At 41.8% G+C, this 144179-nt stretch overlaps 1 protein-coding gene across 1 annotated transcript; it reads right to left on the reverse strand.

Annotated features, from left to right (window-relative positions):
- Positions 1-33059: 33059 nt before the first annotated feature.
- LOC124613219 (trypsin-like) lies at positions 33060-114821 on the reverse strand. The gene is made up of 7 exons (XM_047141892.1): positions 114776-114821; positions 103592-103665; positions 93370-93458; positions 61651-61792; positions 54323-54436; positions 54007-54153; positions 33060-33462 (listed from the first exon to the last, which is right to left on the reverse strand). Exons 4-7 carry the CDS (start codon positions 61681-61683, stop codon positions 33316-33318), a joined length of 441 nt encoding a protein of 146 aa, XP_046997848.1. The 5' UTR covers positions 61684-61792; positions 93370-93458; positions 103592-103665; positions 114776-114821; the 3' UTR covers positions 33060-33315.
- Positions 114822-144179: the final 29358 nt, after the last annotated feature.

Below are 144179 nucleotides of genomic sequence, written 5' to 3' on the forward strand. Positions count from 1 at the left end.
TTACTTCAATCTCTTTGGTTAAACCCTGCGGTGACCTTGATAGAGCGTCAGCAATAATGTTTTGCTGCCCTGAGACATGCACGATCTTAAATTGGTATTGTTGCAGAGCGAGAGTCCATCTAGCCAGTCTGGGGTGTAACAGTTTACACGTTTGTAAAAACGTTAATGATTGATGATCGCAATATACGATAGTCTTTGACCCATATAGATAATAATGAAATTTTTTAAATCCCCAGACGACCGCAAGAGCCTCTAATTCTGTCGTCGTGTAAGTTCGTTCACAGTTGGACAAAACACGACTAGCAAACGCAATAGGACAGAAGGTAAGTTGTCCATTTATCTTGCGTACTTGGAAAAGGCACGCTCCAAGACCCACATTCGACGAATCTGTTGACAAGTAAAATTCTTCTTGCATGTCCGGATGGTACAAAAGCGGTGCATTTACTAATTGCTTCTTTATCTCTTCGAATGCTTCTTGACACTCTAATGTCCAGAGCCAGGGCACATCCTTCTTCAGCAAACTATTTAGAGCTGCTGCGTTCATGGCCTGATTTGTTATAAATCTTCTAAAAAATGAGGCAAGACCCATAAACCCTTTTAATTGCTTCCTATTTCTGGGTGTTGGAAACTTACTAATCGCAATTAGCTTCTCCTTTGCGTCAATTATATGCCCCAGGAACTTGATTCTGTTTAGTGCAAAATGGGATTTCTGTAGGTTAGCAGTTATTCCCATGGTTTTGAACACGTCCAACACCCGACTCAGTAAGGTAATATGCTCCTCCCAAGTCTTCGATGCTATAAGCAAATCATCAACAAACACTGTTATCCTGCTTCTTAGTTCTGGGCCTAGTGCATAATCTAGAGCTGCTATAAAGATTCCAGCACTAATGTTGAGTCCGAAAGGAACCACAGTAAATTGGTAACTTCTTCCGGAATAAATGAAAGCAGTATATTTCCTTGATAACTCATCCAGCTTGACTTGCCAATAAGAACTCCGCAAATCAATGCTCGTCAAATATTGGACATCCTGGAACCGTTGTATAAGTTCGTCTAAGTTTTCCGGATGCGTTCTCACTGGAATTATGATTTTATTTATTTCTCTGGCGTCGAGTACCAGTCTCACAGTCCCATTTGCTTTTGGCACGACCAACAATGGGGAGCAGTATGGGCTTGTAGAGGGTTCGATCAAACCCCATTTCAACATGCGATCTATTTCTTTTTGAACTTGAGCCTTTAACCTCCAGGGAACAGGATAGAAAGTTCTACAATACGTTTCGTGCGGCTTAACGTAGAGATGGCATATGTATCCCTTAATAACTCCTGGCCTTTCATCAAACACGTTTTTATACGCTAATAATAATTCTTTGAGCTGCTTCTTCTGATCTTCAATAATGCAGTCGGATTCATTTAACTTCTCATACACTAATTGACCGAAATCTCCTTTGACTTGGAACTCATTAATTACGTGCTGTTTAGAATTTTGTGCCGTCCTGATTACTTGCACACTGATCTCACAATTATATTTTCTCGTAAGGCTTTCTTTTTTCAACAACTCCTACTCAATTTCTTGTTTATTAACATTCAACCAAATTTTTCCTGTTTTAAAATCTATTCTGCATCCGCATTGACGTAAGCTGTCGACTCCGATAATGCAATCTACCACCAAATTTTTCACAACAAGGAATGTGCTTAATATTGCTACATTTCCAACTTCTACACTAAGTAGTGACTGCACTTTTACATTAGCCGATCTAGCCCCAACGGCGCATATTATTCTGCAATTTTGAAGTGGAAAAATTGGTACTCGTCATATTTCTGATCTTGTTGAATAGTGCTTCCGAAATAACATTTGTGGTTGCAGCTGTGTCTAAAACCGCCACTATAGGTACAGTCTCCAAAATGACTTGCACTTCGGCTACTGCCACCTGTTCCTTATCCTCATCCTGTGGTTCTAAGTCCTCGGTCAGTTCATCTGCCAGTAATCGTCCATCATTATACCTTAGCATGGGTGCACATATCCTGTTGCCCCTCAACCAATTGTTGACCGCTCCGCCGGGGCACGAGTGGGTCCTTACAAGTTTGTTGGATTTTGATTTGGCTGCTGGTTGACATCGTCCGTCACTTCGGTAATTACCGGTTGATTCGTAGATGTCCATCCCCACTGATGTTGGTTATTTGAGTTCATTCCCCCCGGTTGATTCCACTTTTTATTACTGTTATTATTCCAGGCTTGGGGTCTGAAATTCCTTTCGTTCCCCCACACGGGATTGTATCTTTTCCCATTCCTGTTGTTCCTTGGACAGCCCCTCGCAAGACTATTGCCGGTATTACTATTGAGATTTTGAGGGGTTTCTCCACTATTTAACGATCTCTGTGCATTCCCTTGCCTACCATTTGGCGGAGGTTCTATCTCCCTATATTGGAATCTGTTATTACGGGCTTTCTGGTTGTTCTCTTCGATAATATCTATATGGTCTAACGTCGTGAGGAACGACTCCAAGTCTTTATCGTTGCCATAAATCAATTGATTCCGGATGCTGGTTGGTAGTCTTGCCTTAAGTATGTTTATTATATCTGGCAAGGGCATAGGTCTGTCCCAGTATCTTGTTTTATTTATATATTTTTCAAAATACTTCCTAAGGCTTCCTTTTGAAAAGGAGAAAGGCTCTGGGTAGAGCACCTCCTGCCTTAGGCGTTCCTGTACCCCTTCTGACCAGAAATTTGCTAAAAACGCCTTCTCAAAATCGTCATATGTCGAGCAAACAGAAGTCATGTCCGAGGCCCAGATCGCCCCCGAACCTTGTATATATCCTGTAACGAAACTGATCTTCTGCCACTCCGACCAATTTCTGGGTAGCACTCCTCTGAAACTTCGAATAAAAACAATTGGATGGACCCCCCTTTTGTCAGTGTTAAAAAATCAGGAATTGCCGATGCTTTATCATTTTTTCTTCGGCATGGCAAAGGCTTTCGTAATCTCCGTTAGATAAGACTTCACGCGAACAACTAGCTCGTGGCAATTTAATGTTTGAGTTACTTACACGAGTTGGTATCGTATGCGAATGTGCAGTAACTGGCTCTATAGTCGCTGCCAACTTCTGCTGCTGGCCTGTATTCATTTGTTCTGAGCCTTGTTGTGAAACGCGTATCGATTCTTCTATCGTTTGTTTCCAATGCTCGAAATCAGCACCTAACTGCTGTCGCACTTCCTCAAGTCCTTTCGCAAACAAATTCTCTTCCTGTTTGCCAGATAGACTCTGGAATGCTGCCTTAACATTTTGCTAACGTTTTCACACATTAGCCTTTTGTTTTCTAATGTGATTTCGGATAATTTACCCGTTAATACATTAATTTGGTGGTCTATAACATCTTGACGTTCTGTGAGATGTTCAACACTTTCCTTTAGGTTAGTCTGCGTACGTGCCAATTCAGGAAGTTGCGCAATTGCACATGACATGGCATCTTGCTTTTGTACTAATTGCGGAACCATTTCCACCTGTTCCCGTACGGTATCTATCTTAATAGCCACATACTCCTTCATTTCTACACGTACGCGGTGAGTAGATTCCTCACATTGAGCTTTCACCAATTCTATTTGTGCAGTTAATTTTCGTTCCGTCTCTTCGGCCTGATCTTTAAGTTCCTTTGTCTTCGCCTCTATCCGCTGCTCTAATTCGGAAAAACTGTCTTGTAACTGCTGCTTAATCTCAGTTTTCAAATTTTCCTGCCCTTGCGTAACTGAGGCTAATTTCGCGTTCAAATCATTTTGCCCTTCAGTAATTGAGGCTAATTTCGCGTTAATGTCGGTTTTCAAATTTTCCTGCCCTTCAGTAACTGAGGCTAATTTCGCGTTCAAATCATTTTGCCCTTCAGTGACTGAGGCTAATTTTGTATTCATATTATTCATGCTCTCGGTTATCATCTGCATCTGTCTCATGATAATGACCAATGGATCTAACCCATGTTGCGTACTTGCCGTTTCATCTCCAGCCGTGTCTACAGGGCGTTCTCTTGCGCTATCTGTAGCGATCGGTTCTACAACACTTCTTACTACATCATTATTATCAGTGCTAACAGCTGAAGGCTGTTGCGTGCTGCTCTGCTCTGCTTGACTCATCTTAAACATTACCCATATAAATGTTCTACCGTCAATATATATATATATATATATATATATATATATATATATATATATATGTGTATTTACATACCCCTTCTACTGTCACTATATGTAACTCCGTTCACACAAGAGTACTTCTGTGGCTAGTTTCTTACTGATACAAATAAATGCAACTGGGGCAAGTCAATCAAACTACATCTAGCGTGAACACAATTAATCAATGTTCAAATATCCAATAATACTAAACAGAAAAGCGTATACTTCATCTATACTAACAAGCTTCAATAATAAAATTATAGATCTTGCCTTTTCTCTGCGCCCACCGTGTTGTTTTATGTTCTTATTTGTAGATCCACTTAATGTGACTGCGAGTATTTCTTCTCTTTTCCAAGCGTCAGTTAAGTTGGCTCGTCACAGTTCACATGAAACCGAGAACAAAATTATTTTAACAACGTCCAAAAACGTGTCCTGTCACGGATTGGCCATTATAATGGATTATACTGTAAATGATGAAAGTATGTGAATGCAGCTTGCCGCTAACTTGGTGTAATGTCTGTAAAGACGTGTATTTGTTGCCTTTATGATTCCTTCACTCTCACACATAAATCTGTACCGTAAAGTAAGGGCCTCCTGTTTCGTCTTTAGGCTGATCCGTGATAAGACAGGCAAACAATTATACTAATGGAGGATTCTGAGTATTTTCTCTAATTTTAATTTCATTCTCTCTCTCTCTCTTTCTCTCTCTCTCTCTTTTCTATGTACGATTTTAAATATAATATTTCATTACGTGAAATCAGCCCAATAGAATCTCTGGTGGAGCCCTTCGTCTTAACGTTCAGCGGCTGGCTTGCTGTAAAAGATCTTTATTCTATTATTATTGTTAAGCGCTGCATTCAGTTGGGAAAATCGATCGTTTGAACAATTCGTTCCTTTTACGACAGATTTAGAATTTCAGATGTGTCCGAAGCCTTTTTGGACGATTTTATAAAGACTTATCGATTGCAGGCTCTCTTCGTCACAGCTGAAACTTCCCCACTAATTACAGGGCCAGGACAATCATCAATGATTCAGACAAAGAACTCATTCGTCATTCACTCTAGAATAAAAGGGTCACAAACCTTATTTTTGAGGAAAATTGTATATTCAATCCATCTCCATTACATGTTCCGTTTTCTCAGACTAAGAACAGCCGACCAGTTGCAAAGGATAAAGCAATCTTTACCTAGGTTTCAATAGATATAAATCTATCTTCTTCAGAAGATGCCTGGGGACAATGAACATCGTAATATATATTAAGGTATGAAACATGAGTCAAGAATAAAGTTTAACATATATTAGAAAAATATTGTATTACAGGATGTGAGAAAGATTCTTGGTACTTACAGTATTATAACAACTTGAAGTGATATGTCCTTATCGTTTAGGCAAACATCTGCATAGTTACATTAATCATATAAAATATAGCCCTGACAACAGGGTTTGTCAAACAAATAAAATAGGTACATAGAAGTTGCAGAGCGCCTAAGCGACTGAGTAAAATCGGCCAGCGTAGTAGCACAGCGGCCAGGGCAGGTGGCGCTCATGTCGCGAACTATGTGCCGATAGGCGTACTGAAGTAACATTTGAAACATCAATTTTAAATGCGGTCTTAAATAGAGTGATAATAAATAAATTGGCAAGCATTTGACACTCCCGTTACAACATTGTGGGAGGTATAGGAACAATAACGTAGATACATACATCAAAAAGACAGGTGGCGCTTCCGCCGTGAGTTACATGCAGTGGTCTATATAGCCAAAATATAAAGTTATATTACCATATTAGTGAAGCCCATAGAACGTATAAAAGTCAAACCATCAAGAACAATCAGTAATGGCTTTTAAGAAAATTACGAGACCTGGTCTACAATCCAGTTACTACGTAATATAGAATAAGAGAAAATTACATGGGGGCCGCTGTAGTGGCAGCCATATATCGTGAAAAGAACACATTATATAAACGATAGTAAACTGGAGGATTTGAAAGTGCATTATAGCTTCCTGAGGAAATAGACTACTGAGGTTACTAACATTAATGTTATACATTACACAGTACGGGTTTAAAGCCTTCAAAAAATTGTTTACAAGCAAGGTTCAACTGATCATTCAGAATATTGCCGTCTTTGAGCTCTAGATGTTTAAAAATAAATAGCTCTTCCCACAGATCTAGTCTCCGTCCTTTGACCTGTCTATGTAGGATAACCGTGTCTTCTAACTGTTTAGGCGTATGGCCGGTTATCAAGAGGTGTTCAGCAAAGGTAGAGTTGCGAGTATTCGTTCCTTTTTTACCTAACAGATGTTCTTTATATCGTGTTTTCACAGCTCTGCCGGTTTGACCAATATAATAAGAGGAGCAGTTATTACAGGTTAGCTTGTAAATACCTGAATTAGAAAACCAATCGCTGGCAATCTCTACTGACTGTACAAGATTTCTTTTTAAACTGTTATCTGTAGAAAAGGAGACGTTACAGTTATATTTTTTATTCAGAAGACGTTTAATCCTATACGATAAGTTACCCAGGAAAGGGATGGAAATAAATTTTTTAGTTTCTGTGGTATCCGTGGGGAGAATATTTCTCAAAGTCGAACATTTTTGGGAGATTTTCTTATTGAGCAGGTAATCAATCATATTCTGGTTATACCCATTATTAACCGCAATCGCTTTGATGACATTCAATTCCTTTTTTTGATCCGCAGGTGATAAAGGAGTGGTTACCATTCGGTGAATGGCGGAATGAAAAAATGCCAATTTATGAGCTTTTGGATGGGTTGAGTCAGCAGGAATGACATTATCAGAATATGTTTCCTTGCGGAAGATATTAAAATGGAAGGAATTATCTTCTATAGAAATTGTTAAATCGAGAAAATTAAGTTCACGTTTATCATTTTGAAGTTCTTTTGTGAAGGAAATTTTTTCATGTAAACCGTTGAAAGTGTTAAAGAGATGCTCTAACTCATGATCAGTGCCATCAAAAGCAATGAAAATGTCATCAACATACCGTGCATAATAGCGGATTTTGTGGCGTAATTCTGAACTTGAATTGAAGAACGTTGTTTCTAGGGCGTTAATGAAAACCTCTGCTAGAATACCGGCGAGGGGGCTACCCATTGCTAGACCATCTGGTTGTACATACATTTTCCCGTTAAATGTGAAGTAATTGTATTTTAAAATGACCTTGAGCAAACCAATGAGTTCGGCAATCTGAGTTTCACTTAATTTTTTGTGTTTCAGAAGATTCTCTTTTACAAGGTCTATGGTTTCATCAACCGGAACATTTGTGTAAAGGCTGACGATGTCAAAGGACACCAGTCTAGTGTCAGGTGTACAACTTATAGATTGAATATTGTTAATTAATTCCTTACTGTTTTTTACAGAAAAATTATTTTCAAAAGTGAAAGCATCTTTAATTTTAAAATGGAGGCGCCTAGCAAGTGTGTGATGTGGACTGCCTATACCATTCACTATAGGGCGGATCGGGTGATTTTGTTTATGCAGTTTAAACTGACTTCTAAGCACTGGTGGTTTAGGGTTCATATTTATAAGCCCTTTCTTTTGGAACTTATTGAACAAGCTGACGGAATTCGTTAAAGTACGCCGGATTTCATTTTGCAGTTCAGTAGTAGGATCTACAGTAACCTCAGTGATGTCGTTTTCCTCAAAAAACTTTACAGTCTTCTCTATATATTCATTTTTATAAGCCACGACCACGGTGTTCCCTTTGTCACTCTTAGTGATTAATGCGTCGTGCTCTCTAAGTTTATGATTAATGCTTTTTATTATACTATATTCGCCCGATTGCTTATTAGGAGATAATTTAATTTCTTTTTCTATTATGTTGTTACATTCGTAGGCACATTTGACTTGCTCCGTTTTCTCTAATTTCAGAGATTCTAAACCGATTTTTAGATCTACAATGAGATTACAAATAACTGGATATTTATCGAGTTTAGCAGGCAAGTTATATTTAAGGCCTTTACACAACAAGTCATTTTCGGCCTGCGTAAAAGAAATATTGGTTTTATTTAGTACTCTATCGTAAAATAGGTGCTTAACACTATTGTCTGCTGTATTATCACTTTTACTTGTGGTCCTATTACTAAACTTTAAAAGCTTTCTTTCATGTCTGGCCTTGATTATTTCTTTACGATTAGAGAGCCATTCATTAATACTATTCCACAGGTGGTCAATTTGAAAATTACAAAGATCTTTAAAGGCTTTAGTTAAAAATAGGTGTATACAGTAGGCTTCACTATTAAGGACATCTTTTTTCTTGTACAAATTTACTGTGCTCTCGGAAATGACTAAATGCACTAGCTTCTTTTTAATAGAAGGCACCCTGTTACACCGTTTAAAATTTACGTACGCCTTCACATAATCAGGGATAATGTCTTTCTCTAGGCACTGGTGATTAAAGTCAATAGCCATACCTGGTTTCACAATTTTTAATTTGATGTCCATATACCTGGATGCAGCTTTTGATACCTCGGCAGGCAAGAATTTCAGTACTTTAAACATAGCTGCTATGTACCTATTTTATTTGTTTGACAAACCCTGTTGTCAGGGCTATATTTTATACGATTAATGTAACTATGCAGATGTTTGCCTAAACGATAAGGACATATCACTTCATGTTGTTATAATACTGTAAGTACCAAGAATCTTTCTCACATCTTGTAATACAATATTTTCCTAATATATGTTAAACTTTATTCTTGACTCATGTTTCATACCTTAATATATATTACGATGTTCATTGTCCCCAGGCATCTTCTGAAGAAGATAGATTTATATCTATTGAAACCTAGGTAAAGATTGCTTTATCCTTTGCAACTGGTCGGCTGTTCTTAGTCTGATTTACGTGGAACCATTGCTGTAGCGCAGCTATGTTTAAAGTACTGAAATTCTTGCCTGCCGAGGTATCAAAAGCTGCATCCAGGTATATGGACATCAAATTAAAAATTGTGAAAGCAGGTATGGCTATTGACTTTAATCACCAGTGCCTAGAGAAAGACATTATCCCTGATTATGTGAAGGCGTACGTAAATTTTAAACTGTGTAACAGGGTGCCTTCTATTAAAAAGAAGCTAGTGCATTTAGTCATTTCCGAGAGCACAGTAAATTTGTACAAGAAAAAAGATGTCCTTAATAGTGAAGCCTACTGTATACACCTATTTTTAACTAAAGCCTTTAAAGATCTTTGTAATTTTCAAATTGACCACCTGTGGAATAGTATTAATGAATGGCTCTCTAATCGTAAAGAAATAATCAAGGCCAGACATGAAAGAAAGCTTTTAAAGTTTAGTAATAGGACCACAAGTAAAAGTGATAATACAGCAGACAATAGTGTTAAGCACCTATTTTACGATAGAGTACTAAATAAAACCAATATTTCTTTTACGCAGGCCGAAAATGACTTGTTGTGTAAAGGCCTTAAATATAACTTGCCTGCTAAACTCGATAAATATCCAGTTATTTGTAATCTCATTGTAGATCTAAAAATCGGTTTAGAATCTCTGAAATTAGAGAAAACGGAGCAAGTCAAATGTGCCTACGAATGTAACAACATAATAGAAAAAGAAATTAAATTATCTCCTAATAAGCAATCGGGCGAATATAGTATAATAAAAAGCATTAATCATAAACTTAGAGAGCACGACGCATTAATCACTAAGAGTGACAAAGGGAACACCGTGGTCGTGGCTTATAAAAATGAATATATAGAGAAGACTGTAAAGTTTTTTGAGGAAAACGACATCACTGAGGTTACTGTAGATCCTACTACTGAACTGCAAAATGAAATCCGGCGTACTTTAACGAATTCCGTCAGCTTGTTCAATAAGTTCCAAAAGAAAGGGCTTATAAATATGAACCCTAAACCACCAGTGCTTAGAAGTCAGTTTAAACTGCATAAACAAAATCACCCGATCCGCCCTATAGTGAATGGTATAGGCAGTCCACATCACACACTTGCTAGGCGCCTCCATTTTAAAATTAAAGATGCTTTCACTTTTGAAAATAATTTTTCTGTAAAAAACAGTAAGGAATTAATTAACAATATTCAATCTATAAGTTGAACACCTGACACTAGACTGGTGTCCTTTGACATCGTCAGCCTTTACACAAATGTTCCGGTTGATGAAACCATAGACCTTGTAAAAGAGAATCTTCTGAAACACAAAAAATTAAGTGAAACTCAGATTGCCGAACTCATTGGTTTGCTCAAGGTCATTTTAAAATACAATTACTTCACATTTAACGGGAAAATGTATGTACAACCAGATGGTCTAGCAATGGGTAGCCCCCTCGCCGGTATTCTAGCAGAGGTTTTCATTAACGCCCTAGAAACAACGTTCTTCAATTCAAGTTCAGAATTACGCCACAAAATCCGCTATTATGCACGGTATGTTGATGACATTTTCATTGCTTTTGATGGCACTGATCATGAGTTAGAGCATCTCTTTAACACTTTCAACGGTTTACATGAAAAAATTTCCTTCACAAAAGAACTTCAAAATGATAAACGTGAACTTAATTTTCTCGATTTAACAATTTCTATAGAAGATAATTCCTTCCATTTTAATATCTTCCGCAAGGAAACATATTCTGATAATGTCATTCCTGCTGACTCAACCCATCCAAAAGCTCATAAATTGGCATTTTTTCATTCCGCCATTCACCGAATGGTAACCACTCCTTTATCACCTGCGGATCAAAAAAAGGAATTGAATGTCATCAAAGCGATTGCGGTTAATAATGGGTATAACCAGAATATGATTGATTACCTGCTCAATAAGAAAATCTCCCAAAAATGTTCGACTTTGAGAAATATTCTCCCCACGGATACCACAGAAACTAAAAAATTTATTTCCATCCCTTTCCTGGGTAACTTATCGTATAGGATTAAACGTCTTCTGAATAAAAAAATATAACTGTAACGTCTCCTTTTCTACAGATAACAGTTTAAAAAGAAATCTTGTACAGTCAGTAGAGATTGCCAGCGATTGGTTTTCTAATTCAGGTATTTACAAGCTAACCTGTAATAACTGCCCCTCTTATTATATTGGTCAAACCGGCAGAGCTGTGAAAACACGATATAAAGAACATCTGTTAGGTAAAAAAGGAACGAATACTCGCAACTCTACCTTTGCTGAACACCTCTTGATAACCGGCCATACGCCTAAACAGTTAGAAGACACGGTTATCCTACATAGACAGGTCAAAGGACGGAGACTAGATCTGTGGGAAGAGCTATTTATTTTTAAACATCTAGAGCTCAAAGACGGCAATATTCTGAATGATCAGTTGAACCTTGCTTGTAAACAATTTTTTGAAGGCTTTAAACCCGTACTGTGTAATGTATAACATTAATGTTAGTAACCTCAGTAGTCTATTTCCTCAGGAAGCTATAATGCACTTTCAAATCCTCCAGTTTACTATCGTTTATATAATGTGTTCTTTTCACGATATATGGCTGCCACTACAGCGGCCCCCATGTAATTTTCTCTTATTCTATATTACGTAGTAACTGGATTGTAGACCAGGTCTCGTAATTTTCTTAAAAGCCATTACTGATTGTTCTTAATGGTTTGACTTATATACGTTCTATGGGCTTCACTAATATGGTAATATAACTTTATATTTTGGCTATATAGACCACTGCATGTAACTCACGGCGGAAGCGCCACCTGTCTTTTTTGATGTATGTATCTACGTTATTGTTCCTATACCTCCCACAATGTTGTAACGGGAGTGTCAAATGCTTGCCAATTTATTTATTATCACTCTATTTAAGAACGCATTTAAAATTGATGTTTCAAATGTTACTTCAGTACGCCTATCGGCACATAGTTCGCGACATGAGCGCCACCTGCCCTGGCCGCTGTGCTACTACGCTGGCCGATTTTACTCAGTCGCTTAGGCGCTCTGCAACTTCTATGTACCTATTTTATTTGTTTGACAAACCCTGTTGTCAGGGCTATACTTTATATGATTAATGTAACTATGCAGATGTTTGCCTAAACGATAAGGACATATCACTTCATGTTGTTATAATACTGTAAGTACCAAGAATCTTTCTCACATCTTGTAATACAATATTTTCCTAATATATGTTAAACTTTATTCTTGACTCATGCATTCGAGGGTTGGATTCCCTCTCTTCTTCATCGAAGAGTTTCACTGCCTGGGCTACTCTCAGGGTGCGCCTTCGACGTGGAAGATCCCTGCCGTGTCGTCTGCTTGCCGTCACCGCCGCCGCCGCTTGGTCGCCGCCTTCCGGTCCTTGCAGCCGCCGCAGCCGTCGCCGCCTGCCGGGGCTCGCCGCCCCCGCCTGGTCGCCGCCTGCCGGTGCTCGCCGCCGCCGCCGCCGCCGCCGCCGCCGCCGCCGCCTGCCGGGGCTCGCCGCCCCCTCCTGGTCGCCGCCTGCCGGTGCTCGCCGCCGCCGCCGCCGCCGCCGCCGCCGCCGCCGCCGCCGCCGCCGCCGCCGCCGCCTGCCGGGGCTCGCCGCCCCCGCCTGGTCGCCGCCTGCCGGTGCTCGCCGCCGCCGCCGCCGCCGCCGCCGCCGCTGCCGCCGCCGCCGCCGTCCTGTGCCGCCGTCCTGACCCTGGTCTCCGGCCGTCTTCGTCTTCATCCGTCTTCGTCTTTGTCTGTCCCCAGTTTCTGTCCTCTCCTCTTCGTTTTGTTCGTTCTTGTTTCTCTCTCCCGTCATGTCCACCCCCACCACCACTGTCACTACTACCACCACCGCCATTGTCTATACCTCCCCTTCCGCCGCCTCCACCACTATAACTTGGTGTGCCCAGTCCCACCCCCCTCCTTCCATTCCACCTCTCCTCACTCTCCCTTCACCCTCTATCTTTGTCGCCCCCTCTCCCGCTTCTTCCTCCCGCTCCTCTCGTTCTGATCCCTTCCCCCCACTCCCCCAGCCTGTCACTGCAGCCCCAGCTCGGGTGATGGCCCGTCGGGCCACGGCCCACGCCCAGCTCTCCCCGTCACCTTCGCCATCACCGCCGCCACTGCCACCGTCATCGTCATCGTCGCCGTCGCCTTCACCGTCACCGTCACCATCTCCGGCGCCGACTCCGGCCCCGGGACCTGCCCCTCCCCGCCACATTCCCGTTGTTCCCATCCCCCACACCTCCTCCACCGCCGTCAAGCGCCCCGGTGGCACCCCTGCTTCCTCTGCTTCCAAAAAGGCTGCGCCTCGTCCTCCTTCCCCCACCCATGATGCCATGGAAGTCTCCCCGCCTGTCCCTGCCCCCTCATCCTCCTCCTCTCCCCCTTCCTCCTACCGCTACCTCCTCTCCCGTCCTGATCCCTCTCTCCTTGAAGCCCGGAACCTCACCCTCTTCCTTCGCCAGCATTGTCCTGGTGCCCCCATCTCCCTCCTCACTCCTCGCCGAGATTCTGTTCTCATCTCCTCCCCCAGCCCAACCCTCCATACTGACATCCTCTCCCGTCTCCCCATCAACCGTTTTGGTCCCAACGCCTCCCTTACCCCTGCTCCTTCTCCATCTCCTACCCGCCAACCCCAACCCCCGCGTCGCCTGCCGACCCTCACCGCCGTGATCACGCGGCTCAGTCCGTCGATCACGGAGGAGGAGGTGTTGGCGGAGCTCCAGGCCCATCCCACGCTGGAGGTGCGGGCGGTCCGCCGCATTTTCAACTCGGCCGGCCCCACCCGCCTTATGCGGGTTTTCTCTGAGGACGCCCCCTCCATTGACCGTCTCCTGAAGGAGGGTGCCCTCCTCTTCCACCAGCGGTACAAGGTCGACCCTTCCCGTTCCCCTCCTCAATCCCTGCGCTGCCAGAGGTGTCTGCGCTATAATGCGCACCCCACAGCTGAGTGCCGCGAGGCCCCCACCTGCCCGCATTGTCGGCAGGCGCACTTCCTCCGGCAGTGCCCTAACCTCCAATCCCCTCCCTCCTGTAATACCTGCAATCTCCCTCATCCCACCTACTCCCAAAAGTGCAAAGCCCGACCCCCTCCAACCACTCCTGAACTCACCGTACCTGTCCGTCCTCTGGACGCCCCCACCCCTCCTGGCAATTCCCTTCGTCCCCCACCCACCGCTGAGGACATCATCAGGTTCCTCACCATCGTCCTCCAGAATGTTCATCCCTTTCAGCGCCCTCACACCCTCCAGCAGATCTCCCTTGCTGCCCGTTCCATCTTCCAACTCAAGATGTACGCCACCTACTCCAACAACCAGGCCCATTTCACCTTCTCCCGTCTTGACACCCTCGTTTAAATCCCAGTCATGGCGCGACAGCAACGTATCCTTTTCAACAACATCCGCTCCCTTCCCGCCAACAAAAACCTGTTCCTGCACACCCTTGCCACCCACCGCGTGGATGCCTTCCTCCTCAATGAAACCTTCCTGCAACCCCACCACACTGTCCACACTTCGCCCTAACTCCTCCACCGCTCCGATAATCCCCTCCCGATTGCACGTGGCGGAGTTGCCATTGGTCACCACCGCCAGATCCCCGTTCGGCTCCAACCTCTCCTTCCTGACCCCACCGAACACCTGATCCTTAGTCTCTTCTTCCCCGGCCTTACCGTTACCTGCGCCACCATCTATGTCCGCCCCAACGCTCCTATTCCCTTCGACTTCCTCTCCCACGTCGATCGTACCTTTTCCTCCTACGTGATCGCCGCCGACCTCAACATCCATAGTCGTTCCGCTGCCCAGTTACGGCGATGGCATCGGTTCCTCTCCACCCTTCAAGGTGACCTCGTCCCCATCCCCCGGCATACCCGTCCTGAATCCAACTCCACTCCTGATGTTATCCTCTCCTCCCCCAACCTCCTTGGCCGCTTAACGGTGGATGTCCTGGAGCCTATTGGTAGCGACCATCTCCCTGTCCTCCTCACCGTTTCAGACGGTCGTCGCCCTCGCCCCGACCCTCGTACTGACCCTCCCCCTAAGTATGTCCACGACTATTCCCGAGCCGACTGGAATGCCTACCGGGATACCCTTTCCACCCAGGTCGATAGCCACCCTCTCACCTACCACCACCCTGACGATGTCACCCATGCCGCCTCCTTTCTCCAGCGGACCTTGTCTGAGGCCGTGGAGGCCCACGTTCCTACTGTCGCCATCCACCCCCACCGTCCTACCTTACCCCCACAGGCCGTTCTCCTCCTCCGTGAATCCCGTCGTCTCTACCGTGCCTTCGTCCGCACGCGTGACCCGGACACACTACGACGCCACCGGCAACTCCAGCGACACGTTCGTAATTTGCTCGCGGCTAAGAAACGCCGGGACTGGCGACAGACATGCACCCGTTTAAATGCAACCCTACCAATCAACTCGTCCAAGTTCTGGTCGGCCTTCCGTCGCCTTACCGGAACTAAACCCTCCCCCTATTATCCTCTTCTCCATGATGATCACCCTTTCCCAGACTCCCTTAGTAAGGCCAATCACTTTGCCTCCTACCTCTCCGATGTATTTTCCGTCCCCGATGATCCCCAGTTCGATTACTCCCTCTTCTCGGATATCCGCGATCGAACTGACACCTCTTCCCCTCCCCTCGCTCCTGGCTTCCAGTACTTGGACAACATTACACACACGGAACTCAATGCCCCTATCACTACACAGGATCTCATTGCTACCCTCCGCACAAAACGCAACACTGCTCCTGGTCACGATCGTGCCACCTACCGTCACCTTCGTGAAGCTCCTGTCTCTTTCCTCTCCACCCTGGCCAGGCTCTACAATGTAGTCCTGTCCACCGGTTACTACCCCGACCTGTGGAAAACCTCCCGTATCCTCACGTTCCTTAAACCTGGCAAACCGCCGTCAGCCGTCTCCTCCTACCGTCCCATCAGCCTTACCTCGGTCTTCAGCAAGGTCCTAGAATCTATCCTCACCCGCCGCATCCACCAGCATCTCCGCCAGCACCGCCTCCTTCCCGTCACCCAGTGTGGCTTTCGGCCATCCTTCTCTTCCGACGATCTTCTCCTTCACCTCACTCATCTCCTTTCCGAACAGCTTAATTCCCGTCGCTCCGCCATCTTCCTCTCACTTGACCTCGAACGCGCTTATGACCGCGTCTGGCATTCCGGTCTCCTCTTCAAGCTCCAAACCTTTGCCCTTCCCATTAACTACGTCCGTCTGATCGGTTCCTTTCTCTCCCGCCGTCCTTCCTATGTCACCATCCATAACACCGATTCCTACACCTTTTTCCCCTCCGCCGGTGTGCCCCAAGGCTCCGTCCTCTCCCCCCTTCTGTACCTTTTGTACACGGCGGACATGCCGCCGCCGTCGCCCCCCGTCCACCTCCTCCAGTTTGCCGATGACACCGCCTTCCTCGCCCTTGCCCCCACCCTGCAACGCTCCCAACGCCTTCTCCAATCCCATCTTGACCGGTTCACCGCTTGGTGTAACCAGTGGTTGCTCAAGGTCAATCCATCCAAAACCCAGGCGATCATTGTAGGCAAAACCACCCCTTCCTTCCGCCTCCTTGATTTCTATCTCACCGTCTATGGCCGTCCTATCGCCCTCACTCCCACCCTTAAGTACCTTGGCGTCACCCTCGACCGTCGCCTCTCCTGGACTCCCCATCTCCAGACAATCCAAGCCAAGGCACGTTCCCGACTCCGTCTCCTCAAGCTCCTTTCCGGCCGCACGTGGGGTCTGGACCCCTCCACAATCCTCCACACCTATAAATCCCTCATCCGCCCTATCCTTTGTTACGCCCATCCAGCCTGGATCTCCGCCCCCCCTACCTTCTATAAATCCCTCCAAATCCTTGAACGCCATGCTCTCCGCCTTGCCTATCGCATCCGTCTCCCCTCCCCCACGCGGATCCTGTATGATCTCATCCCCTTCCCCCACCTCCTCCTTTTCCTTGAAAGGATATGTATCCTGTACACCTCACGTAAACTTGATCCTCCTCACCCGCTCATTTCCCCGATCCTCTCCCACCCCCGCCCGCTGCCGTGCCTGTATTCCCACGTCCCACCCGGTCTCCATCTCTCCACCCTCCATACCCTCTCCCAAGGTGGCTTCCGCCAGCTCCCTCTCCCTGATGATGTCCTCGTCCCCTCCATCTACCCCTCCTATCAACTTTGACCCTGCCCCGCCCCCCACTTCCCGTGTCCTTTCCTTTCGGCACCCTCCCTCCCTTCTCTTCTCTTCCCTTCTTTTTCCGTCTCCCTGTCCCCTCCCTTCCCCCTCTTCCCCCGGGCTTCCTCTCCCCCTTCCTCCCTCCCCCCTATCTCCCCTGCCCGTGGCATCTCTGCTCTCCCCTCTCGCTCTCCCACTCCCCTTCCTCCTCCTCCTCTCTTGGCAGGTCCCCGGACTCGCACACGTATAGTGAACATTCGCGCGCCGGAGATCGTCACCTTTTGTGTCTCGTGTGTGTGACGTCGTATAGTGTTTTTGGTGTCCGCCGTCCCACTCCTACGTTCACTTGTGCCGTCGGACTCATCAGTGTTTTGTGCGCCGTGCCGACGTGTTTTCAGTGTTGTTATCGTCACATGTGAACGACTCCGTGTTTTTTATGTCTCTGTGACCTCTCTCTTTTGCCCGTCACTTTGTTCATTGTCATTCACCATGTTTTATACTCTTGTAAAACGCTATGGCTGAAGAGCGGCGTAGTGTGCCGCTGCCAGCCTACCTGAGTTGTACAGGTTTTAAAATAACAATAAAGTAAAAAAAAAAAAAAAAAAAAAACTTGACTCATGTTTCATACCTTAATATATATTACGATGTTCATTGTCCCCAGGCATCTTCTGAAGAAGATAGATTTATATCTATTGAAACCTAGGTAAAGATTGCTTTATCCTTTGCAACTGGTCGGCTGTTCTTAGTCTGATTTACGTGGAACCATTGCTGTAGCGCAGCTATGTTTAAAGTTCCGTTTTCTGTTGATTCCAAGTCTTACTTAATTTGCATTTACAGTTTTCTCTCTCTTCAATTAACCCGCTAGTGGCACAAATGTTAATAGCTCGCTTTAGTGAGAAGAAGAGCAAATATGTCTCTTTTAGCAACCCGACAATCTTCCAACAGATACTTCCGAAGCTGTCCTCGTTATCCGTCCCTAACAACCATGGAGAATACATATATGTATCTCTGTTCTTCCAAAGAATAAACGTACTAGAAAAATACCTTGGCGTCGACGAGCTGTCGGCGCATATATTACTAGAAAATCCGATCAGATACTTTGCAAAAGTGAATAAATGTGGATGATTTGATTGATAATTATTAATTATTGCGTGGTAGAGGGTAATTTTCCGTGGGGAGATTACAGACTGACCATTAATTTTTATTTTCGTTCAAAGATTATCTTTGAAATACATAGTTTTCGTATTGATAGTAATTTTCATTGCACTTTTTTCTATGTTATTTTACAATACTTCCCTCAATAATCACAACACATCGTCTTTATAGCTTTTATCAATATTTTATTTATTACGATTGTTTTTATATCGTAGCACCAGTTTCGTAAATTTTCACAATAACGCCATGGGAGTGGCACAGCGCTCTTGTATGTGCAAGTGCTGAATAAACCTTCGTTAAGTGAAGTATTCGTCGTTCATCTAATTAAACCTTCTTCTACTTCTACATGACATTGTTGTGGTGGAGGCGCCAGGTATTGGAACGTGTGACAGCCCACATTGTCGACGACACAGTGGCTCTCATCAGGCCACGACAGAGCCGCCGTTTACGTGGCGAGAAACCAGAGTTCGAGCATATTCGACAGATCGCAATCTACCGTAGACAGAAGAAGAAGAGGACGTTACGATGACAGCAACTGTGTGCCACCACATGAGACATCCTTCCGGGTTCTCTGGAGACGATGGCCAAGATCCAAACAAGTGTCTGAAGGTATATGAGCGTATAGCCAAGTTTTACAAATGGGATGACGCCATATGTTTGGCTAATGAACAGGGCACTGCGTCAGGAGAAACTACAACATCTTACATTCAAGACGTCTTTGAGCTGTGTGAAATAGTGGACCTATAATGAAGGTGGAAGACAAGGTTGCACATCTCATGAAGGGTGTTGCTGAGGGCATGTATCAAGGCCTACTCCCGAAGGAGGTTTCGACAGCAGACAACTTCATAAAATGGTGCCAGTATATCGAAACAATGCATCAAAAAAGACTTACACGCAAGAAGTTTGAACGGCCTCCAAACGTCGTATCGATGTCTGTGATTGAGGAAACAAGTGACACATGAGGAATCTGTTTCGGCACCAAGGAAGACTGACGTCTGGAAGACCCAGGATAACCAACCAGTATGTTTCCAATGCGGACGACAGGGACATGTGGTGTGCTATTGTCGAGAAAGGCGGCGGAAATTTGATGACGCCCGAGACAGAAGACAGCAGACCGATCTTAGCCGACGCCAACTCATTGACGACGAAGATGAACAAGAAGATGTGGTTTCAGGACGACGTAGGTCACCATCCCGCAAGCTAGCCGCTGGAGAGGGCGCCCCCCAACACGCCGATCAAGGTCTTAATCGCCGTTTAGAAGCTCCAGCCTATCTCCTAGCCGCCGCAACCTGGAAAACTAAAGGGTGCGACCTTCCTTGGAGGTAGGGCTGCCAAAGAGAAAAATAGAAAAATCCTCCGCCGTCGATCACTGCAAAAATGATAGGAAACTACGTCCATATCCTCATGGATGACCGACCAGCCCAAGCTCTTGTGGACTCTGGAGCATCATATTCAGTCATTTCGGAGAAGTACCGTCGCCAGTTGCAGAAAACAGTATTCGTCGACAGAAAAATGTCTTTTCTGAAGGTGGACAATGGGAAATATGTAAAACCTACGGGGAGATGTACCATTCCTGTGGGTATAATGTCCATACACAGCCATTAGAATTGGTCGTCTTATAAGAGTGTAGTGAACTGTCGCCGAGAACCGCAGATCCTCCCAAGACGCATTTGCGTAGCAAACGCTGAGCCGTTAATTGAAGAACAGCTGAGCGTCATAGAAACCTTCCATGCTGAGTCTGTGGGCTAAATTAGCGCTACCACTACGAGACAAGATCTTATAGCTCGACTGTCACCAGCTCTCACTAAGGAACAATAGAATAAGCTACTTGCCATTCTTCAAAAGTTCTGTGAATGCTTCAATTCACAGGTGAAGAGCAAATTACACAAATCGACGGTGAAGCACCTGATTAGTACTGCAGCCCATCAACCAATAAACCAGAGAGCATACCGTGTGTCAGCAACGGAACGTCGGATAATTCGTGACGAGATAGAGAAAATGATGAAGAATGACATAATTCAGCTTTCACAGACCCCACGGTCGTCACCAGTGGTCCTCATCAGGAAGAAGGATGGCAGTTGGCGCTTTTGTGTTGATTACAGGAAGCTTAATGAGATAGATAAAAAGGACGTATACCCTCTTTCACGAATTGACGATAAACTGGATAGTCTGAAGGGGCCAAGTTTTTCTCAACCATGAACATGTACTCGGGATACTGGCTAATCGAAGTATATGACGCTGATCGCGAGAAAAATGAATTCATTACCCCTGAGGGTCTGTATTAGTTTAAAGTAATGCCGTTTGGCTTCAAATGGCTCTGAGCACTGTGGGACTTAACATTTGAGGTCGTAAGTCCCTTAGAACTTAGAACTACTTAAACCCAACTTACCTAAGGACATCACACACATCCATGCCCGAGGCAGGATTCGAACCTGCGACCGTAGCGGTCGCGTGGTTCCAGACTGAAGCGCGTAGAACCGCTCGGCCACAACGGCCGGTGATGCCGTTTGGTTTCTGTAATGCACCAGTAACTTTTGAACGAATGATGGATAATCTTCCACGTCACCTGAAGTGGACGATGTGTCTTTGTTATTTGGATGACATTATAGTGTTCTCAGAGACATTTGATGGACATATAAAAAGACTGAGGGCCGTTCGTTAGCGTCCCCAACAAGGCAGACTGAAACTTAATCCAAGAAAGTGTCTCTTTGCGACAAAATAAATCAAAATACTTTGACACCTTGTGTCAAACGAAGGTGTGCGGCCAGACCCAGAAAAGGTGAGATGTATAACGGAATTTCCTATTCCTTAAAGTATCAGAGATGTGATAAGCTTTCTCGGATTATGTTCCTATTACCGTCGTTTTATCAAAGACTTTTATATCAAAGCCAGGTCACTCCAAGAGTTGTTAAAAGCTGATGCTAAATTTATCTGAGGTGGTGCTCAACAAGATTCTTTCGATGTGCTGCGAAAAGCTCTGACGACTGACCCTGTACTTGCTCTGTATGATTAGAGAGCACCTACAGAAATACGCACAGATGCCAGTGGGTATGGGATCTGTGCAGCTCAGGTGCAAGTTTCAGATGGAAAAGAGAAAGTTACAGCCTAAGCTTCTTGGACATTTACAAAAGCCGAGAGAAACTACTTAACTACAGAAACATAATATCTTGCTGTGATCTTGGCCATGTGCAATTTCCGACAGTATCTCTAAGGAAGGCCATCCACATTTGTTACAATCATCCACTTTGTTAGCTGACAGGTCTTAAGGATCCAGTAGGTCGACTCGCCAGGTGGGCACTACGTCTTCAAGAGCATGACATTACCATAGTGTACAAAGGTGGAAGAAAACACCAAGATGCTGACTGTCTCTAAAGAAACCCTGTGCAAGACCATCAACACTTTGTGGAAGATAGTGACTGTCTCGCTGCACTCCAGGATCTCTCTGCTGAGCAGAAGAAGGATGCCGAGATATCTCAAATTATGCTTGCCTTAAATCGGTCAGAGGATATGAAATGACAATTTAAAGAAGTTAACGGATTGCTTTGCAAGAAAAACTTCCGTTTGGAAAGAGGTGGCTACCAGTGATTCCTAAACATGTGCGTTTAGATGTTCTACAGGAATTCCATGACACACCTGAGGCCGGACATATTATTAAGACATACGATAGTATAAGCAACGCATTTTTCTGTCCAGGTTTATTAAGACATACGATAGTATAAGCATGACATTTTTCTGGCCAGGTTTATTTAGCAGTGTCCGTCACTATGTGTCGCACTGTCGAGAATGCGAGAGGAGAAAGTTAGTTCCTCAGAAACCACCTGGCCGACTCATACCAATTCGACCAGCCGAAACGTCTTTCCAGCAGGTTGGGATTGACCTCCTTGAACGATTTCCATCGTTTGCTAGTGGCAATAGATGGATTATTGTTTGCACTGATTATCTGACACGCTATGTAATTACAAAAGCCTTGAAAACAGCCGAAGCATCAGAAGTAGCCAAATTCATCGTGGAAGACATTGTATTAAAACACGGTGCCCCAAGGTCGTTAATTACGGATCGAGGGAAATTTTTCAGTCGAATCTTGTGACACAGATAAGCCGTCGGAGCAGAATCACTCATTACATGATCACTGCCTACCATCTTCAAACTAACTGGCTCATTGAACGCCTTAATAAGACCTTAGCCGACATGCTATGAATATTTGTCATTGTTGCGCAGATCAACTGCGATGAGGCGCTACCTTTCGTTACGTTTGCCTACAACACCGCCAAATAAGATACCACAGGATTTACGCTACTTTTCCTGGTGCATGGGAGTCAGGTGACTACGACGATGGACACTGTCTTTCCATTACATCCTGGTGACGTGGACGACTACTAAATCGGCCAGGTGTTAACCAGTGCTGAGGAAGCTCGGCAGTTAGCTCGACTCCGCACGCTGCAGGCTCGAGAAAACGATCGCCGAAGGTATGACACGAGCCACCGCCCTGTTATCTACCAGCCTGGTGACCTCGTCTGGATCTTCACTCCTGTCCGGAAGATTGGTCTCTCTGAGAAGCTCCTCAGGCGCTACTATGAAGATGTCTGCCTCGACACAAGACGACGAAAGGTCAGAGATACGGTCCACGTCCTTCTAATGAAGCCCTACAAGGATCCTGCAACCCAGGGTAAATTCGAAACTCCAGCAACAGGCAACAAGCGGAAAGGTGATGAAGAGCGTAACGGCAAAAAAAGTATCAGTCATCGGGAGTCGGAGCAAGCATGACCGATGACTCGTTCCCATACTAGGAGGACGTAACACCGAGACGCTGTTCCCTTAAGGAGGGAGCAATATCGCAGACGAAGCTGAGTAGCACCACGGTCTATTGATGCCGGCACGGTAACTCAGCGTGTTCGGTCAGAGGGTTATCTGCCCTCTGTAATAAATAACTGTGTTAATGGATCAACGACGAACTGAAACGGGTGTCTTGCGTCATTCTCCCCGAGCAGATGTAACGAACGAAAACGAACAAAATGATATTAAAAAAAAGTGGTTATTATATTAAACTGTTGCATGGAGGATCGTGATTTCAAAACTCACCTGGACTGTACAATTTTAATTTCTATATTCGGTTCGAGTACTTTCTAGAGGTATCCATAAATGTCAAGAATCATAGTACTGAAATGTTCTGAAGCTGTATATATACTGTATGTGCTCTGTGCGGAGGCAGTTCGTTCCGCGCTTTTGTATGTGCAAGTGCTGAATAAACCTTCGTTAAGTGAAGTGTTCGTTATTCATCTGATTACACCTTCTTTTACGTGATAATATTAATGATGAAAGGCATGGCATGAGATACGAATATGTGGGCTTCAATTTTTAAAACGTGCTTTAGGGAATCGAGTGGTTCTTGGCTGCCAGAAACCTGAGATAGCTGCCCCTTCTTGTGGAGAATGGGATGGCCACTGTTGTCTTGGGGAATAGGAGCTTAGAGTCGTTTTATCGAGGCCCAATCAAGAAGGACTCGGTAAGGCAGCAACAGAGAAAGTAGTGTGGATAGTACAGGTGGAGCTGCAAGTTTGCTTGACCAACAGTATGACAGCTGGAAATGGAGTACAGGCATGAGCTATCAGCTAGTGGTTACTTGCTATCAGCATGCATACATCGGTTCCTGGGTGCCTTCGCTCCAGTGAAGGCCGTGTTTTGTTATTTAATGCAGTGCTGTCTGATAAGCTTAGTTGTAATATTAATAGATAATACTGAAGTTGACAAGTATTCATGTACCACAAGTTCCCACCATTTACCACTCCTCATGCCCCCTGCACTACAGCACAACTGTGTGATGGGGCTCATCTCAGAGGTACGCCAGTTCATATCCCTGTGAAAGATTTGCACTGCCAATATCTGGCTGACAGGTGACAAGGAGTGGTGGTACGAAGTTCCTGATCACGAGTCAATGCCCTAATGTCTAGGACTTAATTTGAAACCTCTACACAGTGTTTTATAAAATGAGTGCAATGTGACACTCTTGATGGCAAGTTGTCACTCGCCCTTCCTTACATCCATAACAACACCAAACCATCGCTACACTGTACAAGCAATCATCAAAGTCATCCACACGACAGGGATGTTGTCACTTCATGAGGAAGTAAATGGCAGCCTCCTCCATTCACACCATGCCACAATGGTGATGCAGGATTCATCCGTCTACTGCCCTGTGTTCAGTCCATCGCAAAGGGATTACTACCACTCCTACCACCACTAATGCTAGTAGTGCTTATTTATAGTGTTTTCTCAATAGTTCATTGAATAAAACAGATGAAATAAGAGAGTAATTATTAGCAGCACTACAATTTGTATTGCAATTGGTTCCAGGGCTTCTGACTACAGCCAGTATCATGACAGGTTCCATTGTGGGGAACGCATCTTTCATTCTTCATAGCAGTTTCTTCACTTGGCGACTGGTCTACAGGTCTTTGGTAGACTAATGGTTCTGTGTATGAACTGGTGCCAGCAAGTAGGGGCACCAAATAGGGGCGACTACCAAGTAGAAATGTCTTCTAGAGATCAGTGATCAACTCTCAAACTCACTCAAACAACCATGTACTTTTCCAGAGTGAATGATCGGTGACACAGAAGAAAGAGCAGTAAACGTTCAGATCTGAAATGTCCCTCGAGGGACGTCAAGTGAGCAGAACAAAAACCCTAGAAGGTGCTGCTGCAGCAGTGTCGTTGCAACATGCTGAGTTAGTCAGTATGGCATAGAATGTGTTGCAGAAGAATACACCATGGGTGAAGTGTATGTCTATGTTGTTGCACCTCACTTCAGGAGCACCTTCTGTCAGCCTTGAACGAACAGAAAGCGAAGAGATGTCAGTTCGTTAGAACATCGAATTGACACAAATGACACTTTCTTGCCTCTTACTTGCACTCCTGATTTGAAAGGAAAGCTCGGAAGAAAGTACTTGGCAGTTTTCTTGGGAATGAGTGAGCAGCAAAGAGCTCAAAAAGGAGATCAGGGGTCGCTCCTTTCTCTGTGCTCTTGTCTCATCCCATGATTCAGCTCCTGATCGCTGCTCACTGTTCTCTGTTTCTATATAACTCGCCACTTCCCATTTTCTGCTTCCCTACAGTTTAAAGCTCTCTGCTCTTCTAGTGATAAATACTTTCAGCTTCCCTACTGCCCACTACTCTCCATTTCCACACCACTGCTGACTCTGTGTGGAGCAGATTTCAGCAGTCTTTGCTCATTCATCGATTCAGATCGAAGTTTTACTTCATTCCTTCTTGACTCAGTGCTCTCCCTTAGAGTCTGGCTCACCATGGATATCTTTCATTGTAATAATAACAGTATGTGTGTTGCATTACTATGTTTTATGTATATATTACACACATATATATTTTAGAATACATAGCCTGTACATTTCATCTCACTTCTAGTTTCTACTTTTTAAAAAGTACATTTTAGTAGCAAGTATTTAATTTTTGTGTACAACATATTTTTCTTCTTTGGAGGATGTAAGATACCCATGTTAATCTCGAATAGAGTAGCTTCATGTGGTATATGTACATTACAAAACTGGGTAAAAAATGTAAATTGTCCTTTCTGTTAGGAGAAAACTCCTTATTTTTCTGATTCCTCATCAAAACTGAAGACACATCTAAAGTTCAGTCATCTAACAGTACCTATTAAATGGTATGGATCAGCAAGCCGATCACTATTACAATCAACTGCTGAAATTCCAGAAAATGTCTCTCATAAATGGTCTTGAGGGATGACAGTTTCCAGTTTAGATGAAATATTCCTCCAAAAAATCAAAGTGAATATCAGTCAGTATCCAGATAACCATTATTTCGTGACTAGAGCCAGATATATTTTCTTTTGTGACGCCCTTTTTGTCCTTTGCAATACCACCATACATAGACTTGAAAATTTTATAAGACCAGTCACACCAAATAAAATAATGACGTTGGATACACCATATTTTCATGTTTCGCATAAATTATAATTTACAAACTAGAAAACGTTACCAAAATTCATAACGCCCATTGTTTGAAGAAACTGAAAATAACTGCGTAGGCAACGACATGCTGACACCTGTACGAATTCATGGCATATTTTATACATGAAAAGAATCAAAGTAATAGTTTCTAGAGTTCTTCCAGTCTGAAGAAAGGTGAGTTGTCGAAAATATTTCTAATACGGCAAAGGCAGTTACTGTCAAATTTAAAATCACAGCCATAATAATGGACAATGCTTCAGACATGAAATCTTCTCTGATGCTTTTGAAACTTCCAAGTATACCATGCTTTGCACATTCTCTAAATTTCCACTAACAACATGGAATGGAAAAGTTAATACAGAATACAGTCCAAGAGGACAGATGAGCAGTAACACTTTTCGAAAAGAGTCGATTTGCCGTAAGCAACGTGTTGAAATATAAGGCGATTAAAGGAGAGGCCATTCGCCACACATTCGCAGCCATAACAGGAGGAATTCTTCAATTTGAAAAGAATATGATGATGCCATCATACAGCTCCAAGTAAGCCACGACCCAGAACTGCAGCTGCTGTTGGACTAGACACATATTGTGACTCTTTAAGTTCATGACATAATTAGCATTCTGAAAAGTTCTGGAACTGCATCCGGATGACGTCGGTTTCTTGCAACCGTATTTCAGCTCACAGTTATTCGATCATCTTCAGTTGAGTGTTTTACACTGGAGTTTGCTACGTCCCTAAGTTCATACCAAAAGTTGATGTGCAGTCACATGCGAGTAAGTTACCATTCCATGTGTGCGTTCTGTCGAATTCAGGCCCTCTTCGAGTATAGGTCGTCTCCGGCGCATAGGCACCTGTGTAATGCTCAAATTAGAGGCACGCCCTCTGTCTGAATGCTGCCGTGCATGATAAAAAATTTAGATATGAAATTAACTGTCGCTATGTTTGTTATTAGGCGTAAAATGTATTCTTTCTGTCGCTATGTGTGAGCATTGTGTAAGAGTACGTATTTCCTGTTGGTAAAAACCATTTTTCTCTGCTCGTAGTCCAGATTTTACTGTACGAATTGAGCTGTGGAGGTGGATGACATGAAGTCCCCCAACCTAACTCTCGGATGAGTGGCAGGAGAGCAGTGGAAATAATCGCATTGGTATTAGATACTAAACCAAACAACTAGTTTAATGAATTACCAAACCTAGAACACTGCATCAACATTATTGGCAAATAAAAGAAAAATGTCAACAATGACAACAATCCCTTAAATTTATGCACTTTGCAAAGGCAAAGAACCCATTCTAAAAGCGTCGACACATCACTACATACGTGAAACCTAGCAAGTAACTGCTCTAAGTAAACAAGTTCCGACTTTTTAATTAATAGTTTTGAAATCTCTAATAGACTTTTCACCATGTTTCCTCTCAATTACAAAACGAATGTGATGGAGGTCAACGTATGATTTTAGTAAATGCATAGGCAGAAGAAAACCATTAATGCTTCTGTAGACCTGTTACCAGATCATGACCACATGAGTCAATTTCAAACAGTTAAAATTAAAATAAATTAAAACAACTGTTTTTTGTCCAAGAATATGAGTAATGAATCCTTTTCATCTTTCTGATCATCAAATATTTAGCAACTGCTTGTGAAGAACAAAATCCTACGAGGCAGAGAGTACAAACCGAGGGACCAATTCGCAATGCACATGAAAGCTTCAAAAGCAATCATAACAAGGTAAAACGAGGTACACAGACTTGAACTGGATATGGCATATGGATCACATCCATTACCTGGCATAACGAGATACACAGACTTGAATTTGATGCGACATATACATCGCACCCATTACCTGGCGTGATATACTCTGTGATTAACAATCAACCATTTAATTCGATTATTAAAATGAGTATAGCTACCTGACAGTGATCTAAATCAGCTAAACAGAGATTAAAAACAAATTATTGGTACTAAACAACTCCTATTATTCCACAGGAAATAACTGAGTATATAATATCCATGCACTGTTGAACATAATTTATTAAATACTAGCCTTTTCCCCACTGCAGTGCTTGCTTGTATTTATGTCTCATATAATGCGGACATCTTTTGGTCCATCTCCTCCTGCCCTCTTTCTCCCTGCCCATCACCTTCCTGACTCTCTATTGGTCCACCCCATCCTCCCAGCTTTTTCTGTCCGTCCTCTCCCCTCTTTCTGTCCATCTCATCTTCCAATCTGTCTGTCTATCTACCCCTCCCTCTATGTCTTTAGATCTTCACTTGCACCTCTACCCGTACTCTTCACCTGCTGCCCCTCTCCCTCCCTATCCAGCTCCTCCTGCCCTCCCTCTCTCTGCATCTCCTCCTTTATCACTCTCAACTTTCTGCCAGGGCGTGCCTATCGATACGCGTAGTCCCTGAAAAAGTGGCCAATAAAGCAGGCTGGTACACGTACAACGCTCTCTAATGCAGCACAGCCGATATGCCAAGGCCTTGAAAACTCTATTTCCCGTGATGTAAAGGCAGCCATGCAAAGGAAGCCTATACTATTACAACATAACACACCTGTTTTACTGGCCAACTTACACATTGGCAGTAGGAGAACGGTTTTTTGCTGTTTATGAGTAGGATGTCCCGAAAAGCTGGCTGATGTGGCAGGTCGATACCATTCTCACATAACACAACTGTTGTGCAGAGCAGCCTTCATGGCAGGACCTTAAAATTAGGCATGTCTGTGTTTTCATAAATATGAGAGATATCGTTTTATAAACCCCACTACGTTAGTTCTCTCGAGGCAAGGCATCTGTGCGTCATATTTGGCCCACAGTGGTATAGAACCCAGGAAGGGTTCTTACTCGTACAGACATAGATACATTCCGCTTTACACACACACACATACACACACACACACACACACACACACACACACACACACACACACACACACAGCCATGAAGCCACATCTGAGTACATATATGTCACATATAATATGCACATCTCTAGGTCCACTCCTCCATTCCTCCTTCCCATCTCTGTCCATCAGCTCCTCACTTCTCCAGCTGTCCATCCTCTTCTCACCCACTGAATACCCCAGCTGTGCTTGTGTGATGGTGCTCCGTCCCAGCAATAATCCTCATGTTGCAGACTCCACCAACTACCAGTGACTGTTAGATATCCATAGAGGAATGAAATGCAAACACAACATATTATATGTAGGGACACATTTGTTAATAATAGTACACTCTAATATACAATATGTGTACTGTTCATAGGTACCATGATATATAAATTGCTGGGTTACCTCACTCTGCTACAAGCCATGTACAACTGGCCATGCGCGAAATAGGGTACCGTAAACTTGAGGCCACATACCTCCATACTTAGCCCTTGAGCTTTATCTAGCAAGATAGATAAAGTCAATTGTAAGGCATCACTAACCCACAAAAGGGTACTGGGATTCCCTACTGAATTAGCAGTATACAAGACATGGATACTGATTCACTGGCAGCCCTACATGTTAAGACTGTTGCATCTATCACATTTGTTAATGTCTCAGTCTCGCGCAACTGCATGCCATTGTGAAGTTTGGTACATTTAGATTTCGCAGTGACATAATGCATGTGCTGTCTTCAGCGCCAAACAGCGTAATGGAGTGCCAGACAGTGCCAGTGACTGCAAGTGTGCCGTTGGGAATTGTAGCATACTTTCTTTTTGAGCGCTGTGTCAGCAGACATGTAACGGGTTACATCACAAAGCAGCATGTCAAGGATTTCATTGTCTGTCAGTATTTGTTACAGATCTCGTGTCGTTTCTGGTAGGAAGGACAGCCCTTATAGGCAACCAATCGACATTGTGATATTAGGGCAATGTATCGGGATACACACATACACTGACGTCTTTTAGGTGTTCATACAACATCACGTAGCTTGGATCATAGTGTAACCCTTCCCTCAGGGTTGCAGGGTAGGTGTCCTTCCACCCTGATGTCAGAACATATCACTGTCGTCATTATACCATGTCGTCTTTTCCAAAATGTAGTATTTGTACGTAAGAATATCATGGTCGGAGATGCATAGGTATTTCACGTTGGATGAATACAGCGGAACATGCCATTGCTAAGAAACCGGAATATGTCCAGCAACTTCATGACATGGGGCATACTCTGAGTGTGTAATTGAAAACCATGTAGTGCGCTCTCTGCGATATGCTGATGGTAATCACCTTGGAAACGACACATTGTTGTACGCAGAAGTCTGCGTGAAGGCAGGATTGGATGGGCCTAAGGTGGGCGGAGGCAACACATCCACATTTGGTGCGTTGCCTACCAGATTGCCTATAAGGGGCCAGACATGTAGGCTGCCTTGCAGAGCAGGTCGATAACGCAGATCGATACTATTCCCAACAACACACCGGTAACGTTATGTAGCGTATACAACAGGGGAAAAAGATTAAGATTTGTACACATGTTATTTATTTCCCTATAAATTTCTCCACATGCCAATGTAAATGTACAGATGCTATTATGACTGATCGTATGAGGCACCTTCACCACAAGGATAAGTGACTGATCCTGCAATGATAGCGGAACCCATGGGGAGGAAAGGAAAGTCTCACTGCTCCCTGATCATATAAGTGCCTTGATTGTTAGAGCATCTGAGTATAGGAAGACTAGTCGTAATCTGTCTCTGTTAACATGTAACATGAAGATTCACTTTGAACATGTACGTACATTTTCAAAAACTCTATTTCAATCCATATATCATGTATTGCAGGAGATATTGCATGGCATTGAGGTAGTAGTATACAAGACATTCAGTGAAAGCAGTGAGATTCCGCCACTTAAGAAAGTAAAACCAAACAGTGCGTTTATATCTCGTGGTGGAAAACCAGGTCCATTATCCAAAAATGTTTGTTTTGGCCGTCGTATGAAACTTGATGTCTTTCACTTGAGCCAGACGTGTTACAGGATTCCAAATCAGTTGGAAAGACATAACACAAACAATATTGTCGCTCGCAAACAGGACAATGTGACTGAAAAAATATTTACCAAGGGCATGTCAGAACTGGGATAACATATGCATAATATGTTGTTGAACGATCATGATTTTAAAAGGATGAATGTGAAGGTCAAAGTGCAAAAGGCAGTCAACTGACATATCTCAAATGAGCAAAGAGCGAGCATTTCGTACTGCTGTACATCGAGGGCTGACCTCGTCAGCTTGTCGAAATATTTTGATGTTTTCTGATGTTCTAACAGTCCAAACGCCTCCCCAAGCTGTTCCAGATCTCACCGTTCCTATCATTCTGAAGTTGTTTAACCATCATTTTACTTTTGGGCGAGATGGAACAGCATCGTGTTGACCAGCATTGAACTGAATGCGAAATCATCGCTGTGTCAGCACTACCGAATGACCGTTTACAATAAGGCGTCGTAAACAAAGACGCTCCGTTCGATAAAGCAAGGCTCCATCGCTAATGAAATAGCAAGTAATAACGAACCATTGCGCATGCAGTATCTCCCCCACCACCTAAGTTATGGTGGACTCTAAAACGCAACACCTCCACACATTTCCGACCTGACTAAGAAGGCAGGACATCCCTCCTGCAGCTGTTCAGACGAATAGCGTGGGGGTACCCTTGGAGCTTTCACGTTTTTCAGTCCGCAGCTCGTGGCTGGCTTAGTGGCTAGGGTTTCTGCGTCTAAATCACGAGGTCACGCGTCCGGTTCCCGGCCGGGTTAGAGGTTTTCTCCACCCGAGAACTGCGTGTTTGTGTTGTCCTCATCATTTCATCATCATTCATAAAAGTGACGAGACTGGACTGAGTAAAGATCGAAAATTTGTATGGGCGTTGATAACCGCGCAGTTGAGAGCCCCACGAGCCAAACATCATCATCACGTTTTCCATTCTGAAAAGGCACCAAACACATCGTATCGCGAAATGTATCTCTCTCCGCTGAATCGTTAGCGCCAACCGGCTTTGAATGATAAGGCTAGAAGCTATTTTTTCAACAGGGCCGCCATCTTCTGATTCTGTTACTAATACGGTTTCCAGAAAACCGAAAATTATTTGTTCTTCTCCCCCTTGGTTCCCCAGCTTGGGAAGCCATAGCACGCTTCGCAATTGCCGAAAAAATTAGCTATCGAGGTAAAAAGTGATGGTCAAACGTAGTGGATAATTAATTATGCATACTATACTCCAGTGAGTGCCGCCATCTGTTTCGTTCCCTCTCTGAGATTCAGAATCTATAATTTTGCATCATTCAAATATTTCATGTCTTTCTCTTTGTCAGGCGAACGAAACTGTCGTTGAGACTTCTCGCGTTGGTGCGTGTGTGCTAGACAAGTTTCTCATATACAACCGCAGCTCACAAGGATTTTTAGAGGCATGTCGATGATCTTCGCTGGAAAAACAACATCGCTCTGAACTCGAAACAAGTAGCACATTGAATCTCCATTTACCAGTTATCGATTTCATTTAATGAAGTATTTAATTGCAGTTTAAAAATTCTGTTCCCCTTTTGCCTGCTCAGGATACTTGAATGAAAATCTTAACTTAACCACACTGTTTGTAAGCCACTCTTTTTATGAGTTGTTCATCAGTGCTGACACGTACGTGTTCAAGTAAAACCGAAAGAAACAATAAGCATTACAGTAACTACATACATAGGAAATTGTGGTCAGACAACACCAGGGTTTGAGGCCGTCCTTTTGGTTACGCCTTGAAAATCTCTTCTAAAGAAAATCTTAAGGAGTAGGTCACTCTGAGACTCTTGTCAGTGCTTATTGTCGTCGACACGGAGCAGTGTACATTGATTTTTGTCAGGTGGTTTGATTCGTTCCAGGCACAGACTGAAATAAACGTACAATGTGGCGAACAAAGTAGGTATTATTTCTTAAGGCTTAGTATTGTGGTTACTATAGTTCAGAGCACGAAAAAATCAGGAAGCTGTCCACATCAGACTGCGTTCTGATTGATCCAGTCGACGTAGTAGGAAACTTCAGTAAAGACACCTGGCGAGTCTGCAGTTGCACAGTCGTAACCACCCCAGGAGGTGATACCCACCTGCTGACCGTTCACCAGCAGCGGACCACCACCATCTCCCTGAAAAAAGAAAGAAATATTCTTAAAGTTGTTCACATATTGTACAACACTTGAATTGTCCTGGAACGTTGTAAATGAACCTAATGTAGTCTTTTGAAGACTCCGCGCCAGCGGCTGATCCAAGAAAACAATCAAGCGTATGCCTAGCAACAGCAGATAAGCGTCGACGGCCGTGGCCTGTATCTTGTTTAGCAGTTTATCAGCTCGCTTGCACTTCGCTATTTTGTTCCCCACCCGTATACCTCATCACCTCATCTTAATCGTAGCACAGAAATCAAAATAAACAGGGTTCTGATTGTTGCTATTATGTTGAGGTATGGAATGTCGTAAGACTTAGTGCCCTGCAGTGCTTTAGAAGAAAATGCTACGACCAACTTTTGCCTCAATAGTGCTAAACAGATCAGTTTTCGTTCGAAGAACTCCAGTGATCTAAGTGGTACGTTGGTTAACACACCACATGCATATCTGTAATGAGGGAGAGCTAAATCCCTCTAGGGCTACCAGGATTATGTTTCTCGTTGTTAACGTGAATCACCTCCTATTAATGCAAGAACCATTCTCTTCAATGGACCACTTCACCATTTCGTAGTCTGCCTAGCCTAATGAGCCTCCGCTTCTTCTCCAAAAGGGGTGTGCTTTCCACATGCCTCTAAATTATCTTCCTGCTTCTCCTATACTTCTCGTCGATTTTCATTTCTTCTGCAGTTCTGTATATTTCCATTTAATTAGACTATTCTACATTTTTTTCTTCATATCACAGAGTTTCCTGCGAAACGTGAGCGATCCTACCAATGTTTTTTCCCTTATTCTCTTTTTTCTTTACCGCTACGGAGATAGCAGACGTTCGATTTGCGGTTCTGAAGTGATAATTATGAACTTTTGTCGTGACACGTATGACATCATTTTACTTCGTATATGTAATCTTAAAGTTTATTGTAAAATAACGAAAGGTTTCAATAAATTAGTTTCGTAAGTGTAGAGCTAAACTTCCCTGGCAGACTTCTCTCGATGACTAGGGCGACTCTTAATGTGCTTGCACAATGTCCCAGTTATTTCAACATTCACCACAAACATCTTAATTTAAGATTTGCACTAGATCACAACAGTACCAAAAGGAAATCTTTCAGATACAAAATTATAACTTTAGTAATGAGGTTAGATCACATCTTCAACATTAAAATACAAATTCCTGGTACAAAGTAACCCTTTTTAATTTCTTCAGAGTGAGTGAAACTGAGTAAGTCTGTACAAATTTCTAAAATAATGAAACATAATCAGGTATATCTCAATTAGATGTTTGATGTAAATTTTTATGAGACATAAATTCGCACCTTTCACGTAGATACGTGACCTTACGAACAAAACAGGAATCACAAAGTATTTTGAGTTGATATTTTGTTGCTGCGAAACTAGAAAGTTAACAGTTCTTTTCTTTTATCAGTCTTCTGAACGGTTTGATGTGGCCCGTCACGAATTTCCCTCGTTTGACATGTTCATCTGAGAGTAGCTCTTGCACCCTACGTCTTTAAGTATTTGTTGCACGTATTCAGGTCTCTGCTTCCTTCCACACTTTTCATCTTTGCAGTTCCTTTTAGTACCATGGATGCTTTTTGTTACACCGAAGGTTGTTTTGACCTTTCGATATGCTAAATCAGTCCTTTCCAAGATCATTTCTATTTCGATTTCTTACAGGCGTTTCGCCTCGTATTCCACGAACATCCTACTTATTTCATCCCTAATTGATTTATATTTCTATATCCCTGTATTTCCCCTGAATATTTTTGTACTTCCTTGTTACGTCGGTCAATTAAAGAATATCTCCTATTACGCAAGATTTCTCGATAGTTACCTTCCTTACACTTATGTTTGTCTGTACCACATGTGTAACTGCTCTTTTTAGAGATATCCACTCTTCCTGAACTTAATTGCTTACTGCGTTATTTCTTATCGCACCACACACATAAACTTCAAACTGGTTCTTCCAGACAATTCTCTTGAAACTGAATTCATTCTTCGTCAATCCAAAATAGTGGTGTAAGTCGGTATTTGTTCCTCGGTATGTCCTACAATTTAGTATCTGAATGTGAAATCTCTGCGTGAGCATTATTTAAGCCAGCTGGAACTTCCCCTTGCCTCCGGGTATTTTCCAAATATACCTTTTCCTCCTGTGACTCTTGAACCGTGTTTGCACTTTAACTGGTTCAAATCTGTTATAGAACTCAATTAGTCTTACTCCGCTCTCATTTCTACTACCAAACCCATATTCTACCGTATCCCTTTCTTCTACTACTTCCTCTACAACCACATTCCAACCCACATAACCACTAGATTATGATATCCCTTTACATATTGAATCATCTTTCGAGAGTCCTCATATACTTCTAGTACACTCTCTCATTCTGCTTGTGACATTGATAAGTATACCGGAATATTGGTTTGCTACTGAATCTGATGAGAACAGGCCTGTGTAGTGGGACGCGAAAATGAAGCCTCGCCCATCCACCAGTGTCAGCCCAGTTTTCAGGTGAATATAAGTTTAACTTAGTGTTTTGTTTATGTATTTTGTAATATTTGTAATGGTTGTGAATTATCTAAAGTTTTGTATTTATTTTTATGTTTCATGTACGGAGAGGGCGGCGCAACGAACGGAGACAGCATCTTCACTGCCGGGACCAGAGAGAAAATTGCTGGCCACTATACGTCGCGGGTCGACAGCCCAAGAGCAACAGAAGATCCTGAAACCGAATTGTTGTGTCGTGCTTCTAAAAACTGAAAAAATAAGAATTTGTAATGTTTCTACAACAATGACGTCATAGGAAGTTTAATCATGTTATAAATGTTCAGTCCTATCTTGTCAAGGCTCATGTTCACGTCTATATATAGTATATATGAAGATAATAAATTAGTGTACACTGCAAAAGTTTAAATACGTGTTCCGAGAATTTATTTATGAAGAATTATGTTATGGAAGAAGTATTACTGATTTATTTGACAAGATTATTAATTTTTGACAACGTTCATCGCGGGTTTGAGTCTTGAAAGTTTATTCAATGTGGTTTTAATATCTATTAAAGCAGGTAACTTGCATTAATATAATTTCTGAGAAGAAACAAACGACATCTAAATTGAAAAAGTTTGCGCAAACCAATTGGACTGAATGACGTAATTCTGCGCATACGACTCAAATGATTATGTTTTAATTACAGTTTCGTTCAAGAACCATTCACAGACAACTTCAAAAAGAATTTAAATAATTTTGAAGTGTTTTGTAACTGACGTAGGTGACGAAGTCTGCACATCGTCATATGTCAAATGAAAATCATTTATACAAACTTACGTCGTTACACTACACCGTGGCGACCGTGACAGGACTTATGTGCAACTAAAGCACACATCTACGAAACAATTAAACCATCAAGAGTCCTTCGGAAGTCAACGAGAGTCTTCGTGGAGCCTTCACCAGCCAGCGGCGACTTCGCGGGTGTGGGCATCTGACGGAGCACAGCCAAGCAGTACGGTCAAGCAGTTATTCCACGAGAAGGCGCATTTGTTGGGCAGCAGCTGAACGCTGCACACCCCGACAACCTTTTTCTCCCTAAACTAACAGGCCCAGTACGTCAGCTGGGGGGCGTTCCTCCGGCTGGTATTAGAGGTGCTGCTGAGGGCTTCGCCTGTCTACGGTGCGGCCGGGCGTGGTTGCAGCCAGTGACGTCTCCTGTGTCTGCCGGTTGCGGAAGCGGGGTCGCAGCATCTCAGCGGCTGCATCGACGGCTGTTACTTCTGCAGCCCATAGCAGCACACTGATTACCGAGTACTACAAACTACAATATTAGTGTCCTGTGAGTCTGTTTTAAGTTGGAAGTGAAGTGTTGTACATAGGGAGTGTGCCTTAATAGGATTGTTGATTACACGTCTGCGTGTGTAACTAGTTAATATCTTACAATAATATGGGGAAGTGAAATGTCAGACGAAGAGCAATCTGTGTCCGATAGGAGCATGAGATCTCTTTTTAGGGCGATCGCTAAATTAAAACAATCTAACGGGGATTTTTTAGCTGAATTGAAACAATCTAACGAAGAATCTACGGCTAGAGTAAAAGAGGAACTTAAAGGGGAGCTAACAAAATCTACAGGCACGTTACAGGAACATCTTAATGAAACCAGTCGAGAATTAAGTGAGCTAACAAAATCTATAGACAGGTTACAGGAACATCTTAATGAAACCAGTCGAGAATTAAGTGAGCTAACAAAATATACAGACAGGTTACAGGAACATCTTAATGAAACCAGTCGAGAATTAAGTGAGCTAACAAAATCTACAGACAGGTTACAGGAACATCTTAATGAAACCAGTCGAGAATTAAGTGATAAAATAGAGGCTTCTAAAGCTGAACTGCAGGAAAAACTAGCAGGACTTAGTAATAAGATTGCTGATAATTGTAAAAGATTAGAAGAACATATCCAGGAATCGCGTGAGGAAAAAGCTCGCATGCGAATTGATATTACTGACTTAACCAAGAGACTACATAATGTCAATGTCTTACTTGTAAATGAAATAGAGAAAAATAACGATAAGTTATGACATGAATTTTCTACGCAAATAGAATCTGTTCGTAGAGAATTATTAGAATCTATTAAAGAGGTTTCTACCAAACCTGTAGATATTTCTTCAATAGATAATGTAGAATTAGAGACATTTACTCATCGAGTAGAAAAAGATCATACTGAAATAGAAAACATGAAATTTTTAATTACTTAAATATGCAGTAACCTTGAGACTTCCAAAGATAATAATATTGACGAAGGTACAGAGCGTTCACATCGTGAACACAGTGGAGAATCGATATTAGCTAACCGTGTATCCAGTACAGTAATGCGAATACAGGAAATTACTAAACGGTTATCGGAATTAGATAATAATGAAAACATTTCAAGTAGTAGAAGTAATAATGCAATCAGAGACAACAGTCGCATCGTGTTTGCTAGCTTGAACGACAACAATACAAATAAAGAAATCACGGCAATCAAATCCGACGCAACTCCGTCTCTGCAATCTAAACAAAATCAAACTATGTCTCTCGCAGAATATTGGAATGATATAACGACAAATTCAAATGTAGCTAGTCGATTTCCTGTATTCAAACCAGGAGGCGAACTTCACCCTATAATCTTTATAAAAGCTTTTGAAACTTCATTATCTCCTAAATGGAGTAATGAAAAACGGATTCAATTTGTAATAGGACATTTAGAAGCAGAAGCTGCGGAATGGGCAGTACTGCATAGAACTGAATTTGGGGGCTGGGATGATTTTGTTAAGCAGTTTAAACAAAATTATTGGTCAAGAGGAAAACAACAACACTTAACTTTAGAGTTGTTAGATCCTCCTCCTTATTCTAACCGGGGGGGAGGTTATAGGAATTATTTCGAATGGCGTTTAAACCGTGCTAAATTAATTGAAGACCCAATTATTGAAAGTCATCTAATACGAGTCCTAATTAGTAGGTTACCGTATTATGTAAAGGAAAGAATGATAGAAAGGGAATGGTCACAACCTTGCGAATTATTAGGATATTTAGAACAGTTAGATATACTTAATAGAGAACGGGAAGACGAGGAATTTAGATTTGGTAGAAATGACAATTCTCGAAATAATAATAATTCAGAACCACGAAAATTTAACAACAACAATCCTAGCCGGGTTTGTTATATAAAACGTCAATCTAAAGACAAAGAGAGCCAACAAAATCGGGGTAATAACTCTAAAATGCGGAAATTACACAACAATGATAATGAGGTAAATCATCCTCAAGTAATTAATGAAGATCAAGTTGTAGGTGACGTTATCATAGAAAGTTCGGAAAACTAGTAAAGTCCTTTAGTACGGGTCGAGTAAAGGGAACTGTTAGTCAAAATTATACAAGACCCAATTGCAATTTATCATTAAGCTGCCAAAAGGAAGGTGATTGGCAACAAGATTTACTTCATGAAGACAATCAGATAAGGGAGAATATAACTTATAAACCCATTATTAAAGGTTATATTAAAGATACCGAAGTAAATATTATAATCGATTCGGGTAGCGAAGTAAGTATTTTATCTAAAGAATTATTTCAACTTAAAAGGAAATATTGGAATTTCCCAACCATACCTGTAACTGGGGTTAAAATTATAGGAGTTACTGGTAAAAGAAGTCAAAGTATTACTGAGGAAGTTTGTTTAACTTTGAAATTTCTGAACAATTAATTTCTCACTCTGTACTTGTTGTAGCCAACTCAAATGTGGCCATAATTTTAGGTATAGATTGGTTGTGAAAATATAAAGCTATATTAGATTTTAAAGACTCTTCCTTAACCATCCATAGGAAGGCACGTGCTTTTAAAGTGAGGTTTTCTAATAATCAAGCACCTGAAAATTGCTACGAATCCTTACAGATTAAGTACACACAGACCATGAACCTATTAATAGATTCTAGTGATCTTGAATATGAAGTATGTGAGCCTAGTAATAGTATCGAAACCGAAGTGAAAGAAAAATGTTATTCCACGAATTATCTGTCTGAACAAGAAAAGGAAGAGTTGCAATCTTTATTGTTAGAATTTAGAGCCGTCTTCTCAGATGAACCTGGAAGAATCAAAGATTACGTTTGTAAACTTAATATTAAAGATCAAAACCATTCTTTAAGAAACCTTAAACCTATTCCAGTACAATTCAAAGAGCCGGCTAGTAGAGAAATAAGTAAGATGCTAGAACAAAATATTATCGAACGATCATATAGTGCTTTTAACAGTCCTTTGTGGGTAGTTAAGAAAGCTACTGGTGGTGTACGACTGGTTCTGGATGCTCGTGAATTAAACAAAATCATAGAGATGGAAAGAGACAGACCTATTCCTATGGAGGAGGTACTTCTTAAGATTGCTGGTTCTCGTTATATGAGTACAATGGATTTAACTGCTGGCTATCATCAAGTCATATTACACCCGGATTCACGGCAATATACGGCTTTTCTGTTTGAAGGCAGATCATATCAGTTCCAAGTTTTACCTTTTGGACTTAATATATCATTGTCAACTTTCATTAGGGCGTTAGATTCTGCTTTGGGTCAGCAATTATTACAAAAGATTATTTTATATGTAGATGATATTTTGGTAGCCACTAAAACGTGGGAAGAACACGTAACGACATTACGGGAATTGTTTAACCGATTAATTGACAGAGGAATTACTTTAAAATTAGCTAAGTCTTACTTCAGAAAGGAGGAAGTGAGATTTTTGGGGCATATAGTGGACAGTAAATGTATTAGGCCAGACCCAGCACGTATTGAAGCTATTTCTCGATGCCCGAGTCCTAGAAATCGGAAACAACTGAAATCATTCATAGGAATGGTAGGATTTCTGAGAAGATTTCTTCCAGGGCAGGATATTGTTAATCCTGAATTACTCGATTTATTGAAAGAGAAATCAGTATGGCTCTGGGGAAAAGAGGAAGAGGAAGTTTTTAATAAGATAATGTTATACCATCCAGATTTCAATCCGGACTTTTGTATGTGTACAGATGCCTCTGATTATGGTGTGTCTTGCGAAATATTCCAAGGTGATCTGACCAATGAAAAGGGATTATATCAGCCTATTGGATTCGATAGTAGAACTTTAAATAAACATGAAAGAAATTATTTTGTAACCGAGAAGGAAGCTCTCACAGTGGTATGGGGTTTTCAAAGATTTAAAGGATTATTAATTGGAAGAAAAAAAATTGTATATACTGATCATCAGGCTTTAACCTTTTTAAACAATTGCCGGTTACTTCACCGTAGATTATTACGTTGGGCATTATGCTTGCAAGAATTTCAGTACGAAATTAGGTATATAAAAGGATCTCAATATGTAGTTTCAGATTCTTTGTCGAGACTTCCAGTAAGAATGGAGAATATTAACATTGCGGAAGAACCAGGAACAAATTACCACGTTTATTTACTTTTAATTCAGGAGAACGAACGTTAGGTTGAACGGATAGTAACTGCTATTAAATGCAATCAAAGAAATGAGGATCAATATAGGGAACTTATACAAAACTTTAATAATGGGGAAGAAACAATTAACACCCGGGGTGTGTGGTTATATTTCAACGACTTGTTGTATTGGAAAGCGCAGAGGGAACACCAGAGATGGAAAATCTGCATTCCGCAAACTGTTGTGTACGAATTAATTACTTATATTCATGAAGGTTACGGGCATTTTGGAATTCATAAATGTATTAAACATCTAATTAAGTATTATTATTTCAAAAATATGTCCCATATTGTGAGAAGTATAATTTGGACTTGTGAAACCTGTCAAAAGGTTAAAGTTAATAACAAATCTAAGCGTTATAAATTATATGCTGTAATTCCTCGAGGTCTATGGGATCTACTATCATTAGATTTTTTTCGGCCCTCTGCCTCGTAGTTCAGGAGGATTTACTTATGTGTTTGTTGTAATGGAATGTTGGTCCAAACATGTGAAACTACAGACTTTGAAACGAGTGAATACAGCAAGCGTTATACGCTGTCTTACTCGAAATTACTTTGTTAACTGGGGCATTCCTAAACGACTTATGTCTGACAACGGTAGTGCTTTTATTAGTCAAAAGATTCAAGATATGATAAAACAATATGGAATCAAACATATCTTAATTTCGAAGTATCACCCTCAAAGTAACTTGGTAGAAAGAGTCATGAAAGAATTAGGACGATTATGCAGAACTTGTGCATATAAACATACTCGGTGGACCAAACTAATGCCTGAATTCGAAAAGATATTAAATGAATTGCCTCATCTGACGACACGATTATCACCTATAGAAATTTTAGGCAAACGAATTATAGGTGAGCCTTTACTAGCTGCTCTACCTTGGCCACCAGTAAATGAGATCCAACAGTGCATTCGAAGCGACAAAATTCGCGAACAGATTGTTAAAACTGCTCAACGCAGAATTAAAAGTTATAATCAACATGTTACGGAACCCTCATTTCAGGTAGGAGATCTTGTATTAGTACGATCTCATCCTAAAAGTTCAAAGATCAATAAGGAATGTAGAAAATTCTTCTTAACCTGTTGTTCATAAGATTGTGCATCCCAAAGCGTTAATTCTTATGGAACCTTCATCAGGTGTAATTAAAGGATTATATAGTGTCGATCAAATTAAACGCTTCACTCCTAAATAAGTTAATATTTAGTATATGTTACATACGGACGAGCGTTCATAGTTAATTCATCTGAAGTTTTTCGTGGTAGTTACGTGTTATTTTAAAGAAATGACAGGAAGTTTAAACAAGTGTTCTACAATAATCTACCGGTACTCCAAAAAGGGAAAAATAACGAAAAAGGGATTTATATGGACGAAATGTTTGTTGTTAGGTCAGAAGCAATTTTGTATATTTTATATTTACTCGGATAGTAGGAACCAAAGGGTATGGTTAATAATTTAAGGACCTTGGGCGTCCAGAGCTATATGGCTCACGAGAACATAGCAGAGTGCCTTTAATAGAGATTTATAATAGTGTTAAAATAGAACACACTAAACGGCGCTCTCTCGCTTGTTTCTCCTAAATAAATTGCCATTACCCGACAAAGCGCCGAAGGTAAAGAAAGCCGTTCCGAGATTCTAAAGAAAGTTTTGCTTGATTTCTTCTTGACCTCATGCATAAATAAAGCATTATGGAAAAGAACGACGTAAAGTAAATAGTACTATTAGTTATTGTGAGAAACTTATTAGTAATATATATTTTGGAAAGAATAACTCTAGTAAATGAATAAAACTGAAACTAACCTATCACAATTTGAACGCTCTGTCCTAATGTGACAACGTTAAAGAACGTACTAAATTATTATTTACTAGCAACTACTACATGAAAAGGACTAATCTCTATATATTCAGTTCTGAATAACCATAATAGCATAATTAAAAGTAAATGACAAATAGTCACAACAATATCGTAAAAAAAGGATTGAATCTATCTAAGAGCAAGGACTTTATATTACGGAAAATGCGAGAAAAATGTATAATATTAACAGTTAAATATGGTATACAGGGTGTTACAAAAAGGTACGGCCTAACTTTCAGGAAACACTCCTCACACACAAATAAAGAGAAGATGTTATGCGGACATGTGTCGGAAACGCTTAATTTCCATGTTAGAGCTCATTTTAGTTTCGTCAGTATGTACTGTACTTCCTCGATTCACCGCCAGTTGGCCCAGTTGAAGGAAGGTAATGTTGACTTCGGTGCTTGTGTTGACATGTGACTCATTACTCTACAGTACTAGCATCAAGCACATCAGCACGTAGCATCAACAGGTTAGTGTCCATCACAAACGTGGTTTTGCAGTCAGTGGCATGTTTACAAATGCGGAGTTGTCAGACGCCCATTTGATGTATGGATTAGCACAGGGCAATAGCCGTGGCGCGGTACGTTTGTATCGAGCCGGATTTCCAGAACGAAGGTGTCCCGACAGGAAGACGTTCGAAGCGATTGATCGGCGTCTTAGGGAGCACGGAACATTCCAGCCTATGACTCGCGACTGGGGAAGACCTGGAACGACGAGGACACCTGCAATGGACGAGGCAATTCTCCGTGCAGTTGACGATAACCCTAATGTCAGCGTCAGAGAAGTTGCTGCTGTACAAGGTAACGTTGACACGTCACTGTATGGAGAGTGCTACGGGAGAACCAGTTGTTTCCGTATCATGTACAGCGTGTGCAGGCACTACCAGCAGCTGATCGGCCTCCACGGGTACACTTCTGCGAATGGTTCATCCAACAATGTGTCAATCCTCATTTCAGTGCAAATGTTCTCTTTACGGATGAGGCTTCATTCCAACGTGATCAAATTGTAAATTTTCACAATCAAAATGTGTGGGCTGACGAGAATCCGCACGCAATTGTGCAATCACGTCATGAACACAGATTTTCTGTGAACGTTTGGGTAGGCATTGTTGGTGATGTCTTGATTGGGCCCCATGCTCTCCCACCTACGCTCAATGGAGCACGTTATCATGATTTCATACGGGATACTCTACCTGTGCTGCCAGAACATGTGCCTTTACAAGTACGACACAACATGTGGTTCATGCACGATGGAGCTCCTGCACATTTCAGTCGAAGCGTTCGTACGCTTCTCAGCAACAGATTCGATGACTGATTGATTGGTAGAGGTGGACCGATTCCATGGCCTCCACGCTCTCCTGGACGGCTGTGATACAATGCCCCATTCTCCATGGCTGCATCAGCGCATCAGGGATTCCATGCGACGGAAGGTGGATGCATGTATCCTCGCTAACGGAGGACATTTTGAACATTTCCTGTAACAAAGTGTTTGAAGTCACTCTGGTACGTTCTGTTGCTGTGTGTTTCCATTCCATGATTAATGTGATTTGAAGAGAAGTAATAAAATGAGCTCTAACATGGAAAGTAAGCGTTTCCGAACACATGTACTCATAACATATTTTCTTTCTTTGTGTGTGAGGAATGTTTCCTGAAAGTTTGGCCGTACCTTTTTGTAACACCCTGTTTAGAAGAAGTTTTATTTTCGGTTAAAACCTGACAAACTGAGTTTGTGGGTGGGGTATGTAGTGGAACGCGAAATTGAAGCGTCACCCATCCACCAGTGTCAACCCAGTTTACAGGTGAATATAAGTTTAACTTAGTGTTTTGTTTATGTACACTCCTGGAAATGGAAAAAAGAACACACTGACACCGGTGTGTCAGACCCACCATACTTGCTCTGGACACTGCGAGAGGGCTGTACAAGCAATGATCACACGCACGGCACAGCGGACACACCAGGAACCGCGGTGTTGGCCGTCGAATGGCGCTAGCTGCGCAGCATTTGTGCACCGCCGCCGTCAGTGTCAGCCAGTTTGCCGTGGCATACGGAGCTCCATCGCAGTCTTTAACACTGGTAGCATGCCGCGACAGCGTGGACGTGAACCGTATGTGCAGTTGACGGACTTTGAGCGAGGGCGTATAGTGGGCATGCGGGAGGCCGGGTGGACGTACCGCCGAATTGCTCAACACGTGGGGCGTGAGGTCTCCACAGTACATCGATGTTGTCGCCAGTGGTCGGCGGAAGGTGCACGTGCCCGTCGACCTGGGACCGGACCGCAGCGACGCACGGATGCACGCCAAGACCGTAGGATCCTACGCAGTGCCGTAGGGGACCGCACCGCCACTTCCCAGCAAATTAGGGACACTGTTGCTCCTGGGGTATCGGCGAGGACCATTCGCAACCGTCTCCATGAAGCTGGACTACGGTCCCGCACACCGTTAGGCCGTCTTCCGCTCACGCCCCAACATCGTGCAGCCCGCCTCCAGTGGTGTCGCGACAGGCGTGAGTGGAGGGACGAATGGAGACGTGTCGTCTTCAGCGATGAGAGTCGCTTCTGCCTTGGTGCCAATGATGGTCGTATGCGTGTTTGGCGCCGTGCAGGTGAGCGCCACAATCAGGACTGCATACGACCGAGGCACACAGGACCAACACCCGGCATCATGGTGTGGGGAGCGATCTCCTACACTGGCCGTACACCACTGGTGATCGTCGAGGGGACACTGAATAGTGCACGGTACATCCAAACCGTCATAGAACCCATCGTTCTACCATTCCTAGACCGGCAAGGGAACTTGCTGTTCCAACAGGACAATGCACGTCCGCATGTATCCCGTGCCACCCAACGTGCTCTAGAAGGTGTAAGTCAACTACCCTGGCCAGCAAGATCTCCGGATCTGTCCCCCATTGAGCATGTTTGGGACTGGATGAAGCGTCGTCTCACGCGGTCTGCACGTCCAGCACGAACGCTGGTCCAACTGAGGCGCCAGGTGAAAAGGCATGGCAAGCCGTTCCACAGGACTACATCCAGCATCTCTACGAGCGTCTCCATGGGAGAATAGCAGCCTGCATTGCTGCGAAAGGTGGAAATATACTGTACTAGTGCCGACATTGTGCATGCTCTGTTGCCTGTGTCTATGTGCCTGTGGTTCTGTCAGTGTGATCATGTGATGTATCTGACCCCAGGAATGTGTCAATAAAGTTTCTCCTTCCTGGGACAATGAATTCACGGTGTTCTTATTTCAATTTCCAGGAGTGTATTTTGTAATATTTGTAATGGTTGTGAATTATCTAAAGTTTTGTATTTATTTTTATGTTTCATGTACGGAGAGGGTGGCGCAACGAACGGAGACAGCATCTTCACTGCCGGGACCAGATTGAAAATTGCTGGCCACTATACGTCGCGGGTCGACAGCCCAAGAGCAACAGAAGATCCTGAAACCGAGTTGTTGCGTCGTGCTTCTAAAAACTGAAAAAATAAGAATTTGTAATGTTTCTACAACAATGACGTCATAGAAAGTTTAATCATGTTGTAAATTTTCAGTCCTATCTCGTCAAGGCTCATGTTCACGTCTATATATAGTATATATGAAGATAATAAATTAGTGTATACTACAAAAGTTTAAATACGTGTTCCGAGAATTTATTTATGAAGAATTATGTTATGGAAGAAGTATTACTGATTTATTTGACGAGATTATTAATTTTTGACAACGTTCATTGCGAGTTTGGGTCTTGAAAGTTTATTCAATGTGTTTTTAATATCTATTAAAGCAGATAACTTGCATTAATATAATTTCTGAGAAGAAACAAACGACATCTAAATTGAAAAAGTTTGCGCAAACCAATTGGACTGAATGACGTAATTCTGCGCATACGACTCAAATGATGATGTTTTAATTACAGTTTCGTTCAAGAACCATTCACAGACAACTTCAAAAAGAATTTAAATAATTTTGAAGTGTTTTGTAACTGACGTAGGTGACGAAGTCTGCACATGGTCATATGTCGAAAGAAAATCATTTATACAAATTTACGTCGTTACACTACACCTGCAACTGAAATGTTTACATTAACTCACTCTGTGCCCCATATTCCTATTCATAACCAATCCTACTCCCGTTATTCCACTTTCTGCTGTTATTGAGATTATCATATGTTAATTTGACCATAATTCTTACGTTGTTTCCATTCCACTTCACTGACCACCCAGTACATGTAGTTTTCCTTTTCAGATTTCCTAGCTTACATTCAACGTTCCAATTTTATATGCTCCAGGCAGCGACTCCTAAAGTATTATCCGTTTATTAGCTGTACCACCTGCGTCTCACATTCACCTTCCCCTTGGCAGTCCCCTCAACGATATCCGAATGGGGGATTGGGATCTTTTGCCGATAGAGAGATAAGCATGACCCTATTTCATCTACATGGCACACATCCTGTGGGTATCCCTACTGCTTTTTTAATGTAATGTTTCCCACTGACTTCTACAGCCTCATAACGTGGGTTATTGCTGAGTCTTCAGCCTCTTAAACACAGTTTCCTGCCAAAAGGGCAAGAGAGTGCCCTGACACAGTGTCCTTTCGTCCATCCGTTTTAACAAGGCTGTTGGCAGAGCGAGGGTGACATCTAATGCCGGAAGTCTTAGGCCGCCGTTTTCTACGATTTTTATTCAAAATTATGTAGTGGCTAGGTTCTAACCCGTGACATTTGATGTTTTGACTCCTAGTCAAAGGCGCTCCCCAAAACGTAAGGTTACACAACCATAAACGATAGAATAGACACCGTTAGTTCAAAGCATGTAACTTATATTCGAAAACTAAATTCCAAAAATTCTCAGACTTCAGTAATATCCTGTTGTGTTTCTATTCTTGATTTTGTTTTCTGGTTAGTCTAACAACTTGTAAGAAAAGTAGCTGTTGATGCCGCAAGATTTTATAATGGGGTGTTGGGGCCAAATGCATTACTAGCCTAGAGCGTCCAAATATCTGTTCCTGAAAGTGTCTGCAACCCTGTGTCTAGCTGAAGCACGGTCCTCAGTGGTTTATAGAACAGTGTCTGTTTCTCACCACGGCGCCCCAGTGAGACATATAATTAGACTTTGTGTATTCTCTTTCCTGAAAACTGTATCACCGTGTTGCAAATACTTTCAGTTTAGTCACCTTCGCTTAATTCCGTCTCTCAGTAAGTGAATTTTTCTCCCTGAATGCAAAACATACTACAACGGAATTACCTGTCTCAGAAGTTGGGAGATACTGCCCTCAAAATATGAAAATATTTTTCTATTGAAATAGGCTATCGTTCATTACGTGGTTGCCAAATATCTATAAAAATTTAAATATTCTTCTTTAACAGCCAAACTTAAGACCAGTATTGTTTTTAGGTCATCTATAAATTCTCTAAAGTGAAGTTACTGTACAGTAACGGGATGAAAATCTCAACACCAGGAAGGAGCTGTGCGGAAAAAGCGGAATTTAGTAGACGTGTCCGTACATCTGAAAGATGATACCTTTTCACTCTTTGCTCCAATCGCGTAAGAATGGAGGTAGTAGTGCCACTATGAGGATGCAAATCAGCTTTGCTTTAAGTACAGGCTGTAACAGTGGTGAGCTATAGTCACCTTTAAGATTTCATGTGATAAGTTAATGATCTCAGCAAAAATACCTTTTAAGGCTACATAGACGCCATTGTCAACATCTCGCTGAGTTGAACGAGAACCTATAATATGAGGAGCTGGTTGTTCCTTCTACGGTATTGCAAACAGGCTAGGCAGGAACGTAGCTATTGTATATGATTAACGGCAGCGGTAATCACGATAATATGTGGTCACAAGCAGACTAGGCTCTGGATGGCTACGTGGTGTTACCGAGAGAGAAGAACATCGTCTTCCGTATATGACCCTGGTGCATCGTACTGCATCTGAGCAGCAGTTGGCACCGCAGTGACACAAAGAACTGTTACTTCAAGGACCGCTCCGAACCAGGCGCCTTGTAGCGTGCATTCTATTGACCGCAAAGTATCTCCACTACCTAGTTCAGTGTGTCAAGTGAGATGTCATTGGAGGGCAGGATGAAGATTTTTTTGTGTTTTCTAATGAAAGATGATTCTTTCTTAGTGCCCGGTGGTGGCCAAGTGTTGGTAACAAGGATGCCAGTAGAGCGCCTGCAACCAACCTCTCAGCGTGCTAGACACATTGGACCTACATGTATGTTTTGGTCAGGGTTGCGATTTTGTATAACACCAGAATCACCATTGTAGTTACCCCATGCACTCTGACTTCAGATTTGTACTCGAATCTGGTGATTCGACTTGTTGTGCTGTCCTTCATTAACACCATTCCAGGGCGTATTTCTAACCGAATAACGCTCACCCGCATGCCGCTGTTGTAACCCGACATGCTCTTCGGAGTATTGACATATTGCCTTGGCGTTCACGATCACCAGATCTGTGTTCAATCGAGCACATACGGACCATTAAGGAGCGTCAACTCCAGCATTAATAGTCGTACTGGCCGACCAAGTGCAATAGGCATTGAACTGCATCCTACAAACTGACTTCCTGCATTTGTACAACACAATGCATGCGCGTATGTATGCTTGCATTCAACATTCTGGTGGCTACACCGGTTGTTAATATATCACCATTTCACAATTCCAATGGATTACCTCTCTCTTACATTAACTTGTGATCTTGCAACGCTAATCACACAAATATATTTCACGGAAAGAAAGATGAATTTCCGAAATTTCATTACTCTAAATTAATTACTTTTGATGGTGTGACTTGTTCGCATCAGTGTATATACTCCATTTCCCTGTTACGTAAAAATTAATTTCTTTTAAACTGGTGAGAGTTTTCACATTCCATTTTTCATATTTCATGTGAAACTGTAAACAAAATGCTATACGAAAAAGAGACCCCACCATCTTCAAGTTTCCTATATTTTCGATAGAGGATTACATAGCCTGGCTTTTTGGGCTGCTAACTCTTACGTCGTATAAATGGATATATCAACGTCTTAATTTTTCACAACTAGAAACCACGACTCTTTACTTCGTTATCAATTTCATATAATACTCCATATCCCACTCTTATGTTTGTCTATGGATACATGAACCATGGACCTTGCCGCTGGTGGGGAGGCTTGCGTGCCTCAGCGATGCAGATAGGTGCAACCACAACGAAGGGGTATCTGTTGAGAGGCCAGACAGACGTGTGGTTACTGAGGGGGGGCAGCAGCCTCTTCAGTAGTTGCAGGGGCAACAGTCTGGATGGTTGACTGATCTGTCCTTGTAACACTAACCAAAACGGCCTTGCTGTGGTGGTACTGCGATCGGCTGAAAGCAAGGGGAAACTACAGCCGTAATTTTTCCCGAGGGCATGCAACTTTACTGTATGGTTGAATGATGATGGCGTCCTCTTGGGTAAAATATACCGGAGGTAAAATAGTCCCCCATTCGGATGTCCGGGAGAGGACTACTCAGGAGGACATTGTTATCAGGAGAAAGGAAACTGGCGTTCTACGGATCGGAGCGTGGAATGTCAGATCCCTTAATCGGGCAGGTAGGTTAGAAAATTTAAAAAGGGAAACGGATAGGTTAAAGTTAGATATAGTGGGAATTGGTGAAGTTCGGTGGCAGGAGGAACAAGACTTCTGGTCAGGGTTATAAATACAAAATCAAATAAGGGTAATGCAGGAGTAGGTTTAATAATTAATAGAAAATAGGAATGCGGGTAAGCTACTACAAACAGCATAGTGAACGCATTGTTGTGGCCAAGATAGATACGAAGCCCATGCCTACCACAGTAGTACAAGCTTATATGCCAACTAGCTCCGCAGATGACGAAGAGATTGATGCAATGTATGATGAGATAAAAGAAATAAATCAGATAGTGAAGAAAGACGAAAATTTAATAGCCATGCGTGACTGGAGTTAGATAGTAGAAAAAAGAAGAGAAAGAAACGTAGTAGGTGAATATGGAATGGGAGGAAGGAACGAAAGAGGAAACCGCCTGGTAGAATTTTGCACAGAGCATAACTTAATCATAGTTCACACTTGGTTCAAGAATCATAAAAGGAGATGTATACATGGAAGAAGCCTGGAGATACTGGAAGGTCTCAGATAAATTTTATAATGGTAAGACAGAGAGTCAGGAACAAGGTTTTAAGTTGTAAGACATTTCCAGGGGCAGATGTGAACTCTGACCATAATCTATTGGTTATGAACTGTAGATTAAAACTGAAGAAATTGCAAAGATATGGGAATTTGAGGAAGTGGGACCTGGATAAACTGAAAGAACCAGTGGTTGTACAGAGTTTCAGTGAGAGCATTAGGGAACGATTGGCAAGAATGGGGGAAAGAAATACAGTAGAAGAAGAATGGGTAGCTTTCATAGATGAAATAGTGAAGGTAGTAGAGGATCAAGTAGTTAAAATGACGAGGGCTAATAGAAATCCTTGGGTAACAGAAGAGATATTGAATTTACTTGATGAAAGCAGAAAATATAAAAATGCAGTAAATGAAGCAGGCCAAAAACGAATACAAATGTCTCAAAAATGATATCGACAGGAGGTGCAAAATGGCTAAGCAGGGATGGCTATAAGACAGATGATGTAGAGGCGCATATCACTAGGGGTAAGGTAGATACTGCATACAGGAAAATTAAAGAGAGCTTTGGAGAAAAGAGAACCACTTGCATGAATATCAAGAGCTCAGATGGAAATCCAGTTCTAAGCAAAGAAGGGAAAGCAGGAAGGTGGAAGAAGTATATAGAGGGTCAATACAAGGGCGATGTTCTTGAGGACAATATTATAGAAATGGAAGAGAATGTAGATGAAGATGAAATAGGAGATATGATACTGTGTGGAGAGTTTGACAGAGCACTAAAGGCCTAAGTCGAAACAAGGCCCCCGGAGTAGACAACATTCCACTAGATCTACTGACATCCTTGGAAGAACCAGGCCTAACAAAACTCTACCATCTGCTGAGCAAGATGTATGAGATAGGCGAAATATCCTCAGACTTCAAGGAGAATATAATAATTCCAATCCCAAAGAAAGCACGTGTTGACAGATGTTAAAATTACAGAACTATCAGTTTAATAAGTCACAGCTGCAAAATACTAACGGGAATTCTTCACAGACTAATGGAAAAACTGGTAGAAGCCGACCTCGGGGAAGATCAGTTTGGGTTCCGTAGAAATGTTGGAACACGTGAGGCAATACTGACCCTACCACTTATCTTAGAAGAACGATTAAGGAAAGGCAAACCTACGTTTCCAGTATTTGTAGACTTAGAGAAAGCTTTTGACAATGTTGATTGGAATACTCTCTTTCAAATTCTGAAGGTGGCAGGGGTAAAATACAGGGAGCGAAAGGCTATTTAAAATTTGTGCAGAAACCAGATGGCAGTTATAAGAGTCGAGGGACATGAAAGGGAAGCAGTGGTTGGGAAGGGAGTGAGAGAGGGTTGTAGCCTCTCCCCAACGCTATTCAATCTGTGTATTGAGCAAGTAGTAAAGGAAACAAAGAAAAGTTCGGAATAGGTATTAAAATCCATGGTGAAGAAATAAAAACTTTCAGGTTCGCCGATGACATTGTAATTCTGTCAGAGGTAGAAAAGGTCTTGGAAGAGCAGTTGAACGGAATGGACAGCATCTTGAAAGGAGGATGTAAGATGAACATCAACAAAAGTTAAACGAGGATAATAGAATGTAGTCGAATTAAGTCGGGTGACGCAGAAGGAATTAGATTAGGGACTGAGACACTTAAAGTAGTAAAAGAGTTTTGCTATTTTGGGAGCAAAATAACTGATCATGGTCGAAATAGAGAGGATATAAAATTCAGACTGGCAATGACCAGGAAAGCGTTTCTGAAGAAGAGAAATTTGTTAACATCGAGTATAGATTTAAGTGTCAGGAAGTCGTTTCTAAAATTATTTGTATGGAGTGTAGCCATGTATGGATGTGAAACGTGGACGATAAATAGTTTGGACAAGAAGAGAATAGAAGCTTTCGAAATGTGGTGCTACAGAAGAATGCTCCAGATTAGATGGGTAGATCACATAACTAATGAGGAGGTACTGAATAGAACTAGAGAGAAGAGAAATTTGTGGCGCAACTTGACTAGAAGAAGGGATCGGTTGGTAGGTTATAATCTGACGCAACAAGGGATCACCAGTGTAGTATTAGAGGGCAGCGTGGAGGGTAAAAATCGTAGAGGGAGACAAAGAGATGAATACACTAAACAGATTCAGAAGGATGTACGTTGCAATAAGTACTGGGAGATGAAGAAGCTAGTACAGGATAGAGTAGCATGGAAAGCTGCATCAAACCAGTCTCTGTACAGAAGACCACAACACAGATACAACTAATATAGATACATATGATTCGTCCTGTTTACAAGTACGAATATAATTCACGACTACTGGTTTGCCTCTGCTCAGCTTTGTGATGCTATACTCTTTTTCTTCTTACATTAACTTTTGTAGTGAGTTACATATAAAACATTAGCGTGGGTTTGAAGTTTATACACGGAGAATGGTTACAGTTGATTAATAAAAGAAGAAGGACAATGCGTAGTGAAAATCAAGGGAACACCGTTCACCTTCCTGACACAGCAGACGCGTGAAGTCAGAAACGTTCAGATAGATTTATAAACGAAGAAGAGAAAATACGACCACTCACCCCACATTCTCCTCTGTCGGCTTCTCCAGCGCAGATGTTGGTCTCCCTCGGGGACATGAAGTAGTACTCATACGTTGCCGCGCAGTCTGCGTCCGACCAGACAGGGGCGTCAACCTTTAGCAGGGCTCTGGCGACGGATGTGGACGACTGAAACAAATAGGGTGTACAGCACTGTTATATGCCATCACCGAGATTGTCTCACTCCCAGCTGTTACCATCATCATCATCATCATCACCATCATCATCACCGTCAAGTACAGTGCGGGGTGTTCTGAGGCTCACTTCGTCGTTATCCTCCTAACATTAGTGAACCCACCTCGGTTGTTCCCCAGCCGACCACGGTGGCTGTGGTGCCGGGAGACGTCTGCTGGCCCGATGACGGAAGAGAGACCGCCTGTATGGTCGACGAGAACGACAGCGGTTGCGCCAACTGCAAGAAAGGAGACCTCACTGTCAGCTAACAACCACTGGGGGAACTTTTCTGTGCATTAGTAGAAAGCGATGGAACCGGTCTTCAAATACATTATATGCTTCGACCTGGCCTGGCCTGGCCTGGTCACTATGTCAGCGGCAGCAGTGTCTTCGCTTACATGGAAAACTAACGAACTGATGCCAAGGAAACTCCTAATACTCGTACATGGATTTTACAACGAGAAAGTTAATACCCTTTTGAAATTCTAATTACGAGGTAATCTTCAAATTCTTATAGATTTAGTTTAGCTGTTTGAGTATGTAAACTATTTCTTCGTGCTGCGTGTGTTATCAACATATCAACTGTAATCCTTGATTTTATCAGCACTCTGCTTGAATTTAGTAAAAAACTAAAAAATCCTTTTCTATCCAGCTAAAAGAAATGTTCACAAGTATGCTCATAAGGCAGTTTCCTATTGCTAGGTTGTCTTTTTATGTTTACACTTGAAAAGAAATTGTACAACAGCACTAACTGTAATGTTACAGTCAACTAATATGTTTTGATCACACTGGCTTTGCCATATTCTAATCAGTCCTTCCTAAAAATGAGTATTGCTTCTGCTAATGGGAAGTTTGTGTGGATGTTTAATCTCTTTTGCTAAGTCTTGCTAGTTTCTAAACATAAATTTAGTTTAAAAATGTATATTAATCAAGCTGTTAAGATTCTTAAAAAAATACTCAGGACTAACTTTGCACTCAATAATGGAAGAATCATTGATTCCTCCTTATATATCGTTGGTGCAACCCTTAGTCTGGTTGTTTCGGGATTCATAATTACACAAACTTTAATTTCCTTTCCCGTGAAAATAGAGCTGAAGTTAAGCATTTTTTTATTCATGCATTAAATTTATTTGTTGCATCCTCGTCAGGTTTTTCTTTATGAAAAATTCATGTACTTTTTTCTTTTATTGGTCACTGAGAATGATGACCGTGGTATTTTCCTATCAACAAACGATATTTTCTGATGCTTAATCCGTTAGACTTACGACGAAATCACTTTAGCGAGGGAAAAAAATTTAAAACACACTGTCATGCAATACATCTGAAAGGAAACAGATAATTTAGCACATATGATCCACAATACTAGGGTTCGAGTTGGTTTCTGTACTGAAAACTCATTAAATTGCAGGATACATCATAAAATACTGAAAGAACCTCCCTTCATTCAAACTGGCATTTGCAAAAGATATAGAGGGGATTGCAATAAATTATACTCACGGCAGATGGAGATCAGTTTTAACAGACAGATTAAAGAACACACCACAAAGAGTTAAACAAATCGTTAATATTTATTATCCATCTGGGAGGAAACAGCCACACTACATGTTGGATATAAAGTAAAACTTAAACACTGAACAGACTGGGGGGAAACCATGAACATATTGGAAGAGCAAGACATATAAGGATATGTTTCAAAATGGGCTACCACAAATGTTAAATGAACAGGCGCACATGTAAAATGCTTTTAAAGGATTTTTCGCCAGTTCTACTCGTAGTTTTGATTCGGTGTCAATAGAATAACATGAGGGACTGTTTTTATGTGCATGAATTCAGTCAGTATTTTTTGCAGAGCAGCACTGTGTTTCTAAGCAGGAGTGGATTTTTAACTTCTACTGCTGACTAAATTGTTTAATTTTAATGTACTAGTTTAGTGAAAACGAACCCATGAGACAGTTTTAGAAACGTCTTACTAAGACGACTATTATACACAGCAATAATGAATGTAAATGATTTTAGCATTATGCAAATCTCCAAACAATTTTAACAGTTCACAGATTTGTGTTTTGCTGCTTTATGGTTAGTGTACTGGCGACGTGTGTATCGATCATATTTAGAAGTGGCATATAATCAATAACTAAAAAAAAATAAAATGTTTAATGACTCTTAGAAACATTTGCGTAGTGTCACGAATAATTGATTCTACTAGTAATGGCTGCAAGTAGTTTCAAATTACACTATATAATATTTTTATTACAAATTTAGTGCAAGTATGCAATGCTGTAGCCACATGACTTTAACTCCCTGTTACGATAATCTCTGACTTCTGCAAAATGTCATGTTAAGTGTAATCTTTGTATGACGCTCAATTCCCGCGTTTCTGCAACAGGTTTTTTTATGTTTGACGAAGCAAAAGACACATTGTGCTGTTAAGTGAATTTGAAAGGACCAGGAAGATAGCTGTTATTGCGTTTACTTCCGTGAGATGATGTAGAATCTGTGCTTTGAAGTGCGGTGTGATATGAAAGACGTGTGACATTCGACATTTGTGTGTGTGGGAACAGGTGTATACCCCACACAAAAGAGCGAAACAGGTTTTAAATGTGATACACACATCACCAACACCATCTGAGTAATTTTATGACAATTGTAATATGAAGCATAACGAAATTTAGCAATATTTCTTATCTGTTTACTGTTCTTTTCTTACAGCATTCACAGATGTCTGAAAATGGTGCAATGAAGGAAGCTGGCATAATAACCTACATTGGCTTATTAAAATTGATTCTCCTTTCCGAACTTCTGTGTCATTCTGTATTACATTCTTTTCTATGTATTGGTAATATACGACCTCCTGATATAACTGGTTTAATGGCCTGCTTTTTCTAATAATTCTCACCACAGGATACTGATATTTTTATGCCCCAGATGCAAACTCAATGCTGTGCCAGCAAACCTAGACAGCTTTACATATATCATTTTGAGACGTAAATCTTCTTCATTTACTCAGTCTGAGAACTTCTGCTGGGATTGCTTAGATTAGCACCGGTGATAAAGGGCCAGTTTTCAACTCTGATTTCTCATAATTGTGATGGAGCCGCATGGGAGCTGTTGCATCGACGTACATATTTCTCACTTTATTTTCTTCAATTGAATCAGTGCTTCGTTTCTCAGGTCGTGTTGGGTTAGATGTGTAAAAAGATATCTCAAAACTACTCGAGTAATTTCATTCATAATTATCAAAGCATCCATAATGCTTTACCCATTTCTAAAGTCAACTTATTAATATGGCAGAATAAAACCCGTCTTTTGTGTGTAGCTGACATTTTAGAAGATCCTGTTAAATTACTAAGAGAAGACTAGTAGGTCTGTAGTTTCTGTGCTTTCTCTATCCTTTTTTATAAAGTAAATGTTTACAGCACGATAGTAGGTTGTTGGATATTGTCTCGTTTCGACGCTCTGCAAAATCTTTTCTTATGACTTTCATCCACTTTTAGTAATTCCGGGAGAACGGCCATCATCTATATTGGTCTTCATTTCATTCCTGAGTGACTAATAATGCCATATACTTTTCTATCTGGAAATATTTTGTGTTTCCTCCTTTCGTCAATCAGTTAAATCCCTTTCTCTAATACTCTCAATTTCTTTACAGTTAACTGTCTTTCACCCACGTATATCCTTTCAACATCGACGATTACGCTTTACAGAGCTGCCCCTACATCTTTGTTGTAATTACCAAGTGTGGAATTCATCATTGCAGCATCTACAACGGCAAAAGCTTCACTTGCACATAGATACTAGTTCAATATTCCTCATTGTTTTACTCTGATTATCCTCAACAATTCTGTTCAATTGCAGCCCACTCTTCCTCATAAAATATGATCTGTGTCTATATCTTCTCCAATATCTGATTTCTGCACCACGATTAAACACAGCTCTTATGTTCCAGTTTCTCAGAGCGTTTACAGCGTATCCTCCTCCTCCTCCTCTTATGACTTTTCAGCTGTAGTTTCCGATATTAGTGAAATGTATTGCATGAGTTGAGGAACTCTCTCTCCTTTCATTCTTACTATCGAGCCTTTTTTCTAAGGTAAGTGACTTCTGCTGCTTAGACTACTACAGGGTTCCAATACCCATGATTATTAGATTTATATCTCCTTTGTATGATAAATTATTCGTTCACTTTCCCCACACCTCTCTCTGTCTCGTCATCTGCTCCTTGTAACGTTAGCACATATACCTGATCTATTGTTGTTAGCACTTATTTGATTTCGGCTCTAGGGAGAATAATCCGTTTGCACAATTGTTCACAGTTTCTCACTTATTGCCCTACCTTGCTACACGAAAGAAATCCTCCTTTGTCATATCATTCACTGATATTTTTTATGTTACCCCATGTTCGGCTCGTCCCTGCTATATCTAGTTTTATCGTCTGCATTTAACTTTTCATATTTCCTGATTTACGTTCCTCTTAAACATTTATGATGTTGTATGTTCCAACTCATGGAATGTTACTTTTCGTTGGTATACCGTTCTTCTTCTCATCATCAGTTCCCCTTGCCAGTCCTCTCCATGTCATCCGAATGCGAACCCCCTACATATAACCAACCAACCGAACAGTGACTGTTTTGGGATCTTTGGCCGATGGAGACACATAACATCTTCTGTTAGCCTCCAAATATCGAGTGGATATCATTTTTCCACTCCTTACTGCATTCTAATTCAGTTGATTCTTCCTCTTTCCGGGACTTTGTCCCATTCAAATGGCACGATAGTGGTCTGCGTGTCTGTCCGCTCCGCAACCCTCAATTTATATTTTCGTTCTCACGATAATGGTGACTTCTTACACCGGAAATTTTCTACTGCCATAGCTGATATATTTCTTCATTCCAGAATGAGATTTTCACTCTGCAGCGGAGTGTACGCTGATATGAAAATTCCTGGCAGATTAAAACTGTGTGCCCGACCGAGACTCGAACTCGGGACCTTTGCCTTTCGCGGGCAAGTGCTCTACCATCTCAGCTACTGAAGCACGACTCATGCCCGGTACTCACAGCTTTACTTCGGCCAGTATCTCGTCTCCTACCTTCCAAACTTTACAGAAGCTCTCCTGCGAACCTTTCAGAACTGGCACTCCTGAAAGAAAGGATATAGCGGAGACATGGCTTAGCCACACTCTGCTGCAGAGTGAAAATCTCATTCTGGAAACATCCCCCAGGCTGTGTCTAAGCCATGTCTCCGCTATATCCTTTCTTTCAGGAGTGCCAGTTCTGCAAGGTTCGCAGGAGAGCTTCTGTAAAGTTTGGAAGGTAGGAGACGAGATACTGGCAGAAGTAAAGCTGTGAGTACCGGGCGTGAGTCGTGCTTCGGTGGCTCAGATGATAGAGCACTTTGCCGCGAAAGGCAAATGTCCCGAGTTCGAGTCTCGGTCGGGCACACAGTTTTAATCTGCCAGGAAGTTTCATATCAGCGCACACTCCGCTGCAGAGTGAATATCTCATTCTGGAAACATCCCCCAGGCTGTGGCTAAGCCATGTCTCCGCTATATCCTTTCTTTCAGGAGTGCCAGTTCTGCAAGTTTCGCAGGAGAGCTTCTGTAAAGTTTGGAAGGTAGGAGACGAGATACTGGCAGAAGTAAAGCTGTGAGTACCGGGCGTGAGTCGTGCTTCGGTGGCTCAGATGGTAGAGCACTTGCCCGCGAAAGGCAAAGCCCCGAGTTCGAGTCTCGGTCGGGCACACAGTTTTAATCTGCCAGGAAGTTTCATATTCCTTCATTTTCTGTGATCTAATCCACAAATGACGACTGCTGGATATGCAACGTAAGGCTCCAACGCCTAGATCACGTTGCATAGACGATGCGTATTAAGTCTTAAGAATTCTAAATTAAGACAAAATTAGTATTGAAAAGAATGCCACAGTACATACTATTAAGTAGTGGTCCAAACAATCACAACAGTAATGCTATCACACTGACGGAAAGAAACGCGATACCAAAAAATAATTAATTTCGTGTATCAAGTTTCTGGAATACATTTGTCTATGTAACATTGCTAGATTGCACCTTAATGTAAGCGGAAGAAAAGCCATCACAAATGTGAAATGCTGGTACATTAATAACCGGTGTAACCGCCAGAATGTTGACTGCATCCATTCGAACGTGCATGCATTGTGTTGTACGGGTGCCAGATGTCAGCTTGTGGGATGGAGTTCCATGCCTGTTGCATTTGGTCGGTCAGTACCGGGACGGTTAATGCTGGTTGTGGATGACACTGGAGTTATAGACCGATGATGTTCCATATGTGCTCGATTGGAGACAGATGACACGATCAAGCAAGCCATGCCAAATGGCTCTGAGCACTATGGGACTTAACATCAGTGGTCATCAGTCCCCTATGACTTAGAACTACTTAAACCTAACTAACCTAAGGACATCACACACATCCATGCCCCAGGCAGGATTCGAACCTGCGACCGTAGCAAAGCCATGCCAAAATGTATATATAATGCAGAGGACATTGGATTACAACAGCAGTATGTTGTCGTGCGTTATCCTGTTCTCATATGAAATCGCACCTCAGACCATAACTCAGAGTGTGGGTCCAGTGGGTCTAGCACACAGACAGGTTGGGTGCAGGTCCTCAACTGGTCTACACAGCCAGTTTTCATCAGAAAACACAGCGGAACTCCGTCCTGTCCTCCAGTGACCTCTCGCTTGACGCCACTGAAGTCGCCAAAGGGGGTGGTTTGGGGCCAGAGGAATGTACGATACAGGGCATGTGGCTCGATGTTGTCTTCGAAGTAACCGATTTGTAACAGTTTGCTTTGTCACTGTGATGCCAATTTCTGATCAAATTGCTGCTGCAGGTGCAGCAAGACGCGTATTAACCGTAAGTCAAACAATGTTCTTCCCTCTGGATAGTCCCACGAGTACGCGCGAAGTCCGGTCTTCTTGTTACGTTACATTCTCCTGATCATTGCTGGTAGCTTCATGTACAGTGGGTACATTACTGCGAAGTCTTTCTGCAATATCGCAGAAGGAACATTCAGCTTATCGTAGTCCTATTACAGAATCTCATGCGACCCTGTGAGAGGTTCGCAATTGCGTCTTTGTAGCCTCAAAGGCCCCCTTCACTAACATCAACTCATCATGTCCATCTCAAAGGTAACTAACGCTCATGACCGTTTCAGTTTATATTTAAAGCAAAACTAATTTGCATCCTCAAAGTGGTGCAACCAGCGCAACCCTCATTCGGCTGGCGCGGAATCTAATTAGACATCATCTTCGAGATGTAGAAACACGCCTGCTAGTTTCCATTTCTGTTGCACAACTCCTTCTTGGTGCTGCAGTTTTTTTTAACTTAGAAACAATAAAAATAAACTTGTGAGGAAGACTAATTGCTAACAGTATGCTGTATCCCAGGAACGAAAGAGGGCTATGGAAAGGGTAGAGTTTACCTTGAGCAGGGCGATGTCGTTCGTGTAGGCCATCTCATCGAAGCTGTCGTGAACGATCACGTCGGTTACTGACACCACCACGCCAGAGTCGGCGCTTGACTGGGTGGTGCCGGCGTGGACGTAGATTGCCTCCACGGTGTACCTGAAATAAAAAGCAGTCGTCTCCATCTCTATGCTGCTAAAGGATTGTTTGACGGTTCCAAAAACGAAAATTTAAACAGATTTTCCAGTCAAATTAATGTTGATAGTTTCTTTAAATCTTTTAAGACGTACAGAGATTAGCGATGCCTCAAGAGACGGTTAAAACTGTTGGGTTAGCTGAAGAGCCAACACCGCGTTACTAGAGGAGGCCGAAATGCACGCGTTTTAGCTCACGCAGGTGGGTGTGAGGAGGGAAGGACTATACTGACGTCAGGTCTGGAACATGACAAGGAATGAGAATTTACAAAGCGGACGTAATTAGTTTGATACTTAAATTTAATCCATTAATGATGAACGTCGCTCTTGACGGTACATGATTCACAATATCAATATCAATAGTAACTGAATATGGCGCCTTGCTACGTCGTAGCAAATGAGGTAGCTGAAGGCTATGCTAAACTGTCGTCTCTGCAAATGAGAGCATATGTGGCCAGTGAACCATCGCTAGCAAAGTCGGCTGTACAACTGGGGCGAGTGCTAGGGAGTCTCTCTAGACTAGACCTGCCGTGTGGCGGCGCTCGGTCTGCAATCACTGATAGTGGCGACATGCGGGTCTGACGTATACTAACGGACCGCGGCCGATTTAAAGGCTACCACCTAGCAAGTGTGGTTCTGGCGGTGACACCACAAAAACAAACATTCTTACGGAAGCTGTTTGGTATCTGACACAGAGGTTTCGTTGTGTAGAATATTTCACGTATTTTGCTGTTCTACTATTTCATAAGAGAAATTTTCGTAGCTAATTGTACGACTGCGAATGACTTAAATGCTGCTGATGGAAAGAATCATCCAGATAGACTGCCACAGCACCATAACGATATTTGCGCTAAACGTGCACAAACAGATCAGTTTTCCAAAATATATTATTCACTATAGTCACAAACTACAAGCCTTACCAGTATCGTTTTTGTCTTAATCTAGTTTTCATGCACCATGTATTATGCACTCGACTTCTTCTAAGCTATGCACGTAACAGATCACTCAGAACTGACAGCAATTGTGCGAGCGAAGTCGTTGTTAGTATCAGATAAGTACTATAATTAAACACTTGTACTTATCATATCACGGAACCAAATTAGCGACATTTATACAGCAAGAATAGTCATTCAGTCATGTACCATTTATATCAACATGTTAGTGGAATACTAATAGTTGCGCCAGTTTAACGCCCAAGTGAAACAAACAGCAGCGACACAATCCAAGTATAGAGGGCAAATGTGTTACATTTTATATAACTCATGTCGCCCTCGTATGGCTTTATTAATAGGATACTCTTATTCGTATTACACAGAGATGTGTGTTTCCCTCTGAGATGCTTACATAAAAATTTTGACCACCTTTAATAATTTTCAACTATTTTCACAGTAAATTCCTAGAACTTTACCTACGTATTGCTGAATTTATTATTTTTTTCGTTGTTGAAGTGTCAGTATAAAAGTAAGTATAATTTTTTGTATGTAAGTCCAACATTTTCCGGTGGAAATTGATATAACTTGTAAATTATGGAATAACTGATTTCAGTTTTAAACTACATCTTAAAGAAATTTTATATTTTAGTTCTTTTCAGTCTAACGGACTTTTATTGAAGCTACAACAAGAGAATAGAAGTAGTTCTTTGTGCTCTCACTAAAAGCTTTGAAAAATCTTACTAATTATCGGTAATGGAAAGAGTTTTTTCTTTGAATTTTTAGAATAGCAGTGAGATTAAGAAATCTGTCACTGCTACAGAGGACTGTCAATGTAGAACTTATTTTTAAAGAAAAAACAAACAATTTCCATCATCCCTAGGTGTAAATTTCTTTTTAAACGTCTCACCAAGCGCCTGTAGGAAAGACAGGTAACTAATGTCTGAAAAATAGAGGAGACTGTAGGCGAAAAAAAAAAGTCGCTTGTGTGGAATAGCATTCTCGAACTGGCTCCATGAGCCTAAACAGTCAAACTCTGCTCGTGTTCATCAAACGTACTTCCTCGTTAGCCTTTTAGTCAGAGCCAGTTGAATGCCCCACTGCAACGCCTCAAACATCGGCCAGCGCGCTGCCAGGTCCGCAGTGTCAGCAAACACTGGCGCTTCCACTTGAGGGACGTTGCGTGTTCTCTCGTCGCATAAGCGGCCGGTCTATCTATTATGCCACACCAGGCCATCGACCCAGCTCCAGGTGTTTCAACGCTACGTCGATACTGGGCGCCTTCCGCAGCTCTCAGATTTAAACCAGCAGAACCAGCCCATCAGCGAGTCATCCAGCTGGACCATCCGATGACGCGTAGCATGTGTCGGTCGTCGTCGCATCTATGACACCGTCTCTACCGGGCCGCAAAGCCAACAACTGCTGCCTGAGTGTCCTGGTCAGCCCTTGAAGTAACTGTGCCTCAGAAGTACTCAGACGGAAAAACGCTTATAGGTTATGCTGCAATTGCAAATTTGTAAATCATCCAACGGCCTCCGATGCCTACCCCGTGCCTAATATGTCAGAGACATAAAAAAGTCTGGGGCAATGCCGTTACTGGCCACCTTATATTTACTCAGCGCTGGCACGAATTAGAAGTGGCACCAGAGGATCGGCCTTAAACAGCATTTTTAGTCCCATCTGGACACTTCCAGTGTCGTCGGTTCCCTTTCGCTCTGAAAAAAGCGCCACTGACTTTCTACCGGTAATAAGACTTGGGTCTAAGAGGTCTGAAACCAAAGCAATGTCTAGTACATCTAGATGAGATAAAAGTGCACTCCAGGGACATCCAGGGGCATATGGTGCGTCTGCTGAAGTCGCGTGGAGCACGGATGACCCTCAGCTCAGAAAAGTCTCACTTTGTAATGCAGGAGCTCCACTATCTAGGTCACATTTGGACAGGGTGGGATACGTACAGACCCTCCGCTTATGCAAGCAATAAAAGAAGTACAATCATATATTGGGATTGTGAATTTCTGTAGAAAATATACTCCAAGATTTCCAGAGGTAGAAAGACCCCTTGCACATTTGTTAAAAAGATAGGTGTACAATTTAACTGGACTCCGTATTGTGAAGAAGCATTTCAGTGATTAAAAGAATTACTAACTACAAATTTCTGTTTTCATTCTTCCAGACTATCGAAAACAGTTCATCTTGTACTGTGACTAGAATAGACATGGTCTCAGCTGTTTTCTGAGCTCACAAGTGGATGGGAAGGAACACCACATAACGTATACTTCCAGGCAACGGAAGAAGCTATTCAACTACGGGAAAGGACATGGTGGCAGTAATTTTTGCTGTCACATGTTTATGTTGCTATCTGCATGGCAGGTGTTCTCAGGACACAACAGATCACGCCTCTCTAAAATGTCTTCTACGATTAAAGTATCCAACTAGTAGGCTAACCCTCTTTGCCCTAACGCTTGGCACATTGGATTCTGTGTTATTGTATAACCTGGGGAACGCTGACGGATTAACACGCAAAGTACATCTCATAGAATCCATAAGAATTAACCTGGAGAGAGGCGCAGAGCTCCGGGCGCCAATCCAGTTGTCAGCGATGAATAGAAAACGTGAAGTTCAGCTCTGATGACGGAGTGCTTTACAAGCGAACACGGTGCAGTACCAACCTGTTTACGGAACGAAGTGTTGAAGCGAGCCCATAATTTCATCTTAGCTGGGCGCAGCAGACGACGAACCACGGACCGCCGGGTTGCGGAAAATTACTGACTGCCACAGAGGAAACGCTACTTTGAGCACTTCGTAAAAAACTGAATCCCTTGCGTTCAAAGAGCCGAACTGAGTCGCCAACGAATATCATTGCCAAGACAGCCTGATCCAGAGAAACGTTCCTAATTAACTGACCTCGACTTTCTTGGCCCTTTCGCTCAACACCAGCAGGAAACTAATATGTACTAAACATAAGTGATCACTTTCCGTTTTACTTGACCATGATCGCCACACCAAACCCACAGGCAGACACAGTGCATCACACTTTCGGTAACTGTTTCGTACTTAAATTCATCACATCAGAATCAATAACAACAGACCAAGTCAAGAACTTGAAACATGAACTGTTCAAACAGCTATGTCGACTATTGCGCGTTAAGAAGTTGCGAACAAGCACCCTTCACTCGCGAGAGAACGGTCAACAACAGAGAGAGAGCATAGGACATTGTGCAAAATACTAAGTCATTATGTGAATTGTAGCCGATACAACTGGGACACGCTATGAAAACATATCGTGAGGTTGTGTAATTCAAAACTCCATGAAGACGCGGGTCTTTCACCCTTCGAGGTACATTTGAAAGATAAATGCCTTCCCCCTTAGAATTATGTCAACGTACTCCAGGGGAGGATGTATCATCTCTTCAGGACATTACTAAATGGCTAGAGGAGATATGACATGACGCTAAAAAAATGAACTCGAAGACTAGGAACACAGGAAAACGCTCACAATAAACAAACAAAATTACGCAAACATCATATCAAGCAGTAAGTTGTGCTACTTAACCCTCAAGTTCCGGAAGGGAAAATTAAGAAGTTGATTCCGCGGTACTAAAGATCCTATTAGGTAGTCTAAACGACATCCGCCGTTAATGATAAACTCCCTATCCAGATCACTGCTGTCCATATGAGCAAAATCGACCACTTTCATGGTGATCCAGAAACACTGCCTCAATTGTCGGCAGCTCCTTCCAAAGGACGAAGAGGACTGGGTAAAGGAAGTAGAATCCAGAAAGGTATAAATAAGCCAATTACACAGAGTGTAGCTGAGATTGTTCCAACATGCATCCATCTTAAGAGCATAAGGTGGTTTCACGAACTGAATGTCTGTAAGTAATTAGCAATTACGTGCTACGGTTATACTTACGATGTGTTATTTCTGTGTGAAAGGTTCACAGGAAATATTTGCTTGTAGGTAGCAGGTTAGAGTACTATCAATGCAACAGTAGCGTGTCTAATTCAGATCAATTACTGTGATTTAAATGTTAGTGCGGAAGTAGATAAGAAGGTATTTTGTAAGTTGGTTGTGAAAGACTGACTATATGTGTGACACTCTTTGGGGTGTAACTTCAAGGTTGGAGATTCCTTATAACGGGCATTTACTAGGTCAGTTCAGTCACTTAAGATGATGAGAGATTTGAGAAGGTACTACTCTCCACTATGGAGTTACTGCACTCTTAAGCTGGACAATTCACTATTCGCCCCGCAAAGCGACTACGCACCGTACATGAATAACGCGAATATACTATGTTTCTCTTCGAGAACCCAGTAATTAAATCTCACAGGGAGATTTTTACAAGTGAAACCGATTTTTTCCGTAAGATAGGGACACATTGACTGCACTCAGTACCAAAACCGATTGCAGCTATTGCCACCTACTAAGACAAAGCACATTTCGGCAGCGCTGAGCCCACATGGCTAACAGGTGGGGACTGCAAATGAACGGTACCCAATGCGACATTTCAGGTTCCACTTTCCGCTTACATGCCACCATTATCGGGACCATAACTTGTGGCGAAACAAACGCTGTATCACTGTAAGAGGAACAGAAGCCGGCGAGTGTGCCAGCGCATAGCTCAGTTCACTAATACCTGCGCCACGTTGTCATAACACACCTGTACTTAAAATACAAAGGTTTGCACCAAGATTCAAGAGTGAAATTAAAAGTTAAAATAACTTTTCCAAACTTCGGCAGTGTATGCTTAAGTATGTTAATGTTAACACTGTAAAGTCTCAGAATGTTTAAATGAATGTGTTAGTCAAACTAAACGATCCGAAGAAATAAGGGACACTATATAATAAAACAAGAAAGTTAAGAACTGATCAGAAAACGTAAATGTATGTCACAATTAAAAGTTACAGGTCTCAACTTGATCAGAGCCATAATTTAGTTAAAATCGGCCTTTTTACGAAAAACTGAAGCCGCTAAATATCAGACTCAGAAAGCTGAAAATACCTATGTCGCCTCAGTTGCATATAAAGCCTTAAATATACGTCACCACTAAGCTACCTTTATCAGTTTTCAAGTTATTTACTAAAAACCAAATTTTGGACGAAATCGTAACTACCCATGGTAGATTAAGTATCATTTGTATTTTTAAAAGGCTGTTCTATTTATAGCACTCAATTACTTTCATTAAATAATATTGCCGTACCAAGTTTCAAGTCTCTATTGTAAATAAAAAAAGGTTACAAGAAATCTTTAAAGAGGCAATTCAGAGGCCATGCTCTACTGTCAGTTATGTTCTAAAAATTCTAGCCTGCCAAGTTTCAATGCAGTATAACTAAAGCTTTTTCAATAACTCAAACAAGCTTAACACTATTTATATAAAAATTAACAGATCGTAAATTGTTAAGCGACAGAGCTATCAATCAATACGTATCCGAGAAAGGGTGCCATGTACATACCAATACCTGCGCCTATGGCGGTTGGTGACAGATGATCTGTTTGGCGGTTCACTGCGCCCCTGCATAAATACATCGAAAGACCTAGTAGTAGGACACATGTCGCACCGAGATATCAAACTCTCCGCGTCGGTCAAATACCCGCGCGCGTCGTGTCTCGGATGACGCCAGAGCTGGGCGGACTTGAATGCGCTTTCAGTGAAAATAGCAAGTAAGCATGCGAGGACTGTACACCGCCCTGGACAGCTTGGATTTCACGTAAGTAACTGTTTATGTGCCGCCCGCAACATTGACAAAATCGCGTGGCAAGTGGCGAGATTATTTTCGACTCTTAAGGGGAGCAATTAACTTTTAGAGATTAGAAATCAGATCGATAGACCATTTTACTTGGAACTTCCCGTAGAGGTCATCACTGAACGGTTAGTAGTGTTGTTTCCGATAAGAATGGTAGTTACAGCACTAAGACTTATATTCTGTGCATGTGAACTTTTACAGAGTATATCGATCAGTTGGAAAGTAAAACTTTTGTTTATAGCCACAGTTCGTCATCCCGCTGGCTAAACCGCACGTGGGAACATCTTCTTTCAGTGAGCACAAAGAGTAACGTGGACTTGCAGACTGGAAATTATGGTCAGTGTTTTCTCCATCGTCTTTTGGCTGACCGCAAAAATAGTTTTCAGCCTCTTATTGACGACGAGTTAGATGGAAAGCACGCAGAGGCAGTTTAAGGGTCCTTCCATAATGACAAAACGAAGTAAAGACCATTTGAATATTACTCGCCGCCCCATTTATGGTGCATCCATTGAGAAACTGAACTGTGAAAGTGATCGGTACGAAACAGAGAACTCGGTGGGAACTAACAGGCATAGGAAGTGAGATAAGCCTATAGCAGCAGGAGAACAGTGTTATGATTTTTTCGCGAGTGTGGAAGCTAACCTGTGAATGTTAGCCACAGTAGCTGTGAACGTGACGTAAGGAGATAAGAAGACGACACTGCGTTACAGCTATCGCGGGCGCTCAGGTTAGACAAAGACGGCACATCGTCTCGGAGCTGCGTGGATCTGCAAGTTTCCTGTAAGCTATTGCGCGCGCTCAGCGGTGCCTTTGTCCCCTTCGAGCTACTGCAGTAGGCTACACCCACCACCATAACTTCTGTCGCTACCTGCGTTACGTCGCAGCGTGTTGCATCGCATCTTCTGGTACACGGCACCGGCATCGCTCGTTCAGGACAAGTAATTAAGTCAATAGTATTTAAAGTATTTGTTAATTGCATCTAAGAGGCTATTAAAATCTACCGGAAAGTATGATGAAAAATGTGAGGTGGAACCAGTATCTATCGATGAATCCTCAGAGTTAGAAAATGAAATTAAGGAGGTTGTTTCTGTATACGTAATACATCCAAAATCCGTAGGTGGTTTATCAAAAGTAGAATCGGAGGTATATTTCAATATTATTACGAAGTTAGGACCAATTTCCAATGATGATGTAATTGAGGTTGAAATCGAAAAAGGAAAAGTGGAATTAATGATGTTACCACATGATGAAACTGAGTTCAATATTTCTGAAATTTAGCCAAGTCATGTAATGCCTGGAACTCCTTTAAAAACGGTTGAAATGCCAAGTGGCAATGTAGAGGCACCAAACTGGAAGTAGTTACTCAACTATAAGATGGTATATAGTAGTAGGTAGTTAAATGGTAAGATTCATCTAGTAATAAAGAATTAAGGAATGAAATTAACTCAAAACTCAACAACTTGATCTATAAAATTAATTCTACCCACCAAGAATTGCAAGTCAAAACAGGGCAACAACTATCTACAGTGCATAGTATTTTCAAAACCGAAATTGGTGAAGTTCGTAAAGATTTGAAAGATGCAGATATTCTCGTGGAAGGGAGGTACTCAGAAAAAGAATAGGCAATGAATCCAAACATTGCTGTAATCGGTTTGAGGCAGTAACTAATCGCGTAAATGCTTCTCAGGAGGATATGACTGTGTAATATTATGTGAGAATTTTGATAAAAAGTCCAGGCAGTAGAACTACTAGTAGACGAACTAAATACTAGTGTTGCTGACATAGAAAATGTAGTAACGTATGGTAGCTCTTGTAATACTACTGTACAGCACGGTGCTTCAGCTGGCACAGCTTTTATCGTATGTTGTCAATTTGTACGTTTTGGTTCACAGTTCTGGAATGATTTTGAGGATGTTTTACCAACGTGAGAAAATGTCAGTCATAAGACGTTATTTGTCAGGAGGTGCTTTGCGATAGTCAGCTGACTTTGTAATTAGATTCAAAACTCTTTCTGAAATTAAAAATGCGTTTATTAGTGAGTACTGTTCACGCAACAAACAAAACGGTGTTTACTTTGAAGCTGTAAAAGGATTACTCCTGGTTGTGGATTAGCTATAATTTCTGACAGAAAAGATTGAACCAGATATGATGATCATAGAACTAGAGGATAAGCTGCCTTGGTAATAGAGGACGAGATTTATATCCGCACCCAGACAGAACGTGAGTACGTTCATCGAATATCTGGAGCGAGTGGTAAGAATAGCTGCTGGAGGTGCAGGTTCAGAATAATAATAGCTCCTCTAACTGTCGTATAAACAAGCGAAATAATGAGAGTCAGAATGTGAACGTTAGAGGTATGGAAGTTCAGAATACACGACCTAATTGTCATGGTCAAAGCCATGGTAGAGTAAGAGGAGATAGACAGCCACCGTGCTTTCACAGTAATTGTTATGAAGAAGGCAGAAATATAATGTACTATTGAGACAAGACCGAGAGCAGATACTACGTGATTTATTTCTGAATCGACTGAACTCAATAGGCTACGGTGAGAAATCAACTCCCGTCTATGAGGGAAACGGTGCTCTACAGGCGGAAACAGTCAACACAACCGGCAACAACGATACAAATCACAGTCACTCAACGCACCAGACCGATAACAGGGATGATGAAATAGAAAAATACCACTCTCATTATGCCGTTGACAGCATTTTTGATTCACTGGAAAAAAGGAGCAAGAAGGAAAAAGAAAATACTACAGATAGTAGAGATGAACCAGTTAAATGGTTTGAATCAGATGAGGAAAAAGATTAAGTAAAGGCTTACATCTACACCAATGATGGCAATCTGAAGGCTGAAGTTTCGGTGGAGGAAGTGCAGTTAGTTTTTTAAGGTTTTCAGGAGAAGGAGATTTTAGATGAAGCGGGTAGGAATAATAGGGATGACATAAAACTTATTAGATGTTTTGACTTACCACAAACTGTACAAACAGATCACACTATCATAGACAGCAATGTTGCGCAGGAATGCAGTTGCTCAAAGCTAGAGAATAGTTTAGGTGACGTACAGCAAACGTAAGACGAAGAAATCTTCAAGTGCTTTGATTTAAAATTGGTCGACAGATTGGAAAAGCCAGCTGCAGATGTAGAGGTTGATGTCCCCTTGAATCTAAATATAAATGAACTTGCAACTAAATAAAATTACTTTAGCTGGAGACAGATTGAAAAAGATTTATTAGAAGACTTCGATGTGAAACCTGTAAAAACTACAGTAACTCACCCTATTATAAAAACTAACATCTGAGGAATAACAGTGCATTGTCTTACTGATAGAGGCAGCGAAGCAAGCGCTTTGTCCAAAGCATTCTTTGATACTATTCCAAATAAAAAAGAGTTAATTCTCATTAAAATAAGCGGTTTAAGAATAATAGGTGATACTGGACAAGTTTCTAGAACAGTACAGCACGAAGCTTTGATATCAACTGGTATAGGCAACATAATAAAAGATCATTCGTGTTTAGTTGCGTTCAAGTTGTCCAAATGCTGACTGGTGGCACAGACCTATTAACTAAATATCAAGGAATGATTGATGCGAACAGCGCAACTTAATGCTAACTTTAGCAGATTCTTGAGTGACCACAGAGCCTTTCATTGGAAATTATGTGCGTAGAAGTAATGAAGCATGGGAACTGCCTATTAGAGTAATGAGGACTAAGAGATACTTGTAGAAAGTTACTGAAAGATGGCATCTGCCCCAACTAGTTTCAACATTGGTGAACTAGTATTAGCAAAAACAAAACAAAAATCCAAGAAAATTACAACCGCAACAAAGAATTTTATGCATTTTTATCAAGGACCATTCAGAATAATGGGTAAGCCTCATGTAATACGCGAAATGACAGTAACTTGTACCGGGACATTCTCCTCTAGCGGCACACCACGAATTCCTCTCCTGTGCCAACCTCTTCATCTCAGAGTAGAACTTGCAACTTTCGTCCTCAATTATTTGCTGGATGTATTCCAATCTCTGTCTTCCTCTACAGTTTTTACCCTCTACAGCACCCTCTAATACCATGGAAGTCATTCCCTCTTGTCTTAACAAATGTCCTAACATACTGTCCCTTCTCCTTATCAGTACTTTCCTCATACTCCTTTCCTCCCCGATTCTGCGATGATCCTTCTCATTCATTACTTTAGCAGTCCACCTAATTTATAACATTCGTTTGTATCACCACATCTCAAATAATTAGATTCTATTCTGTTTCGGTTTTCCCACAGTTCATGTTTCACTACCATACATTGCTGTACACCAGACATAAATTTTCCGAAATTTCCTCCTCAAATTAAGGCCGATATTTAATATTATACTAGTGGCGGTTAAAATTGCTACGTCACGAAGTTGCGTGCTACAGACGCGAAATTTAAACGACAGAAGAAGATGCTGTGATATGCAAATGATTAGCTTTTCAGAGCATTCACACAAGGCTGATGATCCGTTACAGCCATGCGGATAAGATGTCTGTCATCTCGACTGCTAGTGATACCAGGCCGTTGGGATCCAGCACGGCGTTCCGTATTACCCTCCTGAACCCACCGATTCCATACTCTGCTAACAGTCATTGGATCTCGACCAACCCGAGCAGCAATGTCGCGATACGATTAATCGCAGTCGCGATTGGCTACAATCCGACCTTTATCAAAGTCGGAAACGTGATGGTACTCATTTCTCCTCCTTACACGAGGCATCACAACAACGTTCCACCAGGCAACGCTGGTCAACCGCCATTTGTGTATGAGAAATCGGTTGAAAACTTTCCTCGTGTCAGCACGTTGTAGGTGTCGCCACCGGCGTCAACCTTGTGTGAATGCTCTGAAAAGCTAATCATTTGCATATCACAATATCTTTTTGCTGTCGGTTGAATTTCGCGTCTGTGGCACGTCATCCTCGTGGTGTAGCAATTTTAATGGCCAGCAGTGAATTTGTCCAATGATTACCTGTTTATCATCTGCGTTTCTTCTTGGTGAACCAATTTTAATGGCCAGTAGTGTAGCAGACTTCTCATGTCCAGGAATGCCTTTTTTGCCATAGCTAGTCGACTTTTGATGTCCTCCTTGCTCCGTCCGTCATTGGTTATTTTACTGCCTAGGTAGCGGAATTCCTTAACTTCATCTATTTCGTGGCTATCAATCCTGATGTTAAGCTTCTGTATGTTCTCATCTCTACTGCTTCTCATTACCTTCGTCTCTCTTCGATTTACTCTCAGTCCATACTGTGTACTCATTAGATTGTTCATTCCGTTCAACAGATCAAGTAATTCCTCTTCACTTTCACTCAGGATAGCAGTGTCATCAACAAATCGTATCACCACAAATTTTAATCCCACTCCTGAATCTTTCATTTATTTCCATCATTGCTTCCTCTATGTACAGTCTGAACAGTAGGGGCGGAAGGCTACATCCTTTTCTTATACCCGTTTTAATACGAATACTTCGTTCATGGCCGTCAACTCTTATTATTCCCTCTTGGCCGTTGTACATATTGTATATGATCCGTCTCTCCCTATAGCTTACCCCTAATTTTTCAGAATTTCGAACATCTTGTACCATTTTACATTGTTAAATGTGTTTTCCACGTCGACAAATCCTTGCTTCCATTATTAACCGCAACGTCAAAATTGCCTCTCCCGTGACTTTACTTTTCCTAAAACCATACCGATCATCATCTAGGATTGAGGATGTCAATTTTCTTTTCCATTCTTCTGTATATTATTCTTGTAGGCAACTTGGATGTAGGAGCTGTTAAGCTGATTGTGCGATAATTCTCGCACTGCCGTCTTCGGAATTGCGTGGATGATGCTTTTCCGAAAATCAGATGGCATTTCGCCAAACTCATACATTCTACACACCAACGTAAACAGCTGTTTTTTGTCACTTCTCCCAATGATTTTAGAAATTCTGATGGAATGTTATCAATCCCTTTTGCCTTATTGGATCTTAAGTGTTCCAAAGCTCTTTTAAATTCTGATTCTAATACTGGATCCCCTATATCTTCTAAATCGACTCCTGTTTCTTCTTCTATCACATCAGACAAATCTTCCCCCTCATACAGACTTTCAATGTATTCTTTCCATCTGTCCTCTCTCTCCTCTGCGTTTAACTGTGGAATTCCCGCTGTACTGTTAATGTTAACACCCTTGCTTTTGATGCCACCAAAGGTTGTACTGACTTTCCTGTACGCTGAGTCCGTCCTTCCGACAATAATTTCTTTTTCGAATTCTTCACATTTTACCTGCAGCCATTTCGTCTTAGGTTCCCTGCTCTTCCTATTTATTTCATTCCTCAGCGACTTGTGTTTCTGTATACCTGTATTTCCCGGGAAATTTATGTATTTCCCCCTTTCATCAATCAACTGAAGTATCGCTTCTGTTACCCACGATTTCTTCACAGTTACCTTCTTTGTACCTATGTTTTCCTTTCCAACTTCTGTGATGGCCCTTTTTAGAGATGTCCATTCCACTTCACCTGTACTGCCTACTGATCTATTCCTTATTGCTGTATCTATAGCCTTAGATAACTTCAAGCGTATCTAGTCATTCTTTGGTACTTTCGTATCCCACTTCTTTGTGTATTGATTCTTCCACACTATTGTCTTAAACTTCAGCCTACTCTCCATCACCACTATATTGTGATCCGAGTCTATATCTGCTCCTGGGTACGCCTTACAATCCAGTATCTGGTTTCGGAATCTGTCAAGCCGTCCCAAGCCCATATTCTCCTGAAACCTTTTCTTCTACTCCTTCCCTTACAAATGGATTCCAGTCTCCAATGGCTATTAGATTTTCATATCCCTTTACATACTTTATTATCCTTTAAATACCCTCATACGCTTTCTCTGTCTCTTCATCTTCGTCTTGAGACGTCGGCATGTATACCTGAACTATCGTTGTTAGTGTTGGTTTCCTGTCAATTCTGATCAGAACAACCGTGTCACTGGACTGTTCACAAAAGCACACTCTCTGTCCTACCTTCTTATTCATAACGAATCCTGTTCCTGTTACACCATTTTCTGCTGCTGTTGATATTTCCCTATACTCATCTGACGAGAAATCATTGTCTTCTTTTCACTTCACTTCACTGACCCCTACTATATCTATATTAAGCCCTTTCATTTCCCTTTTCAGAATTTCTAGTTTACCTACCACGTTCAAGCTTCTGACATTCCACTTCACTTCATTGATCCCTACTATATCTACATTGAGCTCTTGGATTTCCCTTTTCAGATTTTCTAGTTTCCCCACTACGTTCAAGCTCCTGATTCCACACCCCGACTCGTAGAACGTTGTCCTTCCGTTGATTGTTCAATCTTTTTCTCATGGTAACCTCCCCCTTCGCAGTCCCCTCCCGGAGAACCGAATGGGGGACTATTCAGGAATCTTTTGCCAATGGAGATATCATCATGACACTTCCTCAATTACAGGCCAGAAGTCTTGTGGATACACGTTACGTGTCTTTAATGCAGTTGTTTCCATTGTTTTCTGCATCCTCATGCCCTTGATCATTGCTGATTCTTCCGCCCTTAGGGGCAATTTCCCCATCCCTAGGACAAGAGAGTACCCTGAACCTCTGTCCGCTCCTACGCCCTCTTTGACAAGGCCGATTGCAGAATGAGGGTGACTTCTTATGCAGGAAGTCTTCGGCCGCCAATACTGATTATTAATCAAAATTTAAGCAGCTGCGTGATTTGAACCCGGGACCCAACACGTTTTGATTATGAATCCAAGAAGCTGGAAAGCATACCCGTATTATTTTTCGAAATTCGGACAGATCAGTATTATCTCAGTGGCATTTATCAAACTTTTCATATAATTTAATGCATAGTATGTTATATTTCAAGCTAAAATTATGAATATGAATTACTTTATAAAATGTTTTAGTTTCGATGTTATAATCAATTACCATTTTTGAATGCAGGGTTAAAATAATTTTTCCTCGAAACATTTGAAATTACGAGTTATTGGCACCTCTAACATTTATATTACTACTTAAACAATTCTGTACAATCTTTATTTCTGGATTCTTTTATGAAATAATAATTGAAATTAATAATGTACTGAACGCTTGTAGAAATTCATTTGTCAGGAAAAATTATAAACCGTTTGGAATATTGTTACTTAGTCTGAGTGTGAGAGGCATAAGTATGCCTCTGATGTGATCAGATGTACTTTTGTATTTTTGTGTGAACAATGTAATTTCGGCTTCGTTAATGTGAAAAATGAAAATACTCTATGATATACGAAAATGTGAGAAAATATATTTATGTAAAACAATACTGCAAAAAAATGTTCTAATTTATTTATTACTTAAAACTAACTGTGAGGATCTGATGTGACATTTAAATCTTCAAGAATCAGTCCCCAAATAAGAAGGTCAGGAGCCAACTCAATATGACAAGCTAAGTAAACTAGAAAGTTTACTGTAATATTCCCACCTCTCAAACCGTTGCATAGGATTTTCGTTACATAGGATTCTGCTTAATGTGGACAATTGATAAAAGTAGGAAGGAGGGATGAGGTCACAAACTATTGTATTCTATAGGGAGTCTGCACTCTTTGGCAGATACACTCACTATTTGGTAGGCTCTCCAATCCCAGAATGAGGAAATTGTATTTCCCTTTCAAGTTCCATTCTTTTCTTCTGTTCTGTCTACGGTAAGTAAGGAATATATGCCTTCATGTAGTCATATGCTATTAGTTGGTAATAGCTTCCTAGTAAGTAAGAATGATTGCTAAGACCCCATGACGACTTGAAAGAGATTTGAAAGGTTGTTTGCAATAGTAAATTATAGGTGTTGAAACAACAGTGGGTAACTTATGATCACCAGTGACTTAAAAGTAATGGCTAAAGTAAACTAATAATAAGTAAGATTCAGGATGAATATTAGTAACAACAAAATACTGAAACTTTTGTTCAAGAAAAGTAATTGGAGATGGAACTTCCTACAATCTGAAAGAATAAACTCTGTATAAATGAATAAATTTCGTGATGGAAGTTAAGTTGTCTTTAAGTGAGAGAGAGAGAGAGAGAGCAATAAAATGGAGCCAACAGCGGCAAGCCAAAGCGCTTTGCTTTTATTTAAAGGAGGTGTGTGTAAATGGTGTGAGGATCACACCCAAAAAATACTGTAAATAATGAGGTCAGTAGGCTGATGAAAATAAAAGGGAGAAATAAGCGTCGACATATGTAGAAATTAAAATATATGAACAAATGACAATAGGGAGATATAGGAGTAATGAAGTCAGTATGCTGATGTGGAAGGTAAAATAGTGGAAAACTGATGTGTAATTCCCTCACATCTTGTGAAGGGTTGAGAAACCCGTAATCTTACGTAAGGCATATGGTCAATCAACATATAAATATTGACACATACAGACAACAATACAGACAAACGAATGTTTTTAGAAATGCAGGTTGAAGAGTATTTGCATGTTATGATAAAAACAGCAAAGTAATTGCTGTGAACAAATAACTTCTTTAGCATACTAATCCATACGATAATTGAGCCATATGAAGACAGAGCATACAAAATTTCCTCGAGATTATATGTAAAGGAACATCTAAGGTAATGAAGTAAAGAAGAAAAACAGGCTCCTGCAAGGTTAGTGATTTAAGCTCAAGAATGAAGTAACTAGTACAAGTGAGCTAGAGTAGCATCACGATTTTATGAAGCAGCGCATTGCTAATAATTACATTGAAAAAGTTAGTGATAGTTGTTCAAATAAAAAGTTTTAAAAAGAATATATTTTTTTGACATTTTCTTAATTAATTACTTAAATTATAGAAGAAAAACAGAATATACAATGTGTTTCGCCCTCCATTATATTTAAGTTGAGAACAGAAGCCTAGGCTATACTGACTGTTCCTCAAGGATACAGAGGCCCCACAAAAGGCAGCCTACAACCGGCATGGCAATGAAAGTGAGAAGGAGACCAACCATAATGACTTCTCTCCTTTACCTTTTTGTAACAGAGTGTCGAGGAGCACACCAACCACAGCGATTTTCCATCCGCTTCCTAAATTGTTTTAATAAAATTGGTTCATAAGGACACACACCACAGCCCCTACAGTTGTGAAATGAGTGTGTACTGAAAAACTATAAGAGATCGAAATCATTTTGTGTGCTTCTCTTTCAAGTAAATACCGATAACTGTGAATCACAAAACTAATTTTGAATTAATCGAAAATTTTATTTCATCTTCCTATGTTATTTCATGTACATGAGTTATTTCATATGGGAGTAGTATTAACGAAAATTTATGTCAAATAAATTTCATTAAAATATGAGTGCTATAATAATATTACTTATTTGTAAGACATAATTTCGTTGGAATGTATGTTTTTCACAAATATATTAAAGGGCGGTAAGGTGAGATAAGCGCTGAATCGTAGTAAGAGTTACAGATACGAGAGAGTGTGTTGGGGCTTACCCCAGTTCACTAATACCAGCGAAACATCTTCAGAACGTGGCTGTACCTAACATACAAAGGGACGCACCACAATCCAAGAGTGAAAATAAAAATTTAAATAACTTGTTCAAACTTCGTCTGTGTATGTTTAAGTGTATTAATGTTAGCATTGTGAAGTCACAGAATGATGAAATTAATATGTTAGACAAAATACACGGCCTTAAGGAGAAAGGTGGCTCTGAATAATAAAAGTACAGAATACATTAATATATGTCACAATTAAAGGAAATAGGTCTCAACTTGATGAAAGCAATATTTTGGTTACAATCGATGTAATTATGAAAAACTAAAACCACTACATATTAGATTCAGAGGCTTACATCTTCAACACTGATGGCAATCTGAAGGCACGGGTTTCAGTGGAGGAAGTACAGGCGACTTTGTAAGGTTTTGAGGAGACAGAGGCTTTAGATGAATGGGGTAGGAATAATAACGATATCAGGAAACTTATTAGCTGTATTGGCATGCCACAAACTGTAAAAGCAGATGACATTATTATAGATAGCAATGCTGCACAGGAATGAAGTTGCTCAGAGCTAGAGAATATTTTAGGTGCAATGCAGCAAACGAAAGAAGAAGAAGTCTTCAGGAGGTTTGATTTAAATTGGTGGACAGGTTGGTAAAGGCTGCTGCAGATGTAGATGTTGTTGACCCCTTGAATCTAAGAGTAAATGTACTTGCAAATATACAAAATTACTTTAGTTGGGGACAGACTGAAAAAGATTTATTAGAAGTCTTCGGTGAGAATCCTACTAAAACTAGAATAACTCACCCCACAACAAGGACTAACATCAAAGGAATAACACAGCACTGTCGTATTGATAGCGGCAGTGAAACAAGAACTTTGTTGCAAGCATTCTTCCAAATAAGAAACATTTAACTGTCATAAAAATATGTTCTTTAAGAATAATTGACGATACTGGATAAGTTTCTATACTAGAACAGCACAAAACTTTGATATCAGCTGGTATATTAACACAATAATAGATCTTTCTTCATCAATCGCTTAATGGTTTACGAAATGCTGATTCACACAGACCTTTTAACTAAATATCAAGGAAAGACTGACTTAGACAGCGCCACTTAGTGATAACTTTACCAGGTGCTGGAGTGACCACAGCTCCTTTCATAGGAAACTATGTGGGTAGAAATAGTGAAGCATGGGAACTGCCTATTAGAGTAACGGGGAATAATGGATCCTTGCAGGAAGTTACAGAAGGATGGAATGAGGCAAAATCTGCCCCCACTAGTTTTAACGTTGGTGAACTAGTGTTAACCAAAACAAAAGGAAAATCTAAGAAAATTTCAATGGAAAGAAAGAAGTTTATGCATGTATATCAGGACCCATTCAGATTAATAGGTAAGCCTGTTGTAATACCCAAAAAGTAAGAGAGAGGTAGGTAAATCGGCCACCTTTCAAAATTGACAGTAACTATTATATTCTGTATGGAGTCAGGCACTATTTGGCAGAGACACTTTCAAGTTTCATTCTCTTTACCTATTCTGGCTATAGCAAGTAAGAAATGTATTCTTTCATGTTGTACATACGCCATTACTTTGTAATATCTTCCTGGTAAGTAAGAATGTTTCCCAGAAATGATGACTTACAAGAGACTGTGAGAGGTATTTGGCAATATTAACTTCTATCTGTTGCATTAACAAGGGATAACCCACGAGCATCAGTAATAGAAAATTAATGGCTAAAATGAACAAACAAAAAATAAGTTTATTTTCCATTCGATTTTCATTCTCTTCATCTGTTCTGTCCACAGTAAGTATGGAATATATGCCTTCATGTAGTACCTATATATGCTATTACTTTGTGATAGCCGGCCAGTGTGGCCGAGCGGTTCTAGATGCTTCAGTCTGGAACTGCGCGACCGCTACGGCCGCAGGTTCGAATCCTGCCTTGTGCATGGATGTGGGTGATGTCCTTAGGTTAGTTAGGTTTAAGTAGTTCTAAGTTCTAGGGGACTCATGACCTCAGAAGATAAGTTCCATAGTGCTCAGAGCCAATTGAACCATTTGAACATTGTGATATCTTCCTAGTAAGTAAGAATAATTCCTGAGTTGGATATGCCCCTGCGATGACTTGTAAGATATTGTGAGAGGTAGTAAATTCTAAATGTTAAAATAACAGTGGGTGACTTATAATCACCAGTGACAGAAAAGTAATGGCTAAAGTAAAGGAACAATAAATAAGACTCACATTATGTATTAGTAGCAACAAAGTAATGAAACATTGGCTTAAGAAAAGTAATTCGAGCTGGAACTTCCTACAATTTGAAGGAAGAAAGTCTGTATAAATTAATAATTTTCATGATGGTTGTAAGGTTGTCTGTAAGTAAGAGAGAGTAATAATATGGTGCAACAGAGGAAAGCCAAAATATTCTGCTATTAACTGACGGAGATGTGTGTAAGCTGTGTGAGGATCACACCCAAAAACTACTGTGAATAATGAGGTCAGTAGTCGGACGAAAACAAAATCTAAGGCAGATGGTCAATCAACAGATAAATATTAACGCTTACAGACAACGATACAGACAACAATACAGTGTGTTAAAAATCCAGGTAATAAAAACGGCTTTTTAATTGTTCATATAACGAAGCAAAGTGACTTCTGTTGAATAAATAACTTCTCTAGCATGCTAATCCATACGATAATTGAGCCATATGGAGACAGAGCATACAAAGGTTACTCGAAATTACAAGATAAGCAGCATCTTACGTAATGAAGTAAAGAAAACAACATACTCCCGCAAAGTTGATGATGCAGCGTACTGCGTATAAGCATTTTGAGAAAGTTAATAATAAATCCTCAAGTAAAAAAATTATAAATAAAATATGATTTTTGATATTTTCTCAATTAATTGCTTAAGTTACAGAAGGAAAATAGAATGCAGAATATTTTTTGTCCTCCATTAGATGTAAATTGAGAAAAGAAGCCTAGGCTATTAAGCACTTCTCAAGCATACGAAGGCCCCACGAAAGGCAGCCTACAAGCAGCATGGAAATGGAAGTGGGAAGAAGACCAACCGTAGTGACTCCTCACCTTTACCTTTTCGAGAAGGACACCAACGACAGTGACTTCCCATCACCTACCTCAAGTATTTTAGTGAAAGTGGTTCATAAGGACACGCACCATAATCCCTACAGTTGTGAAATGAATGAGTACCAGAAAACTATAAGAGAGCAAAATGTTTTTGTGTGTTTATCTTTCAGGTGAATACTGATAACTGTGAATCACAAAACTGATATTGTAATAATCGAAAATTTTATTTCATGTTCCTATATTATTTTCAGCACATGTGTTGTAAAAATCCACTATGTTATGTTTTATACGGTTTTTTTTCAGTGCAGAATTAACGGAAATTTATCTCAAATCAGTTTCATTTAAGAGACGTCTGCTATACTAGTATCATTAATTTGTAACACATAATTTTGTTGAATTGTATATTTTCCCCAAAAATAATAGTACATGTGTATGTAATAGAATGCTATAGTTACAGAACTCGATTACATTCATCTAATAATACAGTTGTAAGAAGTTTCAAAATCCTATTTTCCATAACAATGGTCAGAAGGAATCTTAAAGTGCAGCTCCTCTGTTGTCCATAACAGTGGTTACAAGGAATCTTTAAGGGGAATCTCAGAAGTCATGTGCTACTGTCTGTACCGCTCTAAAAATCCTAACCAGTCAATTTGAAATACAGTCTAAATGTTTTTCAGTAGCTAAAGTAAACTTTAATCTATTTATATAAAAATTAAACAAATGGTAAATTGTTAAACGAAAGAGCTGTGAATCAATACGTGTCCGAAAAAGGAGCCAATAACATACTGCTACCTCTGGCCAGGGCGGTTTATAGCAGATGTTATGCTTGGTGTTACGCTGCGTCCCTACATACATACAGCCAGAGAGGCAGTGGAAGGACCCATATCGCACTGAGATATCAAACTGTCTGCGTCATTCAAATGCCAGCGTGCGTTGTGCCTTGGATGAAGCCAGAGATGGATAGACTTGAACGCGTTTTCGGTGAAAGTAGGAATTGAACTCACGAGGACGGTACACTGTCTTGTATCGCCAGATATCACGCAACGTTGACAAAAACGTGTGGCAAGTAGTGAGATTAGTTTCCACTTTTAAGGCCAGCAATTAACTTTTGGTAATTAGGGGTCAGAGCAATAGACCCTTTTTCTGGGATCTTCCCGAGGGAATCGCCTCTGAATTGTTATTAGCGCTTTTTCCGACAGGGACAATAGTTATAATACTAAGAGCTATATTTTGTGCATATGATTCACATGAGTCAATACCAAGTAACATTTTCTTTCAGTGAGCACAAAGAGTAATGTGGACTTGATGACTGGAAATCATGGTCATTGTGTTCTCCATCGGTTTCTTTCTGACCGCAAAAACAGGTTTCTGGCTGTTGTAGGCGGCGACGTAAATGAAAAGCATGCAGAGACAAGTTAAGAGTTTCTTCATGATCGAAGTAACGAATGTTTGACTCTCATCCACCGCCCCACAACCTCAAAACACCAGTTCCTCGTTAATTTAGCTCCCTGCACTACCTTTCGGAATCCTACACATGGAAAACCTGACTTTCCTGAAAGGTATATTAAACTCAACTCTTCTGGCTAACCTGGACCAGCTGACAGCAGCACAGAATGGTCGTGTAACGCTGGAACATCTACTCCATCACTTAAGAAAATGTTAGAAACTACGATGCATCGATTCATATCGGTAATCACTAGTAAATCAGCCGTCTGTGTAATTACGAGGGTAATAAGTACCGTGTACTGCCATCTCAGATATAGCGTTGCTCAAATCGCGTCTTGACCTCCCGTCCACATGCCAGCCAACAGTTGTCATGCCTGTACCAATTTTAAGAAGTCACTCAACCACAGTGAAATGTAATAAATTGTGAATGAAGAAAAGATGGGGAGAAAGGAATGAGAAGCGCAGAAATTCACTGCTAAAGCATCGTAGGAGTCAGATAGTGTATCTAGTACAAAATAAAACGAGAAGAATGACGTACCAAAGTATTGTTCAAGCAACAAAGAAACAAGCATACACGTGGAAGTGCCGCTTTTACCATCAGACCACCTAAACAGGAATCCGGATTACAAGATTACAGTAAGGATGGATGGAATGTAGCGGCTCAAACACCGACAGCTGGAAAGGCAGCCCTGCAACCAAAACCTTGCAGTAGGTACCAGCCAATACCCTGCGAGCTCCGAAGCATCAGTAGACGTGGCTTACACAACCGCGCTTCTGCGTGAGGAGATGTCATGTAGACGGCCGTTGCTTGAGCGACCGACCTGCCTATTACACCACACCAGGCCATTGACATTTCGACATGGCGGTACATGGGGCCTTCCGCAGCTGTTAGCACGTGGACAAGGGTTTTAAACCAGCAGGACCAGTCTGTCAGAAAGTTGTTCTACCTGCCCATCTAGTGACGCAGAGCCTGTGCCAGTAGTCGCCGTATCTATGACGCCGCCTCTCTAGGGCTTCAAAAATAAATCAGACCGCTGCCTGAGTGTCCAACCCGGCCACAGGGACGCCACCCTGCTGATGAACCACTACCCTGCAGCTATCAGCCACAAGCTACCAGCAGCTATGCTAGCAGTGCCACCACTACCGTCCACGGGAATCACCTGTCGGCACACCTGTAAGAGTGTGCTGCGGTCCGAGGATCACCTCCTGTCACCAGCAGTCTGTCTGATTCAGATGGGCTGAGCCATGTCTGCTCATGTTCATCAATAGAGTGATCAACTGGTTGGCTGCCTTTTTTGCCCACTCTATCATCAGCCTCCAGCAGATGACCACTTATCCACTATACCATACAGTAGAAATTTTTACACAACCGACAAAAGCAGCTGACTGGGGCCCCAAGCAGAGAGAGGCGCCAGCAGCGCCACAGCTGTAAGATACCTCTACAGGCAGTATCGAAGATACTAGCGACCACTAGGAGCAGGAAACAGACAGGGTTTCCAGGGGCGTCCAGTTGCAAGATTTTCGTTTAGCATCTATCACAATTAGAAGCGAAAACCGACATGGGTGAAAGAGTACGAGGCGAAAGATGGCTGGGGGCGGAGGCGCCAAATGATAAGTCGATTGTGTGGAAAAATACTCTAGATCCGGCCCTGTATTTAGATTAGTTCATTACGTAAGTTTACACGTCATGGAATTTAAGTTATTTTGTCTGCTCACGCGAAATAGTTAATGACTTCTTCCAATTTTCAAAATTCAACACGGACTGTTGCTTCCTCAGTTTTTTCTCTGAAGTCACGGTCGCAGGCGAAATTTCACCATCGGAAACTGACTATGTATCTCTCTTTCTCTCTCTCTCTCTCTCTCTCTCTCTGTCTCTCTCTCTCTCTCTCTCTCTCACTCTCTTGGTCCACTTCCGCGCACAGTCTGCAGAACATTGTCGGTGACTCCGAACTGTACTGGTCGTTGGCGTGTAGCGCCTTCGCACCTGTAAACTCTTGAAGACCAGCGATGTCAGAGCCACCGAAAGCGTGCGGATGTCGATCGTTGGTGAGGGTATCTTAAGGTGGCGTTACAAGTATCATTGAAACAACAGCGTGGTAATAATTATACTTTCCCTAATTGTGACAGTGTAGAGAGAAAATTATTACTATATAAGCACCTAAGTTCATAGGAATGATATTCAGGCTGTGCGCCGCAGGATATGTGTTGTTAGCAGCGTTAATGTAATCACTTGCGGCTAGGCGATGGTACTTCTGCGGCGACGTTGGAGAAACGTGGATTCTATGGACGAAGGACACGCAGCGTGAATGTCACACGTTACTGTAATCTACTTCGTAAAAATGTGAACCCTGCACTTCGGAACAACGGTGCTTTCAACTTAACTACTTTGAAGCATGACAGAGCTCCACCTGACGTTGCTCGTGAGGTCACTCGGTAGCTCCACAACACATTTGGAGAAAACCGAATCACTGGCCAATCGTTCCAAACTGCACGGCCATCGAGTTCACTGGATTTGAAACCGTATCCTGTCTGACCGTGAGACTACCTGAAGGACAGAATTTATCAACAGGAAACTAACGCACGCGGGTGTTTGAAGATGACTGTAACTAGGTAGATAGCCAGCATCACACGTGAGATGTTCCGGCCAGGAGTGGAGTAAATGCAGATGATCGTCACATTTCTAACCTTAAACGAAACATGGTACGCAATTTACAAATGTTTCCCCCTCATGAGTAAATTAATATGTTTTTTTTGAATGGTTTATTTGTTATTTCTCTTCTGCATGTCCTTGCAAATGTTGCCACCAAGTTTCATTATCCAGCCATCAAAAGTTTATTTTGGACCCTCTCTAATTCCGAAGGTTTAATTATAACCATCCTGTATGCACCTTTGTAATCTTAGAAATATAGTGAAGACTCGGTACGGCACAATTCAATTTTTACAGTAAAACTAATTATTGTTTCCAAGTCACTCAAATAATATTGAAAAATACTTCTTGAGGATTACACTTTTAATTGAAATTAATGAGGCAATCAAGAAATAAACTGCTTCCAGACAGTAATATGAATGTAGAAACAGGCCGATCTAATTACACAGAGCTTCTGAGTCACAGAATTTTCGAAATTTTTACTGCATTCATGCGTATGGAGTTATATTACAAAATATTAAATTAATTCCACTGTTTGTAGAAAATTGTTCTAGTTATTTTTGCATCAAAGGAATGCCATTACACTTCAGCTCCCTAGTCATTAAATCCACATAAGTATTTTATATGACATATTTCACTTTGGCGAAAATATTGAACAAAATTTCCTTTATTTTTAATTAAATAACACAGACAATTTTTCATTTTTTTTTTTTTTTTTGTCATCAGTCTACTGACTGGTTTGATGTGGCCCGCCACGAATTCCTTTCCTGTGCTAACCTCTTCATCTCAGAGTAGCACTTGCAACCTACGTCCTCAATTATTTGCTTGACGTATTCCAATCCCTGTCTTCCTCTACAGTTTTTGCCCTCTATAGCTCCCTCTAGTACCATGGAAGTCATTCCCTCATGTCTTAGCAGATGTCCTATCATCCTGTCCCTTCTCCTTATCAGTGATTTCCACATATTCCTTTCCTCTCCGATTCTGCGTAGAACTTCCTCATTCCTTACCTTAGCAGTCCACCTAATTTTCAACATTCGTCTACAGCACCACATCTCAAATGCTTCGATTCTCTTCTGTTCCGGTTTTCCCACAGTCCATGTTTCACTACCATACAATGCTGTATTCCAGACGTACATCCTCAGAAATTTCTTCCTCAAATTAAGGCCGGTATTTGATATTAGTAGACTTCTCTTGGCCAGAAATGCCTTTTTTGCCATAGCGAGTCTGCTTTTGATGTCCTCCTTGCTCCTTCCGTCATTGGTTATTTTACTGCCTAGGTAGCAGAATTCCTTAACTTCATTGACTTCGTGACCATCAATCCTGATGTTAAGTTTCTCGCTGTTCTCATTTCTACTACTGCTCATTACCTTCGTCTTTCTCCGATTTACTCTCAAACCATACTGTGTACTCATTAGACTGTTCATTCCGTTCAGCAGATCATTTCATTCTTCTTCACTTTCATTCAGGATAGCAATGTCATCAGCGAATCGTATCATTGATATCCTTTCACCTTGTATTTTTATTCCACTCCTGAACCTTTCTTTTATTTCCATCATTGCTTCCTCGATGTACAGATTGAAGAGTAGGGGCGAAAGGCTACAGCCTTGTCTTACACCCTTCTTAATACGAGCATTTCGTTCTTGATCGTCCACTCTTATTATTCCCTCTTGGTTGTTGTACATATTGTATATGACCCGTCTCTCCCTATAGCTTACCCCTACTTTTTTCGCCGGCCGAAGTGGCCGTGCGGTTAAAGGCGCTGCAGTCTGGAACCGCAAGACCACTACGGTCGCAGGTTCGAATCCTGCCTCGGGCATGGATGTGTGTGATGTCCTTAGGTTAGTTAGGTTTAACTAGTTCTAAGTTCTAGGGGACTAATGACCTCAGAAGTTGAGTCCCATAGTGCTCAGAGCCATTTCAACCATTTTCAACCTACTTTTTTCAGAATCTCGAACAGCTTGCACCATTTTATATTTTCGAACGCTTTTTCCAGGTCGACAAATCCTATGAAAGTGTCTTCATTTTTCTTTAGCCTTGCTTCCATTATTAGCCGTAACGTCAGAATTGCCTCTCTCGTCCCTTTACTTTTCCTAAAGCCAAACTGATCGTCACCTAGCGCATTCTCAATTTTCTTTTCCATTCTTCTGTATACTATTCTTGTAAGCAGCTTCGATGCATGAGCTGTTAAGCTGATTGTGCGGTAATTCTCGCACTTGTCAGCTCTTCCCGTCTTCGGAATTGTGTGGATGATACTTTTCCGAAAGTCAGATGGTATGTCGCCAGACTCATATATTCTACACACCAACGTGAATAGTCGTTTTGTTGCCACTTCCCCCAATGATTTTAGAAATTCTGATGGAATGTTATCTATCCCTTCTGCCTTATTTGCCCGTAAGTCCTCCAAAGCTCTTTTAAATTCCGATTCTAATACGGGATCCCCTATCTCTTCTAAATCGACTCCTGTTTCTTCTTCTATCACATCAGACAAATCTTCACCCTCATAGAAGCTTTCAATGTGTTCTTTCCACCTATCTGCTCTCTCCTCTGCATTTAACAGTGGAATTCCCATTGCACTCTTAATATTACCACCGTTGCTTTTAATGTCACCAAAGGTTGTTTTGACTTTCCTGTATGCTAAGTCTGTCCTTCCGACAATCATATCTTTTTCGATGTCTTCACATTTTTCCTGCAGCCATTTCGTCTTAGCTTCCCTGCACTTCCTATTTATTTCATTCCTCAGCGACTTGTATTTCTGTATTCCTGATTTTCCCGGAACATGTTCGTACTTCCTCCTTTTATCAATCAAATGAAGTATTTCTTCTGTTACCCATGGTTTCTTCGCAGCTACCTTCTTTGTACCTATGTTTTCCTTCCCAACTTCTGTGATGGCCCTTTTTAGAGATGTCCAATCCTCTTCAACTGTACTGCCTACTGCGCTATTCCTTATTGCTGTATCTATAGCGTTAGAGAACTTCAAACGTATCTCGTCATTCCTTAGTACTTCCGTATCCCACTTCTTTGCGTATTGATTCTTCCTGACTAATGTCTTGAACTTTAGCCTACTCTTCATCACTACTATATTATGATCTGAGTCTATATCTGATCCTGGGCACGGCTTACAATCCAGTATCTGATTTCGGAATCTCTGTCTGACCATGATGTAATCTAATTGAAATCTTCCCGTATCTCCCGGCCTTTTCCAAGTATACCTCCTCCTCTTGTGATTCTTGAACAGGGTATTCGCTATTACTAGCTGAAACTTGTTACAGAACTCAATTAGTCTTTCTCCTCTTTCATTCCTTGTACCAAGCCCATATTCTCCTGTAACCTTTTCTTCTACTCCTTCCCCTACAACTGCATTCCAGTCGCCCATGACTATTAGATTTTCGACCCCCTTTACATACTGCATTACCCTTTCGATATCCTCATACACTTTCTCTATCTGTTCATCTTCAGCTTGCGACGTCGGCATGTATACCTGTACTATCGTTGTCGGTGTTGGTCTGCTGTCGATTCTGATTAGAACAAATCGGTCATTGAACTGTTCACAGTAACACTCCCTCTGCCCTACCTTCCTATTCATAACGAATCCTACACCTGTTATACCTTTACCCGATACTCATCTGACCAGAAATCCTTGTCTTCCTTCCACTTCACTTCACTGACCCCTACTATATCTAGATTGAGCCTTTGCATTTCCCTTTTCAGATTTTCTAGTTTCCTACCACGTTCAAGCTTCTGACATTCCACGCCCCGACTTTTTCTCACGGTAACCTCCCCCTTGGCAGTCCCCTCCAGGAGATCCGAATGGGGGACAATTCCGGAATCTTTTGTCAATGGAGAGATCATCATGACACTTCTTCAATTATAGGCCACATGTCCTGTGGATACACGTTACGTGTCTTTAATGCAGTGGTTTCCATTGCCTTCTGCATCCTCATGTCGTTGATCATTGCTGATTCTTCCGCCTTTAGGGGCAATTTCCCACCCCTAGGACAAGAGAGTGCCCTGAACCTCTATCCGCTCCTCCGCCCTCTTTGACAAGGCTGTTCGCAGAATGAGGCTGACTTCTTATGCCGGATGTCTTCGGCCGCCAATGCTGATTATTTATCAAAATTTAGGCAGTGGCGGGGATCGAACCCGGGACCGAAGACTTTTTGATTATGAATCAAAGACGCTACCCCTAGACCGCGGACAAATAAGGATAAAAATCTTTATTTTTGCTCATACTCAGCACTCTCGTTTACCAATAGGCAGCATGAAACTACATTGTAAAGTTCCGGGGACTTTTGATACTTGTGGAATAATATCGTAACGAGCATTAAGAAAGGAACGAGACAGTGGCTGTAAAATGGAAAACGCTGAAGTGATAGTAATGCCTTGGCCTAATGAAGCAGGTGCTGATCTATACGAGAGCTGAGGCTCCAAACTCACCGCTGTAGGGCATGGTCACACACCCGCTTGGCGACAGAGCGAGCACGTGCACATGCCGACTGTCCACCGCACACACTACTGTGACGCCGAAAACAGAGTAATTGAGGCTTTAAAGTAAGGGCGGAGGGCACAGTGCCTTTCCTTACAGCGAAAAGAGTGGGAGCAAGGCAGTTTATGCAAGAACAGCGGTACTGTTAGGAGAGGTCTGTATTTTCGTAGGACTACCGATGCTCAGTCCGCCCTTGGGGCAATCACTGCCGCACTAACTCCCCTGTCTTCACTAATGATAACAGCCACCTGCTAGAAAATGTCATGTGCCGTTCCAGATCATGCGTTTTCGGTTAACGGCGTAAGTCCTTCCTTGAATTGTTTGTGCGAAGCTTCGACCCTTGCAACGGACATCCCGTACTCTTTGTATACTTGCACGATTGTTTGATGAATATTCCCTCTGCACACACATACCGCAGTAAGGAAACGTACTACAAACCTTTTCTCTTCTTTCGAAATCTCAATCTGTTCCCAGAGTGAGATTTTCACTCTGCAGCGGAGTGTGCGCTGATATGAAACTTCCTGGCAGATCAAAACTGTGTACCCGACCGAGACTCGAACTCGGGACCTTTGCCTTTCGCGGGCAAGTGCTCTACCATCTGAGCTACCGAAGCACGACTCACGCTCGGTACTCACAGCTTTACATCTGCCAGTATCTCGTCTCCTACCTTCCAATCTTTACAGAAGCTCTCCTGCGAACCTTGCAGGAGTGCTAGTTCTGCAAGGTTCGCAGGAGAGCTTCTGTAAAGTTTGGAAGGTAGGAGACGAGATACTGGCAGATGTAAAGCTGTGAGTACCGAGCGTGAGTCGTGCTTCGGTAGCTCAGATGGTAGAGCACTTGCCCGCGAAAGGCTAAGGTCCCGAGTTCGAGTCTCGGTCGGGTACACAGTTTTGATCTGCCAGGAAGTTTCTCAATCTGTCGTTTTCAACATTACTGTGTGCAGTGGATGGTCGATGCGGGCACGTGCTCGTTCAGTCGAGGACGAGCGCCCGTTTCCCTCTGTCACTCTTACAGGGACCACAACTTCTTCAGCAGGCAATAGCATCACGATCCGTTCAGTGGTGTTTATGTTACAGCCTCCGGTTCGTTTCGCGCTGAATGCGCGTTATACACATGAGGGGAGTCAAACGGAAACGAGCTAAATGGAAAATGTGATATCATGTATAGATACCACCCCACGGACGTCACAGTTGTCAGCGGAATCTCAAGTTCCCGTCTAATGCCGACAGCAGTCGTATGGGATACGATGGAGCCAATGCTGTCCGCCCGCTGAGCAACGCCTGCAGTGGCTCTGGACTGTGAGCGCCCTCTCCTGTCCCGGCAGAGGACTGCTGGCGACAGCCTCTCAGCCCACACGCAGGGGGAGCCACTTCGCTTCAGGTCGCTGTTATGTAGACCATCATTTGTGCTTACTAAAGCGAGGCATATCCGAGTTGAAATTTTGATAGCTGGACTCTGTTTGGTGCTGCGTTTTCTGTAATGAGTCTTCATTCACTTGGAAAAGTACAAGATATGGTTCAAATGGCTCTAAGCACTATGGGACTTAACATCTGAGGTCATCAGTCCCCTAGAACTTAGAACTACGTAAACCTAACTAAGCTAAGGACAGCACACACGTTCATGCCTGAGGCAGGATTCGAACCTGCGACCGTAGCAGCCGCGCGGTTCCGGACTGAGCGCCTAGAACCGCTAGACCACCGCGGCCGGCACTGCGGCAGTTGCCCACCACTCTGCAGCCCACTTCTTCTTACCATTGTGCTCAAAGCTGTACACAACAGAAAAAAGTAAATTAACTGGTTATTCCTCAAAAGTAATCGCCATAACTGCTAAAACATTTATCCATCTGTCATACAAGACGGTCAGTGCCTTGATTGAAAATTATTTCCATCTTTTACGGAATCATGATTATAGCCATACGTGCACCAATTTGCTCGATGCAAAATGATGACGCACAGATGTCTTTCTTCAGGGTTCCAGCAATATGGAAATGGTAGGTAGAGACATTGGGACTTTATGGAGGAAGTGTAAGGACTAACCAGCGAAACTTCGCTAGCATAGTCTAAACAGACTTGGCAATATGTGAGTTTGACAATGTGTTGCGAATGTGTTCCGAGTATTCTGTACAAGTAACACTGAAAATCTTCCACACAGTCACAATTGCTATCCAAGCAATTTACATACTTTTGGAGACCTGAGGAAAGACATGCATGACCATCAATTTGCATCATACGAAAAAGGCACTCCTAGGTACAATCATGGATCCATAGGCAAACGTAAACATTTATCCGTGAAGACATTGACTCCCTTGTCAGACAATAAGATAAATATGTTAACAGCTGTAGTTACTACTTTGAAATAATAAACAATTTACTTATTTTATTTTGATTGGTCTCATTTTCATTTGACTGCACATTAGGGAATTGTAGTCAAAATGAGGGTACAAGATGATACGTAGATTTACTTTTCCCAACAGCTGGTAGTTGTTTGTAGTTGGATGGAGGCAGTCAACTCCAACTTGGGACCATCGTGTCAAAGGGCCCATTGTACATTGAAGCACACCTCAATTGCTAATTTTAACAGAGAACGGAAATACATTACCATTCAAATCAAGAGTTACTCCGCTGTTGTATTTTACTCCCACCTGTATGAAATACTGTTAAAATAAGATAAATCTGTAACTTATTTAGAAGGAAAATGATTTCTGAAATGTGTAAACCTTACCCACTTACACAGTTACCAGCTGTGATCACCCAGTTTTCGTTGAGGATGGTTCCAGCGCAATGAAAATAGTCGTAATAGTAGTAGTAGACCTGAAAACAAATTTTAAAAGAAGTTCGTTGTTAGAGTTTCGAGAATATTATGAGTCGTCACACTTTATGTTACCTAGTTTATTCAAAAGAAATTCTTTCATTCATTCGGCTTTTCTGTTTTCTTAGGTCACAGCGGGGTGAGAAAATCATTTCATTAGGTATTTATAACACTGCTACTAAGGCTACAATCTTCAGAAAAATCCTTTGTGATCATATAAGTGGAGCTTAGCTGGGACTGAAAGATTTTGCCTAGATCTACATGGTTTGAAACAGTGTTAACATGTTTTAGAAGAAACTACTAAAGGGTGAGTTAGTTTCTAACGATAAGGAAATTGAAACTTTCTGGCAGATTAAAACTATGTGCCAGACCAAGACTCGAATATCAGGACCTTTGCCTTTCGCAGGCAAGTGCTCTACCATCTGAGATCCCCAAGCATGGACCACGACCCACCCTCACAGTTATACTTCTGCCAGTACCTCGTCCTCGACCTTCCAAACTTCACAGAAGCTCTTCTGTGGCAAAGCAATGTCTCCGCTATACCCTTTCTTCCAGGAGTGCTAGTTCTGCAAGTTTCGCACGAGAGCTTCTGTGAAGTTTCGGAGGTAGGAGACGAGGCACTGGCAGAAGTAAAGCTGTGAGGATGGGTTTGAGTCGTACTTGGGTTGGTCAGGTGGTAGAGCAGTTGCCCGCGGAAGGGAAAGGTCCCTGGTTGGAGTCTCGGTGCGGCAAACAGTTTTAATGTGCCAGGAAGTTTCATATCAGCGTACCATCCGGTGCACAGTAAAATTTCGTTCTGGAATAAGGAAATCATCGAATGTCATTCAATAAGGTACTCCAATTATACTTGTGCAATACAAATTCATCCTAGTTGTTATATAACCACCTGAAAATAACATTAAGTAGTACTGAAGAAATTACCAGCACAGACTCTGATCCGACCACACTGTAGTCTACCTGGCTGTTACGGCAGCTGACAATTTCATTCAGCCTGAGCGAAAGTGAAGCACTAAGAAATATATCTAATATTTAAGCGAGAAAGGAGATATCAAGAAATCGAAACGTGTGTAGTGAATGGAGAAAGCTCTTCATTTAAATGTGTTTCAACAAAGCCGAGTATGTTAGCTGACTAGGGAGGATAAGATGACGTGTTTCAGCGCAATATACAGTACTGCAAGGCTCTCGAGGATAATATTGTGTATCTGTGGCATTACATCGTAAAGTTTAGAGAGGGATTGAAATGATCGTAGAGTATTATTGCCCTGGAAGCCACGACTATGGTCACAACTGAAGTGCAAAGCCAAAGTAGCATCTTGAAGTCAGGGGGCAGCTTTTCATTATCTTTGATCCCGTGCTTATTTGTGCAGCATAATTCTGGTTGGTAGGGAAATGTTGAGTTACATTCATTTTCTTTCACTTGACGTTTTTCTGTTCCATGAATTACTGTTGTTGTTATAGGAGCCTGGACACTTGATTGACTCTATCTGTACTTGTCTATACTGTGCATTTTCGTATGCTTACTGAAATCTACACCTACTTCGATATCCTTACTGAAGTCATCAGCTGCTTTTACGTCACACACTTCCCTTCATTACTAAATTAACTATTGTTTGATTTCATTCTCATTAGGCCTTCTTTTAGCTAAGTTGTGCCATAAAGCCATGTTTTCCTCAATTCGACTAGTATGTTACACTTAATTACTGTATCTTACCACCAAATCAGTTTTCGTCTGTAATACCATATTTTAAAAGCTTATTTTCTCTTGCCAATTGTACTGATTTTTGTCCACAGTAGCTTCCATACATTTTTTTTCAAATACTTTCAGGAATTTCTTCAAATTCTTTTCCAAATTAAATTTCTCTTTTTCAGAGATTCTTTTCTTACTTTTGTCAGTATGCATATCATCTTGACTTCTGCTGTCGTCAGTTATACTGCTGTTCAAATAACTAAACTCATCTAGTACTTATAATGTTTAATTCCCTAATCGATTTCTCCCAGCATCATCGGATATGGTTGACTTTCGCTGGTGTTCAAATATTTTCGTGACACTATCGTTTCTGCATGGATGATTTTACAAATATTTCTTGTCTCTAATAATAATGTCATCGGCAGACCTTTCATATCCTAACCAGAGTTCCTTTTCCAAAGTTCTCTTTTGTCTCCTTTAAACTTATTTTCCAAGCACAGTCTAAATAACACTAAGGATAGGTTTCAATCCCATCTCACATTCCTCTCGACTCTGCCTCCCTTTCACGTCCATCGACTCGTACAAATGCAATCTAGTTTCTATACAAATTGAAGATAACTTGAGATGTCCAGAAACTGTATTCGAGTTAGTACTGCCAAACGTTTTCTCTAAATCAACAAATGCTATGAAAATTGGTTTACCTGACTCTAATTTATCGTCCAAGTTTGGTAGTAGTGTGTGTGTCTATTGCCTCGTGAATTCCCACATTTCTCCAGATTCTACATTACTCTTCCCCTTGACCGACTTCTAGCAATCATCCCGTTCTTCTGAAGTCAAGTCACATTAGTGTTTAGCAGCCATTTTTAACTACTCTACTTCAGTATTGGAAACGAATAAAGATCAGCCACCATATCGTGCGTCTCCACAGGCACACTCGCTAGTCACCTTAACAGTAGTTGAAAGCGTATCACAGAACACTTCTTGTTGAATTACACTGCGATCATTCCACTATATATAAACTGGAAAGATAGTGCAGAGATAGACAATTCAACACAATCGACAGTTTATACGTTCACACAATACATCATGAACCAGTAACATTCAGGTAATTTTCGTATTTTAATTTTCCAGTAAAACTAAATCTCTGGTACCAATTTAAGTGTTCAAAAAACTACTGAAACGCGATGCCAACAACAACGCTGCGCTGTTCCACTAAAAAATATGTAAGATATTGAAAAATGTGAACTTCTGATAATGGAAACTAAAAATGTCGCTTTAAGAGGCAGGCAGCTCTTTGCCCTTTCCCATCACCCTTTCCACATAACCGTCCCCCCCTCCCCCCCTCTCCCCCCTCAATTCTCCCTGATTCTCTAAGTTAGTTGTGTGACTTCAAAATCCGAAAAAATCGAAGGGTGCTAGCGTATTGGTTGGGAATGTGGGGAGACTGTGCAGTGTTGCCAGTTTTATCTGGACATAGTCCAACTGACCTCCGAAGGTAGTCAGATTATGTCCAAGATGAAAGGCAAGATGTAACGGATTACATGATTTATAAGCTCACTTATGCTGGTAATTATAATGATTCTATACATTATCCAATAGATGGAAATTCTTCAAGCTGTTTAGCGAGCAATTTTCAGGACAATTATCAAGGATTCGTTACATGATACACATTTACATTGTGGTTCATACCAATTTCACTATGAGGACGTGGTTGGAAAGTAAGCGGACATTTACAAGGTCTTTATTACGTGAGTTTCGTGTGGCACCTGGAAGAGGAAGGTGTCCCATCCCAGTGGAGGTTATTGACCAGGTTGCTGTTGCTGTACCTGACCATGAAGCACATGTCTCTTGTTCTTCTTTGAAGAGAACACACCCAGAGGGCCCTTCAAGTGTATCCAACATCTGCACATTATTGAGAGCCCATTGTGCAGCACGTGATTCCTACTTTGGAAGAGCAAAGATGGGGCTACATCGATGCTGGTTTCCCAGTGATAGATCTGCTTAATGTAACCTTCCATGAAAGTGTTATACTCAAAATTTTTCCGTATGCATCAGCTGCAAGATCATGTGATCAGAATCTATGTTCCTTTTTCTCTGAGGATATAAAAAAAAAACGCTTTTATCGGCGACACGTTCGGTGTCTACCTGATTTGAAGGTCAGTGTCAGAAACACGTTGCTCAGATTCCACTGGAACTGCTGCAAGCATCTGTTGATCATGTATTAATACGGATGTGACATACTGTCGACGTCTCTGGTGCTAATATTGAACAAACTGTACTAGTGGCGGTTAATAATAAAATCAATGTTATGCCTTTCTCACTTGTTTGTCCTTTGCTGCCAATTGTCCCATTCCTAATCCATTACTTATCCAAACATTTATATACATTTGTCTTGCATTCACAGCGCAAGATTTGCAGCTGGTGACCAAAAATGTAGATAATTTTTTTCCAGTGTAATCTGATTCCACATTAAAGCATTAGAATATCTACCAAGTTCAGCATTCGATAATTACAGCCAACACTGGATCTCTGTGAGTAGCTGCACTTTCATTAAAATCACTCGGTATACGTTGTGGGAATGTTACACTGAGAGCTGACTTTACAGAAATTTGTCATCTGTCAACAGCGTACCATGTCACTATAACAGATCTGTCCGTTCTGACTATGTGGAGTTCTCAGGTTATAATGTGTCACTTTGTGGTTAAATGTTCTCATATTAATGAATTTCCAAGAAGCATGGAAACTGTTGTCATGATTTATTAAGGGATTCATAATTTTCCTTGAAGTCTGATATGTATGTAGTCAACAAAATAAGCCACTTCCACCCCCAAGGGCTAAATGTTACCAAGACGGCCAGTTGCACCACTTTACTGATTCTCCTAAAAGCTTGAGTGCTGCCGTTACAAATTATTTGTGGTTCCAAAATGGTTCACTTTCATGATTTTCCAAGAAATTTGCTATACACTTTGTCAATATAATTTACTAATCCCTATGAGGGCAGTCTAATCCCTCCTTCCCACACACATCTTGCACAGGTCCTCAAATATACTTTCCATGTGTTATATACATCTTGGATTTGTAGAGTGTATAAGAAGCTCTATGTTTACTGATTGTTATAAAAAATCTTGCCTCATCGTTAGCTAATAAACATTATACACGTTTTACTTTCTCGTGATCTCTTTCAATTCCGTTAGTAAGAAAAATTGTCACTTGGCTGCCTAAAACCAAACTACGTCTACAGATATCAACGATTGTGTCATAAAATTCGCTGATTTCAACCCGAAATTCACTGTTTTTTTATATAAAACTGACTGATGTTTTACACAAATTTGTTGATTTAACAAAATTTGCCGATTCTGTAACAAAGAACTCTGATTTTACCATAAAATTGATTGATTTAGACTCGAATTCGCTGATTTGAACACAAATACGCTCATTTGAACCCATAGGTGCTGTTTTTAAAAACAGTTTCATAACTGAATTTAAGGCTTACTCGTTTGCTAAAGTGTCAAATATAACTGTAAACTATATGTATATCCATAACATGGGTTCGTTATGAGTATTACACAGTCTATGTTAGGAAACACCTCACTTGGGCTGTATTCTGTGGTGAGTTGACTTTCATTGTATGACGGACACTCAAATGTTTCCACATTATGTAACTGCACTGAATACTGCTATGTTGTTGTAAAGGCGCTAGTTCAGTTACGACTGCAAATTCTTCATCAAGTACTTTTCCAACATCGACAGATTTTGATCTGCAATTGGTCAAATAAAATGTGAACAGCAGCACTGCACTGACGGCTAGATAAACTGGTAGGTTTATACACATGCAGCCAAGTTTAAACGAGTTATTGTAGGGTGGCTAACTTGTTCGCTCAATCCTGTCAAGTAGGAGTATGGAAGGTGGGTGCACTTGTACAAATCAGCCAGTACTGTGTGGGCAGGTTGGATAGAGCAGTGGAGAGAGTTTCCTGTATGTAGGTCCTGTTGCTGGAAATAAATAGTCATGGACAGCAAACAGAAATTAAAGTAGCTCATGAACAGCTTTTATAAGCAAGGAAACTGTGAGAGACTGCAATGCTCTTTGAATAATTGTAATAAATCAGATGTGGCTTACTTCGATTACAATGAGGAAAAGGTATTATACTGTTTTTTTTTTAAATGTCTTACATGGTCTGAACATGGATCTGTGACTCAGACCTCCAGACAGCATGTATTTTGTAATCGGAGCATTTTTACAGTCTGTCAGTAATTCCTGTATGGAAGCACAGTCACCAAAACCGTGCATGTATACTAGTATTGTACATTATCCATGGCTTTACTGTGCAACGATGTACTGTACCTACAAGACTATAATATAAGTGACACATGAGTGTGTGGAAAAATGGAGAGGATCTATAATTGGTGATGGAACCTGGACGCAGGTAAAAGTACACTACTGGCCATTAAAATTGGTACACCACGAAGAGGACGTGCTACAGACGCGAAATTTAACCGACAATAAGAAGATGCTTCGATACGCAAATGATTAGCTTTTTAGAGCATTCACAGAAGGTTGGCGCATGTGGCGACCCTTACAACGTGCTGACATGAGGAAATTTTCCAACATATACACACAGCAGTTGGCCGGCGTTGCCTCTTGAAACGTTGTTGTGATGTCTCGTGTAAGGAGGAGAAATGCTTACCATCACGTTTCCGATTTTGATAAAGGTCGGTTTGTAGCCTGTCGCGATTGCGGTTTATCGTATCGCGACATTGCTGCTCTTGTTGGTCGAGATCCAATGACTGTTAGCAGAATATGGAACCGTTGGGTTCAGGATGGTAATACGGAACGCCGTGCTGGAACCCAACGGCCTCGTATCACTAGCAGTCGAGATGACAGGCAACTTAATCACATGGCTGTAACGGATCGTGCAACCACGTCTCGATCACTGAGTCAACAGATGGGGATGTTTGCAAGACAACAACCATCTGCACGAGCAGTTCGACGACGTTTGCAGCAGCATCGACTATGAGCTCGGAGACCATGGCTGCGGTTTCCCTTGACGCTGCATCACAGACAGGAGCGCCTGCGATGGTGTACTCAACTACGAACCTGGGTGCACGAATGGCATAACGTCATTTTTTCGGATGAATCCAGGTTCTTTTTACAGCATCATGATGGTCGCATCCGTGTTTGGCGACATCGCAGTGGACGTACATTGGGAGCGTGTATTCGTCATCGCCATACTGGAGCATCACCCGGCGCGATATTATGGGGTGCCATTGGTTAAACGTCTCGGTCACCTCCTGTTCGCATTGACGGCACTTTGAACAGTGGACTTTACATTTCAGATGTATTACGACCCGTGGCTCTACCCTTCATTCGATCCCTGCGAAACTCCACATTTCAGCAGGATAATATACGACCGCATGTTGCAGGTCCTGTACGGGCCTTTCTGGATACAGAAAATGTTCGACTGCTGCCCTAGCCGGCACATTCTCCAGATCTCTCATCAATTGAAAACGTCTGGTCAATGGTGGCCGAGCAACTGACTCGTCGCAATATGCCAGTCACTACTCTTGATGAACTGTGGTATCGTGTTGAAGCTGCATGGGCTGCTGTACCTGTACACGCCATCCAAGCCCTGTTTGACTCAATGCCCAGGCGTATCAAGGCCGTTATTACGGCCAGAGGTGGTTGTTCTCGGTACTGATTTCTCAGGATCTATGCACCCAAACTGCGTGAAAATGTAATCACATGTCAGTTCTAGTATATTTGTCCAATGAATACCCGTTTATCATCAGCATTTCTTCTTGGTGTAGCAATTTTAATAGGCTTGTGCACCTGAAGTAAAAAAAGAGCGTATTACACTAAATATTTCTATGTGTGCCCTGTGATTGTGCTGTTGACATTTTGTGGAAATAAATGAAATATCTGCTCTGTCTGTGCACTCATCTGAAGGTAAGCTCGTGCCCATCCTGAGTACACACAAAAGTTGCGGTGTTGGCTGGCACCAGTTTAAGCTGTCGCATCTGTGCCAACATCCATCTGATGTCAGTCCATAGCTGCTGCCGTCATTCCCCACTTGGGCGTCCACAGAGCTGTAGGGCGCCGGCTGGTATAGGGCCTTTATGGGGCCGGCATATGGCCTGTGGTCTGGCGCAGCACCTCAGAGAGCATGTAGCAGGCTTCGACCTCGTAGAGAACAACCACCGTCTGCTCGAGAGTCCGGTGTCTGCTTGTGGGGACGGTGGCAGTCGTGTTGGAGTTAGCGTGGTACATGCTTAAAAATGTAGTTATACCCATCCTGTCGTACTAGAACACATTGTTCAGCATGACTATGTAAGAAAATGGGTATGTATGATACGATGAGGGGATAACAAACCAGAAACATCTTGCTCATAAACGGGTTGTGCATATTAACACACAGTGTATGGTAGAGGTAACAACATTTAGAGCGGTGTTATTGGAAAATCATTATACCTCAAGTTGGCGCGTCGCTTTTTATAACACAAGTGGTTGTGTGGCGTACTTGTACACATGCAAAGAACAGCTGTCTTTATGTTACCAAAGTAAACATGTAAGAGCAAAATCACAGTTTACTTACTTAAACAATGATAAAATAAAATACATCCTATGAGCTTCACCACTTTTTTAATTATACAATAACAAAATAAACTTTTATTATATCATCATGTTGTCACATGTAAGCGTTTACCCATAGTAATGACTCATTAGAATTATTAGACACTACATTTCCATCAGATCCCAGCCAACCGCTTATCTGATTGCTAATTATAACATACGCAATGGCCTCATTGTGGAGTTGTGCTACTAGCTTGGAATCTAATCATTTTCTTGCACAGATCGTCAATTTTTCCTCACCTATCTCGCATTTTGTTTCACATTATCGCTCCTCAGCTGGACATATGACATTACGACTTATCGCTTTCTTAGCTCAAACAATAATGGAGGAATAGATACAGATTCACAATTGTAAAACAACAATGGAGTGGTTTACAACTATTGCTTTTAGGGTTGGCACACTTTATACATAGGCATGTCCTACATTATTACGGAACCACTAATAAATTATAGTGACATCACACGAACATTTTGGAAAAACATTAAACCGAAAGCGTGTTACTATCAGAGTGATGTAATACAACTTGAGAACTCTGTGCAGTCGTAATAGGGTGATCATTTATAGTGAGATGGTACACTGTTATTTAAATTAATGTGTTGGTATGACATTCCAATGATATATATTTACGTGAGATGTCAGACACTGGGAAAACTACATCGCATCTGTTGTAGTGGTGGCAGTTGCAGTGCAAGGGACGTGAAACTTGGATAATTTTTTTGTTTTCGTTCTGTAGAGGCTGTGGCGTGTGGATGAGGATACAGCGTCTCCACTGTTGTTCATTCTGTTCCTATAAATCGACAGGCGAGGTGTACAGCTCTCCAGATGTCGTACATGTGTATGGCCTTGTGATTCCTCGCCGCCATCCCCGAAATATAGATACAACCAACTTTTTTGAGTATGAAACGCTTTTGTAAATATACCCTTCATTCACTGCAGTGTAACTGCTAAAGTGAACCACAGTGTAAATGTTTTACACATGTGTATCAAGAAATAAGGGTTTGAAATTGTTCATTTCCTGCCCAACCACATCCCTACACTGTAATTCCTAAACTGAACCACAGTGCAAATGTGTATCATATAACAAAAACTTCATAATTGTCACGACAAATGGTTATTACCCAGTGAAAACGTCGCCCCTATTGTAGTAATACACAGAATCAGGATAACTGCTCATGTAATTGTGCTTTTAAATAACCGTATCCAGGAAATCTTGCCACTGAGCTTGGGCACTACCTAATCTGTTACGAATGTCACGTGGACTAGGTCTGATAAATGTGACAAACTTGCAGGCTGTTCACCTATCAACAACTAGTAGAATTTTCCTGCCATTTTGAAGTCACACAACTACCCTAGAGAAGTGGGTAGTGAGGAGAGGGACAGGAAGATGGCAATGAGTAGGGAGGGTGGGTGGGGATAGTGAGGGGTGACATTCATCTTGACATTGGTGGATATCTGACAACAATGCAGGTTATCTTTGTACTGGTACTGATCTGCTACTATGTGCTGCACCTGGGAAGGTATACAAGAAATAGAAATGCTCATTACAAGGATATTTTAGTAAAGACAACACGTGGCTAAATAATTATCTTTTACTGTCCTATAAAAGGCATCCAGAAAGTACAAAAAGTTTCACAAGTAAATTTGTGCGTTAGTGACATAATTTCGTAATTGTTACTGATATATGGTAGCTTATACATCTAATGATAGTAGTAATATGCTGAGTTTTAAAATACACGTGTATCAACATTTTTCAGCACTGAAGGTAAAATGAAATGAGGCTAGAACATGTATTATGGAATATTTTGTAATACTTTACCACAAAAGGGAACTCGCCCTCTGCAGCTTCTGAACCTCCATAAATTCTTGAGCTACGCAGCCTGCCAGGTGCACCTGAAACAATAAAAGCATTCACTGATATTCTTGTCATGCAGGTTCCTCTTGAGTTTTCATACGATTTCCAGCTGTCCTGAATTTTGCGGAACAGTCCTTGTATAATTTATTTTCTATCTGTGATCCTAAATACACTCTTAATGCCACAGAATGCCTTGTCTTATCCTCCTTGCACTATTCCTTTTGTATTTGTTTTTAAGCTATTTGCCTGAGCTTGTATAGAGGTCAATATATAATACCCATTTCTTGGTAACCAGTGAACGTCGCATCCACAATGGATTTTGTTATTTAATTTCCCAAATTGGTTGTTTACCTGTATTAAGTCATATGTCATAGTTTAGTACTTATTTGGTTCCAGTACTTTCAGCTATGTAATGTATTTGCCATATTTTTCAAGTTCAAATTCAAGTGAAAATTAATAGTGTATGCAATACTGCCCTTTCATATAGACCAAGATGTGGCTATTACGCATAGTGTGCGTGGTTTCTACTTCACCACTCGATAGTTCGCTACTCTACTCTCGGAGTTTGCATGAGTTTCTTCTTATTTTGGTATAAAATTAATTGAAAAATGGATAATCAGTGATTGCTGGGCTCATATGTACTGAGTTACTCCGATGACTTTATCACCTTCCATTCTCACAACATTTGGCATAACACAAGTGCTTATAGTTCATTGAGCAGCAGGCTGGCTTTCTTCAAAAGTTTTATGTGCTGTGCTAGGGTAGAGAGAAAGGAATTTACGACAGTATTACTGGAACAGGGAAAACACAAAAAGAAAAAACCCTAAAAGTGATACGGCTGAGTCTTCGGCACCAGTCCGCTGGCTGAAGGGGAAAAAGAATACTCTGAACTAAACTGAACTCCATGTAAACCGGCCTCGGAAGTCCCATGTTCAGGCGATAGGCGTCACTCGCTGTGGATACGGAGGGAACACACACCAATTCCTCGGCCAATGTTAGCTTTCGTGACCGGAGCTGCTACTTCTGAATCAAGTAGCTTCTCAATTGGCCTCACAAGGGCTGAGTGCCTCCACTTTCCAACAGCGCTCGACAGAGTTGGAAGATGAAGTGCTAGTCAAGCCCAACAACACTTAAACATCAGAAGACTCTGATCGATAAAAATCATGATCCTAAGGAATGCCGGGGCTGAGGATTACACATCGGAAAAGATCTTCTCCAGAGATTCGTGAAAGCATACAGCACTTAACAAGACACCTTTGGTTTCTAACTTGCTTTCGTGCAGCGATGGCAAACGATACCTGCACTGGAGTTTGGAGGGTTGAGATTTGGCGGCATATTTGCTTCGGTTGGGAGCACGTTCGACTGGCTCGTCTGTGCTGATTATGCTGGTGGGAGTTATTATTATTGTCCATCCTTTTGACTGAGAGCTTCGTCTCTCGTCTGCCTCACGATTGCTAGTGAGGCTGAAAGGGATCACTGCTCTGAGGTCAGGTTCCTATTCCATATTTCGTAGACGGCAGCAGTCATTCTGTGTTCATATTCCGATCTCAGCAGCAATCGTTCGGTTTTTAGATTTGTTGTCATGGTCTTATTTTCTGATTCTGATTCCAGTTTCCGCGGTGATCAGTATCTTGTTTCACTTCGCAGCTGAAGTCTTCCATCGTGCACTGTGCGGTGAAATGGCCTTCAACATCATCAATGATCGCCGATGGAAGCACATTCCGGTAACAACCAACCTGCATCTACTAATTGTGAGCGAAGTGAGGAAGCGCCTTGCTGCGGCACCAGGTCTTTGGCGGCTATATTCATCAAGTCATCTATGGTAAGGACAGTGTGTAACGTCAAACTTAGTAACGAGGGTTGGAATGGCTAGAGTCCAGGTTATGCAATGTGGGAGTTAGTGAAACCTTAATATTGATTAACATGGACCACAGAGCCTATGCTTCCAGTTAAGATCTTTGGGTTTTTCTTCTCGTATTGCGTGAATCGAGTAGTCTCACATCTTAATAGTTGAAGTCCTGGAACTCGTATCGTTGTCCCATGAGCAAGATGACTGCAATTATTTCCTCAACCCTGTTCGTTCCAAACATTCCTCCACATATTCTAGCTAAAATATGTGTTCAATGGTTTTCGTTACTAATTCAGTATGATTCCTTCTTTGCAAATTCCGTTTACCTTTTATTCCAAGCTATGTCGCTCGTGGATTTGTTTATTTTCTTGTGTTTTCGTCAATAAATCCTTGTTGCTGAACCCCTGACTTTCATTTAGAAGAGTAAAACTGTTCCTTGTGTGAAACCAGCACTATATGTTCGCTGTTCCGGCAACTTCTTTAATTATCGTGAGTTTCCCAAGTAGAGAGTTAGTAGTGTGTTCTCATGGTGGCATCCTATAGACAGTAGGTTCATGGGAACTCCCTGCACCACTAGATCCAACATATCAGACAAAAGTACGAACTTGCTTCGCGAGCCCAATGCATTTCGCAATATGTATGTTTCTTGTTTGCTCATTTACACATTTAGATCGTCAAGCATGATAATGGTCAATGTGAAGTTAAGATTTACATAGCACCTGGTTAGTAATTGATAGCCGTAATAATAACAGTCTAACAGATATAGTAGTGACTATGAAATAACAGAAATATATGACAGCATAACAGAAGGAATGAGGCGTGGAGAATAATTTCACTGCTCTGAGTAAGAATGAGAAGTAATATTGTAAGGTTGACAGATAAGGCTGAAGGTTCAAAACTTTGTGTAATCAAACAGACTCGTAGTAGCCGTTGAGCATAACGCGTCGGCGCTTAAAAATTGATGACAATTTACCGGTAGTAACAATTTACGGATGTGCGAAACAAGTTGCTAGGCAAGTAGCTAAATGTGCATACGATATTGTGAGTCATATCTTGTGTTTTTGGTTGAGAGATTGCACCAGTGACACACTTAAACGCTTTTCAACTTGTAGATGTCATGCTCTTATCGTGAAATGAAATCAGAGTCAACCGTGCAAAACTGCGTTGCAGGATCAACTAACCAATAACCTTAATGAAGTAAAATGTGTTTACAAAATCCTTAATTCTACCACCTAGATGGAATTCAAGCTGGTTCACTTATTTCACATTATTTTAAATAATGGTACTGTAGAAATTCCCGTCAACGTACTAGGAGAAACACAGTTCCAAAGTGTAGTATTTGTATTGGTAAGTAATCTGTATGTCCGATAATTTTACTAATTTACTAAGTTTTCAACGTCCGTTATGAGTTATGAATGAAATCTCGATCATTTCCTATCTTCTACGTGCTTGCCCCTTATTTTTTACTGTAATATTTTTCAAAATGCTGACTCCACTTAAAAATAAAATGTGTTTGGTATGTCGTGGCTCAAGAAGTTCAGTTAGCGGCTGTACGGCAAATCAAAATAAAACAGGAAATTGAACAGAAAATTGTTTTACATAGTTCTTTTTTGGCATTATTTGAAGTTAAATGAAGTATTCAGTTCTCTTGCGACGAAATTTCTTTCCGGATGTCTTTCTTAGCAGTTGAAAATACAATTCTCTTAAATTGACCCTTGCATGTTATAAGCTGTAAAAAAATTTTTCTTTCCAAAAATCTTTCGTTCATTCAGGTAATGCAGATTCGATTCAACTGGCTTGAAACAGAAGCAGGCATTCCAAGTGAAACAGTAAAACTATCTGCTGCATTTTCGGTCGTATGTATTTCTTACTGACAGACTACGTAGAAGTTAGAAACTATTCCTTACGCAATACTGTATAACAAGGTCTAATACTGGAGTGCTGACAAACGTAGACCATATGATACCACATAATAAGATGTCACTGATGTAAGTATGTAATCAATCGTCGTAAGGGTGCAAATAATATTATTATTAAATATAGTGCTGCTACGGCAGTGATTTCTGATAACAACATTCAGTCCGCATCGGATGGTTTTAACTGTAGTGCAAATACCACCTGATACTAAGAATAGCAATCGAAAATAGTAGTGAAAGCATAAACATAACAGTACCTTTAATCAGTTACAATCTAGTCGTTTCTACAGTTACCAGAATGTATAAGCTCGAAACTCGGCAGTTTTTCGGATAAATAAGTTAACTATAAAGTAGCTTTATACGATAAAATCGTAATCATTTGTAGGTAAATACTGGCAAAACACTGTGCTGATGGTAGGAATGACCATTAGCTGCTAAATGAGAGAAGTTTAAATTTATGATCTTGCCAAACGTAAGAATGCAGTAGGCATCGACCACAGTATTACTGTGACGCCACCAGAGATAGCCATGTCATGCAGATAGCAGTAAGTATCAATGTGTGGTTACGAATTGTAGAATTGTCAAATAGGATAAACTGAAGAAACAGCGAATGACAGGTTACGTTTCAGTGCAGGTGTACTAGAACATTTTACGAGGAGCGTCCAATAACTAATGCCACATTTCTTTCTTCTGAAACCAGGTCCGTTTTATTCTGGTTTTGCTACAAAACACTATTTTTCAACATAATCTCCGTTTAACGCGACATCCTTATGCCGTCTTATTAAGAGGGCCTGTATGCCCGCACTGGTCGACGTCGAAGACAACGTCCTACTGAACCAGTAAATTCCCCATCATCTACGTGAGTCAGAAAAAACATATTGAAGACGGAAACTGCGGTATCGAAGCTGTAGGGTGGAAGAGAAAGAAAAGCGCAATGAATTTTTTAGAGATGCTCTCGGGTGCACAGACTTGTGTGAGGCTTTGGGTTGTCGTGGGAAAGGAGGAGTTCGTTTATATTTTTGTGCCAACGAACACGCTGAATTCCTGTCTTTAATTTTCTGAGGGTGGCACAGTACAATTCAGAGTTGATAGTTGCACCATGCAGCAGAACCTCAAACAGAATAGACCCTTCAGAGTCCCAAAAGACCGTCGCTACGGCTATACCGGCTTTGAGCAATTTCATCGGAACTGAGGTGGTGTGGCACATCACCATTGATTGCCGTCTGGTTTCTGGCTCGACGTGATGAACCCATATTTCATCGCCTTTGACGATGTTCGACAAAATATTGTCACTAGCAGCCTCGTAACGCGCAAGAGATTCAGCAGAGATGATCCTTCGTTGCTCTTCATGGATTTCTGTTAGGCGGCAAGTAGCCAAACGAGTATACAGCTAGGAGTACCCCAACTGGTGGTCGAGTGTGGCAGCACCACCAACAAATACGTCCGGTGGTTCAGCGTGTGTTTGATTTTCATCCGTCGAGCATCTCGAAAGAGAGTGTCCACGCGTTCCGACGACAGACGCCTCGCCTAACAACTCAACGTGCTTTTGTTCACAGCCATGATTCGGTAGACATTCCGCAAGCACCTGTGAATATCAGTAATGCTCTGGTTTTCCGTGAAAATAAATTCAATGACATCTCCCTGGTTGGTATTCACATCCGTTACAACGCTGTTTTCAGGGCTACATATACTGTCGCAGCCAATCGGCACTTCATGAAACTTTCTGGGGCTAAATTGGGATTACTCTATGATCTCTCACTACAAATTCCACATTTTTGGAATCGAAATAGGCCCACAAAAATGTGTTTCACTTATTGAACGCACTTCTTGAATATGTTCTATGGAGACTGCTAACATAATACTTTTACCCCCAGTACTAGGTAATATATATATATATATATATATATATATATATATATATATATATATATATAGGTACATTGAGCTGCCACCTACTGCCAGGTACTCCATTTCAACGACCTCAGTGGTCATTTCACATCGTGAGAGAGTAGAATGGCGCGCTCCGTGGAACTCAAAGACTTCGAACGTGGTCAGGTGACTGGGTGTCACTTGTGTCATACGTCCGTTCAAAATGCTTCAAATGGCTCTGAGCACTATGGGACTTAACATCTGGGGTCATCAGTCCCCTAGAGCTTAGAACTACTTAAACCTAACAATCTAAGGACATCACACACATCCATGTCCAAGGCAGGATTCGAACCTGCTATCGTAGCGGTCGCGCAGTTCCTGACTGAAGCGCCTAGAACCGCTTTGCCACACCGGCCGGCCATACGTCCGTACGCGAGAATTCCACAACTCCTAAACATACCTTGGTCAACTGTTTCCGATATGACAGTGAAGTGGAAACGTGAAGGGAAACGTACTGTACAAAAGCGTATAGGCCGACCTCGGCTGCTGAGTTTAACCGCCGATAGTTGAAGAGGGTCGTAATGTGTAACAGGCAGACATCTATTCAGACCAACACACAGGAATTCGAAACTGGAATCAGGATCCACTGCAAGTACTGTGACAGTTAGGCTGTTGTTGTTGTTATGGTCTTTAGTCCTGAGACTGGTTTGATGCAGCTCTCCATGCTACTCTATCCCGTGCAAGCTTCTTCATCTCCCAGTACTTACTGCAACCTACATCCTTCTGAATCTGCTTTGTGTATTCATCTCTTGGTCTCCCTCTTCGATTTTTACCCTCCACGCTGCCCTCCAATGCAAAATTTGTGATCCCCTGATGCCTCAGAACATGTCCTACCAACCGGTCCCTTCTTCTTGTCAAGTTGTGCCAGAAACACCTCTTTTCCCCAATTCTATTCAATACCTCCTCATTAGTTATGTGATCTACCCATCTAATCTGGAGCATTCTTCTGTAGCACCACATTTCGAAAGCTTCTATTCTCTTCTTGTCCAAACTATTTATCGTCCATGTTTCACTTCCATACATGGCTACACTGCATACAAATACTTTCAGAAACGACTTCCTGACACTTAAATCTATACTCGATGTTAACAAATTTCTCTTCTTCAGAAACGCTTTCCTTGCCATTGCCAGTCTACCTTTTATGTCCTCTCAACTTCGACCATCATCAGTTATTTTGCTCCCCAAATAGCAAAATTCCTTTACTACTTTAAGTGTCTCATTTCTTAATCTAATTCCCTCAACATCACCCGACTTAATTCGACTACATTCCATTATCCTCGTTTTGCCTCTGTTGATGTTCATCTTATATCCTTCTTTCAAGACACTGTCCATTCCGTTCAACTGCTCTTCCAAGTCCTTTGTTGTCTCTGAGAGAGTTACAATGTCATCGGCGAACCTCATGTTTTCATTTCTTCTCCATGGAGTTTTATACCTACTCCAAATTTTTCTTTTGTTTCCTTTACTGCTTGCTAAATATACAGATTGAATAACATCGGGGAGAGGCTACAACCCTGTCTGACTCCCTTCTCAACCACTGCTTCCCTTTCATGACCCTCGACTCTTTTACCTGCCATCTGGTTTCTGTACAAATTGTAAATAGCCTTTCGCTCCCTGTATTTTACTCCTGCCACCTTCAGAATTTGAAAGAGAGTATTACAGTCAACATTGTCAAAAGCTTTCTCTAAGTCTACAAATGCTAGAAACATAGGTTTGCCTTTCCTTAATCTTTCTTCTAAGATAAGTCGTAAGGTATCAGTAAGGGCGGGAGATGAGAAAACTTGGATTTCACGGTCAAGCAGCTGCTCATAAGCCACACATCACGCTGGTAAATTCCAAACGACGCCTCGCTTGGTGTAACGATCGTAAACACTGGAGGTTTGAACAGTGGAGAAACGTTGTGTGGAGTGACGAATCACGGTACGCAATGACACAATGTGGCGATCCGATGGCAGGGTATGGGTATAGCGAATGCCCGGTGAACGTTATGTGCCAGCGTATGTAGTGTCAACAGTAAATTTCGAAGGCACTGGTGTTATGATGTGATAGAGTTTTCCATGGAGGGGTGTTTCACCCGTTGCTGTTTTGCGTGGCACTATCACAGCACAGGCCTACATAGATGTTTTAAGCAAGTTTTTGCTTCCCACTGTTGAAGAGCAATTTGGGGATTGCGATTGCATCTTTCAACACGATCGAGTACCTGTTTACAATGCACGGTCTGTGGTGGAGTGGTTGCACGACAATAACATCCCTGTAATGCTCTGGCCTTCACATAGTCCTGATCTGAATCCTATAGAACACCTTCGCGACGTTTTGGAACGTCGACTTCGTGACATGTCTCACCGTCGGACAACGGTACCTCTCCTCAGCGTAGGATTCCTTGAAGAATGGGCTGCCTTTCACCAAGAAACGTTCCACCACCTGATTGAAGGTATGCCTGCGAGAGTGGAAGCTGTCATCAAGGCTACGGGTGGACCAACACCATACTGAATACCAGCATTACCGATGGAGGGCCCCACGAACTTGTAAGTCATTTCCAGACAGGTGTCCGGGTACTTTTGATCGCATAGCGTAATTTATTAAAATTTTTCACGGATAAAGATGTCCTGTACCTCATTTGTAGCAAATGTCTTAACTACTCTTCTGGCTTATACTCGTACCTTGAAGATAATCTTAGACTAACAGCACCCAGAGAGAAATAAGAGGAAAAATTCTTCTCCCATTCCACCTATCAGACAAAAGGGATGAAACGATAACATGCGATACAATATGAATATCACTGCTCATGCGGAGTACGTTCGATAACCAGCTTAGAAAAGTTAAGCTTATTAAAGATTTATCTACAGAGATTTATAAGCAAAAGGAATGAAAGTCTAGCAGCTTCTAAATTGTATTCAACAAAATTACTGTAACCGAAAGGAAGCAAGACATATTCTGTATCGGACATATGTATAACGAATTGTGGAAATACGTAAACACGTTGATAGCTTATACTGCATGAATGGTAGAAATTTTCTGAGTGCTGAGACGAAACCTCAGAAAAGAACAAATTAGGCACTATGAAAGACACGCAGCTCTTTGTGTGCAGTGTGGCATCGACACGTAGAGGGCAAAAGCAGCAACAGTTGATATGATCTGTAACAATAAACTCGTTCAAAGACGGTGTGTGTGGCTATTAAACCAAAATCAAACGAAATGTCTCCACAAACATTGTGGAGTAGATGCCAAAGGTATGAGGATCGACCAGTGTGGTAAACTTGTACCAAGTAGTGGTTCAAGAAATGGCTCTGAGCACTATGGGACTTAACATCTGTGGTCATCAGTCCCCTAGAACTTAGAACTACTTGAACCTAACTAACCTAAGGACATCACACAACACCCAGTCATCACGAGGCAGAGAAAATCCCTGACCCCGCCGGGAATCGAACCCGGGAAACCGGGCGCGGGAAGCGAGAACGCTACCGCACGACCACGAGCTGCGGACCCCAAGTAGTGGGAAACTGTTTTAAGCCATGTGGTTGTTAGTAACGATGGTTGTTACTTTTTCAACTAAATTAAAAAATACCAATGATGAAAGGCGCTAAAGTGAAGATGGTGCGTTATACTCTGATGGAGCATATTTTCTCTAGAAGTGTGCAATGCAGAGTAGATAAAAATTGAACCGGAGGAACTACCTGTGCTCAAAATCGTTGGTTACAGTATAAATTAAAGTTTCTTCCGAAGAAAACATAACTCTTTATAGATTACTCTGGGATTCACGAGATACGTAGCTCTCTGAAACAAGTTTTCTTACGAGGATGCTCAGAACGCAATGTTTTTGTTGACTCCAGATCCAAAAGACTTATGTTAAGAATAATTGCGTTTCGTATATAAAAATGTAAGTATGACATGAATAAATCCTGACGTAACGAGAGTGGTACTATACGTCTCGAGGACAGAACTATAGTCAAACTAGAACAACTTTATATAAAGTTTCGTTTCAAATTTCGCGAAATTGGGAAAAATACTACAGTGTCTGGAAATTCCGTGAAAAAAACGCCTTAGATACAATGCATTCTGGAATGGACAAATAGATTACGTATTTTTTCATTGTCCGTGCCACTTTACACACGAACATTACACTAAGGTCCCAAAAATCATGGGATAGCGATACACATATATAAAGATTGTGGTAGTATCGCGTACATAAGGTATAAAAGGACGGTGCATTGGCGGAGCTGTCTTTTGTTCTGAAAGGATTCATGTGAAATGGTTTCCGACCTGTTTAAAAAAGCACGAAGGGAATTATCAGAGTTTGAGCGAGGAATGTTATTTGGAGCTAGATGGATGGGACATTTCTTTTAGGAAATCGTTGGGGAATTCAATACCCCGTGATCCTCGGTGCCAAGACTGTGCTAAGAATACCAACTTTCAATCATTATCTCTGATCACGGACGACGCAGTATCCGACAGATTTCACTTAAAGGCCGAGAGCAGCGGCGTTTGCGTATAGTTGTCAATAGTGACAGACAAGCGACGCTGCGTGAAATAACCCAAGAAATTAATGTCTGACGTACGGCGAACGTTTCCATTGTGACAGTGTGGCGAAATTTGACGATAATGGGCTATGGCAGCAGACGACCGAAGCGAGTGTCATTGCTAACAGTACGACATCGCCTGTAGCGCCTCTCCTGGGTTCGTGACCATATAGGTTGGACACTAAAATACTGCAATACCGTGGTGGCCTCGTCGGATGTGTCCCAATTTAATTTGGTAAGAGCTGATGGTGGTATTCGATTATGGTGCAGCCCCCACGAAGCCTTGCACCTAGGTTGTCGACAAGGCACTACACAAGCTGGCGTGGTTCCTGAATGGTGGGGGGTCTGTTTGCATGGAATGGACTGGGTCCTCTGGATATTCGGCTGCTTGGACACTATTTGCCGCCATGCATGGATTTCAGGTTCCCACACAGTAATGGAATTATTATGGACGGCAATTCGCCTTGTCACTGGGCCACAATTGTTCGCGATTGATACGCAGAGAATTCTGAACAATTCGAGCGAATAGTTTGACCACCAAGACTCCACTCCATGATTCCATGACATCAATCCCATCGAACTTTTACGGGACGCAATCGGAAGGCCAGAAGGCACACAAAACCATGCACCGGAGGCACTTCAGCAATTATGGAGGCTATGGAGGCAGCATGGCGTAGTATTTGCGCAGCTGACTTCCAGTACCATATGTAGTCCATGCCACGTCTGGCTGCTGCAGTAAGCCGGGATAAGGTGGTCTGACACGATATTGGGAAGTATCCCATGACTTTTATCACCTCAGTGTAACTTATGCAAGTTGCGACTCAAAAATATTATTTAAAATTTTACTTTATTAAGAAGATGTTGAAACACAGCTATCCTGCGACATTTATGAAGTCCAACATCTTCGTTACACAGAATTCTTTGTTACTGAGACTCTTACCGTAGCACTGGCTGGCTGAAATCAGGAGCAAGCACACTATCAAAGAAATCATAATGGACAGCTGTAATACGACTTCATGTAGGTATCATTTATATACAGTTGGTCAATGATATGGCGGTACGTATTTTTTCTTCCTCGATAGTCTCTTTATCTAATCTGTTCTTCGTTGTTATTCATCGTTTCAAGCGTTAGAAAGTGCTTTATAAGGGGTCAGTTGATTAACGGTCTACACACACAGTGAGATGTTACGCAACACAGAAACGTATACCCCAAAGTTTTATGATCGTGCGCTAGATCGCACGTAGTTGTTTGCCCTCAGCGCACATATTTTGATGCTACAACCACCATCTAAAATTGACTCCGAAATGGTGTATTAATTAGCTGCAGATTGAGGAGGTATTGAATGCTACGAAAATAAATGTCTATCCTGTATATGGAAAATCTGTGCTTTGTCCAAATAAATATTTTTCTATTATCTTAAATGCACCACTATCTAGCTTACGTAGTTGGTTGCAGAAAGTTAGAGGCTCTATTAGGTTAGTCTTACATGTATACTGACACTTTATCGCAAGAATAGATAACAAGTATAAATTTGCTTCCACGTGAAATGCTGTATCATCAGTTATATACATCGTCCGTATCGATAACGTTTAATCTGACAGGGTGCAGCACCTATTACACAGTACTCTCTATTGATAAGCCAAAACGTTATGGCCACTGCCCACCGCGACGCTGAATGCCACCTGGTAGCGTTGCGAACAAGAGACGCGGTAACATAAGTTTAATAAACGGAGTAGACACGAACGGCGGCTGATCCTTGCGAAGGCATGGACTGCAAATGGGGAAATCCATTGAGATAAGTCACTCTGACGACAGGCAAATTATTATTACGCAGAGATTGTGAACGAGTATCTCGAAAACGGCAACGCTGGTCGAATGTTTGCGTGCTACTGTCTTTAGCATCTACGGAAAGAGGTAGAAGGGCAATGATATTCCCACTAGCTGCTAAATGGTTAGACGTCCACGTCTCATCACAAAACGTGGGGTTCGGAGGGTTCTTTGATCTGTAGAGTAGGACAGATTTTAGTCTGTCGCATTTCTGTCAAAAAAGCACTATGCTTGTGTACGTACAAGTGTTTCGCAGCACACCGTTCATCGTACATTGCTGAACATGGACTTCCACAGTAGATCACCCTGAGGTTTTCACATCATGACCCAACGACATCGTCAAGTACGATTTTAGTGGACAAACGACCATCGGGATTCAACTGTCGATCAGTGATAACCTGTCGGCTCTTCAGGTGTTCGCCAAACTAGGTCGTTGGTCTTTGACACAACCGCCTTCATAGAGGTGATCTACGGCGCGAATCGTGCAGTGCCCACGGACGCACGCTGGGGGGAGCAGTACTATGCAATGGGAGATATTTCCCTGTGATTGCATGGGGCCTGTGGTAGGCCGACAGCAGCGAGCCACCTGCATCCTTCACGGTTGATGTCTTCCCCGAAGCCGGCCGCGGTGACCGTGCGGTTCTAGGCAATTCAGTCCGGAACCGCGTGACTGCTACGGTCGCAGGTTCGAATCCTGCTTCGGGCATGGATGTGTGTGATGTCTTTAGGTTATTTAGGTTTAAGTAGTTCTAAGTTCTAGGGGAATGATGACCCAAGATGTTGAGTCCCATTGTGCTCAGAGCCATTTTTTTCTTCCCCGAAGGCGATCTCATCTTTCAGCAGTATAATTCTCAGTGTCTCGGAGGCAGAACCACGTCACAGTGGTTTGACGAGAATTATAGTGAACTCAAGTTGATGTCTCGGTGACTAAATTCGCTTAATGTAAATCCCATAGAACCCACCTGGGTCACTATCGGCACCATCACCGCGTACGAAAATCAGTGGTCCATTATTTACGCAAATTACATGACCAGTGCTTAGACATCTAATACCACATACTTGCGCAAACCTACTAACAAACTGTCGGATCTCTCATACGCAGAATCGGTAACGTATTTCGTTCCGAAGCAGGAAAAGTAAGCAAATAAACAAGTAGTCATAATGTTTTCGCTCGTCAGTGTAGGTGGTAAAGGAAATCTACTGTTAGGTGGCAATAGAAGCCGACCGGTGTGGCCGAGCGGTTCTAGGCGCTTCAGTCAGGTTCGAAACCTGCCTCTGGCGTGGATGTGTGTAATGTCCTTAGCTTGGTTAGGTTTAAGTAGCTCTACGTTCTAGGGGATTGATGATCTCAGATGTTAACTCCCATAGTGCTCAGAGCCATTTTTTGGCAATAGAAAAAGAATAACAATGAAATTCGTTATCTTCCAACCAACGTATTTTGGTCCAACTTCTACATGAATGTAGTTTACCACACAATTCTTTATAAAGAGCAACACTATTCACAAATTTCCTATTCAATCATTTGTATATTTCTAGATAGTATCACTTAGTATAGGTCTCCATAGACATTTGTTATTAATTTGACACTAAAATAACTGTTTGCTGCCGCCGTTTCTCGTCAGCTCAGTACTAGGTATGCTAGCTCTTGTGACAATATGTCAGTGATCAACATTTCAATGTGATTTACATTCTTCATTAATATTAATAATATGGTATTAATTTCAAGTCATGATTTTATCCAATCTGCCCAAGACTCAAAATTTGTAGCTGCCGTGAATATTAAATTACGATTATAACAATTACCTCACTAAGCCTTAAACAAGTTGGTCACACTTACGTTGCGAGCTAATACGTTTTTTGACTTTCAACCTTTCAGTTATCATTTTTCGCGTTTTATCCATAGTATGTTAGTATGAAGTAGGTTTCACGACTTTCTGCCTCTAGGTTTACAACTAAACTGGACAAATATGTCTCCACAACAACACAACCTGTAGATTTAAGCTTAGCATAATACACAAGAACAATTTTCAGCTTTTTCTCTACTGCATATTCCTTTTCACTTTTGAGTGTAATATCCAAACTTAATCTCGGTTTGTAATTATAGGGCAAGGTAGTGATCTCTATAGAAACCACTGATTATTAGTAATCACTAAAGTATTTGATCACTAGTGGTTCGCACATTTTACTTTCTTTATTATGATCTCTAGATGATTTCAGTGTAAGTGAACGTCATATAGGGAAATATCACAAGTTGGAAAAAAAATTTTTTATTTCTTCTCTGTACATAACAGTACGCTCTGTCAACAAGAACTCGGCTATTATACGTACAAGACGTACTTGTGATAATTGAGGACCTGAGTTGCCGAATGCACTTTCACTAATCTGTCCTATTCAAAATTAAATAGCTAGTGCCGCCGTCACGTCATTTCTGTATCTAGAATGCGAAACAAAGCTGAGCATCTTCAGGCACTGGAGCTTATTCGAACAAAATCCATATAACGTTGTCGCAGACTGGACTGCGCAGCAACAGCAACTAGTCCTCATAAGAGAATAATGGCGCTCATCATTCTTCAATTAATGGTTCATCCTGTAACTAGCTTTTACTGTTCACTCGTCCACTGTTTGGACAAACCAATAATATCTCGCCGTCATTATATTTAATAATCACAACAGAAGCATTACTGCTAGAGAATAAGCTTGCATTCGAGACAACATAATGTACCAAATCCGTATTTAATATCCAACAAAAACACTAGACAATCTTCGAGTTTTCTGAGCAGTATCAACACATAACAAAGCACCACAAACCACTTGAGTGTGCTGAACAGAATTACTAACCATCAGATCACTAGAAACCACTTGACTGCCTTTGGGTTTATGAGCAATATTGCCGTCTAACAAATCACCAGAAACAACTCAAATAACTTAAGAGTGTCAAAACTAGTGTTACCACCCAACAAAACACCAGAAGCCACTCAATTACTTTAGACTGTTCCGAGAAGTACTACCATCCAACAAAACACAAAAAATTACTCGTCTACCTTATAGTGTTCTGAATAGTGTCACCATTTCGTTATTATTGAACCAAATCTGAGACAAGCCGATACTTTAATCGATCATTAGTACCACACAATGATAAGACCAATGACGTCTCATCAAACAAACTATCCGTTGCTAAATTCCACCAGACCAGAAACTACCTTTTTATACTCCATCGTATGGTAGCTCTGGACAATCTCACAGAATTTCTAAGACTCACCTTCCACTGCAGAGCACTGACTTAATCAAACTAATGGTCAGGATCTTGGATAAGTTTATCAAGAAAATCTCGCTGTCACTGGTACTTCTACTCAAAGTAATTCGAAGTCAAACCTCACAGTTGACTTACCGCCTCATAACCTTACACCTGACTATTCTCGGATTGAACAACTCCCTCGGCCAGTTACCCAATCCATTACAAAATATAAACCCGCTTACGAGTCACACTGGTATTGTCCATTACGCCCACGTTAAAACCATAATAAACTATTAAAAGAAACAATTCAACAGCGTCATTACCTCTTTTTACAACTAGTTAAGCAAATGTCAGTGCAGTCTGTTGAAATTTCTGGTGGCCATCTAACTCTCGCTGCTTACTCCCTGGTGTGGAGCATCCTACCTGGCCGGTAAAATGCGGTCCCATCGGACACCACCAGTCTACAATAACATTTCATTATGCACGAAATCAATAACACGTTAACAATACACACTATTAATTACACTATGTAATCAAAACTATCCAGACACCCCTAAAAACATGCCACCTACTGCCAGGTACTCCATTTCAACGATCTCAGTGGTCATTTGACATCGTAAGAGAATAGCATGGGGTGCTCCGTGGAACTCACGAACGTTGAACGTGGTCAGGTGACTGGGTGTCACTTGTGTCATACGTCCGTAAGGGAGATTTCCATAACTCCTAAAAATCCCTTGGTCAACTGTTTCCGATGTGATAGTGAAGTGGAAACGTGAAGAGACACGAGCAGCACAAAGTCGTACAGGCCAACCTCGGCTGCTGACTGAAACCGCCGACAGTTGAAGAGGGTCGTAATATGTAACACACAGACGTCTATCCAGACCATCACACAGGAATTTCAGACTGCATCAGGATCCACTGCAAGTACTATGATAGTTAAACGGGAGGTGAGAAAAATTGGATTTCAGCTGCTCATAAGCCACTCATCACGCCTGAAAACGCCAAACGACTCCTCGCTTGGTGTAAGGAGCGTAAACGTTGGACGATTGAACAGTGGAAAGAAGTTGTGTGGAGTGACGAATCACAGTACGTAATGTGGTGATTCGGTGGCAGGGTGTGGGTATGGCGAACGCCCGGTGAACGTTATGTCCCAGCGTATGCAGTGCCGACAGTAAAATTGGGAGGCGGTGGTGTTATGGTTTGATTGTGATTTTCATGGAGGGGTCTTGCACCGTTGTTGTTTACCGTGGCTCTATCACAGCACAGGCCTACTACATCCATGTATTAAGCACCTTCTTGCTTCCCACTGTTGAACAATTCGGGGATGGTGACTGCATCTTTCAACACTATCGAGCACCTGTTCATAATGCACGGCCTGTGACCGAGTGGTTACACGCCAAACATCCCTGTAATGGACTGGCCTGCACAGAGTCCTCATCTGAGCCCTATACAACACCTTTGCGATACTTTGGAACGCCGACTTCGTGTCAGGCCTCACCGACCGAAATCGATACCTCTCCTCAGCGCAGCACTCCGTGAAGAGTGGGCTGCCGTTCCCAAAGAAACGTTCCACCACCTGATTGAACGTATACCTGCGAGAGTGGAAGATGTCATCAAGGTTCAGGGTGGGCCAACACCATATTGAATTCCAACATTACCGATGGAGGGCGCCACGAACTTGTAAGTCATTTTCAGCCAGGTGTCCGGTTACTTTTGATCGCATAGTGTATCTACCAGATGATATGTAATTAGTTCAGGCGATACACTTGCACGTGATGTATACACATGTACTGTGTGACTTCACAGCACGCACGTGATTATCATATTTTTCTGATAAAGATCTAGATATCTTCTACCAGCAACACACAATGATATAAGCTGCACTGTTCACTGCTGTGTTGATCACACAGTACCTGTAATCCGCAGTTAATATATCAGCTACATGGTCTATTTGGCGTACAGTGAAACCTATTGTAACTGTTCTCTCCGTTCAATAACTAGTACCTTAATCACCGTTCGGGTTGTGTTGAAAATTGGTATAAAGCAGATCATTTTTATAAATGGATTTATACTTTAATCTTAACAAATATTAAAATTTAATACTTGTAGCGTAACAACACAAGAGTATTATCTACTCAGATATAGTGTATGGAACAGTAGACGTTGTTTAATAGTAATTATTTGTATCTGAACTGTTTTCTGGTGTTTCGACCTCTATGAGGTATACATCCTCCTTTTAATATACAAATTAAATCTCTGAAAACAAATCACAGATGGTGTCACACGATAACTTATACGAGTCAACGGTATATTACAGCCATTTCATGTTTGAATATCTCGATTTTCCTAATTATGATTGTCGTAGAAGCTTTTGTGGAGTTGACAATTGCTTCTTTGGTTTGTAGTTTCTCTCTTGTGGGATTCTGTCTTTTCTAACCTTCTACGCTACTACATTTTTGATGAAGCAGAAAAACAAGGACACAGATCTCGCGAGCTTGGGGATAAGACAGTTAATTTACTTTGTTTTCGGTTTATATTGTTGGGCAACAGCTTGCTCAATCGATATGACAAATTCATTTATATTCATTCATACTCCCGAATTTGGCATATAGATGCACTGTTGGTTTTCATACCGTCTACGGAACTACTAAAATAATGCATTTTTCGTCACCATGTGTGTTTTTGTTAATTGAGAGGAAACATAGTCAATGTCTCAAAGTTAATGGTTTTGTTTTGTTAGAGATTCTAAAGCTATTTCCCTTCACAATATGACGTGACATACGTTTGGTTACAACATTCACTCGCCTGATCCCGCATATGAGAAGATATGTCGCCTGTGTTCACATTTCGGAACACTCGTAGCTCTTTGGGATGGGATTTATGTCTGTATACAGTGTTTGAATTTATGGGGTTATTATTTTTCTTTACAAATGGTTCAAATGGCTCTGAGGACTATGGAACTTAACTTCTGAGGTCATCAGTCCCCAAGAACTTAGAACTACTTAAATCTAACTAACCTAAGGACATCACACACATCCATTCCCGAGGGAGGATTCGAACCTGCGACCGTAGCGGTCGCGCGGTTGCAGACTGTAGCGCCTAGAACCGCTCGGCCACTGCGGCCAGGTTTTTCTTTACAGCTACCTGCGTCTGATATACCGGTACTATCCTAGTGGTAGGCCAGGCCTAGAAAATCATTAATATAGTGGTGTGTTTTTGTATCTAAATGCACAAAACCTTACGAAATCCCACAATAAGCAACTCATCCAAGTGTTACACGAGCTGAAACAATTTCACCACCAGCAGTTTTCAGGCAAGCAGAGGACAGAAGCTATGATGTGATACCATTCTTGGTCACCTTAACGTTCCCCTGTGTCCCGTGTTAATTTCTAAATCCATCTGCAGTGACTCACGGTATGAAGTATAGACCAGTTCTCCAACTTGTTAAAATAAAACTTACTTTCGAATACTGATGAGTTGGAACACAATACACCGCTCACAGTATAGTCATTATGGCAAGCATTAGGTCTACTATAGAACGTTGAGGAAGGAAAATTTAGCAGCCTACGTGTATTTAAAGCAGCGATCCAGGTATTCACCAAAAACAATTTAGAGAAATCGTGTGAAAAATCAGTCTTGATAACTGAATGCAGGCATTTTCGTCATTTCATTGAAAAAATACAAACATTTGCATTTGGTTACATGCAAACAGCAACAAATATGTGAAAAATTTAAATAAATTTATAAATAAATGCATACATTTTTAATAATGTTTGTGTATAGTGGCCAATCATTCGGTACTTTCCGGGGTCTGCTGTGGTTTAACACGTAAAGGCTAAGGTAAAATTCACTCGTGCGTGATGTTCAGTTCTCAACACCTCATATATGTTGGTTTCTAAATTGTTTGAACATCCATCATGATAAACACAGTAACGAACATGTTTCATTTCACACGAAAAACCATAAAATCATTGGAGACTACAACAAAAGACGTCAAATACCATCAAATGTGAACACCAACAATGCCCCATAGCCCCATTCATTGGCTGTTGCGGTTTACCGTCTGTGGCAGCCGGCTCTTGCAGTGGGTTCTACTGGCTTCAGAATAAGGATCAGAAATAACATGTATAGTTTAGCTTGAAACTCGCCAGTGAGTCCTGTGGTGTCATCGCTGAACTCAGCTTCTCCATGTTTACGTAGATTCGAAATTTTGGAAACACATGTATGAAAACGACGAGCTGGCCACACTATCAGATTGTGCCGCGCATCAGAATGTAGATAGGAACGTGTATCACTTAACACTACCGAACCAGCCGTTGCAGCTGTAGACTGCTGGGACATCAGACCTACATCCACCATGGTGCTCTGGTTCGAAACTTCGTCATGTTCTTTTCTTATTTTTTGATACCCATTCCCTACTTCTCGTCTTGTATAAGCAGGATATCATTTTGTCACATGACAGTAGCCTATCACGTGATGATGGGATCTTCTCAACTGCATGCATGTGTCTACTAAGCTGCAGTGCACAACCATAACTGGTCCTGTCATGTTCACGCAGGGCAGCTTTACGATGGAGTACATAGACAATGGGTACTCAATATGCTTTTGGTACTGGGTGTATCCGATAACCCAGCTGCAGCTGCTGTTCCTCATTTATATTGCGCTACAACACGTAAACTGACTACCACAGCTTTCGTATCCCAGGCAGCCTGAGTTAGCGGCTGAGATAAATATTGTAGGTCATTGGGGTTTATTACTGTACCCAGTATCAGACTATGAGAATTCATGAACAACGACTCTGTTTTCAGAGAGCCACTTATTTGAATGGATAATGAGGCAGGTGGTGGAAATCGCAACACAAATAAAAGACTTATAAATCAGTGCAAAGAGATATAGTCTGAAATTAGCACAAAACAACCTACTAATTATCATTCACAGAATGACATACATAAATACCACTGACTTACGTTACTCTAGTTTAACTGAGATCACGTCGGAGGGCAGAATAAACCTGTGGGCTGGAATCATGAGAGGAGTGCTTTTGAGCCCTTACCTATATCGTGAGAGGAGTGCTTTAGGGCCTTCACCTATTGCAGGACAAGTTGACTGCGCCCCTGTATCGTGCCTTTCTTTGCAATATTTTGCCTGACGGATTGGAACACTTTCCATTTGGCATTAGGTGACAGCTGTGACTTCAGCATGATGCTATACCAAAACACTTTGGAATTAACATGCAATTTCAGAGAAATGGATTGGTTTTGAAGGTCCAATATTCTGGTCTCCACCTAATCCGGACCTTAGTCCAATAGATTTTTATTTTTTTGGGGGCACTTACAGACACAATTCTATAGTTCTCTATCTTTGGATGTACAGGACGTAATAGTTCGTGGACACGTCACTTCGTCGATGGTGGATGCAGGTACATTGCCTAGGGTCCAGCAAAATATGATCCAGAGAGAGGCGATGTGTTCGCAAATGCAGGGTGGTCGCTTTGAATGTCTTCTCTAAAGTAAATGTTTCAGACAGATGTAAGTAAAAGGGCTTTGGAGATAAGTCTGCACGTCCAAAGGAATTATCATACATAACATTATATTCAGTTAGTTGAGCTTATCTATTGTTTTTTGTACCTCATAGGATACAAACGATGTTACTGTATCCATTATTATTTCCGTTGGCTTTGTTAGCTTCATCAAGTAAACAAAGTGATCGTTTACTTCTGTAAGAAGTTCATGTTATGTGTTAATGTGTAAATACAGGTAACAGTAACAGAAATAAACATATGATACGGATTGACAAATCTAGCTTCACTCGTGAAGATATTTTCAAACTCTACAACAGCCATTACTGAACGGAACATAACTCAAAAGTCACATACGGACGTGGCTTTCAGACACTCTTTGGCATAAATGTTGAGCTGATGGATTGTTAACCAGACACAATTTGATGCCTTAACTGAAAAATTAGATCTGCGTGAACACGACGCGAAGACAGGTGATTCTGCATTTCGATCTCTACTGTGTTGCTTCGTCTCACTGAGGTAATGGGACAGCTCAGGCACAGCACTCAGTTCATGCTAGATATCCTTGGCGATGCTACACGCAAATACAGCGTTGCCAAAGCCTGGCTTTTTATACCGTCTATCTGTTAAAGCTATTGGAGGGGCTATGTTTTGGTAGATACACTTTTGTATTGTACTAGATAGTGAATAGCATGTTGACCGCCAAGTGCGGCATATTTTCTTCTTATGTACAGACACTGACGAAAAAAATCGCGACACCGAAAGATAATTAGTGTCGAGAAACAAAATTTCGGGAATGTGATTGTTTGGATAACATATTTAAGTAATTAAGTTCACAAGTCAATGTAAGTGCGAGATAAGCCATTACGAATGTGAAATATTGGTACAATACTGGCCATTAAAATTGCGACACCAAGAAGAAATGATGATGATAACGGGTATTCATTGGACAAATATACTAGAACTGACATGTGATTACATTTTCACGCAATTTGGGTGCATAGAACCTGAGAAATCAGTACCCAGAACAACCATAACGGCCTTAATACGCCTGCGCATTGAGTCAAACAGAGCTTGGATGGCGTGTACAGGTACAGCTGCCCATGCAGCTTCCACACGATACCACAGTTCATCAAGAGTAGTGGCTGGCGTATGCGACGAGGCGAGTTGCTCGGCCACCATTGACCAGACGTTTTCAGTTGGTGAGAGATCTGGAGAATGTGCTGGCCAGGGCAGCAGTCGAACATTTTCTGTATCCAGAAAGACACGTACAGGATCTGCAACATGCAGTCGTTCATTATCCTGCTGAAATGTAGGATTTCGGAGGGATCGAATGAAGGGTAGAGCCACGGGTCGTAACACATCTGAAATGTAACGTCCACTGTTCAAAGTGCCGTCAGTGCGAACAAGATGTGACCGAGACGTGTAACCAATGGCACCCCATACCATCACGCCAGGTGGTACGCCAGTATAGCGATGACGAATACACGCTTCCGATGTGCGTTCACCGCGATGTCGCCAAACACGGATGCGACCATCATGATGCTGTAAACGGAACCTGGATTCATCCGAAAAAATGACATTTTGCCATTCGTGCACCCAGGTTCGTAGTTGAGTACACCATTGCAGGTACTCCTGTCTGTGATGCAGCGTCAAGGGTAACCGCAGCCATGGTCTCCGAGCTGATACTCCATGCTGCTGCAAACGTCGTCGAACTGTTCGTGCAGATGGTTGTTGTCTTGCAAACGTCCCCATCTGTTGACTCAGGGATCGAGACGTGGTTGCACGATCCGTTACAGCCATGCGGATAAGATGCTGGTCATCTCGACTGCTAATTATACGAGGCCGTTGGGATCTAGCACGGCGTTCCATATTACCATCCTGAACCCACCGATTCCATATTCTGCGAACAGTCATTGGATCTCGATCAACGCGAGCAGAAATGTCGCGATACGATAAGCCGCAATCGCGATAGGCTACAATCCGACCTTTATCAAAGTCGGAAACGTGATGGTACGCATTTCACCTTCTTACCCGAGACATCACAACAAAGTTTCACCAGGCAACGGCGGTCATCTGCTGTTTGTGTATGAGAAATCAGTTGGAAACTTTCCTCATGTCAGCACGTTGTGGGTGTCGCCACTGGCACCAACCTTGTGTGAATGCTCTGAAAAGCTAATCATTTGCATGTCGCAGCATCTTCTTCCTGTCGGTTGAATTTCGCGTCTGTAGCACGTCATCTTCGTGGTGTAGCAATTTTAATGGCCAGTAGTGTACGTTAATAACCGGTGTAGCGGCCATAATGTTCAATGCAACCGTGCAAACGTGCGTTTGATGTGTTGTATAGGTGCTGGATGTCAGTTTGTGAGATGGAGGTATATGCCTGTGGCACTTGGTCAGTCAATATAGCGACAGTTAATGATGATTGTGGATGACGCTGGAGTTGTTGTCTGAAGATGTCCAATATGCGCTCGATTGGTGACAGATCTGGTGATCGAGCAAGACAACACAACATGTGGACACCCTGTAGAGCATTTTGGTTACGGCAGTGGTGTGTGAGCGAGCGTTATCCTGTTGGAGAAGCCCCCCTGGTATGATGTTAATAATATCAGTACAACAGGTCGAATCACAAGACTGACGTATAAATGTGGAGTCAGGGTGTGTGGGATAACCACGAGAGTGCTGTCGTACGTTATCGCACAGCAGACCATGACTCCATATGCCGGTGAAGAGTTAGTAGCATACGAACAGGTTGCTTGTAGCCCCTGAACAGGCCTCCTCCTAACCAACAAATGGCCACCATTGGCACCGAGGCAGAACAGTTTTAATCAGAAAACACAACAGAGCTCTCCACTGAACTCTCGCTTGGCGTCACTGAGGTCGCAAATGTCGATGGTTTGGGGTCAGTGGCATGTACCCTACAGGGCGTCTCACTGGGAGGTGACACTGAAGTAATCGATCTGTGACAGTTCGTTACATCAATGTGGTGCCAACTGCCGCTCAAACTGCTGCTGCAGATGTAGTACGATACGCCACAGCCTTAGGCCAAATATGATGGTCTTCCCTTTCGGTAGCGCCACGTGGCCTCCGGAGCCCGGTCTTCTTGCGACTGTGCATCCTCGTGATCACCGCTTCCAGCAATCACGTAAAGTGACTACATTCCTGCAAAGTCTTTATCAATGTCCCAGAAGGAACATCCAGCTTCTCGTAGCCCTATTACACGACTTCGTTCAAACTCAGTGAGGTGCTGAAAATGGCGTCTTTGTCGCCTTGAATACATTCTGGACTAACATCAATTCACCTCTTTCAATCTCAGAGACAGCAAGTATGAAGCAACCGCAGCGCCAAAGTTCTCAGACGCGTCATCCTCGTGGAACTACAGAGGGAACGAAGGAAGCCCGTTAGCACTCATGTAACAGTGGTGCCTTGATTTATAACGCTCGCATCTCTAAACGTTAGCCTGGAACTCGCTCCGTTTCTGATCACCTCTTGCCGCAGCAGCAACACGACAGCTTCGTGTCGCATAGTAGGTGCCAGGATGTATGAAGTGTCTCATCCAACGTACAGTCCTAGACTGTACTCCTAGACTATTCGTTTTGCCGAACTGTTACAGAGAGTAACAGTCTAGGTGACGCAATGGTACCAACTTTCTGTCAATCACGAGCGTACTTAGTATATCTTCCACAAAATGCAAGGTGAGAGAAAAACAGTTACCTACAAGCATTAAAGCCTGCAGTAATAACTCTCTCTGGGAAGAGCACTTTTTTCTGCAGCGTGAAGTAATAAAGCGGATCTCACTAACATTTTTTGAGACTGCTTTTCAATCTCTTTTTCTCAGAGTGTTCCACTCTTTTCGCGACTGAAACATCATCTGTTTTGTCATAGTTTCAGTAAACGAAAACAGAAATAAAAATTGCGGTGTTGCAGTGCGAAAACCGCCTGAAATTCTGGGAATTAGGTGATGGCAAGCAAATTATAGACAGTAGGTATTACTAACACCAGCTCGACTCTACAGATGTTCGGTCGATGTTACATCGGCAGCATTGGTGAACACACAATTAATCGTTGGCGGGACAGTTCCCGTTTTTCACTCTTTGTTACGAATCACTAGGGACCACAGCGCATCACAATGTTCAGACTGGCCGTGTGGCGGCTTCCGCCCACCAGTTACAATGGCGATAACTGTTTGTCGTGGCAGATCGCTGGTGCTTTTCTCAAGACTGAAGATTTTATTCTAATTTTCGTATCCGTCGGTTTTAACACTTTTGGTTGACAGTGCAATTAACTGGATCTAATACGAAAAATGATTCAAATGGCTCTGAGCACAATGGGACTTAACATCTATGGTCATCAGTCCCCCAGAACTTAGAACTGCTTAAACCTAAATAACCAAAGGACATCACACAACACCCAGTCATCACGAGGCAGAGAAAATCCCTGACCCCGCCGGGAATCGAATCCGGGAACCCGGACATCTAATACGAAACAGTAGCTTTGACGGTACTTGAAGACATATTTATCACTGAGTTCCAGGGCACAATGGTTATTAGTTTTCGTAATAGCGCAGCTGATGTGCACAAGTAATAGACGTACAAATTTTGTGATCTCTCGAATAACAGTGGCTAACCTAAGCGCACATCTTCTTCATAGTTCCTCTACATTAATACCCGAAACAACCTATGCTGACAGTCGTTTGTGAAAATTCACAGCTGCATCTAACTGGTCCAAAGTCGTTACCTTATTGAAATAATTAATGATACGCATACGACAGCTGCTGTGCCCTAATGCTGACATTTACTGTTACCTGGAATGAAGTGAAAACTCAGAGTGACGAGTATTGCTAAAAGATGAGCTTATTTATTAAATCTGAACAGTTGAACGAACGACGGCTCCAGCACAACCTTACTCATCATCTTCTTCTACTTCTAAATGATTCTCCTAACGTTTCTGTCGACGGAAAAACAAACGCTTATAAAATTTCAATAATAGTGAAGATCGAAAATTTTATGACAATACTGACGTTATTCACAGGCTTCTTACATAACCTTGAAAAAATATAGTTAATAAGAAAAGAAACATGTGCAACTGAGAATTGTTCTCTGACTCATCGTACTGAGGCATAATGATGTTTTTATTTGTCATTTTTTGATCGTGTTACAGAATCTACATTGATAATTTTAATTGGCCTTCACATCCACCAATGTCATGTTCTAATTTAACTCGATTTAATTCCGGGCGGTAGTGGGAGCACGTTGCGTTTGTTGAGAATTCCGAATAACTACGGAACCTGGCCTTCTTTACTTGGCACTGTTAGTGGTAACGGAGGCGTTTGCATGTGAGTTAAACTTTTCACCGCTGGTCAGTACCGAAAACGAGACTTATTCTGGAATCGGAAATCTTTTCCAAAGAGCACGCTCTAATTTGATATTGTGCATAGCGAACAATGAAACCAAAGATTATAACATCTAAAACTTTATGGCTACGATTCGACTATTCGACTTTTTCTTCGTAACGACAGTCGTACTGTATGAATATAAGGCGTAAAATTTGAAAAAATTAAAGTGTTAAGTGATTCGTACACTGATCTCTTGGACTTAAAAGCCGACACTTATTCCAGTGCAGACGCTCACGCAGAAGGACAGCATGATACTGTGATGCTTCTCAGTTAGTACATAGAAATCAAAACCACGATTTCCCAGCAGCGATTAGAAGGTGCGTGGTTCCCAGATGGCGTCTGTAGCTTCTGCTTAACATTATGTTCATGCGGAAGTTCGAAAATCGGTTCTTCTAATAGAGGCGTGAACCTTAATTTTGCTGAAAGAGGGTCGAATCATTGAAGAAAAACACTCGTTCGTATTACTGGAAATTAATTTGGTGAGAAGTTCCGCTTTTTGGGTTCCTTGCCTGAGACGTGTTGGTAATGCGAAATCTGCTGCCTTTATCAAGTTCAAATGGTTCAAATGGCTCTGAGCACTATGGGACTTATCATCTGAGGTCATCAGTCCCCTAGAATTTAGAACTACTTAAACCTAACTAACCTAAGGACATCACAAACATCCATGCCCCTGACAGGATTCGAACCTGCGACCGTAGCAGTCGCGCGGTTCCGGACTGAAGCGGCTAGAACCGTTCGGCCACCGCGGCCGGACCTTAATCAAGTAACTATGGTAATAGAGTGAAAGAAGAAATATGTGTGTTTCAATTCATAAAGGCGTAAACATTCACATGTCTACGAGGCATGTTCAATGAAACACTTCTTTTTTGTGATGGAAGGTTCGTTTTTTTCAGAATTCCATAATACATCGTATTATTCCCTACAAAACCCTAATTTTCAACATAATCTCGGTTCATAGTTACGTCCTTACGCCAGCTCACTAGGAAGGCCTGTGTGCCAGAATGGTACCACTCTACAAGTCGACGCCGGAGCCAACATCTTGCTGCCTCAACAACCTTCCCATCATCCATGTACTGCTTCATTAGTTCCAGCAGATGGAAGTTGGAAGGTATGAGACCTAAGCTGTAGGGTGGATGAGAAACGGCAGTCGAATGAAGTTTAATGAACTCTTCTTGGGAGGTCAGACTTGTGCGAGTCCTTGCGTTGTCTTGGAAAGGAGAAGTTCGTTTGCATTTCTGTGGCAACGAACACGCTGAAGTCATTTCTTCAATTTCCTGGGGGTAGCACAATTCACTTCAGTGTTGATCATAAGCCGGTCGTTGTGACCGAGCGGTTCTAGGCGCTTCAGTCTGGAACCGCGCGACCGTTGACGGTCGAAGGTTCGAATCCTGCCTCATGCATGGATGTGTGTGATGTCCTTAGGTTGGTTAGGTTTAAGTAGTTCTAAGTTCTAGGGGACTGATGACTTCAGATGTTAAGTCCCATAGTGCTCAGAGCCATTTGAACCACAGTGCTCATAGCCATTTGAGTTGATCGTAACACCATGCAGCACAACATCAAACAGAATAATCCCTTCAGAGTCCCAGAAAGCCTTTGCATTGACTTTACTGGCTAAGGATGCCGCTTTTAACTTTTACTTTGGGGGCGTGGTGATGTGGCGCCACAGATGGACCTTCGTTGCTACTCTGTAAGGCGGCGAGGAACCACACTGGCCAAAACTTTGATTGGTTGGTTTATTTGGGGGAGACTACCAAACACCGAGGTCGTCGATCTCGTCGGATTAAGGAAGGATGGGTAAGGAAGTCGGAAATGCCCTTTCAAGGGAGCTACTCTGGCATTTTCCTGAAGCGATGACGACCGACGCCTCGCCCAACGACTAACCATGCTTTTATTCACTGCCAGGTTCCCGTAGTTATTCTGAAAGCTTCTGCGAATATCAGTAATGCTCTGGTTTTCCGCCAAAATAAACGTAACGACAGCTTTCTGCTTGGAAGATACCTACACCATAGGCGCCATTTTCAAAGCTGTGTACAGCGCCACCACCAGTCGGGACTTCATGAAACTATAGAGGCTGAAGCGGGGTTATTCCACGATGTCCCACAACATATTCCGTATGTTTTCAATAGGAACTGGCTGCGAAAGAAACATGTTGCCTTACTGAACGCTCCTTGTACAAATGCCGAAGCTACGAAACAGTCACGAATCTAAATTTTTAACATGGACATGCTTTATAAGCGATTGTAGTCTTTCTCGGCGTATTCCACTGATGAATTCTTCTCGGGTTATCAGCCCCAACACCACCGACGCGGTACCCCCTCCCGGAGGAACGTGATTGGCCGCCCTACAGAAGCGGACGACGGCTAACCAACTATATAGAGTGGTTAAAATGTAGCGACCCCCTTTTTGTACCTAAACGAGAGAGCAGGATTTTCGAATATTTCAGCGATCTCCGACGTCCAGCCATGACAGTTACTACTAAGAATTGGATCGTGGTTTACGCCTATCACGTTTAATGCTTCTCAGTACATTGCAGTGCACTCCGTCTTGCAGTGGTGGTTAGTGTAGTCTCTATACTATCATGCAAAAGGCCCTTCCTCCTCCTTCGGAATATAGTGTAGAGAACCAATTAGGAATTTTACATTGCTTTAAAAACCTAATAGCAAAGTGAAATTTCCGATTTATCAATTTACGTTCCCAATAGTGGTGTTGCGAACACGTATCTGTGCAGCCAATCCCGCAAATTTTTTAAGGAGATGGCGCAATTGAGCTGAGATTTTAAATTCTCAGCTACCATCAATATAACTATTTTCCTGAATAATGACCAATATGTATCCACCAGTCGGAGGTATGGAAAAAATCCAGAAAGGGGAAGAGTAGGGTATGAAAACCATTGGCTGCAGGATAACATCTCAGAATTTCTCCCCACATATACCAGTCCTAGTGTCCACCAATAGGATGAAGGAGAAACCGTCCCACACAGAGGGTATCGCTTTTATTAATTAATCAGTCAAGTTGATAGACGAGTGGACATGTTGCCAACACATCCACAGCCCAGGTTTTTTGGAAGGGCAACCTCGTTCTTCTGGAATACCTTTGTTCCATCTGCTCCAGGTGTCCATAGTACCAGACTGAGATCAAAGGGATGTACTGCCAGGTGAAGCGCCAGGTGTGGATGAGGTGTAAGGAGGAGGAGGTTCCTCTTGGTTTGTGTGTGGTTGCACACCTTGGTCCACACAAAAACATCATTTAGCCACTTGAGACAGAGGGAGAGAGAGAGAGCGAGAGAAAGAGAGAGAGAGGCAGGTCGTGAGCCTGGTATAAAAAGGATGCAGGCATTTGACGATTTTGTTGAGGGGAATTAATGCATTCTGACGGCTGCAGCGTTGGCATTAGCCCAGTGCATGGACCCAGCGGGTATGCTCTGACAGCAGTTTCGACATGTGTGCACACCTCATGGTCCCGCTGACAACGCGGCCTTAACAACGCATCCATGGTGCTTCCAGTCTTACACCACAGCTAGAGTGTCTGCGTTTTCTTCACAGAAGAAAGTGACTGCAATGTAATTATGTGTGGTAAGCGTTTTATGTTGATGGTATTCCTTGTGTGACCAGCAAAATAAACCTGCGCACAGTGTTTAAATATTCTATAAACTGCAATCCATTTCATGAGGCATTCCTATCAATCAAACGTGTGTCATTATTTCCAGAAGAGGTGGGGAACCGAGAGGCTGTAGGATCGAATCCCAGTGGATGCAGTAAGGATTTTGACCTAACTACGTGAGGAAGACCCATGACGTCATAAGAGTGGATGAACTGTTTCACAGCAAATTCTGATCAATTTGGGTAATTAGCCAATTAATTTGATATCAAATGTGGTGAAGGGTTTCTGGGAGGGAGGAAGGCTGGGGATTTTCCAGAGGGAAAGGCAGAATGTGGAAAACCATGTAACAGATAAATAGGTTAAGGAGGATTACATATTTGGTAACCAAACAGAATGGGGTGAGAATTGAACAACAGGTTAGGATGAGGGGGTGACGTAGTACAGAACAACAGGTTAAGGAGTAGGTTATAAACTTGGCAAACACACAAAATGGGATGATGTCGCCATTTCATCTCGAATAAATTTGGCAACAAGGCAGAGTGGCTCGATGCCTGCTTTGCCCTACTACTATCTACCACTACAACAAATATTGGTACAGCTCTGCACAAAATGGAAGACAACACTTCCTCTCCTCCAGACTCTTCCACATTCTAGAGTACTGCCAGATTGTGCAGATGGGCAGGCGTAGAATTCTGAGGGGCAACCTGGTTTTCTGGCTCTACAGTGACGGTTCGGACTGGTCGGCAGTCGGGTTTTACGCTTCTGTACATAGTATCAAGTATTTTATTGACTCTTCTTTGTCATTAGAAAGTGCTTCATAGAAAATGATCAAAGGAAAAATACATGTTATTGCTGTTATTATTACTAAAAGAAGTATTCTGTTCTAGCATACTGTCATTTATGAGAATATTCTAGAAACATTCAGCCTGGAAAGAAAATTACTACCATTCTGTTACCAGCACTTCAAAACAGGTGTTCCATATGTACGTATAAAAAATGCTTCCTATGTCTTATTTACAGCCTTAACAACAAGTTCTATTAGACCAGCCCTTACATGAAGGACAGGAAGAATCAATATTTTTGGAATTACACAAGGTTCGTTTAATGTGTTGTGTGTTACACATTAAAGTGACAGACAGAAAGACTAATCTTTTCGGTTGCAATGAGACTTTTTGACACGCGTTAACAGACAAAGAAAGCAACACAATGTGGTGTTACTCGTTTGCAAGCCTATTAATACACGAGTGTTCTTGGTTCTGCTTATGAACTGCTTCAGTTTATACTAAGATACATTAATGTACGGTACCTAACCTACTTGAACCGATAGAAACAAGTGGCACTATGCTCTGCAACTACCTTTAGACTTAACTCGATGAACCTATAACATATACAGAATCATCACAAATAACCACATTTTAGAGTCGACGTGGGACATTCTACATTATTGGGCGGCAGTAGACAACTTCGTATAAGAAAGTTGTAAAACTGGAGTATTGTGGCCGCTGTACATAGTCACAGTTGCACTTCCGCAATCTTCTTCCTAGATTTTATACGTTCAGTATAAAATTAGAGCAGGCCAAAGTGGCCGAGCGGTTCTAGGCGCTACAGTCTGGAACCGCGCGACCGCTACGGTCGCAGGTTCGAATCCTGCCTCGGGCATGAATGTGTGTGACGTCCTTAGGTTAGTTAGGTTTAAGTAGTTCTCAGTTCTAGGGGACTGATGACCTTAAACGTTAAGTCTCATAGTGCTCAGAGCCATTTGAACAATTTTTTTCCTAAAATTTGATTACATAAACTAATACATCCAGCACGTCACCTGAAGACGACATTACACGAGCATTTACGAGATGTTCAAAACGAATGCTTATAGTTCATGTTGCTAGAGACTGCTGATGACTAGATGACTTGATCGAAGAACGAATGAACTCGTTCTGCACTGACCCAACGAGAAGAAACCTAACAGATTGAAGAGATAGTATGGTTGAGCACACATCGGGCGAGGTGGCGCAGTTGTTAGCACGCTGGGCTCGCATTCAGGAGGACGTTAGTTGAAACCCACTTCCGGTAATTCTGATTTAGGTTTTCCCTGGTCTCCCTATATTGCTTCAGGCAAATGAGGATACGGTTCCTTGGAAAAAGCACAGCCGATTTCTTTCCCGTCCTTCGTTAATCCGAACTTCTGATCCGTCTCTAAGGACCTCGTAGTTGACGGAAGGTCATACACTAATCTTCTCCTCCTTGGTTGAGAACGAATTACGACATGAATAAATTTTGAGAGAACGGAAGGAAAGAATTGCAGTTCAGGTCAAAATATATAAAGTAGGTTATTGATTAAGTAGGATGTAGCATTTGTGCTTCAGTGTTGGGTGACAAGCGAGAGGAATTGAGATGTGCAAGAATTCATTCTTATGGTAGATGACCAAAGATACAACATTGCTTAATATTTTCTATTCTTTTCCTGCCTACCACTAGGCAGGAAAATTGAAAAATAAAAATATGTTTGCGGATGATCTGATTCTACGGCTCACTACTTTAAAAGACAAAGAGATAAACCGGAACAGGATCGAGTACACACAAGCGAATGGATCGTTTGATAGTATTCCAAAATGCATTGGAATGGTTTTCAGCAGTTCCACGTTTATGTTACGAGAATGCTGTTGTCGTTCCACATATTCCGTTCTAGTACGGAATCTAGTGAAATGCACAGGACAATGTTTACACGGTACGTGGACAGCTGGAGGACACAGAATGAAGAATATCCGTAAGCGGTAGCAAGTGTCTGGCCCTCGATAAGTGCATTTAAATGGATAATAACTACGGAAGGAAGAGAAAACATTGTACAGGCAGATTTATTCGACTAAGAAGCTGCGTTTCGAAAATCGTAATTTCCTAGCAGTGTCAATACGTTTTGCGAGCAGTCGTGAAAGCTGGAGGGAAAATGGCGACAGTGATTGAGTGCTCACCGGGACAGGGCGTGTGTGTAGTCCTGTCTTACACTAAAAAAGCGGCTATGATAATGACTAAAAGCCATCTCAAAAGCCCCTCGTAGGTTACATTCAGAAACCGCCAGCAGCAAAGAGGTGCCAACAATTTACTACAAGTTGTAGACATATTGGGGTTAGGGATGCAACTGCAGTGTTGTAAGAACAATTGTAAAATGGTCCTAGCCCACGCTCTCTATCAGGAAACGATTTGCAATTGGCTTCCTCTTAGATAAACTACAGTCCAGATTCGTCGCACCGACAATAAACATTAACTTTCATCACGTAAAAAACATCTTGTATTTTACTGTATCAAGGTTCTAAGAGTTAAGATTAATGTGAAGTGTTTACGTTTCAACTAATGGCGCCTGCCAGTCGTACAATGCAGACTAGTTTTATATCGTATATACACACCAGATAGATCATATAAATCAACAAGGTAATGATAATGAACAGCGACTCTCTAGAAACCTGTCACAGTGAACTTTTCAATTTGCAGATCGGAGGGAGATGAAGTGTGGGCACATTTTAGAGTCGACGTGGGACATTCTACATTATTGGGCGGCAGTAGACAACTTCGTATAAGAAAGTTGTAAAACTGGAGTATTGTGGCCGCTGTACATAGTCACAGTTGCACTTCCGCAATCTTCTTCCTAGATTTTATACGTTCAGTATAAAATTAGAGCAGGTTTGTGATGAAACGAAAGTCTCACACAATACGAAATAGTGCTTGACAGTTACACCTTTAGGCATCAATTAACTTTTGTTTCCGAGTGCTCTATAGAGGACTAAGTAGCGCTCCATCCATTTTGAGAATAGAGATACTAAATCGTAGCATGCCTCTCTAATTGGCAGTCGGCACTCACCATAGAGTGGAAATATTAAAACCGCCGATTAGCACATTCCGTCATGGATTCCTCGTAATGCGAATGATTATATGCCTCAGTCCAGTATTATCCGATTAGCACATTCCGTCATGGATTCCTCGTAATGCGAATGATTTTATGCCTCAGTCCAAAATTATATACTTTGAAACTTCATTTAACGGATGCTTCTGTGTAACTGAGCAAGAAATTTATATGCCTCTGAAACTCCATACGACTGCGAGAGACAGATTATCTCTGACTCGTGACACGTGTATAATGATTTTATGGATATAATTTGCAACATCGCGTGTACAGTGGTCTGAGTACACCTCATTAAGAATTGCGGAGAGTAGGATCGCAGTGGAACTGTAATTAGCCGCGTTGTTATAAGCTGCCATATTGAATACGGATTGGAATTTGGTAAAATTGTGACCACATTTCATCTCATACAATAGGATGATGTATATTGGAATATAGCTAAGACACCCGTTCATGGGCAATTATAATGTCACGAATCGAAAAAGTGCGTTCACTTCTTAGCCTATTTTAACTCCTCCCTTGTTTGTGACTGGGAACATTATTTGGTGCGTCCTAACTCGTAGGGAGCTTTTAATTCTGGGAAATCAATTGAGTCTCCACCACGGGTCATTTACGCTCTATTTTAGAGATTCAGTTCTTGGCATTACCGGGACTGATACACAACTTGATTCCCATGCTGCAGAGTGAGTACGTCATAGCACCCAAGACAGCTTTCTTACGATGTACGATTGTGCCTCTGATTATTTTAAGAATTTGTAGAGTCGACGATTGCCATAATTCTGCAGAGCCACAGAGATTTTATTCTAGGTGTTAACATCGACGTCGAGAGTCAGACAGTGTATGATTATGAACTGTACCTTCTGATCATTATGTTTTATAGACTTGAGGATTCAGAATTGCAGCAAAATTTCTACCTGGAAGTGTGGGAGACGGTTGTGCAAAAATATTGGGGAAGCGACTTCTCCCGCACAAAAGTTTCCATTCAAGTAAATTCATGCATTCAGTCATAATAATTTAAACTGAATACACGGGGAGAAAAGTTAAATCGGCGATAGACTAGGACAATGCGTACAGTTTTTGTGTGTATCTGTTTCATGCTACAACGGACGAGTACTGACGCAACGGTATTGGGCGCTGATTATACGCAGGTCTGATACATGCAAATTTCAGACCATAAACTCAACAGAAGACAGCATATAAAAGCAGGTCCTCTAACCCATTATCAGTCAGCATCTATTATGCCACTTTGTTCTTGTAGTGAGTAGAAGTGGCAAGGACACTGTTGCTGTTCTATGTAAAGAATAGTTTTCTATTTTCGCTATCCGTCCGTAGCGCTAGTTTGTGAAGGGCTACGCTATTGTAATTGTGTGTGAAACAGTGACTCTAGTTATTGTGTGTGTTAAGTAGGAAAGTAGAGCATACGGAACTGTTGGCAGAATTCCATGGTTTTAAATCTTGCCCATTTTAAGATGCCAGCGGGACAATAAAGCGTCACGCAGTCAGGTAACGTAACGGACGTTGCAGAAGACCCAACATCTGTGACACAGGATGTAAGTAGATCTTTGGCACTCGCAATTGATCCCCTGGCCATAATTATACAAAAACTTAGTTTACTATCTGATAATTTGTCTCATATAAGGCAAGAACAGTCAACCACGGTACAAGCCCAAAATCATACGAAAGTTCAAGTCGATCAGACGACACAAGCGCGGTCAGAAATTCCGACACAGGTTGAGTCAATTCCGCTGATCGTGCAAAATCAAAAATGAAATGCAAGATACAATAGCTGGTCGTATGAGAAAGCAGGAGCCCATGTCGAATAAGTTGCAAAAATAGCTACAGTCAGTTTCCACTGTGTAACCACGGATATTAAAAAAAATTATACTGAAAGTTGAAGTTAATACCCTGGCATGGGCTCACTATAATGTATGACCGACCTGGAAATCGAACTAGTTTCTCATTAGCGAGTAGAATTGTTTATTTTGGTCGTTCTCGTTGTCAAGTGCACTTTAAGCTGTCAGTTAGATCAGCAACTGTGCTTTTGTCCATGTTAAAATGTTGTCGAGCCAATTTTTATCCATTTTCATGAATTTATTTAAATATAATTAAGTTTATATACGAACCTATGTTTTATTTCAGTAGTGAAACTTCCTGGCAGATTAAAAGTGTGTGATAAACCGCGACTCGAAGTCGGGATCTTTGTCTCTCACGGTCAAGTGCTCTACCGACTGAGCTGTTAAGCTGATTGTGCAATATTTTCAGGCTTTGTGCGCGTTTGCTATCTTCGGAATTTTGTGGGCAACATTTTTCCGAAAGGCTAATGGTACGAGATCAATCTCACACATTCTACACACCAACTTGAATTGTCGTTTGTTTGACAGTTCCCCCCATGATTTAACAAATTCCTTCGGAATTTTGTCTATTCCCTTCTGCATTGTTTGATTTCAAATTTTACATAAATTTCGACTCTAATAGTGGATCCCCTATGACTGCCCTATCGACTCTTCTTCTGTCACGTTACTGGACAAGTCCTCCCCCTCATAGAGGCCATCAGTGTACATTATCGACCTCTCTTCTGCCATTAGTAGTGGAACTCCCATTGCACTGTTAACGTTAGAAGTCTCGCTTCTAATTTCTCGGAAGGTTGTTTCGACTTACCTGATAGCTGAGTCAGCCCTTCGACGACCGTTTCTTTTTCTGTTTCTTCAGATTTTTTCCTGAAGCCCGTTCGCCTTGGTTGCCCTAGACTTCATATTTGTTCAATTCCTAAGTAATTTGTGTTGATATATTCCTCTCTTACCCTGAATAATCTTGTTCTTCATTTCTTTCGTCAATCGGTTGAAATATTTCTTCTGTTACCAAATGTTTATTAGGTGTTACCTTCCTTGTACTTATATCTGAATATCCAGCATCAGTGGCAGTCCTTTTTAGCGCTGTCCATTCCATTTCCACTGAATTGCGTACTGTGATATTCCTCTTTGCAGTGTCCACGTTCTCAGCAAACTTCAAACGCGTCTCATCATATCTCAGTATTTCGCAATTCTACATTCTTCCTCGCCGATTCCTCTGGACGATTCTCTTCATCCTCAATATAGTCTTCATAATTACTAAATTACGATCTGAGTATATATCTGCTCCTGGGTACGCCTTACAGTCGAATATCTCGTTTTGGAGTCTCTGTCTGAAGATGATGTAATCCAACTGGAATCTCCCCGTATCTCCGGGACTTTCCATGTATATCTCCTCCTCTTGTGATTCTGAGAACAACGTTCGGTATTACCGTCTGAAATTTATTACAGATATCATTCTCTTTTCTCATTCTTCCCTTACAACCGATATTCTCCTGTAGCCTCTACTTTCCATTTCTTAGCCTCTAATTGAGTTCAAGTCCCCCGTGGTTGTTAGATTTTCATCTCCATTTGCGACCAGGACAACCAGATCAATATTCTCATGTACCTTCTCTATCTTTTCATCTACCGATTGCGACATCGGAATGCACACCTGAACTATGGTTGTCGACTTTAGTTTGCTGTCGAATCCGATGAGAACACTAAGTCACTGCAGTATTCAATGTAGCTGATTCTCTGCCCTGCATTCCTACTCATAACGAATGCTATTACCGTTACACCATTTACTGCTGCGACTGATATTACCCTATATTCTTTTGACGAGAAATTTTTATCTTCAATCCGTTTCACTTCATTGACCCTCTCACTCGTACTGTGTTATCCTCTTGTTGGCTATTCAGTCTTCAATCTCTTTCTACAGTGATATAAATCCCTTATGACTGAAATAAATTATATGCTCAGGGCACCCAAAGCGAAATGGCTGCAAAAAGCATGTGAAGAAATCAAAAACCAAATGATCGTCTGGAGGAATCACACAATACACAGAAAAGGCAAAATAGCCATCCATGAAATTAAAAGAAAGGGGAGGAACATTAATAGTGTAGTGTGAATTCCTCTGTTAAACGCAGAGGAGAGAGCGGATAGGTGTAAAGAATACAATAGAATATGAGAGGCAGGGCTTTGCTGTTGACTTGATACAAGAGAAAATAGGAGTCGATCTGGAAGAAACAGCTGATTCAGCATTAGAGTTAGAATTCGAAGCACGTCTAAAAGACTGGAAAGAAAAAATAGGGCGGAAAGGGTAGATAACACTCCTTCTAATATGTTTGGGAGAATCGGTAACCTCTGGACTAAAATTTATGAGAGTGGCGGAAAAATATCATCCAGATAGTTTCGAAGGCAGGTAGGGTGGATAAGCGCAAAATTAGCGCACAATCAGCTTAATATCTCACGCATTAAAATTGCTGACAAGAATAATGTACAAAAGGATGGGAAAGAAAACTGAGGAAATGTTAGATGACGATCAATTTGGAGGATACTGGACTGAAGAAAATAATGACAAACTATTATGATATGTGGACCTAGAAAAAACAGTGTTACGTAAAACGTGGGAGATGTTCTAAGGAAAATAGAAGAACCTATGTTGAACAATAGGACCGGAACGAAGTGGTGGGAATAAAAACAGTGTAAGACAAGGATGTAGTCTTTCACCCCAACTGTTGAAGCTATACATATACCGAAAAAACAGTGAAGGAAGTAAAATGAGAAAATTCAGGACTTGACCAAGATTAAGAGTGTTGAGTTCTCGTCGCCAAATGTAAGGTCTTGTCCACTCATCTCTTATAGGTGCCTAAACGATGCTGCATTCTCGGAATGCTGTATAATAATTCAAGCAAATAACATTAATAGTTTTATTTCAATAAAGCAGATTGACAATACTTAACTTGAATGTACAAAGGTGTCGTAAGTGATGGCCGACATGCAACTTAAATCCGAGTCCTTGCTGTATACAGCGTTCAAAAGGCAATAGATATGGATCACTACAATCTGATATCGTAGCACTCTCTGCTCGGCCGCGCTATCGCTGTGCGAATAATGTCCACCAATATCCGGCCAAGGCTGGCAGGAGCGGCACTTATATTCCCTTCTCGCAGAGATCGCCCCTGTCGTGGTACGGTCCTTGCCAGCGGGCTATTCGCTGACGTCGCCTCACTGCTTTCTCTGGTCTTGCGTTCTTCCTCTTCGTTCCGGCCCTAGTGGTTACGCCAGAACGCAGGCGAAAGTATATCAGTGATAAGATTCACTGATGCCATTACTATCCACAGTGCAAGTGAAGAAGTTCTACAGGATATGATGAATGGAATTAACAGACTAATGACTACAGAACTTGAATTGAAAGTAAATCAGAAAAAAGAGAAGTGGTGTGACGTAGCAGAAATGGGTTTAGAGAGAACTTAACATCAAAACTGTTGATCATGAATTAGAAGAATTTAAGGGAATCTGCTACCTTGGAAGCAAAAATAACTGTTGACGGACAAAGCAAGGAGAACAAAACCGGCAGACTTCTATAGACACAGAGGGCTTAAATAGCCAATAGAGGTCTACTGGTTTCAAACTTAGGTCCTTAATTTGAAGAAGAAAATCTTGAAAATGTACGTTTGGAGCACAGTATTTTTTTTTTTTTTTTTGTGGTTTTGGGGCGCACAACTTCAACGGTCATTAGCGCCCGGACTACGTTAGGAATGCACAGCGAGGCACAAGTTTAAAACAGCAACTAAAAGGGAAAACACGATAAAAGATCGACAGGCATAGGATTAAAAAAACAGCATAATCAAATGTCCTTAGACAGGTTGGTCAAGTTGATAAAACGAAGAACGCGAGAAGCTGCTCCTGGGTCATCCGCTAAAATGGCATCGAGAGTACATGGCAGGCCAAGATCAAGACGCAGTGTAGTAAAATCCGGACAGGACTTTAAAATGTGGCGGACCGTCAGCAGTTGCCCACATGGGCAGTACGGCGCCGGCGCAGCTGTCAGCAGATGACGATGGCTGAACCGGCAGTGTCCAATTCGTAACCGGGCCAAAACTACCTCCTCCCGCCAAGAGGGGCGTGAGGAGGACGTCCAAGCCGCGGGAAGAGTTTTCAAGGCCCGAAGCTTATTGTCCGTAAGTGCAGCCCAATCGGCATGCCACAGCGATAAAATGCGCCGACAAATGACCCTGCTACAATCTGACGAAGGGACACAACAAGAAGCTGTCCGAGGCTGGAGGACTGCAGCCTTGGCCGCGGCATCTGCAGCTTCGTTCCCAGGGATACCGACATGGCCAGGAACCCACATACAGCTAACCGGAGAACCGTCGTCCACCAGCTGCTGAAGAGAGCGTTGGATCCGGTGCACGAAAGGGTGAACCGGATACGGATCACTGAGGCTCTGGATGGCGCTCAGGGAATCGGAGCAGATGACATAAGCAGAATGTCGGTGGCGGCAGATATAAAGAATAGCCTGGTAGAGGGCAAAGAGCTCAGCTGTGAAGACCGAACAATGGCCATGGAGCCGGTATTTGAAACTTTGTGCCCGGACAATAAAAGAACAACCGACCCCGTCATTGGTCTTAGAGCCATCTGTATAAATGAAGGTCATATTAATGAACTTCGAACGAAGTTCGACAAAACGGGAGTGGTATACCGAACCGGGGGTAACCTCCTTTGGGAGCGAGCTGAGGTCAAGGTGACCGCGAACCTGAGCCTGGAGCCAAGGTGGCGTGTGGCTCTCGCCCACTCTAAATGTTGCAGGGATTGAAAAATCAAGGTGTTGAAGGAGGCGACGAAAGCGAACTCCAGGGGGTAGCAGGGCAGAGACATACAACCGTATTGACGATCGAGAGAGTCGTCAAAAAAGGAACGATAAGACGGGTGGTCGGGCATTGACAGTAGCCGACAGGCATACCGACAAAGCAGTATATCGCGCCGGTAGGGCAGTGGCAATTCACCGGCTTCAGCATGAAGACTCTCGACGGGACTAGTATAAAATGCT

Source organism: Schistocerca americana, chromosome 4 (assembly GCF_021461395.2).
Source record: "Schistocerca americana isolate TAMUIC-IGC-003095 chromosome 4, iqSchAmer2.1, whole genome shotgun sequence".
Taxonomy (NCBI): Eukaryota; Metazoa; Arthropoda; class Insecta; order Orthoptera; family Acrididae; genus Schistocerca; species Schistocerca americana.

Bases quoted from the DNA above. Each gene is read 5' to 3' on its own strand.
- LOC124613219 (XM_047141892.1), bottom strand. From the start codon at position 61,683: ATGGCCTACACGAACGACATCGCCCTGCTCAAG. The intron at 54,154-54,322 runs GTGGGTTCACTA...TATTTGTTTCAG, and splicing joins TCGGCTGGGGAACAACCGAG to TCGTCCACATCCGTCGCCAG. The intron at 33,463-54,006 runs GTGAGTGGTCGT...TTCTTTTTTCAG, and splicing joins CCGACAGAGGAGAATGTGGG to GGAGATGGTGGTGGTCCGCT.